Consider the following 121,896-nt stretch of genomic DNA (forward strand, 5'->3'; position numbering starts at 1 on the left):
GAACTGACTCTGATCACAGTTCCATACAGAACTAATATCGATGTTTTCTCTCGTGATATGCTCATTGACGTCAGCAACAAACGTTTGAGCTCTTTCAATCAGCTCTTCTTCGTCATCCTTATCTTTTCGTGCTTGGAGCATACTGATACGGCGTGATGTTATCCTAAACTCCTTTTTCAAATTATTAATAAATCCTAGTGAAGCTGTAAAGTTTGTACACCCGAGATTTCTGACTACGTCCAATGCCCAATGTTGTAAATGCCAATAATGAACGGCGGAACAGCATTCCCGCGCTTCATCGAATTTCGCCATTACACGCTCCTTGATGGTCTTGAACAGCAGTGTACGATTTCCTTTGAAAACTGTATTTCATTCTCTTTCCTTTGCCACGTAATCCAGTATGTTTTTAATATTGCTTTTAGACTTCAGTTTAGGGTATCTTTTCAGAAGCTTGTCATATGTGTCGAAACCTCTTACGTAATAATCATCGTACATGTTCTCCAGTGTGTCATCATCAAACGCCGTGATGATACTTGCAACTTTAACCTTCTTCTTGGGAGACGGTTGGTATTGTCTGTCACTGCTTCCATCGCCTCTTCCCGCACTTGCCGTAGCACTACCGTTTGCAATGAGTTGTTCGTCATTAATATCCCTATCATCATCATTATGTGTTAGTGTTACAACAGTATCTGTTTCTAACATGCTCATATTTCTGCACTATAATAGATACCAGAAAACATGCGAATCATTCGTCTTCTACACCAATACCATCTTCACGAAGAAGGGTTCTTCGTAACTTCATCTCAACCAATCGCAATACATTAGCAGGATTGATTACCAATCGCCGAGCCATCTGACGCTTCAATACACAAATAATGTCACAAAACGCAACTTCAGAGGCACACTGCACCGTCCCTACTGGTCCCGACTGGCGTACCGGCAGGTCAGTGTGCAATGCGGCATGGCATACGCAGAGGCCTCTAACAGACGACTGCAGAGTTTTGCAGATGCGGGAGTATCACTAGTGCAATAAGAGACCTTTACATTATTTCTCACACGATTTTGGTGTATTTGTGTTTGTTCTAGACCAAGTACTTTCCTGGTAAGTTTTTAACTGGATTAAAATGTTCCTTTAGAAAGTCATTTTTAAGATCCATTCAAACAACTTGAGCCCTAAATGTCGAAACATGTTAAAAATGCAGTTTTCTGCATGGAGATCTGGCGCATCCTGGCACTCGGATGCAACCGACAGAATAGAGGTGCTGCTAGTTACGTATAATATCACAGAGGGCATTAGTATCAACTAAAATACTATTCTCAACAAGACTTCCCGTCGTAACATGATTCGTATATTGTTAACAGTCTGAAAACATGTGCTTCTCCTGCTTCTGCTTAACTTATCATTTCGTTTGTTTCTTTTATAAGTAGTAAAAAATGAGTGCTTGAAAATGACAAACAAACCTATTTATACGGACAGAAAAGTTTCGAAAACTAATCCCAATCGTGCAAAAAATGCTTCAATTGGTAAGTGGAACTCATTTAATCGATGTCATTTCGTCACAATGAGTGTGTTTCGACATCGGCGTACGCTGCGTCAATCACACAGCGTGCACACACATGAAACACGCGGTCAGAGGAATTTTCATTCGTCAGCGCCATCCATCGTGGCAACGAAGCAATTGTGCACATGTTCATAGAACCTTTTTCCCTTCATTTCCAAACAGGAATCCGTCCCTGCAATTTGTCGGTTTTATTATTGTTCAGGCTGTAAAGAGTGAACAGTAAGGGTGAAAGACTGCATCCCTGTCTTACTCTCTTTATAATGCGAGCACTGCGCACTTGGTCTTACAGTCTTATTGTGCCCTTTTGCTTCTTGTACATCACCCGTCTTTTCTTATAGCTTTCTGCTATTTTTCTCTGAAGTGTGAACACCTTGCACCACTTTACATTCTAAACGCTTTTTCTAGGTCGACGAATCAGATGAAAGTGTCTTGATTTTTCTTGTATCTTGCTTCCACTACAAAGCGCAACGTCAGAACTGCGTCTCTGCTGGCTTTACCTTTCCTAAATCCAAACTGATATTCAGTTAACAAATGGTTCAAATGGCTCTGACCACTATGGGACTTAACTGCTGAGGTCATCAGTCCCCTAGAACTTAGAATTACTTAAACCTAACTAACCTAAGGACATCACACACATCCATGCCCGAGGCAGGATTCGAACCTGCGACCGTAGCGGTCGCGCGGTTCCGGACTGTAGCGCCTAGAACCAGCCCGGCCACTCGGGCCGGCTTCAGATAACAGCTCCTCAGTTTTCTTTTCTGTTCTTCTGTATATTATCCTTACCAGAAAATTGGATGGATGAGCTATTAACCTGACTGTCCGACAGTTCTGGCACGTACCTGCTCTTGCTATGTTCCGAACAGAATGGACGACATTTTCCGAAACTCTGACGGTATACACGATCACAATTATTGAAGTATATGAAATAAAATGGTCATAACTTCTGAACGGTTTGCGTTAGGACGTTCAAACAGCACGGTTGGCCGCGGGGCATGATGGGAATTAGCGTGCGCTGTTAAGTCTTGGTTTAGCGACGAAGCCCACTTTCATTTGGATGGGTTCGTCAATAAGCAAAACTGACGCTTTTGGGGGACTGAGGGTCCGCATTTCACAATCGAGAAGTCCCTTCATCCCCAACAGATGACTGTGTGGTGTGCAACGTCTAGTCACGGAACAATCAGGGCGATATTCCTTGATGGCACGGTAACTACCGAACGGTACGTGAAGATTTTGGAAGATGATTTCATCCTCATTACCCAAAGTGATTTTGGTTTCTATAAGATGTGGTTCATGCAAGACGGAGCTCGATCTCATCGTAGCAGGAGAGTGTTTGATGTCCTGGAGGAGCACTTTGGGGACCGCATTCTGGCTCTGCGATATCCAGAGGCCACTGGCATAGGCCTCGATTGGCCGCCATATTCTCCGGATCTGAACACATGCGACTCCCTTTTGTGGGGCTTTATTAAAAACAAGGTGTACAGTAATAATGCCAAAACCATTGCTGAGCTGAAAACAGCCATTCAGAGGTCATCCATAGCATCCATGTTCCGACACTTCAGTGGGTCATGCAGAATTTCGCTATTCGTCTGCGCCAAATCATCGGCAAAGATGGCAGGCATATCGAAAATGTCATAAACTAAATCCGAATATCTGTACGACGTTTACATGTTGAATAAAGTATGTGCACGCCGTAGTTTCTAACTAATTTACGTTTCTTTTCATATAGTTCAATAATTGTCACTCTTTATATTGCTAGTCTGACAGATTCCACACATCAGTTTGAATAGTTGTTTGGTTGTCTCTTCCCATAATGATTTTAGAAATTCCGACGAAATATTGTCTATACGTTCTAGTTTATTTAATGCCAAGTTGTTCGAAGCTAAATGTAAGAAAATCTTTCTGCAGAGTTATGACCATAGGTTACTATTTTCCTGAGACTTACAGCAAAGAATTATAAATTTTTAAATAGAACATTATTTTTTGTATCATGAAAAAGATGTAATTAAACCAACTGTGTACAAATCAATTTACCCTCTTCACTATGATTGGGATTTGTGTGTCCCACGATAGGTTAGCAGAGAAACAGTGCGAATTTGCTACGCGTTATTGCTATGTATCATTGGCCCACTGGTAAAGGGAAACCTGCTAATGGTTTGTAGAATTCTTAGAATTATAGATTTCAACTGTAGGTTGCGCTATCTTCGCATGTCATCGTTAACCCTTTTCTCGCTAGAATTAGTTCGCCCCTGCAGATAGGCAACTCAGTCAACAAGTTTCCAAAACGGACTACCACCGCGCTTTCCTGCACATTTCGTGTCAGTGAACTGCACACCTGTATTGACGTCTGCAGCGCCAGAAACGGTCCCATATTGAACACCTGTAATGTGAGTTAAAAACTTGGAGAGATGCTCTATTCACTGATATGTGTGTTTTCTGTGTGTTTTGGATTTTCTGCGGACTCATCTTGAAGTCCGAAAGGTACTTATGAATAATCTTGTGTGTCTCAACGCTCCCCGCATTGCAAAACGAGACGGCGGGAAATATTTTTTTTATGTTGTTACTTCTGACTACAACATTAATTATAATACCCTTACATTAGTGTCTTCCACTCCGGAAAAAAAATTAGTGAAAGAGCTAAATTTATACCAGTATTAGTTAAGGAGCTAGGAATGTTCATTTCAGTGATGTGTTGAAATGAGGGTGCAATCTCCTGACTGAAAATGCACATGTCAGTGCGCCTTCTAAACCAGGATCAAGTGTAAATTTGTCCGTGTCATGTAAAGACAAGCTTACCCGATGCACTGTTTGACGTTGTTTGGTTAGGTTCTAGAATGTACCCTTGCTCTTCCGTGTTAGTCGCTCACAATATTACTGCATCTGGGAGTGACGACGGTTCGGTCGGCTTACGTGGGTCAGCGAGTAATTGGGGTTTCCGAGGAAAGGAAGGACGGCACAACTACGGTTATGCAATGAAAACTGCACTAGCCTTGATGGTTAAGAGTTGTGAAGCGGTTGGCCGTTACACAAGGGGTTCACGCAAAGTTCATCTGCTGTTATCTGTTTCACTGGAATCCGTTCCATTGAGTCATAATCCACATCACTGTCCTCGTCATGTGCTCCATATTCATCTACCTTTTTGGAGCCCAACACTATTATATTCTCTACTGCTTTTTTCATTAACCCTTCTCAGCACGAATAACCATTTTCAGTTCCTTTTACATGTTCTCAACTTTTTAACCAATCATATTGGGTAATATTAGATAAGGACTCCTTCGTTATTTATCGTAGGGTGGTTAAATTAATGGAAGTAACATATTTTATGCATTTTTTTGTTTCATTATATTCCTGATTACCTCTAAAGGGTTCAATTCGCAGAGGTACGATGGGAGCCTCAAAACTACACTCCTGGAAATTGAAATAAGAACACCGTGAATTCATTGTCCCAGGAAGGGGAAACTTTATTGACACATTCCTGGGGTCAGATACATCACATGATCACACTGACAGAACCACAGGCACATAGACACAAGCAACAGAGCATGCACAATGTCGGCACTAGTACAGTGTATATCCACCTTTCGCAGCAATGCAGGCTGCTATTCTCCCATGGAGACGATCGTAGAGATGCTGGATGTAGTCCTGTGGAACGGCTTGCCATGCCATTTCCACCTGGCGCCTCAGTTGGACCAGCGTTCGTGCTGGACGTGCAGACCGCGTGAGACGACGCTTCATCCAGTCCCAAACATGTTCAATGGGGGACAGATCCGGAGATCTTGCTGGCCAGGGTAGTTGACTTACACCTTCTAGAGCACGTTGGGTGGCACGGGATACATGCGGACGTGCATTGTCCTGTTGGAACAGCAAGTTCCCTTGCCGGTCTAGGAATGGTAGAACGATGGGTTCGATGACGGTTTGGATGTACCGTGCACTATTCAGTGTCCCCTCGACGATCACCAGTGGTGTACGGCCAGTGTAGGAGATCGCTCCCCACACCATGATGCCGGGTGTTGGCCCTGTGTGCCTCGGTCGTATGCAGTCCTGATGTGGCGCTCACCTGCACGGCGCCAAACACGCATACGACCATCATTGGCACCAAGGCAGAAGCGACTCTCATCGCTGAAGACGACACGTCTCCATTCGTCCCTCCATTCACGCCTGTCGTGACACCACTGGAGGCGGGCTGCACGATGTTGGGGCGTGAGCGGATGACGGCCTAACGGTGTGCGGGACCGTAGCCCAGCTTCATGGAGACGGTTGCGAATGGTCCTCGCCGATACCCCAGGAGCAACAGTGTCCCTAATTTGCTGGGAAGTGGCGGTGCGGTCCCCTACGCCACTGCGTAGGATCCTACGGTCTTGGCGTGCATCCGTGCGTCGCTGCGGTCCGGTCCCAGGTCGACGGGCACGTGCACCTTCCGCCGACCACTGGCGACAACATCGATGTACTGTGGAGACCTCACGCCCCACGTGTTGAGCAATTCGGCGGTACGTCCACCCGGCCTCCCGCATGCCCACTATACGCCCTCGCTCAAAGTCCGTCAACTGCACATACGGTTCACGTCCACGCTGTCGCGGCATGCTACCAGTGTTAAAGACTGCGATGGAGCTCCGTATGCCACGGCAAACTGGCTGACACTGACGGCGGCGGTGCACAAATGCTGCGCAGCTAGCGCCATTCGACGGCCAACACCGCGGTTCCTGGTGTGTCCGCTGTGCCGTGCGTGTGATCATTGCTTGTACAGCCCTCTCGCAGTGTCCGGAGCAAGTATGGTGGGTCTGACACACCGGTGTCAATGTGTTCTTTTTTCCATTTTCAGGAGTGTATATCCCTTACGCTTTAAAATTGCATCTCCTGTAAACACATGCTTTGACTTATTATAAGGCAGTTTGTAAAATTGTATTTGTTGTTACGCTCATTTCAAAACTGATTTTGTTCCATATAAACCACATAGTTATGCCCTTCCCACGAGTTCTACCAGTGGGGGCTTATTTGCCTGAGTTGTGTGATAGCCTACACTGCGTTATCAGAAACAACACTGCCAGCTGGGATGTTAGAAGTCAGTTTCTCTTCTAACCATTTTTGATAATTATCCCCATTCATGTTATCGTGATAATCTCGGGATTTAGATTACGAATCGGAACTTAACTCTGCTTCATCTATGAAATCCATTGTTCCTCCAGCGTGGACAACAGTAATTATGCGGCCTGCACTGCTATTAGTGGTTACTTCCAGAACATCTTCATGTGCGAGCACTTTTTCATGGTGGTCTATAATTCCATGTTTCGTCCATGAATACTACTGGTTTATTTCACCCCATTTCATTATTTCTGATTGCTGTCAAGTACTGCAGGAATGTCGGATGTTCTCTAAAGATGGTTCTCCTATTTTTGAATTTTTTGAAACTAAATCCCATCTTTTCCCAAATATTCCGAAATGATACAAATCACTCCCCCTCATCCCCCCCCCCCCCCTTGAAAATTAATCTCAGTTTTTGAAAATATAAGCAGTTTTCTCAACATAGGGATTTCCTTCTTCTGCTCACAATACATGGTGACCCACTCAAACCTCCCTGATTTTAAAGACACAGGGAAAAAAACAACAGTAGATACGACAGTGAAAAATACACCACATTGTAGAGAATCTCACAGAATTTATTTATTTTTCATCAATACACCTCTACATGTGAACCATTTGTTACACGAAGAATATCGAGTCTATATTCAATTTCTTGCAAAGTTCTTTGTAACATTTCCTCTGTCATTATTGCAATCACATTAGTGATACGATGTCGCTACGCAGGAATATCGTCTACTTTGGTCGCATACACGCGGTCCTTCACGAATCCCCACATGAAGAAATCAAACGGCCTAATGTCGGGTGAACGTGGTGGCCAGACAATGGATCCTCCGCGTCCGATCCGAAGATTGGGAAATTTCCTATCCAGGAACTTAGGAACAGTCGCTGACCAATGTGGCGGAGCTACATCTTGTTGAAAAATAATGTTGGGTTGCAAGTCTTGTATCTGAGGGTACACAAAGTGCTCCAACATGTCCAGATACACTGACCCATTCACTGTTTGTTCGGCAAAGAAGAAAGCTCCAACAATCCAGTCGTGCATTAGCCCGTACCAGACGTTTTGTTTAGGGCTATCACAAACATGTTCAATGACAATGTGCGGATTTTGCGAACCCCAAATCCGAACATTATGCCTATTAACCCTTCCTGATGCATGAAAGGTTGCCTCATCTGAGAATAAACATCTTTCCAGGAAGCTGGCATCCAAATCAATACGCTGCAGCATATCCACAGCAAGTTGTCGGCGTGGTTTATCGTTCGGCGTCTGTTGTTGCAGAATTTGCTTTGTAAGCACACCTACGAAGACGCTGATGAACTACACGATGCAATGTTGGTCGAGGTACATCAATTTGCCTAGATGCTTTACGAATTGACTTAGGTGGGCTTCTGAGAAACGTTTGTCTGATGTCCTCTATTGTCTCTTCTGAAACTCCGTAATGTGCACCGCCAGAATGTTTCAGAACACTTCCTGTCGCCAGAAACTTCATATACGATTCCTTAATTGTTATCACATCAGGTGGATCACATTCACACACATGACGATAATTTCTTTGCACAGTAATCGGCGATTTTGTTTCTGCAAACCACACTACTGCTTGCGCGCGTTGCTGTGGAGTCTCCATTTTCACTTCATGCGACCATGCTCCACTCTGGCGACGATACTTGGCACTTCTTATGCGGGAACATAATTTCTTTGAGCTGCACTACAATATGGTGCATTTGTCACCCTGTACTTCAAAAATGTTCTTCGCGTAAATGCTTTATCGAAGTGATGTAGAGAAAATACCTTAATACTTTGCCTCTGTTTTCTGAGACTTTTAACTTTTTCTGCAGTTTCTTCTGATTACTTAAAGTCTTTCAAAATGTATTTTACTGTTCTTTCAGACTTATCTACTGTTTTCGCCGCCCACAAGGCAGCTTTCTGTCGAGATATCATTACCTGATTCTGTTTTCTTCTTGGCAAACATTTACAGCTCTTTTTCACCTGAATGTGTCCAATATCGGGACACCTTCCTTGTGTTCCACTCTCAGGGGAATTAATCATTATAGATAAAACCGCACTGCACTGCTGATGATATTTCACAAGGATAAGCCGAACCACTCTTCAGTCCATGCACAACTAACCTGACACTCGGTCAACTCGAATACTTCTTTAAAAAGTGCAGTAATATCGTGATAGGGTGGTGTATAACGCAGGTCAGAACGCACAAACAAACAGTGTTCGCTCTGACACAGATACTGACGTGGAATATTTGGTGTGGAGGGAAGCGTGTGCATGTATTGTGGGCAGGGGAAGGGTGGGTGAAAAACTGGAGAGGGAAACCAAGTGATGCATACAGTAAGCAGTTTCAAATGGAGGTAGGTTGCAGAAACTATTCGGAGAGGAGGAGGCTTGCACAGGATCAGCAAGTGTGGAGAGCTGTATCACACCAGCCTCGGACACGTGTCACACCATCATTTCATCTACTGCAGCTTCATTGAATTAGCGACTCAGATAGATGAATTGTTTTACGTTCTATTACTTTGATTGTCTTGGGAATTTCCAGAAGCGTATCGCAAAATGTATGTTGTACCGGGTGATCAAAAAGTCAGTATAAATTTGAAAACTTAGTAAACCACGTAATAATGTAGATAGAGAAGTGAAAATTGACACATATGCTTGGAATGACATGGGGATTTATTAGAACCAAAAAAAGGAAAACAAAGTATTGCTAGACGCGTGAAAGATCTCTTGCGCGCGTCGTTTGGTGATGATAGTGTGCTCAGCCGCCACTTTCGTCATGCTTGGCCTTCCAGCTCCCCAGACCTCAGTCCGTGCGATTATTGGCTTTGGGGTTACCTGAAGTCGCAAGTGTATCGTGATCGACCGACATCTCTAGGGATGCTGAAAGACAACATCCGACGCCAATGCCTCACCATAACTCCGGACATACTTTTACAGTGCTGTTCACAATATTATTCCTCGACTACAGCTATTGTTGAGGAATGATGGTGGACATATTGAGCATTTCCTGTAAAGAACATCCTCTTTGCTTTGTCTTACTTTGTTATGCTAATTATTGCTATTCTGATCAGATGAAGCGCCATCTGTCGGACATGTTTTGAACGTTTGTATTTTTTTGATCTAATAAAACCCAATGTCATTCCAAGCATGTGTGTCAATTTGTACCTCTCTATCTACATTATTCCGTAATTTATTCAGTTTTCAAATTTATACTGACTTTTTACCACCCGGTATTTCGAAGCACCGAATTTCACAGTAACCATTCAGTAAGCAACAAATATAACGGTTATAATCCCAGCAGCGTGTGTCAGAAGTCTTTCGATATACGCCTTACGGTCTATTTGGAGACTACGTTAAAACTTGAACATCGACAAATGAAGTCTTCAATTTGGTCTAGCGGAAGCTCTGCTAATAACCATTAAACGATATCTGGCAGTTCCTCTAGGACACAGCACTTGTGATTCGGTTGACGTACAAAATCTGGACGCTGCGGCGCCTTCCATCAGACTCGCCTGACACAGTCGTTCTCACAGTAGGAGGAGTCGCGGACGCTGACCGCAATTAAGCGCTCACACCACACAACGCCCATGTTGCCAGATGCGAGGACTGAGCCAGCATGACTTACCTCTCCAGTCCCGGCTGCGGCAGACTCTTCAGCAGGATCCCAGGGAGCGCCAATGTTGCCCTCTTGTTCAAGAGCGCGCTTCGTCAGATCTTGAGCATCATGAAAACTTGCAGTAGTACGCGTAGTTTCATAATACAGCTAACCAGCCCCAGGTCATACTAGTCTCAGGAAACAAGGACTCGACACAACATACAGCACTTATTACATAAAACAGTAAACCAGTGAAAAACTGCTTTTAATAAGCATTTTAAATACAAGAATACACTTGTACAATCCGAGAAAACATGCAGCATTTCTTATTAAATAAAACAGAAAACTAGTGAAAAACTGCGAATATCTTCTAGGAGAGGTGGGGATGGCAGCTGCCCCCCCCCCCCCCCCCCGCCCCTTGCTGGGTACGCCCATGGGAGGAAGGTAGGTTAGCGTTCAACATTTCGTTAAGATCCACATCTTCCACAATGAGGAATAGCTCGAATGGAACAACGATGGGTTTTAGGAATTACTTATGGTCTTACTAGAGGAACCCTCCCGGGGTTTGGCTGAAGTAATGAAAGGAAATCATGGAAATGCTGATCGGGATGGTCAGATAGAAATTTGAACATCTTTCATCAGGGTGTATACATGGACAAGGAAAAAAAAATTCCCAGGTTTTTCCCGGTTGGAAATACACTTTCTCCTGGGTGAAAATACTTTTTCGTGTTAAGTAACAGTATACTTTTCCTCGGCACTGTAAAACTTATCAATCCCATGATGGCTTATGGTTTTATACAACAACGCAGAATTTCCCGGCCCTTTAGAAAATGAAACTCAGGGGGAAAAAACATGTTATGGAAAGATCTTTGATGTGCAGCAACATGTACGCTGCATATTTTCGTGTTACAAAGGTATAAATTCGAATTCCACCAAACACCGCATGTTACTTTCCGAAGCATTAAAATCGAGATTGCGACGCGCTTTTGTAAGCGAGTCACAGCTCATGTCACTTGATCTCGCCAGAGCTGACGACAGCATTTGAAACGTGAAGTAGTCCACCAATAGCAAGATCACTCTTAAGTAGTGCGACACACAAATAAGAAAAATTAGTGGCTTAAATTAATATACATATTGTTGCCACAAGAAAAGCAAATCTTACACATATAATACTGGTCTCTAAGATTAATAAGCTGCAAGAGAAGCTAAGCTTCCACATATAATGTTGATCTTTTTTGCGCGTCATACATCACATAAATGTGCCAGTTAAATTTTTAATAACGACATAAATGTCTCATCTTCTGGGCTCGAAGTTCTTCAGGTGGTCGTCCCCAAAGAGTTGATTTTTAAATTAGATACAAACGCTCTGTGATTTAAGAAATTCGTACATTCTCTCACATAGTTTACTTTGAAAGTAACGCTTTTCAAAGCAATATTCGCAATATTTTTCCGTGACCTACTAGAAATAGGTTCGTTTCAGCAGTTGCCAGAGAGCGCCACATAACGGGCGTTACTGCACTTGGGCAGCTACGATGATGCGGGGAAGCCCGCATGTTCGTACGTGTGAAACATTGAAAGATCATGCATTAAAACGAATCTAATGTAAACAGCTGTCACTTCGCGCTCATTGGAGGCAATTTGTTGTTAAGAAGCATTGCATAGTCTTCCTAAAGCCTTTGACACACTTTGCTGTCGGCAGACGCTTGTGTGAGCACTGTGTTTTGTTGTATATGGCGCATTTCCTTTGCGACTTAAGTTTTATTTTCGGTTTTTTTTCTGCCGTTCATGTTTTGTTGCTGCAGTATTATTCTGCATAAGCGGGATACAGTAATATTTTTTGTTAGAGTATTGGTTCTTACCAGTTAAAATCACAAAAATGTAACTGAAAACTGATTTTTTTTTTTTACCTCTGTACCACCTTGCACCGTGACTTCTGTTGAGTCATCAGAGAAGGACTTCAACAAGGTATGTAGAAGACGAACTGAACGACAATTTAAAATTATAGGACAACCCCTACAGAGACGAAATGCACTGGGGCGAGGAGTGGAGTTTGGGATGCATAAGGGTCCAAGCATCTATATGTGTAGTGGGAAACAAATTTTACGTGTATGAATTTGGAACTTAGGAGAAGTCTGATACTGAAACAGTTCCGTAGTGTCCCCATGGATATGCTCCCATTCATTACGAATCAGTGTGCGACAAATGGAAAAGTCAAGCGAAGCGGTCCACTTTAGCATAGCGAGAGATCCTTTTTTTATCTGTATGTTGTTTATGGAGTCAGCTTTCTGTTTTACTAACTGATTCAAGTTTTGCTGCGGTGTATGCGAGGGAAAGGAGGTGTCTGCAGTGTGAAAGTTTCGAAACTGTGTAGGGATCTTGATTATTTATTGTCTTACAGAAAAACTGGTTAATCTTCTTCATTATTATAAGATTCGAACTGGACAAGACAAATCTCCAACGACAGTTAATTCACAAACTGCTTTCACTGTCTTTTAATGCGTCTTCCGAAACGAGGGAAAGAAACGTAAGAAGGCAAAATGAACAGTTCTCGAACTGGTAAAGATATAGTTCACAAATCCGATGAAAGAAGAAGAAAGGATTGTATGGCATTGTTGACCAACCTCCGACCACCTCTCTGTCACAGTAGGTACGACCCTCATTTTCATAGATAAAAGGGGAAATGGGTTTTCCTTACTGATTACCTTGCAAAAGGACGAAACAATAACTGGAGAATATTGTGCCAATCTACTAGATCAGTGGAACAGTTTCATGACAAAATTCGTGAAGGGCGGCCTGGATTATAAAAGCCAAGTATTCGTCATTCATAAAGACAGCAATAGACCACATAGGTGCAATGGCAATGGTAATACTGGCGGATTTTAAGTACGAATATGCAATCTATATGTCTAACTGATAAGTATGTAAAAATAAGTGGTTGCAGAGAGCACCGAAAAATCATCAGACACTACTTATTTGATCATTACAACGTCCAAAAATAGTGGATAAAATCCAGTGGGTGTTCACATTGGCAAATTTCGCGTAGAGATAGCCACTGAAATGTGAACACGGACATAAAACAATGCCTGGCATAAAATGAACCACATGTACTATCCTTTCGATGTTATTTATTACGCAGCAACCAGTTTCGGTGACTCAATACACAATTTTCAGGCCTTAACAGAGCCACTGAAACTGTTTTCTACATAACAGATATCACGGAAAGGACGGCGGCAGATATTTCACTTTATACAGTAAGTGAAGCCGAAGTCACACACACCTTCAGTCAGAAGGATGGACACACAAAAACTTAATATAAGTTCCAAAGGGCAGTTACAAGAGATAAAAAAGCAACTCACAACCTCAGAGTATAGTAGAGGTTATTTGTGTGCACCATGCCTCGTCGCTGTCAAAGCGTGAATTGCAATCTGACATGGTTCTAGTTATGTCTAACTGCTGCGAGTAACTAACATGTTTATTCTGCCTGCAGACTTTTTGTCCCTGTCGCCTTGTTGAACATGCAGACTTTTTTTCTGTGGCGGAGACTGCTTCGCAAAGGGCTTAGAAGTAAGGTACTGTATTCCATGTCATGAAGTGTCAGTTTCGTGAATAATTCCCCCAGCAGTACTTCAGGTTCTAAAAAATAATACATGTTGTCCATTAGAAATGTCAAGAAAAAGTGGGTTAAGGAAATTATGAAACGTTACATAAATTAAAGTATAAACATAAATGATTACTTACGAAACATCGTAACTGGAATAGATGTTGCATAAGATGGATATGCTACAACTGATATTGGGTAATAGCTACAAGGAATGGTGGGAGCAAAAAAAGAGAATAAATAAATAAAATAACTTTACGTCAATTCGAATTTCATTTATTTCTAGAATGAAACACACAAAATACAAATACATTTCTACAAATTTTAAACGTTATAAATTATCAGCCCCATGTTGTTTAAACGCAAGGAAAAATGAGTTTTATAAAGTAATTTAAGCTCTTCTTCGAAATTTCGTTTTTAGAGATAATCGGCTATTACTGACGCAGAGGCTGAAAATAAAATCACTAACTAGTTGATTAAGAGTTAGCAAATAGTTTTCGTTGTTGTAAGATGTTTCTGATGTGACACGGTGGTAATTTAATACTAAAAACCTAACAAAGCTTTAAATTTTGCAGTTTTCAGGAATGGCATAATCAGGTACCGAAGTCAGCTCATCATCAAATCCAAGTGTTTGGGGATATGTGAAGTATACTGTATCACAGTGAGTAATTATAAGATTTCCATATTCTTGAGTATGCCACCACAGCACATAATACTAGACACCGACCTCTTTCACCGCAATTTCAGGTATATGGTTGCGTTGAAACTTCGAGTTTCATGACATTTAAACGTCAATACGGTTGGATACCAGAAAGCATTCCATCTATCAGTTTCACCAGGAATACCTCAGCGATCACATTACCAAAAGAAATAAATAGAAATATTGTAAGATTAGCATTTTCTATTCCCCTCAATGTAATAAATTTTACACTGACTTTGAAGCTTTGCCGTCCACTACTTTTCAGCATAGACTCATCATACATTCACAGTAACAAGTGTTTTGGTGTTTGAAATGCTAAAATAGTACATAGTTGATATAAGATCGTAGTTAAACCGACGAGAACCGCTCGACCTCCGACAAATAATGTTCATGTGTCCACAGCTCCCACGGTATTTGAATTTTGCTCGTCTGTGTATGCCTGTGGACATGAAGAAATTTCTTTAAAGCGATGCTATCAGTTGAAAATTAGTTGACGATAATTTAATTCTATTACTGCCAAGTTTTATTGACTAATAGTACTGTAGAGTTGAATGATGGCACTAGCAATTGCAGCCAGCTGTCATAAGGTCAAAAATTACTATCGAAGCAGAAAGAAACCAAACTTGAGCCTGCCTATCACCTGTAGCTTCAAGCGTCTGAAAGAACAGACATAATCGATCTTGTAATAAGTACTACAGGGAAAAAATACAGCTGAATAGATAGATAGTCCTGAGAAGCTACAGCGGAATAAATTGCACAGATCCTTTATTTCGAGCAATAAAACAGAGCTACGAACGAATCTGAAGCCCTACTCAACCCCCAGGTTGGTTTGAACGCAACAGTACTTTAATAATGGTTCTGTTGGGGTTGGTATGCTCTTACCTTCCCCTGATCTTTGGGCTAACTTGATTAGCCACTTCCTGGGAGATAAACATAATATGGGCGGCGAATTACCGTAAAACTTCGCATTTTTCACATATAAAAAGCGACAAGAGATATAAAAAATCCTAGGAGCGACTGAACATTAAATCGGGATCTTTGGACTTTCGTCCGATACCTACCCACTTAGCAACACGCTAATTACTAATTAATTGTGTAATCGAAAGGGGGTACGTGAGGGAATTTTTTCAACACTTATACCTGTGACACTTAACTAAAATACGTAAGTGAACAACTTTAGTAATTTGGTGTTTATGAACAAATAGCCAATTTACTCATTCATCCTGAGGTTAAACGTCACTTTTACGTATGTTTGGTTCAACAAATAAATGTTTTGTAAGAACTCTGCCTTGAGCAACCACTGTTTTCTTTCGCTTTTGCCCATATATGTTCTAGTGTAGTTTCATCATCAGTGAGTTCCCTTTATTTTTCTTAATAGCACATACTGTTGTTCAGGTAGCTACCTCTCATCTGCAGTACAGCAGATGTATTTTAGTACAGTCTGTCATCTGGAATTGAACAGAAAGCTTCCATAACATTTGTTTGTTGTTGTTGTGTATGCTTCTCGTTCAGTTTCAGATGACAAATTATCGAAATCATCTGCTGTGCTGTGCATGACAGACACTACCTGAACAACAGTATGTGCCATTTATAAAAATAAAGGGAAACTTCACTGAAACATGTATAGTGAAAAAATAAGAAAATTTGGTATGCGCAAGGTAGAATACTTTCCAAACATATTTACGTATTAGTCCATTTATTCTCGTCCAAAACTTTATCCTCGGCAACTGATACACGTCACGGTTCAGTCTACCTAATGGCAATCCAGATTACATGTTTAAATATTGTCACAAAAAATGGCCAGATAACTGTACAACAACACTCACATTCAGAAAAAAAAAAAAACAGAACACCTTGAATTTCTAGAAGTAAGGACGTTCATACTCGCATGACATGTACATCAATATGTTCTGCAGGAATGATTAGGATTTCAGTCACCTCAGTTCAGCGTGTGACTTGTTATCTAGTAGGCATAGGGTGCGCCGTGGGCCCTGATAACTTGTTCCATGCGTGATGACATCGACGCTTATAAGGCGCGAATGCTGTCTTGCAGTATAGCCATCCTTAGTGCATTCACCTGGTTCCAAAGTTCATCTGTGACGGTTGGCATTGGGTCACAGCACTACACCCGTCGTTTCACCATATTCCACACTCTTTCGATTGACGACAAGTCTGGTGAACTGGCGGTCCAGGGTAAAGCGCTGACATCCTGTGACACCATGAAGGCACATCTTCATGCAGCAACATGTGGTCGTTCATCGTGTAGCTGAAAAATGGCGTCTAGAGTATTGTGCAGAAAGGGTATGGCTACTGTTCGCAGGACGCCATTCACGTATGTCTCAATGGTCAGAGTGCCCTGGACAAGCACCAACTGTGATTTGTGGTTGTACCCAATAGCACCCCACACCATAAAGCCTTACGTTGGCACTGTGTGTCTTGTGCGAATGCAGTCACTGTGATGCTGCTCCGGTTCTAGGCGCTCAAGTCTGGAACCGCGCGACCCCTACGGTCTCAGGTTCGAATCCTGCCTCGGGCGTGGATGTGTGTGATGTCCTTAGGTTAGTTAGGTTTAAGTAGTTCTAAGTTCTAGGGGACTGATGACCTCAGATGTTAAGTCCCATAGTGCTCAGAGCCATTTGAACCATTTTTTTGATGCTGTTCCTCTGTCTGCGGCGAACTAAAATGCGGGCATTATTTTCAAACAAACAGAACCTGGCTTCGTCATAAAACACAATGTGGCGTCATTCCTGTACCCGGTGACGTTGTTCTATACACCATTGCTGTCTAGCATGTTTCTGCACATTCGTCACAGGTAGGCGCAGAAGTGGACGATGCGCACGTAACCCAAGCCGTAATAAACAGCGACGGACTGTGAACGCTGATAGTGTACGATGTGTTACACCGTTCCAATGTTGCGCCAGAGCCGAGGAGGACGCAGATCTGTCCAGCAATGCCATGCGGATTATGTGTCGATCTTCTCGGCGGGGAAGGGGGGGGGGGGCTGGTTGGTGCGACCTGACCCATCTCGTCGTGTTTCACGGCCTTCCGTGAACCATTCTGCACACATCCGCTGCGCTGCTGAAACACTTTGTCCCACAGGAGCAGCAATTTCCCGGATGGATTCATCACACTCATACCAATAATGCGCCCTCTTTCAAACTTACTGATTTGACGATAAAGTTCGTGCATACGTCTACGAGCCATCCTGCACGTCTACTGAAGCCACACAGATCCATTACCCTTGGTTTATAGCGACAACGAGAGCCGCAGGCACATCTTACTGGTAGGTGGTGTTGCGCCAGAATATCAATGTTGATATTGAACTTGCAGGCCGACATTGTCCAAATGCTGATAATTTCTGGAGAACACACTGATGTACATGTCCTGAGAATATGTACATCCTATCTCTAGTCGATCAAGATGTTCTGTTTTTTTCTGAACAAGAGTGTCCAATCTCAATGCATCTCCGTCCGTTTTCAAGTTTTCTTTCTAACATTTTAAATGCTCGAAGTATATTGGACGATGTACAACTTTATCTCTTTCACGTTGCGCCTTGAATGCGTAGGTCCAATTTCATTCTCAGTGAAACATCTCTTTAATCAGCGTTGTGGTTGGTTGGTTGGTTTTTGGGATTAAAGGGACTAGACTGCAACGGTCATCGGTCCCTTGTTCCAAAACGTAAAAACTACCACACAGAGTAAAAAAACGGATAATAGAGACAACAGACAACACAGGACAAGAAAAACTCAGACAAAGAACAGACATAACAAATTAAAATCACACGGAGTGTGGCGGTGGTTGGTCGACCATAGAATAAAAAAGGAAAAGCCAACCACCGAGAACACATTAAAAACCCAGTTTAAAACCGTAGGCCAAAGGACAGAATCAACACAAAACAATAAAATAAAACATAAACACTCAAATTAAATGATAAAAACCCCCAGCCCGAATAAAACTTAAAATTAAGCCAGCCATAACAGGGTCATCGGTTAAAAGGGCAGGGAGCGTATCAGGCAGCGCTAATGTCTGCCTGACCACAGCTAAAAGGGGGCAGGCCAACAAAATGTGGGCCACTGTCAAAGCCGCCCCGCAGCGACACAGAGGAGGGTCCTCCCGACGCAGTAAGTAACTGTGTGTCAGCCAAGAGTGGCCAATGCGGAGCCGACAAAGGACGACTGAGTCCCTGCGGTTGGCTCGCATGGATGACCGCCACACAGTCGTCGTCTCCTTAATGGCACGGAGTTTATTGGGCGTGATCCGATCGCGCCATTCAGCGTCCCAAAGCGCAAAAACTTTTCCGCGGAGGACTGCTCGCAAATCAGTCTCTGGGAGGCCAATGTCCATAGATGGTTTACTGATGGCCTCTTTCGCCAGGCGGTCAACATATTCATTGCCCGGGATACCGAGATGACCGGGGGTCCACACAAAGACCACAGAGTGGCCGCAACGGGCAAGAGTATGCAGGGACTCCTGGATAGCCATCACCAGACGAGAACGAGGGAAACACTGGTCGAGAGCTCGTAAACCGCTCAGGGAATCGCTACAGATCACGAAGGACTCACCTGAGCAGGAGCTGATGTACTCTAGGGCACGAAAGATGGCAACCAGCTCAGCAGTGTAAACGCTGCAGCCAGCCGGCAATGAACGTTGTTCGGAATGGTCCCCTAGAGTAAGCGCATAACCGGCACGACCAGCAACCATCGAGCCGTCAGTGTACGCAATGCCAGAGCCCTGATACATTGCAAGGAGGGAAAGAAAGCGGTGGCGGAAGGCCTCCGGAGGGACTGAGTCCTTCGGGCCCTGTGCCAATTCCAGCTGAAGGCGAGGGCGAGGCACACACCATGGGGGTGTACGCAGAGGTGCCCTGAAAGGAGGCGGAAGAAGTAAGGCCTCAAGCCCGGAGAGAAGCTCTCGGACGCGGACCGCGATCGTACTGCCAGCCCTGTATCGACGTTCTGGAAGATGGACGTGCGACTCTGGGAATAGTAGCCGATAGTTAGGATGCCCGGGCAAGCTGAAAACATGGGCAGCTTAAGCGGCCAGCAAACGTTGGCGCCGTAACCGCAGTGGAGGGACACCTGCCTCCACTAGTATGCTGTCCACAGGGCTGGTACGGAAAGCACCAGTGGCAAGGCGTATCCCGCTGTGGAGGATTGGGTCCAGCACCTGCAACGCCAGATGGGGATGCTGAGCCATAATCCAGGCTCCCATAATCCAGACGGGACTGGATTAACGCCTGGTAGAGCCGTAACAGGGTAGATCGGTCGGCGCCCAAGCGGGTGTGGCTCAAGCATCTCAGAGCATTTAGATGCCGCCAACACGCCTGTTTAAGCTGCCGAATATGAGGCAGCCAAGTCAGCCGGGCATCAAAAACTACACCCAAAAACCTGTGGGTCTCCACCACAGCAAGGAGTTCGTCGGCATGATACAGCCGCGGCTCAGGATGGACCGTTCGGCGCCGGCAGAAATGCATAACGCGGGTCTTGGCAGCCGAAAACTGAAAACCATGCGCTACAGCCCAAGACTGCGCCTTGCGGATAGCGCCCTGTAGCTGACGTTCAATAGCTGCAATGCCAGTAGAGCTGTAGTAAAGGCAGAAGTCGTCAGCATACAGGGAAGCGGAGACAGAATTTCCCACCGCTGCAGCGAGCCCGTTTATTGCGATTAAAAACAGGCAGACACTGAGGACAGATCCCTGTGGTACCCCGTTCTCCTGGACTCGGGAGGAACTATGAGAGGCCGCGACTTGCACGCGGAAGGTACGATACGACAGAAAATTTCGGAAAAAGAGCGGCAGAGGGCCCCGAACACCCCATCCATGAAGCGTAGAAAGTATGTGATGACGCCATGTCGTATCGTACGCCTTCCGCATGTCGAAAAAGACAGCGACCAGGTGCTGACGGCGGGCAAAGGCAGTACGGATGGCCGACTCCAGACTCACCAGATTGTCGGTGGCGGGGCGGCCTTTACGGAATCCACCCTGAGACGCAGCCAGAAGGCCCCGAGACTCCAGTACCCAATTCAAGCGCCGGCTCACCATCCGTTCGAGAAGCTTTCAAAGAACGTTGGTGAGGCTAATGGGGCGGTAGCTGTCCACCTCCAAAGGGCTCTTGCCCGGTTTCAAAACGGGGATGACAATGCTTTCCCGCCATTGCGACGGAAACTCACCCTCGACCCAGAGACGGTTGTAAAAGTCGAGGAGGCGTCGCTTGCAGTCCACTGAAAGGTGTTTCAGCATCTGACAGTGAATGCGATCTGGCCCAGGAGCGGTATCAGGGCAAGCGGCAAGGGCGCTGTGAAATTCCACTCACTGAATGGAGCATTGTAGGATTCAGAATGGTGGGTGCGAAAAGAAAGGCTCCGAAGTTCCATCCGCTCTTTAATGGAGCGGAAGGCCAGTGGGTAATTGGAAGAAGCGGAACTAAGAGCAAAATGCTCTGCCAAGCTGTTGGCAATTTCGTCGGAGTCTGTACAAACTGCTCCATTTAGTGAGAGCGCAGGGACGCTGACAGGGGTCCGATAGCCATAGAGGCGTCGGATCTTGGCCCAGACCTGCGATGGAGAGACATGGAGGCCAATGGTGGACACATACCGCTCCCAGCACTCCTGCTTGCTTTGGCGGATAAGGCGGCGGGCCCACGCACGCAGCCGTTTGAAGGTGATGAGGTGTTCAATGCAGGGATGTCGCTTGTGACGCTGTAGCGCCCGCCGGCGATCTTTAATCGCCTCAGCGATCTCAGGCGACCACCAAGGCACAGTCCGCCGCCGAGGGGGCCCAGAAGAACTGGGAATGGCAGATTCTGCGGCAGTAACGATGCTGGTGGTGACTGAGTGAACCACCGCATCAATGTCGTCACTAGAGAGGCTCAATAGCGGCAATGGAGGAGAACAAGTCCCAGTCAGCCTTATTCATAGCCCATCTGCTAGGGCGCCCAGAAGAGTAACGCCGTGGCAGTGACAGAAAGATTGGAAAATGGTCACTACCACACAGGACGTCATGCACACTCCATTGGACAGACGGTAAGAGGCTAGGGCTAAAGATCGATAGGTCAATGGCGGAGTATGTGCCATGCGCCACACGGAAGTGTGTGGAGGCACCATCATTTAAAATCGAGAGATCGAGCTGCGCCAATAAATGCTCAACGGTGGCGCCTCGACCTGTTGCCACTGACCCACTCCACAGAGGGTTATGGGCGTTAAAGTCGCCCAGTAACAAGAAGGGTGGCGGCAATTGGGCTATCAGCGCAGCCAGGACATGCTGCGCGACATCACCATCCAATGGAAGGTAAAGACTGCAGACAGCAACAGCCTGTGGCGTCCACACCCGAACAGCGACAGCCTCTAAAGCTGTATGTAGAGGGACAGACTCGCTGTGAAGAGAGTTAAGGACATATATGCAGACGCCACCAGACACCCTTTCATAAGCTGCCCGGTTCTTATAATAACCCCGATAGCCACGGAGGGCGGGGGTTCGCATTGCTGGAAACCAAGTTTCCTGAAGTGCAATGCAGAAGAAAGGGTGAAGGCTGATAAGTTGGTGGAGCTCAGCTAGATGGTGGAAGAAACCGCTGCAGTTCCACTGGAGGATGGTATTGTCCATGTCTGAGAAAGGCGTGACGGGACTGGGAAGGCAGATTACGCCGCTGGGTCACCTGCTGCCTCCGAATGAGCACCTGTGCTAGTGTTTTCCATGGCGTCTGAGGGACCGGCGAGATCGAGGTCCTCAGTGGACGCCAGAATCTCCACCTCGTCCTCAGACGCAGTGCTTGTAGGAAGCGGTGGGATGGGTGCCACCGCAATGTCGTTAGCCTTGGGGACTTTCTTCTTCTTCTGTTTCTCTCGCTGTGCCTTCGGTGGTTCAGGCTTGGAGGGCTTCACTGGGTCAGTCTCAGGGACGGACGACGACCGTGAGGCCCTACGACCAGGGACTGGTGGTTGTTTCAGCCACTTGCGGGTGTCCGCTTTTCCACTGGTCGGAACTTGCGAAGGGAGGTCCCCAAGGGACCCCTTCCTGGCGAGAGTAGCCAAAGAAGTCTTACTCTTCTCCGGCTGGGAAGGGGGAACTGATGTCCCCGATGGTTGGGGGAGGTATTGCTCCTGAAGAATATGGAGCAGGACCAACAGGGAGTGAAGTGCCCCCCACAACCAAGGGGGCCGGTGGATTCTGACAGATCTTAGTGCCAACGATAAGTGACGATGGGAGAACCGCTGTTGCAGCAGCGGCGTAGGTCGACGTCATTGCCACAGGATGGAGCCGCTCATACTTCCGTTTAGCCTCGGTGCAGGTCAGGCGGTCCAGGGTCTTATATTCCATTATCTTTCGTTCCTTCTGGAATATCCTACAGTCCGGCGAGCAGGGAGAATGGTGTTCTCCGCAGTTAACATAGATGGGAGGCGGAGCACATGGAGAATTGGGATACGAAGGACGTCCACAATCTCGACATGTGATGCCGGAAGTACAGCGACATGACATGTGCCCTAACTTCCAGCATTTAAAACACCGCATCGGAGGAGGGATATATGGCTTCACATCACAGCGGTAAACCATCACCTTGACCTTTTCGGATAAAACATCACCTTCGAAGGCCAAGATGAAGGCACCGGTGGCTACCTGATTATCCCTCGGACCCCGATGGACGCGCCGGACGAAGTGAACACCTCGTCGTTCTAGGTTGGCGCGTAGTTCATCGTCGGACTGCAGAAGAAGATCCCTGTGGAATATAATACCCTGGACCATGTTGAGACTCTTATGGGGCGCAATGCTAACTGAAACATCCCCCAACTTGTCAAAAGCGAGCAACCTCCGTGACTGGGCAGAGGAAGCTGTTTTGATGAGAACTGACCCAGAGCGCATTTTGGACAAGCCCGCCACCTCCCCGAAATAGTCCTCTAAATGCTCCACAAAAAACTGGGGCTTGGTCGACATAAATGATTCCCCATCTACTCGCGTACACACGAGGTATTGGGGTGAATAATCTCCACTGCCTTCTTTGGACAAACGTTCCTCCCATGGAGCCGCCAGGGAGGGAAATGATCTCTGATCAAATTTCTTTCCATTGAGGTTAGACCTCGATCGCTTAGAGACTGCTGATGGAGGCCCACCAGCGAGAGATGATATACCACGCTTCATTGCGGGTCATCCGCCCTGATGCCACCCACTCCGACCAGGGGCTCTCCCCACGGGCGCCACCCAGCCGCAGCAAAGACCACCTGGCAGGATGGCCTTTGCCGGGAGTCCCGATGCCCCAAAGGGATAGGCATCTACTCCTCGGCATATGTGGGGAGGTAACAGCTCAGGCATCAGCAGTGCGATCCCTGTGTAGTCAGGGGGCTACCACCAAGAGGGTACATGACGACCCCACCATAACGGACTGGCTACAGTGCTGGATGTCGGGTGTCCAAATATCCATGTACATCACGAGGGCAAAGATGGAAGTGCACAATGGAGGGAAGGGATGCTATCCGGAACACACTGCAGCGGATGTGGCCGGAAGCTCGATGTAAGTCCAACTCCATGAAAATATCAGGTGTGCCAGATCTTAGGGCAAGATGGATTTAAGATGCACCACGTAAGGTGTCCTTCCCCAAATGGTACGCACTAACGGAAAAATTTGGAAATAGAGTGGTCAAACCCCTCAGGGGATCATCACATTAAAGGTCGAAACAGTTGAGACTCCTTTTAGTCGCCTCTTACGACAGGCAGGAATACCGCGGGCCTATTCTTACCCCCGAACCCGCAGGGGGTAATCAGCGTTGTTGGTAAAATCTTCTCAGGTATTGTTGAAAGGAAAGTGCGAGTATTAGTTGACGACCAATTGGATGAAAATCAGTGTGGGTTTAGGCCTCTTAGAGGTTGTCAGGACCAGATCTTTAGCTGACGGCTAATAATGGAAAAGTGTTATGAGTGGAACAGGGAATTGTATCTATGCTTTATAGATCTAGAAAAGGCATATGACCGGGTTCCTAGGAGGAAGTTATTGTCAGTTCTACGAGATTATGGAATAGGAGGCAAACTTTTGCAAGCAATTAAAGGTCTTTACATTGATAGTCAGGCAGCAGTTAGAGATGACGGTAAATTGAGTTCATGGTTCAGAGTAGTTTCAGGGGTAAGACAAGGCTGCAACCTATCTCCACTGTTGTTCATATTATTTATGGATCATATGTTGAAAACAATAAACTGGCTGGGTGAGATTAAGATATGTGAACACAAAATAAGCAGTCTCGCATATGCAGATGACTTAGTTGTGATGGCAGATTCGATTGAAAGTTTGCAAAGTAATATTTCAGAGCTAGATCAGAAATGTAAGGACTATGGTATGAAGATTAGCATCTCCAAAACGAAAGTAATGACAGTGGGAAAGAGATATAAACGGATTGAGTGCCAAATAGGAGGAACAAAGTTAGAACAGGTGGACGGTTTCAAGTACTTAGGATGCATATTCTCACAGGATGGCAACATAGTGAAACAACTGGAAACGAGGTGTAGCAAAGCTAATGCAGTGAGCGCTCAGCTACGATCTACTCTCTTCTGCAAGAAGGAAGTCAGTACCAAGACTAAGTTATCTGTGCACCGTTCAATCTTTCGACCAACTTTGTTGTATGGGAGCGAAAGCTGGGTGGATTCAGGTACCTTATCAATAAGGTTGAGGTTACGGATATGAAAGTAGCTAGGATGATTGCAGGTACTAGTAGATGGGAACAATGGCAGGAGGGTGTCCACAGTGAGGAAATCAAAGAAAAACTGGGAATGAACTCTATAAATGAAGCAGTCAGGGCGAACAGGCTTAGATGGTGGGGTCATGTTACACGCATGGGAGAAGCAAGGTTACCCAAAAGACTCATGGGTTCAGCAGTAGAGGGTAGGAGGAGTCGGGGCAGACCAAGGAGAAGGTACCTGGATTCGGTTAAGAATAATTTTGAAGTAATAGGCTTAACATCAGAAGAGGCACCAATGTTAGCACTGAATAGGGGATCATGGAGGAATTTTATAAGGGGGACTGTGCTCCAGACTGAACGCTGAAAGGCATAATCAGTCTTAAATGATGATGATGATGAAACATTTTTCTACGTGAACTACTTTCAGATGAGCGAATTTGTCCCGCGGGAAGGGAACGAGAGCTCCGCGAAAAACTATTAATAACGTGGCGTTTTCTCCGCATTCTGACGATACTAAATATCTTTTTGAAAAATTATGATTTAAAACTGAAGTAATCACTGACTAAAATGAGGTTCCCTCATTTTTTTAATTTTTTATTGATCTTCAAAATGAACAAGATGTTCCATCAAAGAGCCAAGATTCTCAAAGCGTTCCGTTAGAGGAAAAGTTTAGGAACCCCTGGCTTCGACTAGCGGTGGAATCAAGGAGCATTTGCAAAAGGAGTTACGTAGGCGTAAAATTTGTCGTCTCTATATACCTGCGCAGTCATATTCTATAAAGGATGACTGGTGGTTTGTAGGTCCACGCAACGATGTGCCACCCACACGATGGCAGCTAGAAGGCCAGATTATAACTAGAGTGGCCGTCACGAAATTCGACACATGACCGTCATGCCCGATCCCTGCAGACCTCCGGCGCTAAGCGCTGCGATTCGCTCGCTTCATACCTTTGTTGCCGCATGTACATTGTTAACAGGGCAGCAAGTCAGCGTTAGATGAAATGTTCAGTGTCTCCGTGCAATATCGTGTGTTCATGGGTGGTTTCAGTCTTCCGTGGAACGAGGCATTTTGTGTCTGGTAGTGAGTGGAATGGAGGATCAAGGGCCAACGTGTACTGCTGCTCCGGTCGGTGTGCGTAAAGGGTGCAAAGACATTCGAAAACAATCCAAAATTGTCGTATCGAATGTACTGTTTTTTTTTATTGATATGACCAACAGTGAAGAAGCCAGGAATAATATAGATTTTGCTCAAGTTCATAAAATGACAATAAAAACCTTTAGTATTTTCGAATCGACTGTATTCCATATTAACAGTGCAGTAACATCGGTAGAACATCTAAATGTGAGCATGACGTGAGCCAGGTATAATACAAATTTTGTACAAGCATACAAAATGACAATAAAATCTTGTGGTATGTCAGAATCTACTACAGGCCTATCCCATATTAACAATGCAGTAGCATCAGCAGAACCTCTAAATGTGATCATGTGAAAGGCACAGAAATTAAAACTGATATTACAGAATTTGGCGATTTCGACAAAAAGTTTGTGCGTAGAATTGTACTTTGATATTATGACAGAGGAGAGTACTCGAGGACTAAAAAAAAAAAAAAAAAAAAAAAAAAAATACAGGGGATCACCATGAAAAATTCTATTTTTCTAGCTCAGAGATCGCCGTTCTTTGTCTTCCCCGCTCATCTGGATGTTGATTCAGAAAGTGTAATGGTGGACGAGAATTTGCAGTGGAATGCAAAGACATTGCAACGCCAAGTTCTGTGTAAAATGCACTTACTGCGCGATGATGACAATAGTCCTTTGATATACTTCGATATAACTTGGGTTTCACAAAACCACACGCAAAAGTATATTTTGCTCGTCTTCAAGGGAAATACGGGCTTGAAAGTACCTACAGTTACTTTTTTTGCTTTAAAGTCAGTACCGCCGTTAGACTGTTTTTTATTTGCAGTGTTACATTTACACGATCATGACTTCGGCTTCAAAGTGTCATTATCAAGTGTTTTAATGTTATACAGTGCCTAAGATGGCATACTGTCGTATTTAAAATACACTATTAGACACATTGTCTAAGGGTCAATATTTCTGGTAAAAGCCTACTGCTTTGTTTTATCACCAAATATACCAAAAGCAGTAGGCTTTTACCAGAAATGTTGACCCTTAGACAATGTGTCTAATAGTGTATTTTAAATACGACAGTACGCCATCTTAGGCACTGTATAACATTAAAACACTTGATAATGGCACTTTGAAGCCGAAATCATGATCGTGCAAATATAACACTGCAAATAAAAAAGTCTAATTGCGGTACTGACTTTAAAAAAATATACAGGGTGATTCAAAAAGAATACCACAACTTTAGGAATTTAAAACTCTGCAACGACAAAAGGCAGAGCTAAGCACTATCTGTCGGCGAATTAAGGGAGCTATAAAGTTTCATTTAGTTGTACATTTGTTCGCTTGAGGCGCTGCTGACTAGGCGTCAGCGTCAGTTGATGCTAAGATGGCGACCGCTCAACAGAAAGCTTTTTGTGTTATTGAGTACGGCAGAAGTGAATCGACGACAGCTGTTCAGCGTGCATTTCGAACGAAGTATGGTGTTAAACCTCCTGATAGGTGGTGTATTAAACGTTGGTATAAACAGTTTACAGAGAATGGGTGTTTGTGCAAAGGGAAAAGTTCTGGACGGCCGAGAACGAGTGATGAAAATGTAGCACGCATCCAGCAAGCATTTGTTCGCAGCCCAGGAAAATCGACTCGCAGAGCTAGCAGAGAGCTGCAAATTCCACAATCAACTGTATGGAGAGTCCTACGAAAAAGGTTAGTTATGAAACCTGAACGTCAACTACCCGAGGCGATGGATCGGCCGCCAGGCAGCCCGTGACAGAGCACTTCATCACTGGCCTCCAAGAAGCCCTGATCTTACCCCCTGCGATTTTTTCTTATGGGGGTATGTTAAGGATATGGTGTTTCGGCCACCTCTCCCAGCCACCATTGATGATTTGAAACGAGAAATAACAGCAGCTATCCAAACTGTTATGCCTGATATGCTACAGAGAGTGTGGAACGAGTTGGAGTATCGGGTTGATATTGCTCGTGTGTCTGGAGGGGGCCATATTGAACATCTCTGAACTAGTTTTTGAGTGAAAAAAAACCTTTTTAAATACTCTTTGTAATGATGTATAACAGAAGGTTATATTATGTTTCTTTCATTAAATACACATTTTTAAAGTTGTGGTATTCTTTTTGAATCACCCTGTATTATGACTGTGGCCCCACATTATGAAAAAAAAAATTACCTACAGTTACTTTTGTACAGTATATATCGGCGACGATTTGGGTAATGGCTGCAGAGACGAAGGGTCAGTAACAGCTGCAAATACAAAAAAATTCTAGGAAATATTCTCGGTGCTATTATGGCGAGCTGTCGGAACTAAAATCCTGGCGGCGGCACACAACTACCTGGGCGCTGTCACGCACAGAGTCCTTGTAAATAAAATGCGTCCGTACGTGACTCTATACAATAATGACGTCTAAGATGGTACCAAAATTAATTTCACAGTTTAACAACTTTCTCGCTGGAAGTTTCTACAAGATTTAACAGAACACAAATTCATCAGCGGTGACACTTTTCGTTACACAGGCGGTAAAGATTCCACCCCTCTTACGGATATTTTATTTTTTATCTCAGAAGACTTTTATCTTTCACATATTTTCTGGAACATTGTTCCAGGAAAACAGCGACCTCGGTTTACCAATAATTTTTTTTAAAAAACATGTTGTTGTTGTGGTCTTCAGTCCTGAGACTGGTTTGATGCAGCTCTCGATGCTACTCTATCCTGTGCAAGCTTCTTCATCTCCCAGTACCTACCGCAACCCACATCCTTCTGAATCTGCTTAGTGTATTCATCTCTTGGTCTCCCTCTACGATTTTTACCCTCCACGCTGCCGTCCAATACTAAACTGGTGATCCCTTGATGCCTCAGAACATGTCCTACCAACCGACCCCTTCTTCTAGTCAAGTTGTGCCACAAACTCCACTTCTCCCCAATTCTATTCAATACCTCCTCATTAGTTATGTGATCTACCCACCTAATCTTCAGCATTCTTCTGTAGTACCACATTTCGAAAGCTTCTATTCTCTTCTTGTCCAAACTATTTATCGTCCAAGTTTCACTTTCATACATGGCTACGCTCCATACAAATACTTTCAGAAACGACTTCCTGACACTTAAATCTATACTCGATGTTAATAAATTTCTCGACTTTAGAAACGCCTTCCTTGCCATTGCCAGTCTACATTTTATATCCTCTCTACTTCGACCATCATCAGTTATTTTGCTCCCCAAATAGCAAAACTCCTTTAAGTGTCTCATTTCCTAATCTAATTCCCTCAGCGTCACCCGACTTAATTCGACTACATTCCATTATCGTCGTTTTGCTTTTGTTGATGTTCATCTTATATCCTCTTTTCAAGACACTGTCCATTCCGTTCAACTGCTCTTCCAAGTCCTTTGCTGTCTCTGACAGAATTACAATGTCATCGGCGAACCTCAAAGTTTTTATTTCTTCTCCATGGATTTTAATACCTACTCTGAATTTTTCTTTTGTTTCCTTTACTGCTGGCTCAATATACAGATTGATTTAAAAACATATCATTATAATAATAATAAAGTGAAATAATAGTAAAAAATATCATTATAATAATAAAGCGAAATAATTGTAAAATATAATTACTCATGATGATGACAGGAGCTGGGTTGGTTGAGCAGGCTACTCTAGACAGATGTAATCGACTGCTGACTCTGGCTCAGCTGCTCGTCGTTAAACCAGTGATAGCCCCGCCCCCTGCCTCCAGCATGGCGTCATTACTGGCCAATGGCTATGGATCGTGAGTGTAAGTAATAAAAGCTACTTCTAAAATACACTGATTTTGTCCGTTCAGTCTGTTCAGCGAGCCCTGCTCCAGTCACCATTATAGGTATACTATTCACATTAATTATATTGTATAACTGTTTCCCTTCATTATTATAAGCTGTTTACTACTCTCTATGCAGAGTACAGATCGAAACCGGTTACCGGTTTCAATAAAATACATATGCGTTCAAAGATGTTTATGTTTTCATAGTAAAATATTTATCAGATGCATATATGAATTTTGAGAATGTTCATATATCATTTTCAATCCAAATATGACAGTCGTTCTGTTTTTTTCCCCCCAGAAGTTTAAGTAAAAAGAAATTTCTTTTCTTTTTTCAAAATCACTTTTCTTCAAAATTTCTCGTAACTTCATTTTTTATTTATTTTTTTCGTAGCAGCTGGCAACAATTTTCTTTAGAAAGAACACCATCATATTCCAGACTAAAAATAGGGATGTCTAATATTTTTTTCCGGATTTCTTACTAACGTCTGAAATTATCACTAACTGGCAATGCTGTCGGACAGTGAGATGACCATGAGGTGCCTATTTTGGTGACGGCCGCTATACTGTCGCACTCATCTCTCTTCGAGTGGATGATCGCCAATATCTGGTTTAGTATTTGATCAACGAACTTTCTTAAAAACTGTCGCCACTCTGTGTACAAAAGGAGTGTTCACATTTAGCCAGTTGGCCACGACTGTCTAATGTTGAACTACTCCAATCTGCCAATGTCCCTCCACCACAGTTCGTTCAGTAACAAATGCCTCGACACTAGTTCATCCTGCTGTCTACCTGTCGTCCTGTTCTCAAACAGGAAGTCGTCTGCCGAGTACAGATGACGAATGCGGGCTGCAGCATCGCTGGTGCACCAAGAAGTTTTGGGTAGCTCTGTTGTGGCAACAAAACTCTCATATTTCAAGCCCAACGTTTATTTTCACTGCCAAATACAACTGTTTGTGTGATTTTCTCCATTTATGGAAACCGGAACTGGAACATTCAATGCCAAGTCGGAATTACGTGGCAAATTCATTCAACAGCTGAGAAGGATTGATTGGTTGTGAAGGTCGTTAATAATAACAATGATAGTGGACACTCATGAATTAATCAGTATGGGACTGTACGATAAGCCGTAAATGGGTGATATCCACATGTAGAGGACCCGAACGGGCCTAAATATACGTCGTAATTCACTCGCAAAAAGCTGAGAACCTGTGCCTGGAAAGGGATAAACAGTCTACTTTCTCCTAGATACAGTGTCTGATCAAAAGCATCCGGACACTCCAACTCGATCACTAGATGTCGCGAGAGGTGGATAAAGGGAGGCACGCAGCATTGTGTTGTCACTAGAGAAGCAATTACTGCACAATGGGGCCGTCAGCAGAGCTCAGTGATTTCGAACGTGAACTAGTCATATGAGTAATAAACCCATCAAGGACACTCCAACCCTTCTAAAGCTGTCAAAGTTGACTGCTGCTGATGTGACTGTAAGGTGGAAGAGCGAAGGAACAATAACAGCTCAACCAAGACTTGGCAGACCCTCGCGTACTGACGGAACGGGACCGCCGAGCATTGCAGACGGGTGGTTGTAAAATTACGCATAGATCAGCAGCAGGAACGGTTTGCGAGTTAAAAAGTCCTATAAACAATCCAAATAGCACAATGACAGTGTGGAGCGAGTTAAAAAGACGTGAGTACAATGGTCGAGCAGATCCTCAAAACCCATATACACTACTGGCCATTAAAATTGCTACACCATGAAGATGACGTGATACAGACGCGAAATTTAGCCGACAGGAAGAAGATGCTGTGATATGCAAATGATTGGCTTTTCAGTGCATTCACACAAGGTTGGCGCCGGTGGCGACACCTACAACGTGCTGACATGAGGAAAGTTTCCAACCGATTTCTCATACACAAACAGCAGTTGACCGGCGTTGCCTGGTGAAACGTTGTTGTGATGCCTCGTGTAAGGAGGAGAAATGCGTACCATCACGTTTCCGACTTTGATAAAGGTCGGATTGTAGCCTATCGCGATTGCGGTTGCGGTTTATCGTATCGCGACATTGGTGCTCGCGTTGGTCGAGATCCAATGATTGTTAGCAGAATATGGAATCAGTGGATTCAGGAGGGTAATACGGAACGCCGTGCTGGATCCCACTAGTAGTCGAGATGACAGGCATCTTATCCGCATGGCTGTAACGGATCGCGCAGCCACGTCTCGATCCCTGAGTCAACAGATGGGGACATTTGCAAGACAAAAACAATCTGCACGAACAGTTCGACGACGTTTGCAGCAGCATGGACTATCAGCTCGGAGACCATGGCTGCGGTTACCCTTGACGCTGCATCACAGACAGGAGCGTCTGCGATGGTGTACTCAACGACGAAACTGGGTGCACGAATGGCAAAACGTCATTTTTTCGGATGAATCCAGGTTCTGTTTACACCGTCATGATGGTAGCATCCGTGTTTGGCGACATCGCGGTGAACGCACTTTGGAAGCGTGTATTAGTCATCGCCATACTGGCGTATCATCCGGCGTGTTGGTATGGGGTGCCATTGGTTACACGTCTCTGTCACCTCCTGTTCGCCTTGACGGCACTTTGAACAGTGGACGTTACATTTCAGATGTGTTACACCCGTGACTCTATCCTTCACTCGATCCCTGCGAAACCCTACATTTCAGCAGGATAATGCACTACCGCATGTTGCAGTACCTGTACGGGCCTTTCTGGATACAGAAAATGTTCGACTGCTGCCCTGGACAGCACATTCTCCAGATCTCTCACCAACTGAAAACGTCTGGTCAATGGTGGCCAAGCAACTGGCTCGTCACAATGCGTCGGTCACTACTCTTGATGAACTATGGTATTGTGTTGAAGCTGCATAGGCAGCTGTACCTGTACACGCCATCCAAGCTCTGTTTGACTCAATGCGCAGGCAAGTCAGTTCTAGTGTACCCTCCTGAACCCACCGATTCCATATTCTGCTAACAGTCACTGGATCTCGACCAACGCGAGCAGCAATGTCGCGATACGATAAACCGCAATCGCGATAGGATGCAATCCGACCTTTATCAAAGTCGGAAACGTGATTGTACGCATTTCTGCTCCTTACACGAGGCATCACAACTTTTCACCAGGCAACGCCGGTCAACTGGTGTTCGTATATGAGAAATCGGTTGGAAACTTCCCTCATGTCAGCACGTTGTATGTGTCGCCACCGGCGCCAACCTTGTGTGGATGCTCTGAAGAGCTAATCATTTGCATATGACAGCATCTTCTTCCTGTCGGTTAAATTTCGCGTCTGTAGCACGTCATCTTCGTGGTGTAGCAATTTTAATGGCCAGTAGTGTACGTCACCGTAACTTTCACCTGACCCTGGCTGTCTAACATTAATAATGTGCTGTTAATTACAACGCGATATATTCCCGCCCACTACGATAACTGTGTCCAGCGTTTGCTCGTCCCCTGTTCGTCCAGAGGCACATCGGCGCGGCGGTCTGGCGACAACGCCGCCCCACCCGAGCTGTGCTGGGCCTCAGCTGGAGCAGTGGGTCCGTCTGTGGAGAGCCAACGAGAAAGGCCGCTGCGGTAAGCGAGAAACAGAGAGATGGTCATGTTGCAGTAAGGACGGAACTGTAATTTCATGTGGTCAGTAGTGGAGCAGACGGGCATGAAGTACAGGCCTGCGCTAATGCCAGCTTGTTATCAACATGCAGACTGGTTCCTGGTCGGAGAGGGCGGACGTTGCGTGTAGTGTAGACCGTGCTGTACACCAGTGCTCTTCAACAAATGTGTGCAAGAAGAGTGCCGTGCCGGTGGTGCTCGACAGAAAAACGTTGGCTGTGCAATCGGCAGTGGTCTGGCTGAGTATTTTGTGTAGGGCAACTGCTGCGTTCGAAATGCGGTCGACGAAAACGTTGTATTTATGAAGATTGTATATATATTGTGACAACTGAAGATCGGTGAAGATCCGAAACGCGTCTTAGCACAAGTAATGCTATATATAAAACAGCTGGTTGCTGTACTTCTTCCAGTAAGGCCAATAGGTTCCTGTACAGTTCACCTGTGACGAACAATGGCAGACGTCATCAGTGATAAATACCCCCCCCCCCCCCCCGCTCTCCCCCACCTGAGAATATCTACATCTATATACAGGGTGTTACAAAAAGGTACGGCCAAACTTTCAGGAAACATTCCTCACACACAAAGAAACAAAATATGTTATGTGGACATGTGTCCGGAAACGCTTACTTTCCATGTTAGAGCTCATTTTATTACTTCTCTTCAAATCACATTAATCATGGAATGGAAACACACAGCAACAGAACGTACCAGCGTGACTTCAAACACTTTGTTACAGGAAATGTTCAAAATGTCCTCCGTTAGCGAGGATACATGCATCCACCCTCCGTCGCATGGAATCCCTGATGCGCTGATGCAACCCTGGAGAATAGCGTATTGTATCACAGCCGTCCACAATATGAGCCCGAAGATGCTCTACATTTGGTACTGGGGTTGCGTAGACAAGAGCTTTCAAATGCCGCCATAAATGAAAGTCAAGAGGGTTGAGGTCAGGAGAGCGTGGAGGCCATGGAAATGGCCCGCCTCTACCAATCCATCGGTCACCAAATCTGTTGTTGAGAAGCGTATGAACGCTTCGACTGAAATGGGCAGGAGCTCCATCGTGCATGAACCACATGTTGTGTCGTACTTGTAAAGGCACATGTTCTAGCAGCACAGGTAGAGTATCGCCTATGAAATCATGATAACGTGCTCCATTGAGCGTAGGTGAAAGAACATGGGGCCCAATCAAGACATCGCCAACAATGCCTGCCCAAAAGTTCAAAGAAAATCTGTGTTGATGACACAATTGCGTGCGGATTCTCGTCAGTCCACACATGTTGATTGTGAAAAATTACAATCTGATCACGTTGGAATGAAGCCTCATCCGTAAAGAGAACATTGGCACTGAAATGAGGATTGACACATTGTTAGATGAACCATTCGCAGAAGTGTACCCGTGGAGGCCAATCAGCTGCTGATAGTGCCTGCACACGCTGTAAATGGTACAGAAACAACTGGTTCTCCCGTAGCACTCTCCATACAGTGACGTGGCCAATGTTACCTTGTACAGCAGCAACTTCTCTGACGCTGCCATTAGGGTTATCATCAACTGCACGAAGAATTGCCTTGTCCATTGCAGGTGTCCTCGTCGTTCTAGGTCTTCCCCAGTTGCGAGTCATAGGCTGGAATGTTCCATGCTCCCTAAGACGCCGATCAATTGCTTCGAACGTCTTCCTGTCGGAACACCTTCACTCTGGAAATCTGTCTTGATACAAACGTACCGCGCCACGGCTATTGCCCCATGCTAATCCATACATCAAATGGGCATCTGTCAACTCCGCATTTGTAAACATTGCACTGTCTGCAAAACCACATTCGTGATGAACACTAACCTGTTGATGCTACGTACTGATGTGCTTGATGCTAGTACTGTAGAGCAATGAGTCGCATGTCAACACAAGCACCGAAGTCAACATTACCTACAGAAATGCCAACTCTGGAGGTGATCTGTTCAACAGTCATTTGGCGATCCCCCAAAACAATTCTCTCCACTTTCTCGATCATGTCGTCAGACTGGCTTATGCGAGCCCGAGGTTGTTTCAGTTTGTTGTCACACGATGTTCTGCCTTCATTAAACTGTCGCACCCACGAACGCACTTTCGACACATCCATAACTCCATCACCACATGTCTCCTTCAACTGTCGATGAATTGCAATTGGTTTCACACCACCCAAATTCAGAAAACGAATGATTGCATGCTGTTCAAGTAAGGAAAACGTCGCCATTTTAAGTATTTAAAACAGTTCTCATTCTCGCCGCTGGTGGTAAAATTCCATCTGCCGTACGGTGCTGCCATCTCTGGGACGTATTGACAATGAACGCGGCCTCATTTTAAAACAATGCGCATGTTTCTATCTCTTTCCAGTCCCGAGAAAAAAAATCGGAGGCCTTAGAACTTGAATGCACCTCGTACATACTGACGAAACTAAAATGATCTCTAACATGGAAATTAAGCGTTTCTTGACACATGTCCACATAACATCTTTTCTTTATTTGTGTGTGAGGAATGTTTCCTGAAAGTTTGGCCGTACCTTTTTGTATCACCCTGTATATACTTCTTGCTATACTTCTTTCAGTAAGGCCAATAGGTTCCTGTACAGTTCGCCTGTGACGAACAATGGCAGACGTCATCAGTGATAAATACCCCCCCCCCCTCCCCCACCTGAGCATATCTACGTCTATACAGATATTCCGCTAGCCATCATATGGTGCATGGCGGAGGGTACCTGGTTCCACTAATAGTTATTTCCTTTCCTGTTCCACTCGCAAATACAGCGAGGGAAAAGCAGCTGCCTATGTGTCTCCGTATCAGTTCTTATTTCTCACATCTTATCTTCGTAGCCCTTACGCGAAATGTATGTTGGCGGCAGTACAATCGTACCGCAATCAGGTTCAAATGTCGGTTCTCTAAATGTTCTCAATAGTGAGGCTCGAAACGAATGTTGCCACCCCTCCAGCGATTCCAACTCGAGTTTCTGAAGAATCTCGTTATACAGCACTTGTGTGTTGTTCGAAACCACCGGTAACAAACCTAGCAGCCCGCCTCTGAACTGCTTCATGTCTCCCTTTAATGTTACCTGGTGCGGATCCCAAGCACTCGAGCACTACTCAGAATACGTCTCACTAGCGACCCATATTCAGTCTCCTTTGCAGAAGAACCATACTTTCCTAAAATTCTCCCAATAAACTGGAGTGGGCCATTCGCCTTTCCTACCACAATCCTCACTGCTCGTCCCATTGCATATCGCGTTATGCTGTTACGTACAGATACTTAAACAACACGACTTTGACGTAATAATGCTGTATCTGAACATTATGGGTTTGTTTTTCCTACTAATCCGCATTAATGTTAATTTTTCTACATTTAGAGCTGTCAGCCATTCATCAAACGAACTAGATATTTTGTTTAAGCCATATTGTATCATCCTACAGCCAGTCAACTTCGACACCTTTCCAAACACTACAGCATCACACGAAACAAGCACAGATTGGTGCCCACCCCGTCCGCCAGTTCATTTATGAATAAAGAAAATAACAGCATTCGTCTCATACTTCCCTGAGGCACTCCTGACGATACCCTAGTCTCGATGAACACTAACCGCAGAGGACAACATACAGGGTTCTATTACTTCAGAAGTCTTCGATCCACTCACACATCTGGGAACCTATTCCATATGCTCGTACTTTTGTTACCAGTCTGCAGTGCGGCATATGTCGAATGTTTCTCGGAAATTAGAAATATGGAATCTGCCTGTTGAACTTCACCCATAGCTCACAGTATATAATGGGAGGAAACGGCAAGCAGGGTTTCACAAGAGCCATGCTTTCTAAAAATCAGGCTGATTCACGGACAAAAGCTTTTCAATTTCTAGGAAATTTATTATATTCGAATTCAGAATATGTTCTAGAACTCTGCAGCAAAACCGATGTTAAGGATATTGGTCTGTAATTTTACGGAATATCTCCACCACTTACTGGAATCATTCCCTACTGGTATGTGGGACGCATCGCCTCACGTAGTGTTCGACGCAGTCATACCCTGCCAGAGGTTTATAGAACGCACACAAAAAACTCGGCCACTACCTGCGCAGAAGGCGTTGTAATGGTGGGGTGTCCGCTGTGAAAAGGTCACCGCGGGATAGGGGTGGTGCTGTCAAACAGCTGAAGTTTATGCACAAGCAGAACTTCTGGGCTACAGCTTATGAGTCTGAAAATACACCTATTATCACATTATGCCAGTACGACATGTAATTCTACAAGTCTCAGTCCCTGGCTAGAGTACCAAATACGAAAATCAGGGCACAAACAATTGAGACTTTCACTTCTAACAAACAACCTGCACAGCTCAGCAGGTGACAGCAAACTCAGGCGACCAGCCCTTCGGGGAAAAGGGGTACACTCGACCAGTGCTAAGAATAAGAAAGCGTTTCCATCCGAGCCCTATCAATGTGTTAAACAGCACAAGCGAATTTTTTCTGTTGAGATCTTATGCCCAGTTACGTGCAGTGAGCATAAAAATTACACACAATGGAAGGTATCTTCGGTATCCCATAACAATGAGATGGTTCTGGGTGTGTCGTTGGTCATAATATGTTATTGTTATCCAACTGCACGAGGTGGCACAGCGATTTGGGCATGACACACTAACTCACGAAGAGCTAAGTTTAATTACCCATCCGGCTATGCTGATTCATATAGTTTCTCAAAAGAGATTACGTAGAATGCGGAAGTGGTTCTTTTTAAAAAGCACGCCTCAATTTTGTCGTATCCGAATTAGAGCTCAGCCTTGAATGAGCTCGCCTTGACAGAACGTTACAAATCAATCTTCTTTCCATATTTTTATCCATCTAATGGATGAATGATGTGTTGCACTGTGGTTCGTTCAGGGAAGGAGGGAGTCTTTCAATGACCATCTCAATTCCTTCAACCAACATATCTTACCTAAATACGTACTGAATGCAGAAAGTTTATAACAACTGCTAAGAAGAGTAATAACACCGCTAGTGTTCTTCAGAAGGATGTGTATTGTTTCTCTGAACATCAAGAAAGGACGGACGGAAGACTGAGATTCAATGTTTTGTTCTAGATGAGCGCATTGGAAATTAGACATTGCCTCGGATTTGGTGAGAAATTCGGCTGTGTCCTTTTCTAAGGATCGTACGTACCTGGGCATCTGCCGCAATCGATTTGGGGCGAACTAAAGAAAACCTAAATCTGGATAACGGTCGGGGGTTTGAACTACGCAAAAATCATCAAATGAAAGCGTCAGTTTCACGCATTTAACAATTTACATTGTACACTTATTTACATAGTTTGATCACTTTCACTATTGCTCGGCCTATGCTCAGCTGTCAGGTTACAGTTCCCATGCCTAGGGTTCAGCCCAAGATCAGGCACGTTTTTTATTTATTTTTTCCCTAGCGATTGATAAAAAATTATAATTTGCACTATGGTCCACAGCGGATTCCACTAAAGCAAACTGGATGGATCCCTTTTCGTATTAAAGAAACTGGCCATGTCTAGGAAAATATAGTTTGAGGATCAACTTATTTATGGGTCTTGTTGCTACTGAAATACGGTCTTTACTGGAGTCCTTTTGTCACTGGGTTTCTGGAAAATACTAATTCATTTCCCGATCGCGACCATTTCTTGCACATCGCCAAACATGTTGACTGTTACACGTAGCTGGAACGCTTATTTCTGGGAGCAATACCCTCCGCTGCGGCCCGCGTCAAGAAATGCTTACTTTGTCTACTAGAAACAATTTCTTTATAATATGCAGTCACTGCAACGTTTCTCGATTGTCACACATTAAAATTCTGATGGATAATTGTACTCGAATTTAGTGGCGAGCCAATGTGAATAATTGCACATGCCATTAAAATGACAATGCGAAATGCGTTTGCCCGGAACCGTAGGAACGAAATTTAGCGGTGATATCATACAATAAAATCGCAGCGTCGGCCGCGACTGGGCGGATGAGAGTATTTTAGTCTAACAAGGCCAGGGAATAATGACGGGCATCAGAATTTACTCAGCAGCTAGTTCTCAGCACCTCATCAAAACGTAAACAATGAAGATCTGTATTGAAATCCGCTTTCTTCCTAGAGACTTACATAGTGTGCTCGTATTGTGCGTTAGCTGAATTATCTTTGAAGAAAAGGGCGCTCGTGTGCGATAAGCCCGTCTGTCGTAGGAAGGACGCAACGATAATGAACTCATAATTTCACTGACTTGTTCGATAGCTGAGGTCCTTAGGGCACGGAACGCTGCGCTGAGGGACAGTAATGTGCAAATCGGAAACAGAACTCACGCCAAACGCTGGTGTAGTCGCTGTTTTTGTGAAACTCACGTTTCGTTTGGCAGAACGGCAATACCCTCCTGTGAATTCAACTTCTAAATTAATTTCTTGCTGTCGTCAAACATTACCATTAATAGACAAAAATATTTCATTTAAACATCCTTATCTGACACTTCTCTCTGTGGGTTGCTATTATTGCGTTTAAAATGAAAGGCATCTCCGAAAGCCGATATCAAATAACGAAAGCACGACTTGTGTAAATCGACTGTTCTCGAGTCCTGAAACATCGGACAAAAGAATTTGAATCGGCTAGAGAAGGCAACATATCTATTGTTATTTATCTTAATCGTCATTCACTAGGTATCACTCCAGTGCAGACAAGGTACCCGATGGAAGACATTTTCCAGCAGCACCCCGTTTGCTTGCAGTATCTGCTCTCAATCAATCAAATCTGAAAAATGAAATAATGTTTTTAATTCTATCGAGAGAGAGAAATGGGAAAGGAGGCGGGCTCAAAAATTCCAAAGCAGGTAGAACAAAATATAGAAACAAAAACAAATAAATTAACAAGTGCCCAAGACAGAACAAATAAATTCAAGAACGCAAGAGGGAAGATAAAAGTGCACAGAACGAAAAAAAAAACTTAACACTTAATTGTATGGTCAAAAAGGGGTGAAATGTAAAAGGCTTAATTACGCGGGGATAAAATAATTCCCTCATAAAGGCCTCTTACAGCATCTTTCAGTCTACTAACGACTCTTTGCTGCAGCACTGAATTAAAACACGAATTGTGAATCCTGGGCAATGCACTTCATGCGAATGAGATTTACAGCGAGTCGATTGACGAGCGTCATCAAAGATTTGAAAAAGTCTATAGATCAGAAATGATGATCTCTAGTGTAGTGAAAAGTTACATAACAACCACCAACATTCTATTTAATTTCCACGAAAGGAGAGAGAGAGAGAGAGAGAGAGAGAGAGAGAGAGCGAGAGAATCGTATTTAATGTAAGAAAGGGGGCGGGGCGGTCTGTACCAAATAATACGGCCCGCCTTATGATCGCAAACGACAGACACTGAGAAACCAATGTTTTGCTCCGAAAGAGTTTCTTGTGCAGCACTACACTAACAAATAGTGTACAAAAATAAGCTGCAAATTATGTACGTGCCCAAAGCGGTATAAGGCATCTGCGATAAATTTTTATTATTCAAAGACTTACAGTTTAATAAACGAACTATGCCTATGGCTTTGAAACCATCTATGGAACAAAGGTACGAGATTGCGTTCACGACAAATTCACTGTTGACATGTATACATATTCTGCTACTTACATTTAGCATATTTAGTCTTTAAAACCTACTGAAAAATCTCACAGCAAATTCATCATGAATCGAATAATTAAAACGACACAACAATTTCAACAGCATAACAGTTGCCTCTGTGATTGTTTCAGGTGCAGCCTTTCGGTAAGTTTTATCAATAACTCTCATCAGTAGCTAATCATTGAATAGCTTGCATATTAATAAAGAAGTGCATTAAATCCGATCAGACAAAATATAGGGAAATAAACAAACGCTCATTAGAAGCTATATACGTATGTAAATTCAGATAAATAATTTCCACGACAAAAACCAAAAATGCTCGAGATAATTTTAATGTTTCGTGGAAACAGGAACACCTCTGTGTAAGGGCCCGGACATTAATTTCTTTCTAAAGGAGCCTTATCAAACACGTGTCAATAGTAATGTAGAACTAAAAGTTTTGATCAATCCAAATGGACAAATATTATTTGTAATAAATATCTAATACTAATGTTCGTTCAGTAATTTGTGCATAAGTACACTGATACGCTGCACGTCGTTTCAAAATCTTCTAGCTGTCAAATAAAACACAGTCTCTACCACACACACACACACACACACACACACACACACACACACACGATAAGAATCCAACTGTCAACATAATCACGTGCGACTGCTTCTGACGCTTGAATGACGGCGACATAATATTCCAAAATATCTCTGGCTACGATAAAAAGTAAATAATGACATCACTCACTGTTTTGACCAAGGCTGCTAGATGTCTGTCCCATTTCTCAAGACATCTCCAGAATTTCGAATTCTTGTGAAGTTTCAGGTGAACCGATGACGATTATCAAATACTGTCCCACTTAACAAGTGCAAACATCTGGCTAATTAACGGAACAACTGCCACTGTTTCAGACTACTGTAAAATGGCAAAGGTTCTTCACCTTGCACTTGTTCACGAATTACAAACTCGTTACAGGTATTGCCATCTATGATGGAGTCGTTACACTTGACTCCTTAAAGGTTGGTAGGATTGGATAAAGGATGTAATTACTATAAAGGGTTGGTATCACTATGCAATGCAAAGAATTTATGGCAAAGATGTGTCACTGGATCAATGTTGATATCTGAAGTGACTATGTTTACGTATGTTATGAGTCTGGCACGTGTGTTGTGTTGTTAAAGTGTGTAGCGAAATATAGCTGCCAAAGTATTTTAATGAACAACGTCAAAGTTATAAATATGTTGATTTGTAGAAAACCGTATTCTTACACTTCATAGCCTGTGTCGGCTGTGAGTGATTGGAAAACTAACAGCAAACGCATGCATTATTGCTTAATTTGCAAAATTTTTCTCGTTTTCATAGTAAAGTCAAAGAGATGTTAGTATTCGATTTACGAACTACGTGGCCAGAGAGCAGGGCGCACCTTCAGGAGTGACGTTATTTTTCCATGTGTACGACAAACAGGCACAAACTCTTCTCAGGAAAGGTGCGCGTACCGGTATTTAGTATCGTATACCCCTTCTTATAGTGTGTAACGCCCTCATAATTTTAGCGGCGTGAGCAGAAAGCGCCGAAAAATTAAAAAGAAAAAACGTGAATTATGTGGAATAATTTATTCTCCTGCAGTCACAAATGACTGCAGCACTATAAATTCTTCCACATAATCTTATAATACGGTCACAGACCTCAAACAACATCAATATAACATGGATAAATTAAAATAAAAAACCCTGAAGTTAATTTACAAGTATGCTGTAATTCATATAAAGATAAAAATTAGAGTATAGTGAATGTTCTTATCAAGTTTAAATCAGAGGAATAATCTGACAATACAAAATTTATTATCAGCTGCAGCCTTCTTTTCTTTAAAGTGATTTTAGCCCAGCCGTTTCTGAAATGGTCTGAAGTAGTTGTCATTCAACGCAACCGACGTTGTACGTTTCAGACAAAACCAATTCGGCTGATGCTCATTTCTTTTCTTCACGATAAATATTCTCGTTTATCAGAAATCGTGTAAGTTCTTGTCTCCTTTAAATATTGTAGATGAACCATATTTGTGCCTTGTGCAAGAGTAATTATTATCACTTGCTTCGTTAGCATGCCTTTAATCTTGGTGTATCATTTTATTAACTATTCAAAACACACTTTTCTTAATAAATTGCGATGTATTACAACTCATTTTCAAAAGAAAATATGTTTTGTAGCCTGTAGCAGTTCCAGTACAATACAGCATTAGTGTAGTATATTACTCTTGGTGTTTTGTGCATCAAAGGTCATTTTATTGTTTTTATAAAGATTGTTAGATTGTTATAAACCTCCAGATATCCAACAACCAAATTTATATGACTTTTGGTTAGCTGACTTCTTTTTTTTTTCCTTTTTATGCATCTACTCATTAAAGTTGTGTTTATAAGCAGCCAGATTGTGTAATTGAAGCTAGTTAGAGGTATTTTTTTTTTTTTTTTTTTTTATCTGAATTACTGCCAGTGCTCACGGAATTGCCACAAAGAGTTCAGACATACAAAAGAACAGGAGGGAGATTGAGAAGAAATAACTGGCATCTGTCTCCTGCACTGTTTTAAATAATAATTAAGTTCAGATATAAGACTGCAGAGAAGGGTATCTATGGTTACACAGTTAGGTCTCGGACCCTTTAAAATAAAACTTTTATTCACAGTTAGTGGCAATAAAACACATATCAGACCACTTTCTTCTACATTTCAGTGATTTTGTTGCATCATTTAAGCTGAATGCTGTGATGTCATCTTTAAGAAAGATTTAAATAAATCCCTTTACCAGTCCAGCTAGACTGGAGTCAAATTACCTCACTACCAAGTGAATGTCCATCAGTGAGTCTCGTTACAGCAAGAAGCAGTGATTTCTAAAGTGCAAATTGTGTGATATACTGATGATGTTTGCTGTATAGTGTCATAAAAACTGCAAATCAATGCAGGAATGCTTATTATGTTTCTTTAAACCATTCAGCATAACAGTGTCAGACATGTTAGACACATTACAGTAATAATACATACATATACAGGGTGAATATTAATAAACCCGACAAACCACTGGGACGTATTCCTGACTGAAAATGGAGGAAGTGCATTGTTGCTGTGGCAGATGGTGCTGATGAATGACAATTCCTCTGAGAATGTACCATGTGTGTTGCACTTTGAACACCTGTTGTCACTTGAATGCAACGCAGCTCTGTACTGTGTTCTGGGATGATTAGTTGTCCACACTCTCTCTCTCTCTCTCTCTCTCTCTCTCTCTCTCTCTCTCTCTCTCTCTCTCCCTCTCCCTCTCCCTCTCTCTCTGTCTGTCTGTTCCCGGACAATTGTTATCAGACCTTTTTCCTCCATTTCTGTTCACGAATCCATCCCTGCAGTTTGTCGGTTTTATTCATGTTCACCCATGTGAGACTAGTACAAAGTACTAGTGTCGGTTTTATTCATGTTCACCCACGTGAGACTAGTACAAAGTACTAGTACAAAGTCAGGAAGTTGGTGAGAGTTGGGTAGGACTGACAATGAGTGTGAATGTGAAATAAAGGGTGGTTACAGATTGATTTTTAGTGCCATAATTTAAACAGAGTGAGGTGGCGCAGTGGCTAGCACACGGGACTCGCATTCGGGAGGATGACTGTTCAATCCCGCATCCAGCCATCCTGATTTAGATTTTCCTTGATTTCCTCAAATCGCTCCAGGCAAATGCCGGGATGGTTCCTTTGAAAGGGCACGGCCGACTTCCTTCCCCGTCTTTCCCTAATCTGATGAGACCGATGACCTCACTGTCTGGTCTCCTCCCCCAAACAACCCAAACCAACCCCCAACCCATAAATGAAAGCCCTTTGCCATATTTAACACACATTTCATTAAAATAAAAACTAACTGCAGGGTAAATTTAGAAAAGCGATAATATATAATGATGAGTACTTTGCTGCATAATATAGATATATATCACACATAAGTAGGAAAAATACAAGGGGGAGGGGACCCCAGTATGTAACTTTTACTGAGAGAAGTAAAGATGGAGAATTTATTCACACATAAGTGGAAGGTTAACTTTATTTCGCTATGTGTAATTTGCATGTCACTACTGAAGTGGGTGTGAGTAATTTACTACTGAAGTTTGATGAAATATTGGCTTCCCCTCACAGTGCGTTGTTAGGCCTTATTAGTTTTGTAAAAATTGTCGACATATTTGTAAGTGAGTCTTGTCAACTCAAGAAGAAGAAGAAGAAGGGGGGGGGGAGGAATAATTTTCTCACCCACTGTGTCTGAGTTGGATGATACTTGGCATTTATTATAGTAGTTCTCCCTAAAGAGATAAGTAAGTATACCAAATTTATCACTTGCCTTTCTATTTTCTGTCAGTTTAAAGTTTGGAACCAGTGTGATGGCATAAAATGAAACTTGCCAACATTCTGGAAATAAATTACAATTTTTTCATTCATTGTCCAACCTATGTGAAATTCAGTTGTTATATACTCTAAAATTACGGTTTGTGAAGAAAATTGTCTAATAATTGCATGTAAACCCAGTGAGACAGGAAAAAAAAGTGTACTTTCATTTTTGTGATATATTTTATATAAAAATTGGATCTATGTATCTGCAGCCTGTGAGTATTCTACCTTCACAGTCTGTATACCGTGTATCTGAAGAGAACATCATAATTACAGATATTATGTGAGGTAATGACCACCCTGTGGATTAAATGAGAAAGTCAAAGTCCTGCTAACATTGCTTTCACGAATCAAGAGTATGCCTTATGTTGACTGTTACTCCTCTCTAGAAGTTTTCTAACAGAGAAAGGGTCTTGCTGTAGGAAACATTCTTCTGTAATACAGGCAGGTTTAAACAATCAGCCAGGACCACGTATCATCAACTGTTGCTAGAAAGGAGATAATCCCAAAATCTTGTTCCTAAAATAATTTTTAAACTATTGGCTATCAAGTGGAAAAAGAAAATTAGTAGTGTTTTTGTACCTGTATGGTATATTTCCTGCTATATTGAAATATTTAGGTCTTTTTTCAGTTTCCTTAGAATCTGTTGCTGTTCAAAAATTAATAAAACATTTTCTTAGAATATTTCTGTTTTTCAATCTTAACCTTCTTAATAAGATTTTACTATTTAAAACTCGACAAACTAAAAGTTATATGGTCCCAGGAAATTATTCCAAATATGTGCAGTTCGCATGGATACAGCCATGTTTTCTGCCCTCCCCTTTCCTTGTTGTTGTGGAGGTATATGATGCATGTATCTCCAGCACTGGTTGTTTTTTTCTGGGTGTACTAGGATATTTGATTTTTGACTATTTTCCGGCATGTAATGTCCCACATATAAAATAAAAAGGCGTAGTTTTTAATTTTAAACAGTTCAGTCACCGATAGAAATAAGAAGAGATTATTGAGCACATTTCAGAATGTTATTGATGTCTGTGAAAGCCATCTGTAGTCATATTCAACTTGTACTATAGGGTAAACATTACAGCATATAAATATGAGTATTTCCTAGAGTATTCCTACTTAGCAAACACCACCTGATGAATGTTTGTTTACGGTAGAAAATCGAGGTATTAGTCTCATAATAATAGCTATGTTTTCAGTGTACTATCTTAATCTCCTATCTTCATTTTATTTGACTTTTTTTCTGTAAATATCCCAAGACCAGAATGCAGACCTGTAGAGGCCACTTCAAGAAATAGGGGGAATTTAGTATTACAGAAGGAAAAGGAATACAAAAGGAAGGAAAAAATACAATGCTAAAATAAGTCCTAAAGTAGGGCTCATAATTTAACATATTGTAACTTCACACACACACACACACACACACACACACACACACACACACACAGAGAGAGAGAGAGAGAGAGAGAGAGAGAGAGAGAGAGAGAGAGTGGGGGGCGCGCACACGCATGCTACCCATAATGGTGCAATTGCCATACTGTGCAATGTTTTTTTAAATATGTTGAGCAGAACACAGATGAAAAAGTTACTTCTTTTCAGAGAGAGAAACATATTCTTTTTATAACATATACAAGAAACTATTAGCACCAAGTTACAAAGAAGTACCAAATTCGGTTGCTGACTATCTCTGCATCACTGAATCTGTCTCAGCAGAGAAACAAAATACTTAAAAAGTTTCAGTGCATCAGGCACAGAGTATATTTAACAAAAAGGGCTTCTTAGCAATACCTAACTTAAAAAGAGGAAATAAGATGAGAAACTAAAATAACTGATTTAGTAATAAATAAAATCTGCAAGTTTCGCCAGCTATAAAAGATGGAGTACGCACAGGGAGAAAACACTGTGAAAGAAAACTTTTGATTTTAAGCACTTTGTACAAAATGTATTCAAATTTTAAAAGTGAATATTCTGAAACTAAAGTCAGTTTTCTAACTTCTGTTTACTGCGCCAAAATTGTGGAAGGGGGAAGAGGTAATCAGTGTTTTAACATCCCATTGACAACAAGGTCATCAGAGTTGGATAAGAGCTTGGATTAGGGCAGGTTGGAGAAGGAAACCAGCCATGCTGTGTCAAAGGACCCATCCTGCCATTTACCTTAATAGATGTAGGGAAATCATGGAAAACCTAAATGAGGATGGCCAGATGTGGATTTGAACCATTGTCCTCCCGAATGCATTAAGCGTGTCCAGTGTGCCAACCATTGTACTCCCCCCCCCCCCCTTTGGTGCCCCAAATTGAGCATTGTAGTACACGCTAATGGTACCCACTCATTATGCGTGTACATGATTCAGCCAAACATGATTTTACCAATTAACATATTACCATTTGAATAAAACAATAGACAAAAAAATGCTAATGTACAAAAACCCGAAATATGCATGTATGTTATGCCACTGTTGTGAATCCCGTTCAAAAGAAGAAAAAAATTTAGAAAAAAATATAAAATTTATCAGCAGCTTTCAACCAAAAGAATGCAAATAGCCACACATTCTGAGAACATTGCAGAACCTATGAACCAAATTCGAAAAACTTGTTCCTGTTTTACTCTTGCACTATACATCACATTGTAGTTAATCTGAAAAATACTGAAGGTGAGAGATAAGTGAAGTGTCTTTGTGTCATGCCTGATGACTCAAAACATGATGTCTGTATGCTCTGCAGAATTCCATACACTGTGACAGATTTCATCCAAGAAATATAATCTACAGTTTTAGTGATGGCTGTGCAAGCAGTATATTTTCATCGGATTTCTTTCAGTTTTTTAATGTTGACACCAAAGCTAAATTTTATTTCATTTTCAAAGAGTCTGCAAATCAAACTTAATCTGCATCTTGTGGAATACTTTGTAGAACTTCAAACACTTTCAAAAACCAGAAATTTCCATAACTTCAAACTACTAGATTGCTTAGGAAAGTTGGCACCAATCAGAATGAGCTGTGATGCTGACCCCATCCTTGAAATGTAATTTAAGATGTAAATTGACTTCCCTTGGTGCAACAAATTATTTAACATGTGAATTATGCAATCAGTAGTACATGGAGTTAATATTACTGATCTGAATATAATAGAATGTGATGATAATTGCAATACATTTGTCTTGAGCAAGACAAATTTACAGTGAACAGTTACAGAGCATGCATGTCTTTAATTACGTCGGGTCTTACAAAAAAATATGATATTACTTTTCTCTGTATGCATCCTTCAGAACCATCACAGTCATTCGATTAGTCCAATGAGATGATAGTTGTGTGGTGCCCAACTCTCTCCATCTGGCTATTGTTGAACTTCTAAAACTTTATGTCGAGGAATTTACCTATGACAGAATAGTGTATGTGCTTTATTCAGAAAAAAATGTTGCTGCAGGAAATTATTTTAACTTTAGATAGATAGTTAAAAAAAGAATAAATCAGTAGTTTTATGAATGCCGGAATGTATTTTTTTTTTAATTACTATCAGTGGAACATTTTTGTTTTATAAATGTAATAACTTAAAATTTCCGTTTTTGTCATGAGCTTAGGACTACGAAATTGTCTGTTGCCAATTTATCTGTCATGAACCATGTGTTTTACTACTTGTCCTTTGCTTTTTTTTAAAAAAAAAATTATAATTATTATAAATGACAACAACTCTGAAAAGAGAAACAAATTCTAAAAGATTATTTTTACAAATATTTGGGTAACATATTTTTTGAGACAGCTGAATATATTAAAAGACCTAAAATTTCCAATACAACAAGAAAAATCCCCTAAAGAACAAAAATACACTGCAGCTCTCCCATAGGGATCATGAAAACAAGATGACACTAAATACAACATGCACAGAAGCATGTAAGCAATCACTCATTGTGTGCTCCATGTGTGAGTGGAATCGGTAGAAACCTTAATACTGTGCATAGTACAATGTGAAGTACCTTCGTCCACACATTTCTCAGTGGTATGCACATAGATGAAACCCACAAATTTTATATTACCACAGGGTGGCCTTAACTTTGAAGATTTTTTGTAAAATAATAATAATAATAATAATATAGGTTTTGAGGATTATTGCTTTCCCTATATGCAGTTCTGAACCATGCGATTCACAAAATAAAACACAAAACTGTGAAATACATTTTTCCTGTCTCGGTGAGTTTACGTAAAGGTGTTAGGTAATTTTATATACTATCATATTTTCAAGTACATAAGCACCTAATTTCACATGTATTGTATGAAAATATTATAATTGATTTTAAAAATGTTAGCTAGTGTCTCTTTGGGCCATTATAGTATTAACAGTTTCTAAACTTGCAAATTTTGTAATGCCATAAAATGGAAACAGAGGTAGATGAAATGCTAGAATTTGGTATGAATCAATAAAGATAACAAATAAGTCAAGTTTCATCCAAATCCAAGACGGTGAAAGAGATGGCTTGGTAGACTGTGAACAGCTGTAGTAATTGTTACCTCAGGCTGGAACCTGAGTTTTACTGACAAATAAGACATTATCAACTCTGCTAAGCATATGCAGCCAGGACAGGATTTTTATCATGCCCGTATCCACAGTTTCTTTTGTGGGCCAGAATCATAATGTAAATTTGATGTCTCTGAGTGCTAGAATAATTTGATATTGTACTGCCACAGGAAAGTGTGATAGGAGCACTATTGTTTTCTGTATACATAAATGATCTGGTACACAAGGTGAACAGCAATCTGCAGTTGTTTGCTGGTGATATTGCACTGTACAAAAAGATGTCAAAAGTTGAGTGATTGTAGCAGGATATGAGATGACTTAGACAAAATTTCTAGTTGGTGTAATGAAATGCACCCAGCTCTAAATGCAGAAAAATGTAAGTTAAAGCGGATGAGGAGAAAAAACAAACCTTTAATGCTTGGTTACAGCATTAGTAGTGTCCTACTTGACACAGTCACATTGTTTAAATATCTGGGCACAATGTTGCAAAATGATGTGAAATGCAATGAGTATGTGAGGATTGTGGTAGGGAAGGCAAATGGTCAACTTCAGTATACTGCAAGAATTTCTGGAAAGTGTGGTTTATCTGTAAAGGAGACAACATATAGGACACTGATGCAACCTATTCTTGAGTGCTGCTCAAGTGTTTGGGGTCCGCACGAGTTCGGATTAAAGGTAGACATTGAAGCAGTTTGGAGGTTGGCTGCTAGATTTGTTACTGTTGAGTTCAAACAGCATGCAAGTATTACAGATATGCTTTGGGAACTCAAATAAAAGTCACTGGAGGGAAGAAGACATTCTTCTCAAGTAACACTATTGAGAAAATTTAGAGAACCAGGATTCGAAGCAGACTGCACAATGATTTTACTGCCGCCAACATGCGTTCATGTAACAATGATGAAGATAAAGATATGAGAAATTAGGGCTCATATGGAGGCATATAGATAGTCATTTCTCCTTTGCTGTATTTGTAAGTGGAGCAGAAAAGGAAATGACTAGTAATGGTACAGGGTACCCTCCATACTGCACTGTATGGTGGCTTGCAGAGTATGTTTGTAGATGTAGACATGTGATCCTTTTGTTTAGTAAACTCAACAGATTTGAGACTGAATTGATATGTAGTGCAATATAGCAAGTGAAAATGGATTATCTTCCTCAGTTTAGTAAAAAGGGATTACTGTTACTGTGTGGTTGGGATAAAAAGCTCTATGAATAGTATTGAAACTTATAAAAACTGGAAAATAATGTTGTACATAGAATGGAACATGGAACAATACTTGTTGATTGTAATTTCACAACAAAGACCTAACAAATTATGAAACACAGAGCATTGATTTACACAAACAAGTATAAGTGAGATGACCTTGTGAAGGCAAATAACTGTACATTCATATTCCTATTGGCTGAGTAACTCAGGCAGATACCACTTCTGTACCAGAAGTCCATTCTGGTATCATGGATCTGAAGATTCTTTCGTTTTGTGGTGATATAGCTGTGCCCATTCAGTACATGATGTGTGTCTGTTTTGATTCTACATGTATACCCTTATATTGGTATCCCAAAACAGCCATTCAACTGGGGCCACAGCTCCATGTGTAAATTTAGAGAATGTTTTCCAACAAGATTCTGGATCTTGATATTCTTTGCTCTATTAATACAAGATCCTGTCATATAAATGGTTAATGTAGATAGAGCTAAGTGTCAGTGCACAACTAAACACAGCAAAAGTAAGCTTTTATGGAACTTACGCGTGTGATAAATAATTCATCCACTGCCACTTAAGTATGAGAATTGGTGAGGAGTCTGCATTTTGGAATCCACCAGCATCTTAGAACCTGACAGCTTCTTATTCACTTTCATTTTTTTTATTTTTTTGATCCTGTTGCAAATGGTTTCCTGGGAAAATAACATCCAGTAGCGAATTTCCATTTTTAAATCTTGGAAAAGCATAAAACATTATTTGGAAGCATGATGTTCTCCAAAAGCTCTGTGGCTGAGGATATTATAAACACCTCTCCATTCTTATGTGGTTCTTTGTTCTCTGTTGATTGTGTCAATTCATTATTGGTGATGTTTAGTGCAAGAGAATTGTTTTCCATTAAATTCTATTTTAGATGTCACTTTTGTTGTTATTATGATCATAGCCTATTGCTGTGGTAAAGAACTTAGTACAGTGTACATTGTTCTTTTAACAACTGTGCAATTTTTACTCTTTTTTTCCAGCCATATGATTATGACTGACAGAAAGGCAGTTGTCCATTCATTCACCAAATGAACAAATGTTCATTTTTTGTTTGTGAGCAACAACACCATTGACATTTGTGTGAAGATGCATCACATAATATTGTTGTGGATCCAAATACCATACTCTGACACGTATTTTTCCATTACTGTTTTCTTGTCTTTTAAGGAAGCACCACATTGACATCATTGCCTGTGCCAGCTTGACTGCAGTGGTTAGCACACAGGACTCGCATTTGGGAGGACGACAGTTCAAACCTGCATCCAGCCATCCTGATTTCAAACCTGCATCCAGCCATCCTGATTTAGGTTTTCCGTGATTTCCCTAAATGGCTTCAGGCTAATGTCGATATGGTTTCTTTGAAAGGGCACGGACAACTTCCTTCCACACCTTTCCCTAATTGCTTTGACTGCTGACCTCGCTGTTTGGTTCCCTCCCCTGAATCAACCAACATACCAACTTGACTAAGCATGGCTTCCTTTGTTACCATGTTCCAGAAAGCATGTGACATGGTGGCACACTGCAGACTGTTAATGAGGGTCTGAGCATATGGTATAGGTTCCCAGTTTGCAAGTGGCTCAAGAACTTGTTAAGTAGTAAAACCCAGTATATCTTCCATAATGGCAAGTGTCCATCAAAGACAAGGCTATCATCAGGAGTGCCCCAGGGAAGACCAGCGATCTGTGGCTTTGCAGGTGATACTGAAGGGTACGGGAAAGTATCATTATTGAGTCACTGTAGTAGGATACAGGATGACTTACAAGGGGACATTCCCAGTGTAAATAAATGATATTGATGAAACTTGGTGGTATGCAGAGGGTTCAAAGAAATGCAATACAGATTTTTTCATTTTGCCTCGTTTCACTTTTAAAGGGTAAAACATACCCACAAAACTAATTTGGCATATTCGGTTTAGAGGGAATATCCTCAAAACCATGGTACATAAAAATGTGTATTATATAAAGGCTGAAGTGTAAATAACATTCTTGAAAACTGTATAATCAATATTGTAATTATTCGAAATTTGGCAGAATACCCCATCACCACTAATTAATTTTCAGAAATGAAAACTTTTGATGCAACATAAATTAAAAAAGCTCCATGCCATTTCCATTCATGTGTATTAAAGTTGTTTTTTGAAATACCATTTCTGCAAAATAAGCTGTACACATTGTGCTGTCAGAGTTTTTTCAATATAACTAATTAAAATTTGTAAACATTCATTATTAGTTTAATTATTTTGACTCATTATTACAACACAAAATCATTGCAATAATGATTATCTATAAAGGAAGGCATAAAACATAATGTATTTTACACCACACAAATAAAATGAACAAAATGTTGTAATGCAATACACATGATGAACAACACACTGTAAAACAAAATTCCCCAAGATTTCCAATTGTGTCGGCTGAGCCTCTAAATACCCTGATTTGTGCCAGCCATATTTAGGCCTGATTTGTGCCAGGCATATTTTGGTGCATTGCAAAACCTTAGTGAACAGAACTGATGTGTTATGTTCTAGTGAGTGCAGCTTAATTATATTGTTTCTCGAGTGGAGGATGAAATGTTAATCATTCAGCAAAACTAGATCAGAAAATTTTCTCAAAAAGTTCTCCTACGTTGAAAGCTGTATATGTCCCAAGTCTGTACCTGTCCCATTGACCCTTTTGGGTTCACCAGACGAACAAGAATTCGAAAATCTCTTTTTGAAGCCCCAAATGTTCTTTTGACAGCTTCAAAATCCAGTAAAATAATGTCTGCCATCATCAAAAGATATTTGGCAGGCATTTTTTTTCAGTTCAGGAGAAAAAATTGTTTTATTGTTAGATTCTTGGGGTGGTCATTGTGGAAGAACCGGTTTGAGCATCATACATGAGGACAAGGAACTTGTTCATCTGGTAATCTCAAAAGGCTCAACAGGACAGGTATAGCCATTGGACGTACATGGCATTCAATGTTGGAAGAACTTCATGAGAAAATTTTCAAACCTGGTTCCGCCAAATGATTATGCAGTCAGTCTCCAACTGGGAAACACTGCAATCAAACTGAAGTCACTAGTACATAATCAGTTCTCGTTGCCAAGGTTTTTCAATGAATAAAAAATGCCTGATACAGATCAGGATATCTAAAGGGTTGCCAGCCACAATTTGTGAATCGTGTTGAACTTTGTTTTATATTGTGCTGTCCGCCATGTGCATTATGTGAAGAAATTTTGTTAATTTTACGTGCATGGTGTAAGAAAATAAGTTATGTTTTAAGCCTTTTTTTATGGATAATCATTACTGTAATGATTTTGTTTCATAAGATAGTAAGAATTTTGCCGAACAACCTGCAGAGAATTGATGAATAGTGCAGGCTCTGGCAATTGACCCTGAATGTAAATAAATGTAACATATTGCGCATACATAGGAAAAGAAATCCACTATTGTACAGCTACACTATTGATGACAAACAGCTAGAGACAACATTTGCCATAAAATATGTAGGAATAACTATCCAGAGTGACCTTAAGTGGAATGACCACATAAAACATAGTGGGAAAAGCAGCCACCAGACTCAAATTCATCGAAAGAATCTTAAGGAAATGTAACTCATCCATGGAAGAAGTTGCTTATAAGATGCTTGTTCACCCAATTCTTGAGTGTTGTTCATCTATCTGGGATCCGTATCAGGTAGGACTGATAGAGGAGACAGAGAATATCCAGTGAAGAGCAGCGCATTTCATCAAGGGATCGTTTAACTGTCGAGAGAGCATTACAGAGATGCTAAACAAACTCCACTGGCAGATGTTATGAGATAGATGTTGTGCATCATGGAGAGATTTACTATGAAATTTCGGGACAGCACTTTTCGGGAGGAGTCGGTCAACATATTACTTCCCCCCACATACATCTCACATATTGACCATGAGAAGAAAATTCAAGAAATTAGAGCCAGTACAGAGGCTTATCGACAATCATTCTTCCCACGCACTATTCACGAGTGGAACAGGGTTGGAGGGACCAGATAGCGGTACTGCAAGTGCCTTCCACCACACACCATTAAGTGGCTAGCAGAGTATAATGTAGATGTAGATATAATGAGTTACTTATTATTTACAATTAAGAAAATACACATATGTGAAATGGTGGCCTAAAGAAATATGAATTTGATTTGTAAAATAACAAAAACAAGAAAGGCAAAACAGTTAATTAGAATAATAAAGAATGTGTAGATGTTTTGATTAGGTATGCTGAAAATGCTCAGACAGCACATTGTATGAAGCTTATTTCCCAAAAATGGTTTTTCACAAACCATGGATGGATATGGCATGAAAACTTCTGTAATTTATCTTGTGCCCAAAGTATTCATTTTTCAAAATTAATTAATGGTGGTGGGGTATTTTCCAAATTTTCAAATTATTACAAAAGTTCATTATACAGTTTAAAATAACATTAACTACATTTCAATTTTTATATAAAACATATTTTTTTATATATCATGGTTTTGAAGATATTCTCTCTGTTTAATATGCCAAATTAGTTTTGGGGTGTATATTTTATCCCTTAAAATTGAACTTGGGCAAAAATGACCATATTACATTATTCTGACCCCTCTACTTGCCCACCAAGTTTTATGAAAATTGATTATTTACACCTGGGAATATTCCCTTGTTAGACAGAATTTCTGTTTTGTGTGATGAATGGCAGCTTGATCTAAATGTAGAAAAATGTAAGCCAATGCAGATGAGTAGGAAAAATAATCCTGCAATATTCAAATACAGTACCAGTAGTGTGCTGCTTGACACAATCAAATTAATTAAATATCTTGGTGTAACATTACATAGCAATATGAAATGGAACAAGCATGTAATGTTGGTTGGAGGGAAGGTCATCTTCCATTTATTGGGAGTCTTCTATGAAAGTGTAGCTAATACATAGATGGAAATGCATATATACCAATAGTGCAACCCATACTTGGGTACTGCTTGAGTGTTTGGGATCCTGTCCAGGTAAGGTTAAATGCATCAGTTCAAAGGTGTGCTGCTAGATTTGTTACCAATAAGTTCGATCAACACACAAGTGTGACAGAGATGTTTCATGAACTCAAATGGTAATCCCTGGAGAAAAGGCGACATTCTTTTTTCTGAACACTACTGAGGAAAATTAGAGAATGGGCATTTATAGCTAACTGCAGAATGATTCCACTGCAACCAACATACATTTCACATGTTGTTGCTGTTGTTGTGGTCTTCAGTCCTGAGACTGGTTTGATGCAGCTCTCCATGCACATTTCACATATGGATCATGCACAAAAGTTAACACCCTTGATTTAGAGAGATGTGCAGTCTTGTGACCAAAAGAGCAGATGCAATTTTGAAATATCCCATTTGTTTGTCCACAGAATTCTGTGATGTCAATTAAGTCCTGCTTGTGGTTGTAGCAAGAATGTATACACTCTTAGCGATGTGTGGCATTCGAGAGGCATTATGCTATGTATTGTTCTGCACGGTTACTCAGAAATGTTTATTGGTAGTCCCGTAAGAATAACTATCTAACTACACTCTCAAGAAAATTCTGAGATCCAACCATGGTCCTGGAGTATGTACACCACCTTCAGTTTGCTTCAGCCAGCTTGTGCTTATAGTCACCACAGTATCAAACCAGGAATAGTTGAAAGTCAGTTGTGTAGAAGTCACACAAAAACATCAACACTTTTACATTTCCATAGAAATAAGTGTAATGTATTGGCTTAAATTAAGTCATGCCACATGGATCTCATTTATCATCATCATCATCATGAAAAATTTCCAGCTCCAGGCTGGGTTTTTTTGCCACCTAGTCCTGTTTTCCCACCATCTTTCTTTGTTCACTCTGGTCCAGTCCTCGCCTCTTTTTTCAACGCACCACTCCACACCTTTCAATCACTGATCCCTTGGTCTTCCTCTTGCTCATTTGCTTTGCATCTCCATTTCATGTATCTTACTAGGAAAGTTCCCGTACCGTCTTAGATTTGTTATTTCTGTCCTATTTCTGACAAACTTCATTTCACGTGCCTGTAGAATAGAGATACAATATCATTCACAAAAACACCAATATTCCAGCTATCTATTTAACTCCACAACCTCATATGAGCTCTTCGTGAACTGTGTGCATACTTGCTAAATGGCAACACTTGCCCACAAAACTAGAAATGTCTGCACAAGAAATCAATACCTGTTCTCAGCAATGCACTTTCGGATTATCTAAATTTTCTGTACTACAAGAAATAACTTGGTTGCCTGAAGGTTCACCTTCCATCAATTTCAGATATACACTATGAGAAAATGACCACTGCCTCAGAGGACACCCAACTTCTTCCCACAAGGGCTGCCATTTTTGCAAGTTCCAATTCTGATTCATGAAATTATTTAACATTTAGCCCCATTCTGTCAATCAGCTTTAACAACAGAATTCAAGCATTCCCATTAGCTGTTTCCTGCTCCCACTGATAGAATTTTTTGTAAGGTGTGACTTTCTGCCAGGATTTAGAGAAATTTCTTTGCATTAGCTACTGGAAAACAACTGCCATCATGAGAAATCACAAGCTTTAAGCCAGCCTAATCGATGCTGATCACAACCCATTTAAAAGGATTATGGAAGGACTTGACCTATCATTACCAGTCTACATAAGTCACTGTTTTCCAGATCCAGAGACCGGCTCTATCTTCCAGAAAGCGAACAGAACTGATGTATGTGGCCGGGAACTGATATGTTACACAGCCCCTCCCTTTTTCATTGACAGATGAAATTACTCCTAACCAGGATAATGAAATCCTTAGGCCAATAAATTTATGTAATATGCTGGAGCAATGGGTGGCTGGTTGGTGTCTGCAGAAGCCTCATATACACACTTCTCGAAAAATAGGACTGAAGAACAGAAACTTGATGTGCAGTTGTATATTACAAACATTATATGTCCAAATACTATAACATCACAGAATAATTTATGAAAAAAAGGCTAATTAAAAAATTGACTGCACACAAGAATAATAAAATTTACAATGATTCATGAAAACCATCATCTCTAACAGCAAAAGAAAGTGGCACACAAATCTGTGTTTTATTGCTAACCTCCATATACTTCTGCTTGAACTATCAAAAACATTGCTAATGAATTAATGCAAATGGGCAAGTTTGAAAAAAAAATTATTTGTTTAAAGTGAAAATGAAAGTAAAATGGCAGCACTTTATGATAGTGCAATACTTCACTAACTAACAAAAACATTAAACAAAATAAAATTGTACTGCATTTCTAAATCAAAACAGAAAGACTTGAATAAAGGAAAATAAGTAGGCCAAATATAGGATGACAATTATTGAGCTATATGAAATAAAATTGTCATAACTTCTGAATGGTCTGCATCAGAATGTTCAAACTGCACATTAGATGCAGGGCATGATGGGAATTAGTATGCGCATGCGCGTGGTTTGGTTTAGCAATGAAACCCACTTTCATTTGGATGGGTTTGTCAGTAAGCAAAATTGGGGCATTTGGGGGACTGAGAATCAGCATTTCATGAGCAAGAAGTCTCTTCACCCTCAACAGGTGACCGTGTGATGCGCAGTGTCCAGTCACTAAATGATCAGTGCGATATTCCATGGTGGCACGTTGCTTGAAGTTTTTGGAAGATGATTTCGTGCCCATTATCCACATCACACTGATCTCGACAGGTTGTGGTTCATGCAAAACAGAGCTTGACCCCATCAAAGCAGGAGAGTGTTTGATGTCCTGGAGGAGCACTAGAGGCCACTGGCAAGGGCCTCGATTGGCCGACATATTCTCCGGATCTGAACAAATGCGATCCCTTGTTTGTGGGCATATATTAAAGACAAGATGTACATCAATAATCCCAAATCCATTGCTGAGCTGAAAACAGCCATTTAGGAGGTCATCAACAGCATCAATGTTCTGACACTCAGCGGGTCAGCAGAATTTCACTATTCATCTGCGCCACATCATCGCCAATGATGGCAGGCATATCGAAAATGTCATAACCTAAATCCAAATATCTGTAATGAAGTTTACATGTTGAATAAAGTGCGAGCATACCGTAATTTGTAAGTAATTTATGCTTCTTTTCATATAGTTCAATAATTGTTACTCTGTATTTGGAGGCAGCCAACTCTAAAAAAAAAAAAACTCTGATTCAAGCCAAATTAAATTACCATCTCAAATGGTGTTCCAGTCATGTATGGTTCACAGGAGTAACAATTCATGGTAAGCTTCCATGTAGGCTCAAAATTCTGTAATTTTATCTTTATAGTCTTTTTGTGAGATATAGAAGGAAGCAAGATATTGGTTGACTATTCTAGAAATGTAGCTTCCTAGAACTTTTATCATTAGACCATAACATGATACAGAATGCCGCTCTTGCAGCATCTGCCACTGGAGTTGGGTGAGCATATTCATGATGCTTTTGGGCTTGCTAAATGAACCTGTAACAAAATGTGCTGCTCATCTCTGGAACTAGTCTATTTCCTCTATCAGTCCAATCTGGTACAGATCCGAGATTGACTTGCACAATCAAAGTATTGGTAAAAAAAAGTGCTTTTTAAGCTACTTCTTTTGTTGATGTACTACGTTTCTTGAGGATTATTCCAATGAATCTCAGTCTGGCAAGTTGTTCAGCACATCCTTCTGCACATCATCTGGAATCTGCCTTAGTACATTATGCAGCAGAATGTGAAATGCATATTCTTATTCAATTCTGGTTCCTTCCCTTTCCAGTTCCTGGATACCTAATTGACTTTCCACCATCTCTCTTGTTTCGCTCTCCCCTCAAAAGCCTACGGAAATAGAGTAATATGGAATCTTCCAGAGACTTATTCAAAGATGTCCCCTCTAAGTGATAAACCATGGGATTCAATGATGTGCAGCCACTGTTATCTGCAGTGATTCCAGTCCATGCAAGGTTGCCAGGAGAAACGCTCCTTTCATACATTCTTGAAGATTCTGTGACACCAAACAGTCGTGACAAGAATCCACATTCATCTGGCAATTTGCAGCAGGTGAGAGGAATTATGTTATGTATTGCTCCACGGATTTACTCAGAAATGCTTATTGGCAGACCTGTTAAACCTCTGAATCGCAACATTATAAAATAATCTGAATATATATTGCCAGCCCTGCTTTTAACCATGAGAAAGGGCTAAACTTCTCAATAATCTAGTGTCAACAATTAACCTCAGGAAAATTCCAAGATATGAACAGTGGCCTGAAATACGTACACCGCTTACAGTTCATATATCATCTCCCACTGACTCCAAGGTACTTCCCCTGATAATCTCCACACAAACAAAACAGGGATACAAAGTTAATTGGGGAAAACTCACACAAAAACACAAATACGTAAATTTTCAAAGGCATATATATAATGTATTAACTTGAATTAAAGCTCACCAAATACGCCTTGTCACCCTAACAACACCATTCAGGTAGTTACTTGGCTCCACCTCCTAATTTGAGGTATCTGCATGCGGAGGATATGCACACTCGCTAAATGATAAAACTCACCTACAAAACCTGAAGTGACTCAAGCAGAAATCTATGACTGTGCAAGGCTGAAATACGACATATTCAAATTTTTGGATACCTCAGGCCTGGTCATCTCAATGGAGGAAGAATCTTTGTATTGTAAGCAAACTTCAGTTCGAAGCAAAGTTAAAATAACGTCAACCTAGCAGAGTGGAATGAGATATGCAATGGTTAGGTGGTGTATTTCGCTTTCTCCCTGCCACTGTTCCTCCAGCTGACACATGGCTGTCTCAGCAGAAACGCCACAGAACATAAGGAGACACATGAAATACTATTTACGTATCTCACAATATACAGTTTTGAAATCATTTAATTTGGTGTACAGGAGACATGTCCAGATTTACAATGAAATATTTTTATAAGAGTAATACAGAAGTTTTATATAATTTTACATACACTGCTGTGATACAACAACTTAATATGCACTATAGTTTTCACAGTCTACACAAAAGTTACAATTTCTTTGTTCAAACAGGACAGTTTTTCGCAGTAACTCCACTAGTGGGTTTCCTTTTCTCCAGATTTCCATATGCCTTGCTGTGCAGCAGAACGACATCCCTTTGCCTTTATGCTAGGGAGAGCACTGTATATTTTGAAGTTGTGTCTTTGCTGGGTGCTATAGAACTACCTAAAGCTTGCTCAGGCTGTCAAAGTGGTTGAGTGCTTCACAGCATTCCTGGCCACACCCATCAGCTCATCCTGTACACTAATGTGGACTCCTGATCTAGTATTCAGGAACTGGGGACTTTTGTTCAGCCTGGAAGGAAATGATGAACCACCCTTCAAGATCCTCTCTGCTTTCCATATTGCAAGAAATAACTTGGTTGTTCCTGAAGAATCACCTGTTCCCAATTTCAGAAATTCCGTACAAAAATGCCACCTATGTACCAGAAGACACAGGACTTCCACACCTGCACCATTAAGGACTGCTGACTAACTTCAGATTTTGCAAGCTCCACGAAATTAAAAACATTTAGACCTTTCAGCCAGTCATTTTCAGTAAACAAATTTAGGCTTTCCCATTGGCCATTTCCTGCTCTTGCTAATAGCATTCTCTGTATGGTGTTACTTCCTACCAGGAAATTTCTTTCCAGTGGGTATTGAAAAACACAAGCACCCATGGAATATCACAAGCCCTTATGTCAGCTGAATCATCTCCAATCACAACCCATGTAAAAAGATTGTGGAAAGGGTGGTTCATTGTTTCCTTCCAGGCTGAACAAAAGCTACTGCCAGATCTTCCCATATGTTTAGACTGGGGGGAAGTGGGGAGGACTGAGCTAAATGAAAGAGAGCAAGTAAAGTGCTAATTAGGTTTATTAGGGTTCTTCTTGTAACTGGATAAAATATACAATTTGAACTGTATTTGCTCTCATTATTGTAGTAAAAACACCGATAATGTTCATATCGACGTCCAGTAGCAAATTATTGACAACAGCTGAATAAAATTAACTTCTGATCTATTATAAAGTAGCGACTCAATGAGCTTAGTAGGCAATAGAATGGTAACTGCCGATGACATAAATAGCTTGGCAGGTTTTGCAGTCATTAAGATAAAAAAAAGCATAGGTATGCATGTTGCAGATATTTCCTAAGAAATGTGTTGAATAAGTTATTTTTCAAGGATTCACAGGGTTCTTCAGAAATTCTGAGATGATAATGTGAGAGTGTGGGGTTTTTGATCCCCCCCCCCTCTCTCTCCCTCCCCCTCCGCCCTCTCCCCTCCCCCCCAGTCTCTCCCTCCCCCCCTCTCTCCCCCCCCACCATCTCACCCCTCCCATCATCGTTAATTTCAAGTACCTGTAATATCGTTACTCTAAAATACACTTTATAATCATTGGCATAATCTGTAAAGATGTTCAGCATACATGATTACTGAGTTTTCTCAACAAATTAAAAGCAAATCAGTTCCAAACCCAAATGTTAGTTTTAACACTGCAGTGATTTATAGGGCATGATTTTATTGGAAGTGGTGTGCCCTTGCCTTTCTGTGACCTTTGAACTGACTTAATGATATAGGGGATTCCAAACCATGGTGCCATTTGGCATTTTTTTCATTCACAAATCAATGCCAGAGGTGAAAGACATAAGTAGCAGAAAAAATCTGAGAACAGGCAGAGGACTCAACCCCAAACGATTGGATTTTTACTCTCTCACCCACTAAGACTTGCCAACAGGTAATATATTTACAAATAACTTTCACCATGGAAGTTAAGAGTTATTACTTGCACTTTTCTTGAAACCTAATCTTTACACAATTTCGTGTGAAAATATTTCACAATTTATCAGAGGCTACAAAGCCTTGTGACATTTCCTCTGTTTGCTGTTTTAGTGGGACAGTTGTTTTTCAGTCTTCATTACTAAAGATTAACTAACCCCTGGGTATATTATATAACTGGACGCTGCACACCATTTTCTTTTAATTTTTGCCTCATTCAGTTTAGTCGGTGTTTTGTGAAGTACTACATTTGTGAGTGTTCCTCTTAGTTTCGATGTTGAGTGCATTGTTGGCATTGAAAAAGTCGCTACAGAATAGATCACTGTGGAATCACTAACATGATTATTAATTGTTCTGATCCATGCTGGCAAGATATACACATGCAGACTTCACATGAACTTCTCAGAACTTCCTGGATGTTTGTATAAGTCAAGAGTTACTTTCAAATATTGTACTTTAAGGCACTCATTACCATTCCCAAAAGTCTGAAAAGTTTATGGCAACAATTGCTAAGAAATCCACTACATGATTTTCCAGTATTTTAAATTCTTATCAGCATAATCCTCCTAACACATTTTGTTCTTTTTACTGATTCTATTTTTATATTAAATTCATTGACAATCTATTATATTTTGTTAGTTGTGATGTCCATAGCTGTATAGCAAAAATATCAGAGAATATATAAAATTTTCTTTTGTTCCAGAATTCCATCGCATATTAATTGCAGTACAGACTATGGCACGACAACGTAAACCTTTATCAGTAGAAAGTACGCACCAGAAGCCTGGCAAAAAGAAAGCAGCAGAAGACAACTCCAAGAAGTCCAGGGGCATGCCATTTGTTTGGAAAGCTGTTACAGTTGTTTGTTTAGCAGTTGCTGGTTGTATTGGTTACATGGGCTATCTTGAGACTCGTGTAAATACTCCATATGATGACACGAAAGTATGTTGAAGTTTTCTACTTCATTTGTTTCATTTCCATCAGAATCTGTTTTTCTTATACTTGTGTCATTGCATGCCACTAAACCTTAAAATTCTGTGTTCCAGATTGTTGCCAAGTCTGGTCTTGAGGTTCCAGATAGATATTGGGGTTCATACCGCCCAGGAGTTTATTTTGGGATGAAGACAAGAGATCCACATTCTTTAGTTACAGGTCTGATGTGGTACCTTCCACACATGTTAAGGCCAGATGGCAGTGGTATAAGGTACACTTTCTCCAGTGACATTATTTACTATACAGTTGGTTAAGTCACTACAATTATGTATTATCTTGCAATAAAAGTAAGGTTGATACCAACTTCACACAAAAATACTAAATGCAGAAAAAACACTCAGCTTATACTAGCTCAGAAAGTTAGTAATAAAAGTTGAAAATCAGAGAACAGAATTATTTTCTTAGGGATGTAGTCAAAACAGAGAGAAAAATAATGGTGGAGATGGTTAGTTACACCCTCTCACAGGTAAATTTAACGCATGAGGTGGTGTATGGTAAGACACATAAGCACTGAATTGTAATAATGCAAAATTGCTTTTTGTTGGATATTTGTTGTACATTTAGTAAATATGAACTGATTATGTGTCATATATTTCTGTATTTACAGTTGAAACTTGCCATATGCGACTTATTTGCTGCTGCAACATGTAACATACCTCATCAAGTGCTATCAAAATGTGCAGGTCGAATTTATCCTTGTTGTTATTGTTGTTGTTGTTGTTGTGGTCTTCAGTCCTGAGACTGGTTTGATGCAGCTTTCCATGCTACTCTATCCTGTGCAAGCTTCTTCATCTCCCAGTACCTACCGCAACCTACATCCTTCTGAATCTGCTTAGTGTATTCATCTCTTGGTCTCCCTCTACTATTTTTACCCTCCACGCTGCCCTCCAATACTAAATTGGTGATCCCTTGATGCCTCAAAACGTCCTACTAACCGATCCCTTCTTCTAGTCAAGTTGTGCCACAAACTCCTCTTCTCCCCAATTCTATTCAATACCTCCTCATTAGTTACGTGATCTACACATCTAATTGTCAGCATCCTTCTGTAGCACCACATTTCAAAAGCTTCTATTCTCTTCTTGTCCAAACTAGTTATCATCCTTGTTTCACTTCCATACATGGCTACACTCCATACAAATACTTTCAGAAATGACATCCTGACACTTAAATCTATACTTCAGAAATGCTTTCCTGGCCATTGCCAGTCTACATTTTATATCATCTCTACTTTGATCATCATCAGTTATTTTGCTCCCCAAATAGCAAAACTCCTTTACTACTTTAAGTGTCTCATTTCCTAATCTAATTTCCTCAGCATCACCCCACTTAATTTGACTACATTTCATCATCCTCGTTTTGCTTTTGTTGATGTTCATCTTATATTCTCCTGTCAAGACACTGTTCATTCTATTCAACTGCTCTTCCAAGTCCTTTGCCGTCTCTGACAGAATTACAATGTCATCGGCGAACCTCAAAGTTTTTATTTCTTCTCCATGGATTTTAATACCTACTCCGAATTTTTCTTTTGTTTCCTTTACTGCTTGCTCAATATACAGATTGAATAACATCGGCGAGAGGTTACAACCCTGTCTCACTCCCTTTGCAACCACTGCTTCCCTTTCATGTGCCTCAACTCTTATAACTGCCATCTGGTTTCTGTAAAAATTGTAAATAGCCTTTTGCTCCCTGTATTTTACCCCTGTCACCTTCAGAATTTGAAAGAGAGTATTTCAGTAGACCATTTCTCATTGTGACTGGAGTGGAAGATGGGAATTTATAAGAGGCCTAAGACGGGTATTGGAAGAAACATAAGAAGGTTAGGTAAGATAGTGGTAGTGCGGAACATGTAGGACACATAGTGAGGCAGGGGTTAAGGAATAGTGTTGCTGAGAGAAACCCAGAAAAATAGTGCAGTGTGAGGATGAGGACCTGCAATAAGAGAAGGAGGTAGGCCAAGGAATATATGGATGAGTTACAGAAGAGTAGGTAAGTGACAAGGCTGTGAGAGACTGATGTGGGAGCAGAAGAATGGATGGGGTGGGAATACGAAACTGCAGAGGAAGGTAATCTGTGTATATTCATTCATTTAGTCACTCACATTCATCTTGTTTCATAGATCCCATAAAGAAGAACTGTCAGGGATGCGGTATGGACCAAGGTATACATTAACAAAAATCACAGAGACTTAATCTGTATACTGTATTAACAATAAACTACCACTGTACTGCTTAATGCTGTTGGTGCTTATGCCACCAACATTTAAATGAGTAAATTATAAAAGAAGCTACTACTTCCTCAAATTGTATTGTATAGCTGCTATTTGTCTGCTATTGGTAGCTTATTATTTATTTTCTACAATTGTATTTTTCAAAGATAGTATTTCATTACATATGGAAATACCCTAATTGTATTTATAGCACCTTACTGCTTGTCATGCAGCTTTGCAATGAACACTACTAGTTACCATGTAGCTAATGGGACTTATCAATCTCTGAGTCTAGATGTTTGGATGTTTGGAAAAAGTTCAGCCTGTGTATGTTTGTGCTCACAGAACTTGAAAAGTAATGTCAATTGACTTGAAATTTTGACACAGTATTGCATTTGAATATGCACTTGTTTTTATATACCTGTTTTCAGTAAATATGGTATATAAATAAATGTAGGGTGTGTCCTGAAAGTAATACATCACATTTTTTTGTGATGTGACTATATGTCGCAGAGTGTTGAACCAGTTGGGGATGGTGAGGGAGACCTTTAGCTTTTCAGCAGTAGGTCTCTCAATTGCTTCCACCATCTTGGAGGGTTAGGACAGCTTCTTCTGTGAATCTCTATGTAGTGGTCACATTGAACTTCAGATGGAGAAGACTTTGGAGCAACACTGTGTGATAAAATTTTGCATGTAGCTCAAGAAGACACTGCTGGAAGCTTTTGGGATGGTTAACGAAGCATTCAGGGATGATTGCCATTCCAGATCACAGTTGAACAAGTGGCACAAGGTGTTTAGAGAAGACCAGGAGAAGTTCACTGACAAGGTCCATGCAGGACACCTGTCAATGTTGCAAACAGACAACCATGTGACTTAAGTTCGCCAGACCACTGAATTCAGTCTGTCAAATGGTGTTAATTTGATGTCAGAATTATTTGACATGCTGAAAACGGTTCTTCATGAGGTTGTATCAGAAGCCTTGTCCATGCAGAAGATTTGCGTAGAACTTGTGCCCAGAGTTTTGACCAATGTGCAAAAGTGGCACCGAGTGGAAGTGTGTGAAGAACTCAAGCAACTCTGTGAAGATGATCTCAATTTCCTTGAGAATGTGAACATTGCATTTGTACCCCCTGGTCTGTGCATCAGTGCTCAATTTTACAAGGCAGTGCTCTAGAGACTGAATCACAGGGTCACATGCGTCCGAAAGGAGTTCTGTGTTTCAGGGAAACTGCACTAAGACAACATGCAGGCACATACTAACTTTGTTCTCATGGCCTACCTGTGCTATATCAGTGTGACAATGGTGCCACAGCCGCCGTACGGTTCCAACCTGACCAAGGCAGAGTTTTTTATTTTTTTTTTTTTTTATTTTGCTGAAACGGGACCTCAGAGGAAAGCATCTTGAGTTGGTTGACAGTGTGCAAACTACTTTGACTGTAGAAAGCTTACTATGTACGGAAATTGTGCTAGCAAAAATATATTGATGCAGAAGGGCCATACTTCAAAGAATTGGAAGTTTATGAACTAATCTGAGCAATAAATTTAAAAAAATGTGACACACAACTTTTGAACAAATCCTTTATATATATATATATATATATATATATATATATATATATATATATATATATATATATATATATATATATATAAAGAAAGTGATGAGACTTACCAAACAAAAGCACTGGCAGGTCGATAGACACACAAACAAACACAAACATACACACAAAATTCTAGCTTTCGCAACAAACGGTTGCTTCGTCAGGAAAGAGGGAAGGAGAGGGAAAGATGAAAGGAAGTGGGTTTTAAGGGAGAGGGTAAGGAGTCATTCCAATCCCGGGAGCGGAAAGACTTACCTTAGGGGGAAAAAAGGACGGGTATACACTCGCGCACACACACACATATCCATCCGCATATACACTTTGCCTTTACAAATGTCTGCTTGTGTCTGTGTATATGCGGATGGATATGTGTGTGTGTGCGCGAGTGTATACCCGTCCTTTTTTCCCCCTAAGGTAAGTCTTTCCGCTCCCGGGATTGGAATGACTCCTTACCCTCTCCCTTAAAACCCACTTCCTTTCATCTTTCCCTCTCCTTCCCTCTTTCCTGACGAAGCAACCGTTTGTTGCGAAAGCTAGAATTTTGTGTGTATGTTTGTGTTTGTTTGTGTGTCTATCGACCTGCCAGCGCTTTTGTTTGGTAAGTCTCATCACTTTCTTTCTTTTTAGATATATTTTTTCCACGTGGAATGTTTCCCTCTGTTATATATATATATATATATATATATATATATATATATATATATATATATATATATATATATATATAAAAAGTTCTTAACCAGTTTACTTCAAATTTTTACATGATATTCTGATGAATGTTCACTTAGACATAGACTGTATATACAGGGTGAACATTAATAAAACTGACAGACTGCAGGGATGGGTTCCTGACTGGACATGGAGGAAAAAATGTCCTAAGAACATGTGTTCTGAAATGCATCGTTGCCATGGTAGAAGGCACTGACAAATGACTGTTCCTCTGACCATATGCCATGTGTTCCTTGTATGTTGCAGGCTGTGTGATTGATGCAGCTTACTGTAAGCAGCAGTATGGTCCAGTATCATGCCAGGAACAAGCGAAGATGGTTTTTGTGTATGGCCAAGCCAAAGGAAACAGTCGAGAGGCAGCACGGCTATATCACAACAAGTACCCTCACAGACACCAATCACATCACACAACATTCCAGTCCTTTTTGGACATTTGTGTGATCATGGGTCCTTTCAGGCAGACAAACATGTAGGGTGAAAGGGGACTGTGTATGCACCAGATTTATGGTACTATGGGCTACAGGGTAATTGAGACAAACCCTGATACAAGCTCCAAATCTGGTGTACGCCCAGTCCAAAACCTCCGTGCCTATTTACCCATGATCACACAGATGCCCAAAAATGGATGGAAATGTGTGATGTGGTTGATGTTAGGACTTTTGATATTTTTAAAAATTTCTGGAATCCGAGATATTGATATTTAAAAAAATACCGTTATCGATATATTGACTGAAGAAATATTGACGTACTGACCCTTAAAAGTATCGGCTGCACATTTTAAATATACTGCCAGTTTTAGAGCTGTGTATCTAATTATTGATTTATTATTAGATATTTTGTACATCAACAAGCCAGCAGCTTGCCTATCCCCCTTAGAGTAAGAATTGAAAGGGAAACAAAGCACGTTCTCATTTTATGATAATCACTTTGCTACCAATGATAAACACATGTGAGTGGCACGATAAAAGCTGTCCAACGCGTCTGTCGTTCAGTTTCGTCACATATTGGATTTGTCTGGAACACTTCATGTCAACTTCCCTGTTTTTTGTCTCCCCCTGCCAATGTTAGCGACCTAGAAGCCGTAGTGTAAAAATTGTGCAGTGAAGGTACACAGTGGTGATTATGTCAGCATTTATCCTGACACGTCTCCGTCCACTGCAAAGACCAATCTTGTCATTTAGATTTTTGTTCATCATTTTCAGCAACTGTTTTTGAAGAATACCGATGCAAAGAAATAGCACATTAGTTGTGTTAAAATTGTTTTTTAATGCACCTGGTGTACTATTTCTTCACATTGAAAATCTTGTTATTCCATTCACGCTGCCACTCCCCAGTTCAGTTGGACTTCTTCTTTTGTGCGCCATATACCTACTTTACACAGTCAAAGAGAAAGATTAGACATGATAAAACTCAAAAAATAGTAAGACTCCTTCAAACATTGAATTTATTTTATATTCTATTTTTTTTTTTCACAATTTTCGGTAAATATTTGAAGTTGTTCTTTTGGATGTGGAACATAGTGATATCGAATTTTTACCAGTTTTGAGTCTGTATGCACCAGCTGCTGCCTCCATCTTGACCTAAAGGTGTCCAGCATGGCTTCCATCCCAGCAGTTGGTGTGCTGCTAATTCCGCCTGTTATTGCTAAGCAGGCCAGTCTCTGCTCCTTAGCTGCAACCTGCTGTTCTACCTTCTTCCACCACACTACAGCCCCATAGGAAATCCTCGGTATAACCACTGTGGTGTATATCCAGTGCTTACCTCTAGGGCTTAGGCCCCAGTTTTTGTCTCCAGCCCTTCTGGTACTCACTAGAGTACCTTTCACCTTGTAGCAGATGCTCTTAATGAGAGGGGTCCATGTTAGTTTCTAATCTAAGGTTACCCCTAGATATTTCACTATCCCCTTCACAGGTAGTTTCATTGAAGAGCTTTAGATTCCAACTTGAATGTTGGATATGCCTCTTCATGAATGTCACCACAATAGTCTTCTTAGGATTAACCCTTAGATCCTGTTTAATGCACCAGTCTTGCACAATGTCCAATGCACCTTGTGCCATATTTCTAAATGTGTCAGTGAATTTGCCAAGTATTAGTATGACAAGGTCATCTGTATATCCTTGGCAAAAACATTGTCCGGAATTTAGTCTCTCAATGAGTTCATTCTCCACTAGATTCCACAATAAAGGGAACAAAACTCATCCATGTGGGCAATCTCTATTGGTGTTAATTACCATCTTTTCATGCATCATGGTAGCCTCTACCTTCGTTCCACTAAGCATGGCACTAGTCCACTTACATATAGTGGTGCCTAGGTCATGCACCTCTGCTGCCCTAACCATGGAATCGAAGGTTGTGTTACTGAAGGCCCTCTTGATGTCCAGGAAGATGCAGTCAGCTATTTCTTGAAAGTGAAGTACTTTCTCCACCCTCCCAGTGAGTTGATGGAGAGCTGTCTCACATGATTTACCTGGTTGATATGCATGTTGGTTTGAGTTTAGAGGGGCCCCTAATAAGCCTCCTCTCTCCAACGTATATACATTAACCAGTTTTTCCAATGTTTTAAGAATGAAGGAGGACAGACTGATAGGTCCCATATCCTTGGCCTTAGTATGATTAATTCTCCCTGGCTTTGGAATAAAGACAACCTTCACTGCCCTCCAGACATTGGGAATGATTCCTACTGCTAGGCTAACCCTGAATAACCTGCATAGGATTCTTATGAGATTCTCTCCTGCCTGTTGGGGGAGAGCTGGATTAGTTGGTAGTGTAGTGAGGATTCTGTGAAGTCTGGTTTGAGCAGCCGTGCTCTCCACTTCCTCACAGAATACCTTCCAGGGTACCTCCATCGCTTGTCTAATTGCAAGGTTGTAGTTGACAAGAGCCTCATGATATTTTTCCCATTGTCCTTTACGTCTCACAAGGTTAAACAGTCTACATACCTGTTTTCTTTGCATTTTCAAGTTAATGTTCCACCAAGGCACACTCATATTTGTGCACTTCTTGATGATTGTGCAGTTGTCTTGGTGTGAGGTCACTATGGCAGAGGTAACAGCCTTGCTACTTCCTCAAACTCTACTGGATTCCTTATCGAAGTTTTAATTTCTGATAAGCTTCAGTCAAGGTTCCTCCTATATGTCTCCCAGTATGTTTTCCTGGGATTCCTATAGGCAGTGGTCTGTCTGATTCCCATTTCAACCTTGAATTTAATATATATGTGATCCGATGAAGATGGCTCTAACGCCACATACCATTGTTTGACGTAGGTGCTCATCATCATGGAACCAAAGGTTATATCAATTACTTCTTCCCTTCTGCTATTCCTAAATGTAGGTTCATTACCTACTATTGGTTTCCTTGCTGCCCCCCCCCCCCCTGCGGGTCCGGGGGTAAGAATTGGCCCGCGGTATTCCTGCCTGTCGTAAGAGGCGACTAAAAGGAGTCTCAAACTTTTCGGCCTTAATGTGACGGTCCCCTAAGGGGTTTGACCACTCGATTTCAAAATTTTCTGTTAGTGCGTACCATTTGGGGAAGGATGCCTTACGTGGTGCATTCTATATCCATCTTGCCCTCAGATCTGGCACAACCGAGCATCCGGCCACGTCAGCTGCAGTGTGTTCCGTGTGGCATACATGCCCTCCATTATGCACTTCCATCTTCGCACTCATGACACATATGGATATTTGACACCCGACATCCAGCACGGTAGCCAGTCCGTTGTGGTGGGGTCGTCATGTACCCTCTTGGTGGTAGCCCCCTGACTACACAGGGATCGCACTGCTGATGCCTGAGCTGCTACCTCCCCACGTATGCCGAGGAGTAGAAACCTATCCCTCTGGGGCATCGGGACTCCTGGCAAAGGCCATCCTGCCAGGTGGTCTTTGCTGCGGCTGGGTGGCATCCGTGGGGAGAGCCCCTGGTCGGAGTGGGTGGCATCAGGGCAGATGACCCGCAATGAAGCGTGGTACATCATCTCTCGCTGGTGGGCCTCCACCAGCAGTCTCTAAGCGATCGAGGTCTAACCTCAACGGCAAGCAATACAATCAAAGATCATTTCCCTCCCTAGCCACTCCATGGGAGGAACGCATGGCTAAAGACAGCAGTGGAGATTATTCAACCCAGTACCTTGTCTGTACGCGGGTTGATGGTGAATCTTTTATGCCAACCAAGTCTCAGTTTTTTGTGGAGCATTTAGAGGACAGGTTCGGGGAGGTGGAGGGCTTGTCCAAAATGCGCTCTGGGTCAGTTCTCATCAAAACAGCTTCCTCTGCCCAGTCACGGAGGTTGCTCGCTTGTGACAAGTTGGGGGATGTTTCAGTTAGCATCGCGCCCCATAAGAGTCTCAACATGGTCCAGGGTATTATATTCCACAGGGATCTTCTTCTGCAGTCCGACGATGAACTATGCGCCAACCCAGAACGACGAGGTGTTCACTTCGTCCGACGCGTCCATCGGAGTCCGAGGGATAATCAGGTAGCCACCGGTGCCTTCATCTTGGCCTTTGAGGGTGACGTCTTACCCGAAAAGGTCAAGGTGATGGTTTACCGTTGTGATGTCAAGCCATATATCCCTCCTCCGATGCGGTGTTTTAAATGCTGGAAGTTCGGGCACATTTCATCTCGCTGTACTTCCAGCATCACGTGTCGGGATTGTGGATGTCCTTCGCTTCCCAATACTCCATGTGCCCCGCCTCCTATCTGTGTTAACTGCGGAGAACAGCATTCCCCCTGCTCGCCGGACTGTAGGATATTCCAGAAAGAAAGGAAGATAATGGAATATAAGACCCTGGACCGCCTGACATACCCCGAGGCTAGGCGGAAATATGAGCGGCTCCATCCTGTGGCAATGATGTCAACTTACACCGATGCTGCCATGACGGTTCTCCCATCGTCCTGAATTGGCTCTAAGATCGGTCAGAATCCACCAGCCCCCTTGCTTGTGGGGGGCCCTTCACAACCTGTTGCTCCTGCTCCATCTACTTCAGCAGCAACACCCCCCCCCTCCCCCCCAACACTCGGGGACATCAGTTCCCCCTTCCCAGCCGGAGAAGCGTAAGACTTCTTCGGCTCCTCTCGCAAGGAAGGGGTCCCTTGGGGACCTCCCTTCGCAATTTCCGACCAGCGGCACAGCAGACACCCACAAGTGGCTCAAACAACCACCAGTCCCTGGTCATAGGGCCTCACGGTCGTCGTCCGTCCCTGAGACTGACCCTGTGAAGCCCTCCAAGCCTGAACCACCGAAGGCACAACATGAGAAACGGAAACAGAAGCAGAAGAAAGTCCCCAAGAATACCGACATTGCGGTGGCACCCGTCCCACTGCTTCCTACAGGCTCTGCGTCTGAGGACGAGGTGGAGATTCTGGCGTCCGCTGAGGACCTCGATCTCGCCGGTCCCTCAGCCGCTATGGATAGCGCTAGCACCGGTGCTCAATTGGAGGCAGCAGGTGACCCAGTGGCGTAATCTGCCTTCCAAGTCCCGTCACGCCTCTCTCAGACATGGCCAATAACATCCTTCAGTGGAACTGAGCTCCGACAACTTATCAGCATTCACCCTTTCTTCTGCATTGCACTTCAGGAAACTTGGTTTCCAGCAATGCGAACCCCCGCCCTCCATGGCTATCGGGGTTATTATAAGACCCGAGCAGCTTATGCAAAGGTGTCTGGTGGCGTCTGCATCTATGTCCTTAACTCTCTTCACAGCGAGTCTGTCCCTCTACAAACGGCTTTAGAGGCTGTCGCTGTTAGGGTGTGGACGCCACAGGCTATTACCATCTGCAGTCTTTACCTTCCACCGGATGGTGATGTCGCGCAGCATGAGCTGGCTGCGCTGCTGGCCCAATTGCTTCAAATGGCTCTGAGCACTATGGGACTTAACATCTATGGTCATCAGTCCCCTAGAACTTAGAACTACTTAAACCTAACTAACCTAAGGACAGCACACAACACCCAGCCACCACGAGGCAGAGAAATGGCCCAATTGCCGCCACCTTTCTTGTTACTGGGCGATTTCAATGCCCACAACCCTCTATGGGGTGGGACTGTCTCCGATGACCGTGGTTGTGCCGTGGAGCATTTGTTGGCTCAGCTCGACCTTAGCCTCTTGAACACCGCATTTCAGTGTGGCCCATGGCTCGTTCTCGGCCATCGATCTCTCTCTTTGCAGCCCCGGACTTGTCCCATCCCTCCACTGGAGAGTGCATCCTGACCTGTGTGGTAGTGACCATTTTCCCATCTATTTGTCACTGCCCCAGTGTCATTGTTCTGGGCGCCTGTCCCGCTGGGCTCTCCACAGGGCTGACTGGCCGGCTTTTACTTCCGCTGCAACCATCGAGTCTCCCCCACAGGGTGACATTGACGAGGTGGTCCATGTCTTAACCACGTCAATCATTTCGGCGGCAGAGGCTGCCATCCACTGCTCTTCTGGACTCCCTCGGAGGAAGGCTGTACCCTGGTGGTCGCCGGAGATTGCTGAGGCTATTCGCGACCGTAGGCAGGCCCTCCAGCGTCATAGGCGGCACCCGTCTCTAGAGACCCTCATCGCCTTTAAGAGGCTCCGTGCCTTGGCCCATCGTCTTATTGTACGGCGTAAGCAGGAGTGCTGGAAGAGGTATGTCTCATCCTTGGGCACCCGTGTCTCTCCCTCGCTAGTGTGGTCCCGGATCCGGCGGATTTATGGATACAAGACTCCTATGGGTGTCCCTGGGATCTCCTTGGACGGCGCTGTCTGCACGGATGCTGCCGCCATTGCTGAACGCCTTGCTGCGCACTTTGCTAAGAGCTCTGCAACTGCAACTTATCCCCCCGCATTTCGCTCTCTAAAGGAGCGAGCCGAGCAGACGCCGTTATCATTCCACACGCGTCGTTCTGAAAAATACAATACTCCTTTCAGCGAGAGGGAATTCCTCACTGCCCTCGCCGATTGCCCTGATACGGCACCAGGACCAGACTGCATCCACGCACAGATGCTGAAGCATCTCTCCAGGGACTGCCAGAGACACATCCTCACCATCTTTAATCGCATTTGGAGCGAGGGCGTGTTCCCGTCGCAATGGCGAGAGGGTGTTATTGTCCCCATCTTGAAGCCCGGTGCGGATCCACTGGCGGTGGACAGCTATCGTCCCATTACCCTCACCAACGTTTTGTGCAAATTGCTCGAATGTATGGTGGGGCGGCGTTTGTGTTGGGTGGCTTCCGTTGGGGCCGGTCTGCGGCGGACAATTTGGTGCGGCTGGAATCTGCTATCCGTGCGGCCTTTGCCCGACGTCAGCATCTCGTTGCTGTCTTTTTTGGTCTGCGGAAGGCGTATGACACCACTTGGAGGCATCACGTCCTTGCTACGTTGCATGAGTGGGGTCTTCGTGGTCGGCTCCTGGCTTTTCTTCAAACCTTTTTATTGCGCCGCTCTTTCTGGGTGCAAGTCGGTTCCACCTCTAGTTCCTCTTATACACAGGAAAATGGGGTCCCGCAGGGCTCGGTGTTGAGCGTCTCCTTATTTCTAGTGGCCATTAATGGTCTGGCTGCAGCCGTGGGGTCGTCGGTGTCTCCTTCTTTGTATGCCGACGACTTCTGCATCTCCTTTAGCTCCACGACTACGGGAGTCGCCGAACGCAGGCTGCAAGTAGCCGTTCGCAAGGCAGCATCATGGGCTCTGACTCATGGTTTTCAGTTCTCTGCAGCCAAGACTTGAGTTATGCACTTCTGCAGGCGTCGGACGGTCCACCCTCATCCTGAACTTTATCTCAACGGCCACCTGCTTGAAGTGGTGGACACATGCCGCTTCTTAGGACTCGTCTTTGATGCCCGGCTCACATGGGTTCCTCATATTACTCAGCTGAAGCAAAAGTGCTGGCGACACCTCAACGCCCTCCGCTGCCTGAGCCACACATCTTGGGGTGCGGATCGCTGCACGCTGTTGCGATTGTACAGGGCCCTTGTGCAGTCCAGGCTTGATTACGGGAGCCTGGCCTATGGGTCTGCATCACCCTCCGTGTTGACGTTGTTAGACCCCATACACCACTGTGGGGTTCAGCTTGCAACTGGCGCTTTTCGTACGAGCCCCGTGGATAGTCTACTGGTGGAGGCCGGGGTTCCCCCGCTGCGAATTCGCCGCCATCGACTGCTCGCCGACTATGCTGTCCACATGCATTGCTCGCCTGGCCATCCCAATCGTCGCCTGCTTTTCCCTGCCATGGTCCTCCATCTGCCCGAAAGGCGACCTAGGTCTGGGCTTTCCATAGCTGTCCGCATCCAGTCCCTGCTGTCAGAACTGGGGTCATTCCCTCTTCTGCCTCCCTTCCGGGTCCGTGCATCTATGCCTCCCTGGTGTTTGCCCTGGCCGTCCATCCGTCTGGACTTGGCACAGGGACCCAAGGACTCGGTTCCGCCTGTGGCCCTCCGTCGCCGTTTTCTTGCGCTCCTCGCCTCATTTTCAGGCTGTGAGACTGTCTACACTGATGGTTCCCTGGTTGATGGTTGCACTGCCTATGATTTTGCTCATGCTGCCCATGTTGAACAGCGCTCCTTGCTGGCTGGCTGCAGTATTTTTACTGCAGAGCTGGTGGCCATATTGCGCGCTTTTGAGCATATGCGTTCCTGCTCAGGTACGTCCATCGTCATCTGCAGTGACTCCCTGAGCGGCCTCCAGGCCATCGACCACTGCTATACCTCTTCTCCTCTGGTGTCCTCTATTCAGGAGTCTGTTTCCGCCATTACCCGTTCTGGTCGTTCGGTGGTCTTTGTTTGGACGCCAGGTCACGTTGGCATACCGGGGAACGAACGTGTTGACAGGCTGGCCAAAGGGGCGATCGACGCCCCAGCTTTGGAGATCAGCCTCATGGCTCGCGATCAGCAGTTGGTGTTGCACCGTAAGGTGCTTGGGATGTGGACTGCTGAGTGGCATGGCATGACATCCTTGAATAAACTGCGTGCTGTTAAGGAGACGACCGATGTGTGGCGCTCCTCCCTGCGGGCTTCTCGCAGGGACTCTGTCATCCTGTGTTGGCTCTGCATTGGCCATACCTACCTGACGCACGGCCATCTTTTGCGTCAGGAGGATCCCCCCGTGTCGGTGTGGGTCCCGGCTGACGGTCGCCCACATTTTGTTGGAGTGTCCCCGACTGCGCACCCTCCGGCATTCTTTTAATCTCCTGGGCAATTTGCCTTTGGTTTTATGCGACGATGCCTCCATGGCTGATGACGTTTTAAATTTTATCCGTGGTAGTCCTTTTTATGGTTCTATTTAGGGAGGTCCTGCACCTTTCCCTTTCTGTGTCTTTTGTCCTCGCGTCTCCCAAAATTTGTTGCTGTTTTGGTGTGTAGTCGGATGGTTGACTCTTTCCCTTTTTTTTGTTCTTGTGGTCAGTCAACCAGTCTCCGGCCATCTTCTTTTCTTCTGTTTCTTTCTGTCTGGTGTTCATCTGTACTCTTCTTGTCTGTAGTGTTCGTTGCCGCATTTGTGTTCTTTCAGTGCCTGGGGGGGAGTCTCCTTCCCCTTGGGGTTTTACCTGCTTCGCAACTTTATGTCTCGCCTGTTTTTGGAATGTGGGACTGATGACCTTCGCTGTTTAGTCCCCCTTAAACATCCCAACAACCACCACCTTGCTGCCCCACACTAGGTTGTGGGCATTGGCATCATATCCAACCAACAGTTGATCGCCTTGCTGGTGGCAAGCTTCTGTCAGTCTCCTCACCTCCAAAGGAGGAGGAGAGCTGTCTTTATAAGGAAGGTATGCTGAGGCCAAAACAATTTCCCTCGTGATACCTTCCTCATGTTGCTGCATCCTGATAATCACTAGGTCCCTGGAACAGAAATGATATGAAGGGAATTCCATTTCTCAATAGATGCATGTTCTGGAGTTTCTCAGATTTCTAGCATAAATCAGCTTACTTCCAGTGCCACCGAGGCCCAATACATGCCCTTTATATAAGTAGGTTTCTTGTATCAAGGCCACGTCCACTTTCTGTCTCCCAGGCAGTGGCTCAGGGCAGCAGTGGCCCCTTTACTGTGCTGCAGATTAATCTGCAGCACCTCCAGTCTCTGCCTTGCTGCCATAATTGCCTGTGAGGTCTTTGATTACCCTAAAAACAATTTCAGGTCTTGCTCTCACATTGCCTTCAGAGACTTCTCTCTGACCTCCACCACCAGGGTTCGTCCTTCCAATCCAACCTTCTGGTTGATTACTCTCCAGTCCTCTGTTGAGACTTTTGGGTTCTGAATTTCTATTTTGTCAAACAGAGTCTTTGGAGAGACATCCTTAAGGAACTTTGGTACCCGTATTGATACCTTTGCAGTCTTGGGAAGCTCAGCTGCTGTCTTGACCAGCAGCTTCGCATCTTCCCATGGGAATATCATGGGCACCTTGTCATTCAGCCATTCCACTGTGTGCATCCACTCACAGACAAAAATGAGGGCACCACAATCTAGATAGACCCTCCCGAAGTTGCGTCCTGAACCAGTGTCCCCTCCAATCTTTTCAAAGAGGGCCATCTGTGTGAGTTTCTCCTATTGAAAGGTGATGGCTAGCAGTGGATAGCCTTCCTGGATAACTGTCATCTTAAAAACTGAGACTGCAGTACTATAGGTCTGTTTCCCTATTTTTTGCCTCGGCTTTATCTGGACTCGCTTATCCAGGGAGGAGGGAGTCTTAGATTCCTCCCTTATCCTCTTGTTACCTGTCTTCGACATTGTGGGGGTCTGCGTATCCCCTTCAACCTGAGACAGTTTTTTCTTAGGGGTCTTGGACTGAAGACCTTTTAATTCCCTCTGCTTGTGATTGGGAAGCTGTTCTTTTCCTTCCTTTTCTCTCTGTTCCCTGAGAAGTTTCCTCCTCTGGGCCCCAGAGAAGGCTTTAATCTTGATGTGGTCCAAATTCTCATTTACAGTTCCCATTTCTGGCTCAGATCTAGACCCTGATTCAGTAGTGGGAGGGCAATTCATTGGTCGGGACCCCGATGTTGGGTGTCTGAGGTCTCAGTTTGGCCCTCAGTTTGTTTTAATTTATTTTCTTTTTTCATGCCCATCTTGGTCCCACATGATTTGGGGATCTACAGTTCACCCCATGAAAACGCCATGCGGTGTAAGGCTACTTGCTCAGGGAGGTCGCCTGGTATCCCTGAGGCTCTGTTTGCGACACATCTTCCCATGTGCCATGCACCCCTCGGCATGGATTGCATCACACCTTGGGTTTGGAAGTAAATTGTGTAAGGACTAGGAGTAGTAAGGAAGACTGGACGTTGTGGGACACACTTAGTCTGATCCATCAGCTTGTCCTTTCTGGACAATTGAAGCAACCAAAAATCATCAAGGAACTCATGTATTGTGAGGTGAGTGAAAGAATTACAAGAGACTTAAAACCTGTCTGCAAGATGGATGGTAATCTACTTTAAACAGTATTCTTACCACTCACTCAAAACTGCATATGAATGTTTGTGGGAGGAAGACAAAGTTGTAGCTATGAATAAACTGTAGGGCCATTCTGCTATCATCTGAGCTGTCTCAACTGTGCTCAGATTTAGACATTTTATTAATATACATGTCATCAGCAAAATAATAGTTTTTGAAATGCCATTTTAAGTCACTGGAAGGTCATTTCTGTTGGTTAAGAACAAAACTGGTCCCAGTACTGATCATTGTACCCCTGTGGCACTCCACATCTTACATTCCCCCACTTCGAAGTTAGTTTCATGCTTGTGACACTATGTGTTAGTGAAATGCTCTGCTTTCTGTTATGAAGTTAAGACTCTATCCGTGCAAGAGGTACACCATTTTTGCCATAACACTTCAAGTTGCAATGCTCACAACATCAGAGAACATAAATGGTGTGTTCAGTGCACTGTTCAGTAATGTATAGGTTCTCCACGAACCCTCAGGCACTCTTGAATGTGACGTGGCAAGGTCAGTACCAACTCACTGTAGGCCTCTTGAGACATTTGTCACTCTTCAATGGCAGCATTCCTGAGAGCTTCAATCGTTAATGGAGGATGTTGATGACTAGAAATCACCCTTTTCAGCAAGCTCTATGCATGCTTATGCAATTCATATCCAGTGAGCATGCTGGCCAATCTATTCTTCGGATCCCATGTCCTGTCAGATACCAAAACACGCTATGAGCAAGATGAGGTAAGGTATTATCATCCTGTAGATTGAACCCTTCCCTTACTGTCTCTGCAAAATCGCTGGCTATGGGTTAGAGAATGTTCAGCAGACATGTGGCATTCAGTTGGAATGAGTGGTGTGCAGCAGCCATACATGATTCCTGCCCATAATACGACTGAGCCACCTGATTGTTGATAATGTTCCACAGTCATTGAGGGATTACTGAAGTTCTCCTGTTTACCTCCATATGTGAACAGAGTTGTTGTCATGGTGCAAGCCTATTCGCACTTCGCTTGTGAACGTGGTTTGGATCCATTGGTCTCTTGTCCAATGTTCATGTGTTCTTGCCCATCTGTTGTGTCATGCCTACTCATCGTATATGGGTGCCTAGACCTGCTTTCTTGGATTGCTAGACTACAATTCAAGCAAATTGTATTAATGAATTTGTAATACAGTAAGGTAAATGGCAATACTTAACTTTGAGTATTTACAGTGGCATGTTGCAAGCAATGGACACAGACAATATAAGAAAATCTCTTCAATATACACAACTCCTAATACAAATGAAACAATACAGTTCCAAAGTCACTGCTGTAGAGCTTGGAGAATGGCTAGTCTTCAACTGGGCCACGGACAGGGACCACGGTGCTTATGTTCTCTTTGCCTAGAGGCTGCTGCTGTCTCTATGTCATCCTAGGGAGGGTTTGGTCACTGTACTGTTGGCTGACATCTTCTTCACATCTCTCTATGCTCTACCATTCCTGAAAGTCATGCCGGTGCTTGACTTTTACACTGGATCGTTCGCCCCCCCCCCCCCCCCAAAAAAAAAAAAAAGATAGACCTTCGACGTATAAGGAGCTTGACAATGGCGGGGGAGGCAGAAGTGTGGATGCAGCACTGGACTGGAAGCTGAGGCTGCAGGGGATGTTAGGCTTCCAGTCATACCTCGCCATCTGGGCTTCGCTCTGGCTGAAACATCCCCCGGAAAATGACCAGAAGAGTACACATCCACCTACTGAGGCCCATAGCCAGATGTAGAAGGCATCGGCTGCTGTGATGTGGGTGGGTCCAGCTCTATCAGTAGGATGAGAGGAGGCGGGGGCCTTGAAGACCCTGTCTCCACGGGTTCGTCCCATGGTGTCATGATGGCACCCTCTGGTGAGTGCTGTAGCCATGCTGTCCTCGGAATCTGTGAATCTGGATTAAGAGAGACAGAAGGATCACCGTGCACATGACAGTGGCGAATTTGATTGTGATATCAGTGCTGCAATCCGTCTGGGCCTGAAATGAAATGCATGGATGCACCAAGTTGACGAAGGATCTCGCCTCGCACCCACCACCTGCTGCCGCTATAAACCTCACGTGAAGCGATACTTGCGACCTCCCTTTGGTGCTGGATGCTGAGGAGGGGTGGAGCAGTGTCTGATGGTGGTGGCCTTGAAGCAGTTCCGCCACCAATGGTCCATCTTGTGGATGTGAACGATAGGAGGCGAGAAACAGTTTCAGTGCTTGATCCCTGGTGTGTGAGGTGCGAAGTTTGGTCATCTGCTGCTTGGAGGGTCTGACAAAACATTCCACTTCGCTGTTTGACTGTGGATGGAACAGTGCACTAGCTAGATGCTATATGCCATTACGTCCACAAAATTTTAAGATTCATTTGACATGAACTGAGGGCTGTTGTCCGACACTATGACTTCAGGTAAACCTTCAAGACAAAAAATGGAGGACAATGCCTGTATTGTGCTACGTGACATTGTCAAGTTCATTGGCACAGCAAAAGGAAACATGCTATAAGAGTCTACCATAATCAACCAATGAGTGTTCCAAAATGTCCTGCAAAGTCTATGTGCACACGCTGCCATGGTAATTGCGACTTAGGCCAAGCACAGAATTTTTGTGGTGGAGCGGACTGATTTTCCGCACATGCATGACACTGTGACATCATCTGTGCTATTTGGCTGTCCATACCCTGCCAAGTGCAGTGTTGACACACTAACTGTTTCGTATGAACAATCCCCCAGTGTCCTTGGTGAAGTAACTGCAACACTTCTTTTTGCAAAGTGTTGGGAAACAGCACATGTGACTGTCCACTGTCATTTTAAACAAGAATCACACCTTGCTGTACAGCAAGGCTATGCTGACATACAAAGTATCGGTGCATGACAGAGTTCTTGATGCTATGTAATGAGCGAGGCCAAGATGTGCAAATCTGTTGTAGCAAAATGTTCAAATCTGAATCAGCTTCTGTGGACTGTGCAATTTTCCTATAGTTCAGAGGAAAGGATTGAAGCAGTTCAGAATCCTGAGCATCGTTGTGACAACGAGATGCAGCAGAAGCATCAATCAGAAGTTGTGAAAGTGCATCTGCATTACTTTGTTGAGCGGTCGGACGATACACAATCTCATACTGATATTGAGACAACAGCAAACCCCAACCTCACAGCTTTACTTCTGCCAGTATCTCATCTCCTACCTTCCAAACTTTACAGAAGCTCTCTGTGATCCTTGAAGAACTAGCACTCCTGAAAGAAAGGATATAGCGGAGACATGGCTTAGCCACAGCCTGGGGAATGTTCCCAGAATGAGATGTTCACTCTGCAGCGGAGTGTGCGCTGATATGAAACTTTCTGGCAGATTAAAACTGTGTGCCGGATCGAGACTCGAACTCGGGACCTTTGCCTTTCGCGGGCAAGTACTCTACCATCTGAGAGACCCAAGCACAACTCGCGCCACGTCCTCACAGCTTTACTTCTGCCAGTATCTCATCTCCTACCTTCCAGATTTTACAGAAGCTCTCCTGCAAATATCCTTTCTTTCAGGAGTGCTAGTTCTGCAAGGTTCGCAGGAGAGCTTCTGTAAATTTTGAGTTTGAGTCTCGATCCGGCACACAGTTTTAATCTGCCAGGAAGTTTCATATCAGTGCACACTCCGCTGCAGAGTGAAAATCTCATTCTAGCTACACTGTCTTTGGCATTGAATACAATCACTGACAACACACTATCCAGAATTGTAAAGCCAAAATAATCAAGGTCAAATATGTTCTCACAATCACATGACGGTAGCACAGTGAAAGTCACTGCTCGCGTATATGAGCAATACATGGCAGGCAAAGTACATGTTCTGTGAACAGGATTGTCTTGTCCATTATAAGCCATCTGGTGTGTGCTAGTTTTAGACAAGTGTGAGGAGCTTAACAGTTCATGTGTGTTATGATTCAGCAGTGTAACAGAAGCACGCATGTCCAACTGAAATTTCACACGTTTTCCACAAAGAAGCAAATGAACAAAAAGTTTGGTGGACTTGTGTAGTACTGAAGAAACTGTTCGCTTGCTAGCTCTGCTAATGCCTGCAGCACTTTTTGAATACACTGCATTAATTATATGGATCTTGTGACTAGATTTTTGTAAGTGGGCAGAATTCTGAAGTTTGTTCTGATGCAAACATATGGATTATACATGTCCTTTCTTGCCACAAGCGTAACACGTTGCTCGTCGGGATGGACGGTCTTGGCGTTGGTGCCGTGAATAGCACCAAGGCCATGACTTAATTCTATTTGTCTGTTTAGAGAGCTGTTTAAGCAGCATGGAGAAGTGTTTACATGGCATGGCGCGTGCAAGCTGCTGCTGCTGCTGAATGAGCTTTTCGCGAGCAAGGGGCGACTTCACCCGACAAATCTGTGGCTGCTCAAATTTATCGGCCAACATGGCACCTGAATCGTACTTATTTAGTACAATAGCAGACTGTTTCAAAATCTGTTCTCTAAGGCTGACACCAGTGACATTGTACACAATTGCATCACGCAATGAGAAATCAGAATATAAAGACCACAAGCACATTTGAATTTACATTTCCTCATCATACCCAGCAAATCTGTTACCCACTCATGATAAGTTTGTTCTGGCCATTTCTTACAATTAAAGAATTGGTACGTAGCTGCTACCACATTCACTTGTGAAAGGTCACTCTTAGTGGCATTAGTAAAGAGTTTTTGAATGAATCAAAACACTGCACTTCCTGCTGTGGGCAACAAATAGAGGAGTTTCACAGTGCCTGTTATATTGTGAGCAATTAAATGGACTTCAAACTGTTGCAACCACTCAAGCCATTCCTCTTCTTGTTCATGAAACTGGCAAAAAGGTGGTATAGCACTGGGAGCCACAGTAGATGTGGTTGGTTGTTCCGGCAAGTGCGCAGCGTTGGCCAGTAGTTGCTGCATCATATTGAGTAGAGATGCAATTTGTTGACTCTGAAACTGAAACATCTGCATTAGCTGCGTTGCATTTAATGCTTGCAGCTGTGGCACCTGATCAGGGGGTGGGATAGGTGGGTTTCTCATATCAGAAGATACCAAGGCAATAAACAGACAAGGCAAGCTAGAAAAATAAGTACAAAAGCAAAGAAAATTTTCGCTACACCCACCCACCCTGATTAGCCAAAACACTATAAGAGACTGTTAAAGCAAGTAAACACCTCTGCAAAGAAAAGATAAGAGAAAATTAAGGTGCCAGCAAAACACAAAAGCCCACGAAAAAGGAAAACAGAGAAACAGGGGTGGCTGTCTATATGGAATCCATTGACTTCCTCGACGCCAATGTTGTGTCCTGCCGACTTGTCAAATGTGGGTTGCCTAGGAAACCTGCTTTCTCTGTTCGCTAGTCAACAATTAAAAAAAAGTCATATTAATGAATTTACAGTAAGATAAATAACAATGTGTCCTTTCTTGCCGCGAGCGTAACGCTGTGTTTGTTGGGACGGGCAGTCTTTGAGAATTTACAATGGTGTGTGGCAAGCAGTGGGCAACAGACAGTGTAAGAAAATCTCTTCAGTATACACAATCCCTACTACAATTGAAACAATGCAGTTCCTAAGTCGCTGCTGTAGAGCTCATAGAATGACTCGTCTTCATCTGGGCCGCGGCCAGGTGGCGCGGCACTTATGTTCTCTTTACCTAGAGGCCACTGCTGTATCGGTGTCATCCTAGAGAGGGGTCAGTCATACTATTGGCTAACATCTTCTTCACAGCCCTGTCTGCTCTACTGTCCCTGACCATTGTGCTGGCGCTTGACTTTTACGCCAGAACACCATCTTGCATGAGCACCCCTGTGAGAGGTCTTCTGCTGTACAACCCCCTATCATGAAGTCTGTTGCCTACAATTTGGATACTTACGGTAACCCTTGTGGCTTCTCAAACTCATGGCGAAGAGTGGTCGATATCTTTGTAGGGCCCTGAGCTACTGTAGTTTTGTGTGGACGGCCTTCGCTGTATCGATCCTCTATTAAACATGTTTCTTGGAACTTTTTCCACAATCTGGAGGCAACACATTGATTAATGTGAACAATATTCACAGTGTCGACTTGTCTCATGTTTTGTCCCATCAATGTGATGATTTTGATATGGTCTGCCATGGAGAGACTGTTCTGAGGCATTGTGCTGCACTGCTAGGCACATGGACAACTGTGCATTCACAACAACTTAGCTCTCGTGTACTGTGTTTGTGTACAAGATGTGATTTCATGGCCCCTGATGAAGCACAATGGCAATGATAAACAATTTCACATTATGTACACAACCACCTTCGTACATAGTCATGAAAGAAATGCCCATGGTGACTATTGGTGGGAAATTTGGAAATATATTATTTGATGAGTGTAATCAAAGACTTTGGCAAGGTCACAGAATATACTGACAGAATACTTGTTCTTTTTTAGCTTATATTCCATTTTGTAGATGAGTGTTACTGTGGCACATTAAAAAATTCTGCTAGGAAATATGCCCATAATCATTGTTTAATGATAGTGGTAGATTATGGAAATCCTATCAAGCCAGCAAAAATTTTCATTATTGTGCTAGAAATTTTCTTAGTGATTAGATGAATTTTGTAATCTCCTTAGAGGGTGCGCTTTTGAAACAGATGTCTGTTGGTGGTGCATGCAGTGTCTGCACTAGTAAATCTAATAAATTGGTATTAGGTTGTTTATTACTGTGTGCAATGTGTGCTGTCACTGTGCGGAAGTAATTATTGAATTGGATTCATTTTGAAAATTCAGCCTTTCTGTCGGGGTTGTTTTCAATGGACTCAATTTCATTTGGGCCACTAATTCAGTTTGTTTCTTACTTAATGTTGATAAACGGGGAACAACAGGTAAAAAGAACAGTGTGCTTTTTCTAACAGACAGCCATGGTAGGAATTTATCAAGTATGTTTCGAGAAATAAATCGAGACTTAGCAGTGACCAGTGTTGTTAAACCTGGAGCGGGAACTAAACACGTTTTAGACCCTTGCATTCAAACAAAATCCACGCAAGAAAATGACTTTGTCGTATGCATAACGGGGTCAAATGATGTTGCGAAAAATGAAGCAGATGTCTGCGTAAAAGTGCTTCAGAACTTTCTCGAAAAAAATAAATCAAGGAATACAGTTGTTGCTACAGTGCCTCATAGGCACGATCTAATCTATAGTTCATGCGTTAATAAAGAAATTCGAAGAACGAATATTAAAATAAAGAAACTGTGCTCTGAATACGCAAATTGTGCCGTGGTCGATATAAGTAAACTGCAGCGTAACCTTCACACCAGACATGGGCACCACCTAAACTATGAAGGGAAAAAGTTTGTGTGCGAACGTGTCAGTGAAATAATTAAAGAAAGACTCACACGGAATAAAACAATCTACAAAAGTAGCGGTTTGAGTAATACCTGGAATGTACGTCATTTTTTAGTATAAAAGTCTGTGAATCGGCGGGTAATAAATCTCCTGTACTTGAACTAGGTGCTAAAAGCGACATTCGAATGAGAGAGTGTTCACAGACAATAAACAATAAAGATAAATCTGTTACTGTGAAGCAAACGAACATTCGCTGCATTAGGAACAAAGTATTACATTTTAGAGATTGGGGATCCGCTCCTGAACTAATTCATAGAGTTGAATCTTTCAAAGGAGTGAACAATCAGTGATTCAGAAAAAAAGAACGGTAGCTCCAAACGTTTCCCACAGCAGAGAGAGAGAGAGAGAGAGAGAGAGAGTCGGAGCAGACCAGTGGGGTCTCTGCTGGTCAGAGCACACTGCACGCCACACAACACAGCCAGCGCCGGCCTCTACCCTGCTTCTGCCTTGGCTGCCTGCATTGTGCAGTGCCCCATTGGATTTTGTGTTTCACACATGCCGTGCCGTCTCTGTGCTTCCTCTGCCGCGTGCAGTGTCTGGCGCACCTTAACTTAGCATCGTACTCCGTCAGCGATCATTTCAGTCGCACGTCCTGCCCTCTGGGCAGTTGATGCGAGCAACAGGACAGAAAGCCTCCTAGCGGAGAACATAAGAACTACTTGCAACAACCTGCTCGCAAGAGAACGGACGATTTGTCTCCGAGCGGGTGAGTGGTGGCCGTTCACCGCTCCCCCCACCCTCGGAACTCGCCCGCTCAACGCTCACTCCACCGTTCTCGACTCTAGCCAGAGCGTTGATCAAAGCAACTCAGGTGTCACTCTGGTCTCTGCGGTCTTAGCTCGCGCAGTAATACAGCTCGCGGCTCGACCGGCTTGACTCAGCGCCTCTGCATCGGAGTTCGTCTCTACTGGATATTGTTCTTCGTAGTAATACCGTTATGTATATTACATAATTATGTTATGTATACATCATTTGTTTTTATTTTATTTTTATTTGTTTAAACTGATCAGATTAGGTTTCTGATGGCTCCTCTTACTATAGGATTTTTTATTATGGTCACTCGAATTTACACTTTAATTACGAGCGAACCAATAAACGTATAGCAAAAGTGATACATCAATTTTTCCTTGTTTTATTCTGCGGAAGGCTATATGCAGCACTTTGGTCAAATAAGATCAAATAAGATCAAAATACAGGTATAGTACTGGAATAAACGAAGTTTAAAGGGCAATGTGCCTTCCATTTATTTTCTGTTGTGAATGAGTGGTGAGTCATGAAAAAGAGCTAGTTCATTTCAGGGAGTGAACAGTTCTGATCCGATCTCTGAAAAGAACAGTTTTGCCCATCTCTAAATACATTTAGAACATTTTTGCAGTATTGAAAACGTTGATGTTGTTTGTATCTCAGAACATTGGCTGACAGAAGATCAAGTACAATATTTTGTTCCTCAAGGGTATGCTGTTGGAGACATTATGTGTAGAAGTGAAAGAAAGAATGGAGGTGCCCTAATATTTGTTAAAGATATTATAATGTTTACTAAAATAGATGTTAGCTCTTACTGTGCTGAACTTGATGGAGAATTTAGCTGTATAAGACTAAACGTAGAGAATACCATAATCGTTAGCTTATATAGATCACCAGGAGGAGATGTAATACATTTTTGGAAAGATTTGAGCTGCTTATGAGGAAAATACTAAAATGTAACATAAAACTAATTATCTGTGGCGATTTCAACATTGAAATGGCCAACAGTGATGATCATGTTACTAGAACGTTTTTTAATATCTTAAGATCACTAAATTTACAATGTACAAATTACACGCCAACACGGGATAAGGCGTGCTTAGATAATATTATAGTAAATTTTTCTAGAGATATGTATGACGTCAGACTTGCCAGTGGAGCCCTAGCTGATGATGAACCATTGATTTTAACATTCTCCTGTGATCAGTTGCCGAAATCAGACAAATCAGTCAGAATCAAGCCTAATGCCACATAGGTAAGAGGGCAGAAAAATGAATATATTAACTTATTTATTGACAGCATATCTGATGTTAACTGGGACTTTGTATACAACACACAACCTGAGGAGGGTGCTGGTGAAATGGTGTTTAACAACTTCCTGGAAATACTCATAGAGTTATGGTACTCCTGCTCACCATTAATCCTCTCCAACAGACTGTTTGCATATCAACATGGTAAAAATACCACTACTGCTGTCACTGAAGTTGTTAACCAGGTGTTAACTGCATTCGAAAATAAGGATCTAGTATCAGTCGTACTTTGTGATCTTAGCAAAGCCTTCGACTGCATATCATCTGACACCCTACTTGCAAAACTGGAATTTTGTGGCATACAAAAACCATCTTTGGATGTAATCGAATCATACTTAAGTAACAGGAGACAGTTTGTATCAATTAAAAATAGATGCTCCTCACTGAAGGAAGTCCAGACTGGAGTGCCTCAGGGCTCAGTCCTAGGACCTTTTCTGTTCATCATTGCAATTAATGACTTACCTTACCATGTAGGAGCAAATTCAATTGTGTGTTATGCAGATGATACAACATTGCTGAATACACACCATGACACAACAGAACTGCATCAGGCAACACAGGAAAAACTAGAACTAGTAATGGATTGGTTTTCTTCTAATGAACTCCTGTGTAATCCTGATAAAACACAAGAACTAATTCTAGGTTTAACTACAGCTGTTGAAAGCAAATCAATAAAATTGTTAGGATTCCACATTGATTCAAAATTAAACTGGGAGGAACACATTAGCCATATCTGCAAGAGAATAGCAAGAGTGTGTTATCTCATCTGGAGACTGACAGATGTAGTCACTGATGAGTATCTAAAGGTGGTATATTTTGGCCTCTTTCAGTCACACATTTCCTATGGCATATTGTTATGGGGGCATTCTTGCTGTGTCAGTGAAATTCTGAAAATTCAAAAAAAAGTAATCAGAATAATGAGCAAAGTTAAGCCCAAGGAACACTTTATCAAGTACATGATATTAACTGTTGTGAATCTATACATCTACACAGCACTGCTTTATGTCAAAAGCAACTTAAATGAGTTCGAGATGAGAGAGAACATACATCCCCACAACACCAGAGGCAAGCTGGACTTCGACATACCAAGACACAGACTCACAAAAACTGCAAACTCACACAAAATAATGAGTTTAAAACTCTTCAACAAACTTCCAGCATCTGCTCGGTCACTGACCAGTAATATTTTCAAACATAAGGTTTATGAGTGGTTACTCAAACACCCATTTTATAAGATAACAGAATATTTTGAAGTAATCATTGACATTAGTATATAAGAATATTCCTAAAAGAAAAGGAATTAAATTGTAAAAACTTTACTGTAAAGTAATTGTTAATTGTATGTTTAATGTTCAGACCTATTCCGCTGTAAGTGGTCAATGGTGAATAAACTGAATAATGTTCTACATAGTTTTATTATTTTTGGAGTATTGTATTTTTTTTAAAACTAGTACAAGAGTTTTACTTTTCCGATGACTAGAGGATTTTATAATACTGGTGGCAATGGAATTTTAGATCTTGACTGCAACTTGTCCTCTGAATTAGGTAGATCTCCCTCATCTACTTGGACAGAGCCAAAGATTTAAAGAGAATGGATTTAGTGTCTTCCATCAAAACATCAGTTGCCTTATAAATAAATGGATGAACTTCTTATAACTATATAGGAAAATGAAACTACAGATGGAATTTTAACAGACTTGTGTGTATCAAATCATCACATGGAAATCTGTAAAACTGAGCTGGACACATACTAATGTACAACTGTAGAACCAATAAAAAGAAAGGAAGAGTGGTTAGTCCAAGGTATTTCAAACTAACCCTATTGTATTTAACAGGTTTTTAAATGCTGTGCCACTTTAATTTGTCAGGAAAAATACAGGCTTTTAGTACTTACAGTGTACAATCTAGCAGCAGGAAGTATATTAAACTTCACAAAGCAGCTAGAAACAGTTTTAATAAGTTCAAGCAGCCTTAATTGGAGAAGCACTATTTGTTGAGATATTAAAGTTCTTCAAGATAATTTCGACCAACAATACACATTACAACAGCTGTTGACAATTGGTTTTAGACCCAACAACCTGCACCGACTTAGTAGCAACAGTCAGTGGTTTTTCTCATCATAATGGTTAAGTGACAATAAAATATGCTGATCAGTTGAATACAGCTCACAGAAGAAAAGTGTTATACTGTAGAACTATAACAAGTGACTAAATCACAGTATTTAGAGATACGTTACAGACAGAACACTGGGGAGGAGCTTGCATAGTGGAAAGTGTTAATAGATAGTGTTAATAGATAATTTTATCTTTTGTAAACATATATCTACAGAACACTGTCTGCCTGCTTAGCTGAATGATAACGTGCTTGCCTCCCATGCAGTGGGCCTGGGTCCAATTCCCGGCATCGTTGGAGATTTTCTCTGCTCGTAGACTGGGTGTTGTGTTGTCCTCATCATCATTTCATCCTCATCACTGACACACGAGTCACTCATTGTGGCATCGAGTGCAATAAGACTCGCACTTGGCGGCCAAACTTCCCCAGATGGGGCCTCCTGGCCAGCAATGCCATTCGATCATTTCATTTTTCTTACAGAACACCGAGCCTTGTTTAATAGCTGTTGTGATGGTGCTGGTAGTGGTGGTGGTGGTGATAGACTTTAGCTCGAAGACTGGTTTGATGCAGCTCTCCATGATACTCTATCCAGTGCAGACCTCCTCATCTCTAAATAACTGCTGCAACCTACATCCTTTTGAACTTGCTTTCTGTATTCGTTTCTTGGTCTCCTTGTACATTTTTACCCCCTAAACTTCTCCCCAGTACTTAGCTGGTGATCCCATGATGTTTCAGTGTGTGTACTATCAACCGATTCCTTCTTTTAGTCAAGTTATGCCACAAATTTCCAGATAAACACCTTCAGAAAAGACTTCCTAACACTTAAATTAACAAACAAATTTCTCTTCTTCAGAAATGCTTTTATTGCCATTGCCAGTCTACATTTTATACCCTCTCTACTTTGACCGTAATAATTTATTTTACTGCCCAAATAGCAAAACTCATCTGCAACTTTTAGTCTCTTGTTTCCTGATCTAATTCCCTTGGCAGTGCCTGATTTAATGTGGCTACATTCCATTACGCTTGTTTTGCTTTTGTTGATATTTGTCTTATATTCTCATTTGAAGACACTGTTCATTCCTTTCAACTGCTCTTTCAAGTCCTTTGCTGTCTCTGACAGATTTCAATGTTGTCAGCAAGCCTCAAAGTTTTGGTTCTTCTCCCTGAACTTTCTTCCGTCTACAAATATTTTTTTGTTTCCTTTACTGCATGCTCAGTGTGCAGATAGAATAACATTGAGGATAGGCTACATGCCTGTCTCACTCCCTTCTCAATCAATGCTTCCCTTTCGTGACTCTTGACTCATATAACTGCCATCTGGTTTCTGTACAGGTTGTAAATAACCTTTTGGTCCTTGTATTTACCCCTGCTACCATCAGAATTTCAAAGAGCGTATTCCACTTGACATTATCAAACACTTTCTCCAAATGTACGAAAGCTATAAATGTATGTTTGCCTTTCCTTAACCTATCTTCTAAGATAAGTTGTTGGGTCAGTATTGTCTTGCGTGTTCCTAAATTTCTCCTGAACATAAAGTTATCTTCCCCAAGAACTGCTTCTACCAATTTTTCCATTTGTCTGTAAATAATTCATGTTAGTGTTTTGCAACCATGACTTATTAAACTAATTGTTCAGTTATATTTACACCTGTTAGCTCTTTCTTTAGAATTTTAATTACTACATTCTTCTTGAGATCTGAGGGTGCTTTGCTTGCCTCATACATCGTGCATACTAGCTGGGATAGTTTTGTTGTGGTTAGCTCTTTCAATAGGCCTTATTTCAACTGGGGCCTTTCAGTGTTCTGTCAAATTCTTCTTGCAGTATCACATCTCCTACCTTCTACCTCTTCTCTTTCTATAGTATTGCCTTCAAGTACATTTCCCCTGTATAGCCCTTCTATATAAGCCTTCCATCTTCCGACTTTCCCTTCTTTGCTTAGTACTGGTTTTCCATCTGATCTCTTGATTTTCATACCACTGCTTTTCTTTTCTCATTAATTTTCCTATAAGCTATCATTCCCCAATATATGCTTCTATATCCTTACATTTTTCCTCTAACTATTCCTATTTAGCTATTTTGTGTTTCCTGTAAGTCTCATTTTTTAGAAATTTGTATTCCCTTTTGCTTGCTTCATTTGCTGCCTTCTTTTTTTCCCTTTCATCAGCTAAATGAAGTACCTCTTGTGGTATCCAAGGATTTCTACTATGTCATGTTTTTTACCTGTTTGATCCTCTGCTGCCTGCACTATTTCATCTCTTAAAGCTACCCATTTGTCTTCTACGGTATTCCTTTTCTTGTTTCAATCAGTCATTTCCTAATGCTCCCTCTGAAACTCTCAACAACCTGCAGTTGTTTCAACTTTTCCAGGTCCCATCTCCTTGATTTCCTAGCTTTTTGCAATTTCTTCAGTTTTAATCTGCAGTTAATAACCAATAAATTGTCCACATCTGCCCCTGCAAATGTCTTACAGTTTAAAATCTAGTTCTGAAATCTCTGTCTTACTATTATAATCAATCTGAAATCTTCCAGTGTTTCGTGGTCTCCTCTTTCATGATTCTTAAATCAAGTGCTAGCAATGATTAAATTATGTTGTGTGCAAAATTCTACCAGGTGGCTTCCTATTTCATTCCTTTCCCCCAGTCCATATTCATCTACTATTTTCCCTTCTCTTCCTTTTCCTACTATCGAATTCCAGTCCCCCATCACAATTAGTTTTTCATCTCCCTTAACTATCTGAATAATTTCTTTTATCTCATCATACATGTCTTCAGTCTCTTCGTCTGTGGAGCTAGTCAGTGTAAAAACTTTTACTACTGTTTTGGGTGTTGCCTTCATTTCTGTCTTGGCTATGATAATGCATTCATTATGCTGTTCATAGTAGCTTACCTGCATTCATGTTTACTTATTTATTTTAGTCCTACTCCTGCGTTACTCCTTTTTGGTTTTGTGTTTATACCCTATACTTAGCAACTAGAAATCCTACTCATCCTGCCATCAAACGTCACTAATTCCCACTCTGTCTAACTTGTACATATCCATTTCACTTTTTAAATTGTCTAACCTACCTACACAATTCAGAGATCCAAACCATAGATTGCCAGTCTTGTTTTTCCTGATGACAACATCCTCCTAACCAGTTCCCACGAGGAGATCCAAATGGGGGCTGTTTTACCTCTGGAATGTTTTCCCCATGAAGATGCTGTCATCATTTAACCATACTGTAGAGCTACATGCCCTCAGAAAAAATAACTGTTTTAGTTTCCTTTTGCTTTCAGCCATTCGCAGTACCAGCACAGCAAAATTTTGGTTGATGATACAAGGCTAGATCAGTCAGTCATCCAGAATGCTGCCCCAGCAACTATTGAAAGGGTTCTCTTTGGGAACCATAAGTTTGTCTGGCCTGTCGACGGATACACCTCCATTGTTGTTGCACCTATCGTATGGCTCTCTGCACCACTGCGGCATGCAGGCCAATCCACCATGCCAAGGTCCAGTGTCCATGGGGCTGGGGGTTGGATAAGCCCTGGAGTTAAATATCTTCTGCTACATTGTTGATGTGTGCATTTGTGTTACTGGTACAACCACTATAAAAATTCAAATATAAATGAAATATGTCAAAATATAACAATGTGAATATAGAATAAAATTTTACAGTACAGTGTTAACTTTTTACTGTTAACCAAGAGATCATTATTCACAAAATATTCTTGGATACACGGTGGTATTTATGTGTTTGTCATCAGTTTGAACACACAAATTACACCCTGGATATGGGCCACTTAATCTGACTCTTTATTACTTTTTTTTAAATTTTGGGCTACTTAGAGGATGATGTGGCACTTGTGTCACTGAGAATGGGTTCCTTGTTCTGCTTTACTATATGACACCAACTTCAATTAATTAATGAGAACATAGCAATACAAAGTGAAAGAGTGCAACAGCATGCCGTGATCATACCATTAGGCAAGAGCTAAGAACAACTATTTCAGCATTATGCTTACCTGTACAGTACATAAAACCATAGACTTCCATTTCTGCTATAACAAGACGGGTTTGAAAAATACACCTACGAATAAAACAGAAAGTCTTTTTTCCAAGTTTAAGCTCCTCTTTAGTCATGTCAATGTCAATGTCATGGACTCTTTCAGTATGGAATCATATTTGACTTTATGTCTGTTTTGCTTTTAAGATAATGTAGCACCTTCCTGTTATCTTGTTTGTGTCGTTTACGTATTACTTTGTTTCCTCTCTTCAGGCATTGGTGTGAGCAAAGTGACAATCTGGATCGTTACACATGGACTGCACATGATGGAAGAAATTTTGGAATCCAGGAAATTGATGATGGTCCATTCAGGATAACAACATCTTTTGTTAAGAGGCTTGGTGGCAGCCATGGTGGTGATTGGACTGCAAGAATCAGTGTTACCACACAGGCAAGGACAGTTTTCAGTTTCTTCCAACTTCTGTACACAAATTGTTACTAGTGAACTTATAAACACTAAAATAAGTGTTCCATGACATAGAAGAATAGACCTAACAGGTATCTGCAATGGATTTTATGGAGATGAGATTCCCAGCATATAAGCTATATCAAATTGAGTGTGAAACCTGATCTTTTGATCACAGTCACTGTCAGAGGTAAATATGACAGTTGGAATTGTGATGATGTCTCAAATGTATAGGCAGAGGGTGGGAAACTCCAGGAATGCTGCAGAAGGGGTTGATAATTTAAATATCTGTGGAAACTGTTTTAGTAGTTGGAAGACATCTGAGTATTCACATCCTCCAGTGTAGAAATCGCTAAGAAGTGACTTACACAGGGAGTCCAAAGTTAAAGTTCCAGTTTCAAAATGCTGCAGAAAGAGAACCACTGCTCAGAATATCAAATCTGAACAGCAAATTATTTAATGCAGGGGGAAAAAAAAAGAATATGCTCACCAACAGATGCACAGCATACGGCTGTTCCTTAGTTTGCGTTCAAGACACCCAACATGACTGTTGCTATGAAGGATTGTGCACTGCTAGTAGAGCTCTTTTATAAGAATGGTAATTGTATGCCAGCAGCTCTGTAGAAGTTCTGGACAGTCAAGGGCATGAAAAAATGCATTGTTCTGATGTCTTCTAAGGGACTGGAGGAAACGATTACAGAAGTGCAATGTGGCAGAGGGAGGAAAGCAGTTGATCTGACGTCTGTCAAAGATGTGGCCACATTGTTGCAAGAGTGGTTGAGCAGTGGTGTGCAAACATGAAGTGAACAGGGAATTTCCCAAATGTTGGATATGCCTGCAAGCACAGTGCATAAAATCCTACAAAACATCCTGCATTGGTGTCTGTACAAAATCACCCATTTCAGGATTTGCTTCCTGCTGACCTCCTAGCAAAACAGACATTGTGTGGGGAATCTCTCACTCATATGGAAGTGGGCAAGGAATGGCCATGGAACATGCTGTGAACAGGCAAAGTCATTCTCCAAGGACATGTCAATACACAGAATTGCAGAATATGGGCAACAGAAAATCTGCACACACATCAACCTGCACCACTTCATTCTGCAAAAGTGACTGTATGGTGAGGGTTGATTGCACCATTTATGATAGGACCATGTTTTTTTGAGAAGATGAGTCGTGTGGGTCTTGTTACCTGTACGGTCTCTGGTAAATGTTATGAGAGTCTTCTGTACACCCACGTCATTCCAACCCTTCAACAGCATGGATGTCTGGGTAAGATCAGTTTTATGCAAGATGGCTCTTCTGCACATTTCACAGCCTATGAAGCGGGTGCTGCAGAGGCATTTCGTAAATACTAGAATTATCAAACATCATTTCACTACAGCCTGGCAGTCCAGATCCCTCATCTTAATATGTGTGACTTCTGGCTGTGAGGTTACATGAAAGACATTGTGGTCAGTGCTTCGATTACAAACATAGCTGGATTGAAGGCATGCATTGCGCAGCATTTTGTGAATGTGACCTCAGTGAGACACTCTGATCTGTTGTGGAACATGCTGTTTCTCAGTTTCAACCTGTGCCAGAAAACAGGGGACAGCATATCGAGCTTGTCTTTCTCTAGTCTCAAAACACTTAGAAACCGATGTCATTTTGCCTTTTATGCAGTTTTTGACCTCGGGACAATTAAAAACCAATTTTTGCCACACAGTGTGGTATGTCCTTACTGCGGTGGATGGGCTTGCCTAACTAACAGAGCAACTGTTGGCTGCCGAACTTGTGCAGTCATGCACTTTGAATGGTATGGATGGTGTAATGTACAGCTCAAACCATAGACATCGTATTGCAGTTCATCTTTGATTTGTAGCCAACCAACCCCATTTCTGTTAAGATGCTTACAGCACCATGTATTTGTAATTTTTTAAAAAATTATATTTTGTTCTATGATGATTTCCCCTGTGTTAATAATAAGGTGTTTAAATTTGATATCATTGTGAGCAGTGGTTCTACATCTACAGCATTTTGAAACTGGGACTTTAATAATGGACATGCTGTATGTAAACACTGCCAACTGACTCACAGCTTCCTCAAACTTTGAAACAAACACTGGCAACAATGTCTGTCATTGAAGGCTCAGGTTTCACATCTGATTTGATATTTCTTCGCTACTGATAAGTCTTTATCCACAGATGTTATGCTGTGGGTATGCAGTGATCTCATAGATGTTTTATTATAGAAAGCCTTTCATTTTCTATTATGCTTTTTGTTTTAAGCAAGAGAAAACTCAAGGGCTTGCTAATTATGAATTGCAGGGATGACTCATGACTGAATTCTTACATAAAATACATAATTCAGTTCACCAGTGGAGGTCAGCTGCGTGACACTGCTTTTGTGATTTATGTTTACTTACCATTAATGTCTATTACTACTACTGCTAATAGTACTACTGCTAGAAATGTTATAAAACATGTAAGCACCATTTTGTATTCTGTGGTATGGCTGACCTGGCAGCTTCTTGCCTCTGAAGGGCTTCTTGCACTTACAAACTCTGCAGTACTCTGTTAGGTCAGCCATGTATGTATATTTGTGAGTTAGCATCCTACACAGTCAGTGCCCTCTTAAGTTCCTAGTGTTCACACAGTTTTGAGAAATTTTGCAGTGGCCACCAGAGAGTTAACCATGATTTGTTGATGTGTTTGCGTAATATATTACTTCTTCTCACTGTTTACTGCTTTTGTAGTATACTATTCCTTTTCATTTTCTGAGTCATTGACTTTTAGGACCTATGGTCAAAATTTGAGTACTGAGACAGCAGTTGTTATGAAGTGTTGAGGCTCTGGTTGTTACAGTGCACCAAATGTTTGACAATATTCCAGGATACTTGACAGTTCGAAATTCCAGATGATGATAATAATAATAAAAAATCCCCCCCTCCCCATTTTATTCCTCAGTAAAAAGGCAATAAGCTCAACACTAAGACATTCTTTTGTAGTACAGCTGCATTTAGTGCATTATTTACTATATTTTATTTTCATGTGAGCTTACAGGACAAGATCTGTATCAAACCAGGATTGAGATGCACTTGAGGAAATTGAGTTACTTGCTAATTTCCCAATCTTCCTTCATGGTATTGTTGAAATGTGCAGCCTCTCTAGCAGTTTCTTCTTTTCACCAATTTTTTTTGTGATATTCTTTTCAATAATGTCTCTATTACTTGAGTGGCATATATTGTATAAGAATTTCTTTTTCCTTCACCAAGTCTACGCCCAAGGTATTGTTAACAATATGTATGTAGGGTGGCCCTACAGGGTCTGGAAAACCATGGGCAAATCCCAGACATTAATACCAATAAAAGCAGTGCTTTGCAGTTAGGTTTCACTAGATATTTAAATTTTTGTGTTTCTGTTCAAATGTTCTGTTAAGCATTCATTGGTTTCTTTGGTAAAGTGCATCTTGTGCTAGACTGAAAAAATGCTATTTTTGTCAAGAAATATGCCCAAATGCAATAGTTTGACACATGACACAAATACGTGTTGTACTCAGTCTTGAATTTTTATTCTATTGTTTTAAGCAGTTTTCATTTCCTTTGTTGTTGTCTTGAGTATTCCTTCCATTTTCCTTGTTATATATCAACAGTTTTAATAAACTGATTCTCTAACAAGGATGACAAGAAATTATAAAAAACATGAAATATTGTGTTCATTTGTGAAGTTTGTTTTTACAAATATTTCCTCATGACAGTCTATTGACCTCCTCCTCAGTAGGTCAGTGGTGGGGTCCCACTTCAAGGCCTATTCTAAATAACTCATTTTTTTGGGGGTAAATACTTTAGCCAACATATTTTTACTTTAAGACCCCGAGCGATTGGTTTACTTTCTTTCCTGTTGGCACCAGTTTTTGTGACTGCAATTAGGGGGGGGGGGGGGGGGGAGCAGGCTCTACGAATGTATGCTGCTGATCATTCAAATTCCAACACCAGGAAGGATATCAAATAATGAAATTTTACATATTGTACATATACAGGATGGTAAAAAGAATATATGATTAGATATATGTGTGGTGTCTGTTCTTTCGGATATGTCCACCAGCCATAATGCCATAATGATTTAAAACACAAAGGAATTACAGACAATGGCTGCAAGTGAGTATTGATTGAAATCAATGAGCAAAGAGTTGAAAATTGGTGCTGGATCAGGATTCAAACTCGGGTCTCCTGCATACTTGGCAGATACTCAGACCACTAAGCCATCTGGAGTAGGTACGAATAATTTCATCTATGATCTGTATAGAAGGAATGAGGAAAGATCAAACAGCGGATTTCTCATTCATAAATTGCATTTGAATGTTGGTTGATACACCTCGTGCAAGAAGGGTGTGTGTGTGTGTGTGTGTGTGTGTGTGTGTGTGTGTGTGTGTGTGTCAGTCAGTATATATGGTGCCTGTTTTTTGGGCATCTCCAAAAGAACAGACATTATTTTGATTCAGCAGCCATTATGATTTAAGACACAAAGGAATATCAGACATTGGCTATGTCTGGATGGTTTAGTGGTCAGAGCATCTGCCTATACTCTATTCATCATAAGAACAAACCTGATGTTGTTGTTGTTGTTGTGGTCTTCAGTCCTGAGACTGGTTTGATGCAGCTCTCCATGCTACTCTATCCTGTGCAAGCTTCTTCATCTCCCAGTACCTACTGCAACCTACATCCTTCTGAATCTGCTTAGTGTATACATTTCTTGGTCTCCCTCTACGATTTTTACCCTCCACGCTGCCCTCCAATGCTAAATTTGTGATCCCTTGATGCCTCAAAACATGTCCTACCAACCGATCCCTTCTTCTAGTCAAGTTGTGCCACAAACTTCTCTTCTCCCCAATCCTATTCAATACCTCCTCATTAGTTACGTGATCTACCCACCTTATCTTCAGCGTTCTTCTGTAGCACCACATTTCGAAAGCTTCTATTCTCTTCTTGTCCAAACTGGTTATCGTCCATGTTTCACTTCCATACATGGCTACACTCCATACAAATACTTTCAGAAACGACTTCCTGACACTTAAATCTATACTCGATGTTAACAAATTTCTCTTCTTCAGAAACGATTCCCTCGCCATTGCCAGTCTACATTTTATATCCTCTCTACTTCGACCATCATCAGTTATTTTACTCCCTAAATAGCAAAACTCCTTTACTACTTTAAGTGTCTCATTTCCTAATCTAATCCCCTCAGCATCGCCCGATTTAATTTGACTACATTCCATTATCCTCATTTTGCTTTTGTTGATGTTCATCTTATATCCTCCTTTCAAGACACTGTCCATTCCGTTCAACTGCTCTTCCAAGTCCTTTGCTGTCTCTGACAGAATTACAATGTCATCGGCGAACCTCAAAGTTTTTATTTCTTCTCCATGAATTTTAATACCTACTCCAAATTTTTCTTTTGTTTCCTTTACTGCTTGCTCAATATACAGATTGAATAACATCGGGGAGAGGCTACAACCCTGTCTCACTCCTTTCCCAACCACTGCTTCCCTTTCATGCCCCTCGACTCTTATAACTGCCACCTGGTTTCTGTACAAATTGTAAATAGCCTTTCGCTCCCTGTATTTTACCCCTGCCACCTTCAGAATTTGAAAGAGAGTATTCCAGTTAACATTGTCAAAAGCTTTCTCTAAGTCTACAAATGCTAGAAACGTAGGTTTGCCTTTTCTTAATCTTTCTTCTAAGATAAGTCGTAAGATTAGTATTGCCTCACGTGTTCCAACATTTCTACAGAATCCAAACTGATCTTCCCCAAGGTCGGCTTCTACCAGTTTTTCCATTCGTCTGTAAAGAATTCGCGTTAGTATTTTGCAGCTGTGACTTATTAAACTGATAGTTCGGTAATTTTCACATCTGTCAACACCTGCTTTCTTTGGGATTGGAATTATTATATTCTTCTTGAAGTCTGAGGGTATTTCGCCTGTCTGATACATCTTGCTCACCAGATGGTAGAGTTTTGTCATGACTGGCTCTCCCAAGGCCATCAGTAGTTCTAATGGACTGTTGTCTACTCCCGGGGCCTTGTTTCGACTCAGGTCTTTCAGTGCTCTGTCAAATTCTTCACGCAGTATCTTATCTCCCATTTCGTCTTCATCTACATTCTCTTCCATTTCCATAATATTGTCCTCAAGTACATCGCCCTTGTATAAACCCTCTATATACTCCTTCCACCTTTCTGCCTTCCCTTCTTTGCTTAGAACTGGGTTGCCATCTGAGCTCTGGATATTCATACAAGTGGTTCTCTTCTCTCCAAAGGTCTCTTTAATTTTCCTGTAGGCAGTATCTATCTTACCCCTAGTGAGATAAGCCTCTACATCCTTACATTTGTCCTCTAGCCATCCCTACTTAGCCATTTTTGCACTTCCTGTCAATCTCATTTTTGAGACGTTTGCATTCCTTTTTGCCTGCTTCATTTACTGCATTTTTATATTTTCTCCTTTCATCAATTAAATTCAATATTTCTTCTGTTGCCCAAGGATTTCTACTAGCCCTCGTCCTTTTACCTACTTGATCCTCTGCTGCCTTCAGTACTTCATCCCTCAGAGCTACCCATTCTTCTTCTACTGTATTTCTTTCCCCCATTCCTGTCAATTCTTCCCTTATGCACTCCCTGAAACTCTCTACAACCTCTGGTTCTTTCAGTTTATCCAGGTCCCATCTCCTTAAATTCCCATCTTTTTGCAGTTTCTTCAGTTTCAATCTGCAGTTCATAACCAATAGATTGTGGTCAGAGTCCACATCTGCCCCTGGAAATGTCTTACAATTTAAAACCTGGTTCCTAAATCTCTGTCTTACCATTATATAATCTATCTGATACCTTTTAGTATCTCGAGGATTCTTCCAGGTATACAACCTTCTTTTATGATTCTTGAACCAAGTGTTAGCTATGATTAAGTCATGCTCTGTGCAAAATTCTACAAGGCGGCTTCCTCTTTCATTTCTTCCCCCCAATCCATATTCACCTACTGTTTCCTTCTCTCCCTTTTCCTACTGATGAATTCCAGTCACCAATGACTATTAAATTTTCGTCTCCCTTCACTACCTGAATAATTTCTTTTATCTCGTCATACATTTCATCTATTTCTTCATCATCTGCAGAGCTAGTTGGCATATAAACTTGTACTACTGTAGTAGGCATGGGCTTTGTGTCTATCTTGGCCACAATAATGCGTTCACTATGCTGTTTGTAGTAGCTTACCCGCACTCCTATTTTTTTATTCATTATTAAACCTACTCCTGCATTACCCCTATTTGATTTTGTATTTATAACCCTGTATTCACCTGACCAAAAGTCTTGTTCCTCCTGCCACCAAACTTCACTAATTCCCATTATATCTAACTTTAACCTATCCATTTCCCTTTTTAAATTTTCTAACCTACCTGCCCGATTAAGGGATCTGACATTCCACGCTCCGATCCGTAGAATGCCAGTTTTCTTTCTCCTGATAACGACATCCTCTTGAGTAGTCCCCGCCCGGAGATCCGAATGGGGGACTATTTTACCTCCGGAATATTTTACCCAAGAGGACGCCATCATCATTTAACCATACAGTAAAGCTGCATGCCCTCGGGAAAAATTACGGCTGTAGTTTCCCCTTGCTTCCAGCCGTTCACAGTACCAGCACAGCAAGGCCGTTTTGGTTAATGTTACAAGGCCAGATCAGACAATCATCCAGACTGTTGCCCCTGCAACTACTGAAAAGGCTGCTGCCCCTCTTCAGGAACCACATGTTTGTCTGGCCTCTCAACAGATACCCCTCCATTGTGGTTGCACCTACGGTACGGCCATCTGTATCGCTGAGGCACGCAAGCCTCCCCACCAACGGCAAGGTCCATGGTTCATGGAGGGAAGGAACCTGACGTTAACAAACACAAACATGATGATTCGCTAGAAGGAGTAACACACGTACACTGATGTTGTTACGCACTTGGAAGTAGGTCCTACTTATGTATTAGATATCTTATTACAAAGTGATGTTAAATGAAACTTCAAGATATTCTAATGTATTAACAGTCATCAATGTTTTTCTTAATCATGCTTTAGCTACACAGTTCTTATTTCAAAAATTGTGTTCAGTCACAGTCTCAGCACTGTTGTTCTCTGCCAGACTGTTAAAATACAGTATGAAATGGACTGCTGCTGCTTCCTGCTCTGTAGTGAAACACTCATGTAGAACGGGGTTAAAAAATGCTGAGAAGTAGGTTGTTCTTAATGTTTTTCATGAGTTTACAGAAAGAAATTGGATTTGAAGTTTTTTGAGGGATGGTATTTGATACAGTTGAGATATAAATACGGACTGGATGTACACTCCTGGAAATGGAAAAAAGAACACATTGACACCGGTGTGTCAGACCCACCATACTTGCTCCGGACACTGCGAGAGGGCTGTACAAGCAATGATCACACGCACGGCACAGCGGACACACCAGGAACCGCGGTGTTGGCCGTCGAATGGCGCTAGCTGCGCAGCATTTGTGCACCGCCGCCGTCAGTGTCAGCCAGTTTGCCGTGGCATACGGAGCTCCATCGCAGTCTTTAACACTGGTAGCATGCCGCGACAGCGTGGACGTGAACCGTATGTGCAGTTGACGGACTTTGAGCGAGGGCGTATAGTGGGCATGCGGGAGGCCGGGTGGACGTACCGCCGAATTGCTCAACACGTGGGGCGTGAGGTCTCCACAGTACATCGATGTTGTCGCCAGTGGTCGGCGGAAGGTGCACGTGCCCGTCGACCTGGGACCGGACCGCAGCGACGCACGGATGCACGCCAAGACCGTAGGATCCTACGCAGTGCCGTAGGGGACCGCACCGCCACTTCCCAGCAAATTGGGACACTGTTGCTCCTGGGGTATCGGCGAGGACCATTCGCAACCGTCTCCATGAAGCTGGGCTACGGTCCCGCACACCGTTAGGCCGTCTTCCGCTCACGCCCCAACATCGTGCAGCCCGCCTCCAGTGGTGTCGCGACAGGCGTGAATGGAGGGACGAATGGAGACGTGTCGTCTTCAGCGATGAGAGTCGCTTCTGCCTTGGTGCCAATGATGGTCGTATGCGTGTTTGGCGCCGTGCAGGTGAGCGCCACAATCAGGACTGCATACGACCGAGGCACACAGGGCCAACACTCGGCATCATGGCGTGGGGAGCGATCTCCTACACTGGCCGTACACCACTGGTGATCGTCAAAGGGACACTGAATAGTGCACGGTACATCCAAACCGTCATCGAACACATCGTTCTACCATTCCTAGACCGGCAAGGGAACTTGCTGTTCCAACAGGACAATGCACGTCCGCATGTATCCCGTGCCACCCAACGTGCTCTAGAAGGTGTAAGTCAACTACCCTGGCCAGCAAGATCTCCGGATCTGTCCCCCATTGAGCATGTTTGGGACTGGATGAAGCGTCGTCTCACGCGGTCTGCACGTCCAGCACGAACGCTGGTCCAACTGAGGCGCCAGGTGGAAATGGCATGGCAAGCCGTTCCACAGGACTACATCCAGCATCTGTACAATCGTCTCCATGGGAGAATAGCAGCCTGCATTGCTGCGAAAGGTGGATATACACTGTACTAGTGCCGACATTGTGCATGCTCTGTTGCCTGTGTCTATGTGCCTGTGGTTCTGTCAGTGTGATCATGTGATGTATCTGACCCCAGGAATGTGTCAATAAAGTTTCCCCTTCCTGGGACAATGAATTCACGGTGTTCTTATTTCAATTTCCAGGAGTGTATAATGGAATGGCTAGCAGATTAGTAATCTGGTGCAGTTCATGGATCGCTGGTTCAAGTCTTGCCTCAGTCATACTTTTCTTTTCTTCTTCTTCTTCTTCTTTTTTTAATTTTTTTTTTTTAATTTGAAACACTGACGAATTGTAATTGTAAAAATTCATCAACATTTTTTTACGAATAATGCATGTCTTCTTGTTTCTTTTCACACTGCATGTGAAATTCCTGTTTTCATTTCAAATATAAATTCTTAATTATCAATATTTTATGAAAGATTGTTAAAAAAGATTGCTTAAGTTAAGAAAAAGTAACAAATTAATTTTGTAGGATAAAAATGAAAAAGCAAATACTCTTCATTTGGACTGTGTCCATTGTTTTATACCACAGACATAGTGTCATATGAGCCAGAGTGATAAGTGTCATAGAAACATGGAAAACAATCATTTTCATGCCATCGAGCATACCACGTAAATGCTGCATTTTTACATTTGCTACTTCACCATTATAATATGAACTCAACAGAACTGATCTGGACCAAAGTTAAGGGATTTGTCACAAGAAATAACAAAGATTGTTAAGCTGCCAGACATACTGGAACTAGCGCATGCAAATTTTTCACATGTCATTGCCTCTGCTGGTGGAATATAGAAAGGTGTGTCATAAAGGAAGAGGAGAAAATGCGATACCTGGGTGGCTTCATGGATTCTGTTGTTGATTGACTCATTATCAACGTAACAGATGACAATTCCAGAACTGAAATGTAGTTCTCAGATTTGGATAAGGAAGGGGCTAAGAGATTACCAGACGACTGATTGTAATTAATACTTTCGTGGCTTCAGTATTCAACAATACAGTGAAGTCCCTGCAGCATGCTTTTGCATCACAGATAGCTTGCTCAGAAAAATTACCCTGTGTTTAAGTTAGAAATTTTCATCACTCTTGTTTGTTGTTTGTAATTAGAATGCTATGTTAGGTGAGAACGAGACCATTTTATGCATTCTGTCTGGTCATATAAGAAGCATGCAGTAGTGCTTGAGTTTTGCAAATCTTATGTCATTATGTTTAAAAAATAAATGACATTTGAAGTTATATTGTTTCTCTTGTTGTCTCTTTTTATATCTGAACTGCAGCTGCTCACATCATTGCAGGTTAGTTGGACCAGCTGGCTGGCCAGTGCTGTCTAAGTTAAATGTGCCGGTAAATCTGTTGTCCCGGATTATCACTCAGTCTATGTGCATGTAACACAGCATAAAACCTGTCTTTATGATCATCGTACTTGACTGTATTGGACAAGCTTGGCTTGCACTCCACGTAAAACAAAATGCAATGAGATTCAATCAAACATGAAAGAATACATGGTGCAGTGTTTACATCAGGTTTCTTTTTATAATGAACACAGTGTAGTAAGCAGGAGACCCAGGTTTGAATCCTGGTTGGGCACAAATTTTCAACTTTCCCCATTGATTTCAATTAATGCCCACTTGCAGCCAATATCTGTACATCCTTTGTTTCTTAAATAATGATGGCTGCTAGATCAAAATGGTGACACCTTACATAACAATGAAACCTGTGGAGCCATTCCCCAAGATTTATTAGGGGATTCCTATTTGGCATCATGACATTCTTGAGACTATACCAGGCATTTATGCTTCAAGGAATACATATGAACCTCCTTTTATATGTGTGTTTTCTTCTGCCGCCACTTGATGAGTAGATCTTTTTCCCCATCCGATTAGTGTGCAAGGGGCACTACATTAGTGGTATGTGAATAAATTGAGAATTTGGGTCTGATGGGAGGCGTGCAATGGTAGGCCATGCAGTTGTAATGCTCACTTTGTCCAGATGGCTTAGTGTTTGGAGCATCTACATAGTAGGCAGGAGACCCAGGTTAAAATCCTGGTCTGGTACAAATATTCAACTTTCCTCATTGATTTCAATCAATGCTCGGTTGCAGCCAATGTCTTGTAATTCCTTTGTGTAAGGCTATAGGAACTAGAGACAATCGATTTGTGTATCCATTGGCACTTCATAACATCACATCAGATACTGGGACCGTATGATGATGAAAAATTCAGTCTGGCAACATTTGTTCTCCTTGGACCCCCCACTCAAGTATATGTCCAATGTGATGTTGTACCCAGAACTGGGCTTGGCTGAAAAAGATGGCATGGTGCACAGGGCATAGTCTTTGGTACTCCCGACATTGTTGCATTATCTTTGTGGATACTTGTTTTGCTGCAAACAGGGCAATTTCCTAACTCAAAGTTTGTGGCATGCCTACATGATCTTACAAGAGCAAATTAACAATATGTCTGTCCTCTTGGGTGCCAATCACAGGGGGCAACTGAGATCCTGCAGAATTCTTCTGGACCCGTCATTTCCATATTTACATGACAGTTATGGGATCTTGATGAAAGTGAGTAGCAATATCGCAGAACAATAAACTTTGCTGCACAACAGCAACGGTTCCACGTAATAAAATTATAAACAGCCGACCAGTTGCAGTGGATAAAGAATTCTTTACCTAGGTTTCAACAAATTTAAATTTGTCTTCTTCAGAAGGTGGCCTAAGGACAATGAACATCATAGCTTACATTAGAAAGGTATGATAGATTTTAACACAAATTAGAGAGCTCTTGCATTACAAAAATATGAGAACGACGACTGGTACTTACAATTTTACATTAGTATGGACTAATGTACCATCGCCGTTTTTATAAATGTCGGCATAGATCCATTTGTCAAAATTAAAATATAGCCCTAGAAATAGGGTTTGTCACGTAAATATAAATTAGTACATGGATGTTGCAGAGCTCACAACCGACTGAGTGTAATCGGCCAGCGTAGTTACTCTGCGGCCAGGGCAGGTGGCGTCCATGGCGCGAACCATGTGCCAATTGGAACTTAACTTCCTCGATTTAACAATTTCTATACAGGATAGTTCCTTCAATTTCAATATCTTCCGTAAGGAAACGTATTCAGATAATGTCATCCCTGCTGACTCAACTCATCCAAAAGCTCATAAACTGGCGTTTTTTTCATTCTGCCATTCACCGAATGGTAACTACTCCTTTATCACCTGCCGATCAACAAAAGGAATTGAATGTCATCAAAGCGCTTGCGGCTAATAATGGGTACAATCAGAATATGATCGATTACTTGTTCAGTAAGAAAACTTCCCAAAACTGTTCGACTTTGAGCAACAACCTCCCCACTGATAGCAAAGAAGCTAAAAAATTTATTTCCATTCCTTTCTTGGATAATATATCGTATAGGATTAAACGTCTTCCAAAGAAAAAATATAACTGTAACGTCTCCTTCTCTACAGATAACAGTTTAAAAACAAAACTTGTACATTCAGTAGAGATTGCCAGCGATTGGTTTTCCAATTCAGGTGTTTACAAACTAACCTTCAATAACTGCCCTTCATATTATATTGGTCAAACAGGCAGAGCTGTGAAAACAAGATATAAAGAACACCTATTAGGTAAAAAAGGAGTGAATATACACAGCTCTACTTTTGCTGAACACCTCTTGATAGCCGGCCATACGCCTAAACAGTTAGAAGACACTGTTATCCTACACAGACAAGTCAAAGGGCGTAGACTAGATCTGTGAGAAGAGTTACAAATTTTTAAACATCTAGAGCTCAAAGACGGTAATATACTGAACGACCAGTTGAACCTTGCTTGTAGAAAATTTTTCGAAGGCTTTAAACCTGTACTGTTTATGCTGGTAACCTCAGTGGTCTATTTTCTCAGGAAACTATGATGCACTTTCAAATCTTTAAGCTCACTACCCTTTATGTAATGTGGTTTTCTCACGATGTATGGCTGCCACTACATCGGCCCTTATGTGATTTTGTCTGGCTCTAAAACGTTGGTTCCCTGCGAACGTGTATTAACTGGATTGTGGACCAGGGTTCGTAATTCTGTCTTAAGAGCCATTATTGTCAATTTTAAAGTTCTGACATATATACCGTTTGTGAGCTTCACTAATATAGTAATGTAATTTTTATATTTTGGCTGTATATGCCACTGTGCGTAACTCTCGCGGCGTAAGCGCCACCTGCCTTTTTGATGTATAACTACATTAATTGTACCAAGGCTCCCATACTGTTATAACAGGAATGTTGAACGCTTTCCTTCTTCTTATTGTTACTTTATCTAAGGACGTTATTAATACTGATAATTTACACGTTGCTTTTGTACGCCAATTGGCACATGGTTCGCGCCATGAGCGCCACCTGCCCTGGCCGCAGAGTAACTACGCTGGCCGATTACACTCAGTCGGTTGTGAGCTCTGCAACATCCATGTACTAATTTATATTTACGTGACAAACCCTATTTCTAGGGCTATATTTTAATTTTGACAAATGGATCTATGCCGACATTTGTAAAAACGGCGATGGTACATTAGTCCATACTAATGTAAAATTGTAAGTACCAGTCGTCGTTCTCATATTTTTGTAATGCAAGAGCTCTCTAATTTGTGTTAAAATCTATTCTTGACTTAAGTTTCATACCTTTCTAATGTAAGCTATGATGTTCATTGTCCTTAGGCCACCTTCTGAAGAAGACAAATTTAAATTTGTTGAAACCTAGGTAAAGAATTCTTTATCCATTGCAACTGGTTGGCTGTTTATAATTTTATTTTAGAACAATAAACCATAGTTTTGATAAGCCACTATTCTTCTGCTGTTGAATTCCAACAAGTGCTGGTAGATGTCTGTACTCGATACATGAGGTATAACAACCAAAATTCAAATGCAATTCCTGAATGACAAACCTGCTGATTGATCTTCCCTTTTATACAGACCATAGATAACGTTACTCATATCTACTTTGTTCAGTTGCACTGAAATGCTAATCATTTGCATATTCAAGTGTATAGAAATAAGAAATGTTTGTACATCACTGGCTGTAGTGTAAGTGTTGCTGCTCAAAACAAATGTTTTTTTTTTTTTTTTTTTTTTTTTTTTTTTTTTTTTTTTTTTTTTGAAAACTGAGTGAGTGTATGGAAAAAAATTATTTTTTGTGGTATGATGTAAAATTCTTTACTCTTTTTTTTTCCTTTTTTCAGGACGTGACTATGAAGCAACAGTATATTTCTCTTCTTTTGTATACTGCAACGGAGGAAAAGACTAAGGGTTTCATAAAACCCAAAAAGTTTTCGGATAGTCAAATAACAGGTGTAACAGGAAAGACAGATGGGTTAGGTAGTTTCTCCTTGAAGATTGTTAATAATTCAGGAATAATAGAAAATGAATCATTCTTGAGTACAACAGCTCCTGGCCTGCATCTGCTAAAAGAAACTGTGCTAAGCAATTTTCGTGTTGTTAGTGAAAAATATAAAAATAAAAAGTGGATAGTTCTTCCAGGTGAACACAGACTTAATGGACCTGATGGGAATGAGCTACCAACAAATTTTATTGTGACACAAATTACTGGAAAAGCTCCTTTTGAAATAGATATTATTTTTGAGTCAAATAGTGCCTTCGAAAGAACAGAATCACTGAAAGGAGCTGTTTATACTAAGGAATTACAAATATGGAGGGATGCCTTCAGTCACAGATTTGAAAACACATTCCACCTGGAGGAAAAAGGATTTGGTACAGATGAACAAGAATTTGCAAAGGCAGCTTTTAGTAATATGGTTGGTGGAATTGGATACTTTTATGGTGCATCCCGCGTAGAGTCACCTTACACAAGAGGACCTGTTCCATACTGGAAAGCTCCTTTGTACACTGCAGTACCATCTAGAAGCTTTTTCCCAAGAGGATTTTTATGGGATGAAGGTTTTCATGGTTTGCTCATTGCATCGTGGGATCTAGATATTGAGTTGGATATTATATGTCACTGGTTTGATTTAATGAATGTTGAAGGCTGGATACCCCGGGAGCAAATATTAGGCCAAGAGGCTCTGAGTAAAGTACCTGAGGAATTTGTTATCCAGAGAAATTCTAATGCCAACCCACCTACATTTTTTATTACTTTACAGTTTATACTACAAAATTTTGCATACCAGCTTACTGAGGAAGATGGGCGACTGGAAGCACTGGAACGTCTTTATCCACGACTGCAAGTGTGGTTTGAATGGTTTAATACTACACAAGTAGGTGATATGCCTGGCTCGTACCGGTGGAGAGGTAGAGATTCAACTACAAACAGAGAAATAAATCCCAAAACACTGACATCTGGCTTGGATGATTATCCAAGGGCATCACATCCCAATGTAGATGAACGTCATATAGACTTGCGGTGCTGGATTGCTACTGCATCCTCTACTCTAGCTGAAATAGCAAAATTGTTGAATGTGAACAATGCAAAGTACATGAATACCGTTTCATATTTATCTGAAGAGACTCTTCTAGATGAACTACATTGGTCAAAACACTCATCTTCATTTGCAGATTTTGGGTTGCACACTGACAAGGTAGTTCTGAAGCGACCACCTCCTCAACCAGGAAGGCAACCAGGACAGTCTCATCAGTCACAACAAGAACGAGAGAAAATTCGTGTTGTTCTAAAAGATCCAGAACTGCAGTTTGTTGATTCACATTTTGGTTATGTTAGCTTATTTCCCTTCTTACTACAATTAATGAAACCAGATTCTCCAAAACTTGGTAAGGTATTAGATGATATAAAACGTCCAGAGCTGCTTTGGACTAAATATGGGTTAAGATCATTAGCTAAAACTTCTCCTTTATACATGAAATACAATACGGAACATGACCCACCTTACTGGCGAGGTCCCATATGGATTAATATGAACTACCTTGCTGTTAGAGCACTACATTATTACAGCGAAATCAATGGACCCTATATGGAGAAATCAAGAGAAATATATAATGAACTTCGACAAAATTTGATAAAAAATATTTTCAAAGAGTATAAACGCACTGGTTATCTTTGGGAACAGTATAATGATGAAACAGGAGAAGGGCAGAGATCAAGACCTTTTACAGGGTGGTCATCATTAGTAGTTTTAATGATGGCAGAATTATTCTGAAACAAAACATCACTGCATATACAGATTTTTTAAAATCAAGTAATCCTTTTGAACATGATTACATTTTAAAGAAAAATACCACGTTTGCTGCACTGGAAACAATATATTTTCAGAGGTACTTCCATTAAAACGTGTCTTTCTAATGTTGTTGCTGTTGATATTGTGATCTCAATATATTTTGTTGGTACTTTGGTAAAGATTAATTCTTAATATATGCCTTTTTACTGAGAGTAAAGTAACTATGCTATCAGTAAGCATTCCTTCTATTTTAAGAAGGGTTAACTTGATATTCTAAAGTAGTCCCATAAGAGTGTAACAATTTTAACTGTGACTTCTGTCAACAAAATCATGTACATTCTGTACATGGTTCATTTTACACAAGAAACTGAAAGGTGAGAACTTTCCTTGTTCATTATTGGTTGTGACTCTAAAATAAAATTTTATTTTTGATTCATTACATTGATTTATATTATGATTTGTAAAGAAACTGACAGTAAGCAAGTATCATTATTTATTATTACAATGTCTGTGTTTTCAGACACACATGCATGTTGAAGAAACAGACATTTGTGACAATCTGCAGTTGTAGTAATACAGTAGAGCGTCGATCAACCGAACGATCGCTTAACCGAACTGTGTACTTGCTCGCACCTGTTACTCTCCCACCCTACCGTCCATCATCCCCCTCACTCCCAAACCAGGTTTCCCACAGTAGTCGCCGCACTGGGCCACCGCTGGCGGAACATTGCTTTTAATGGGGCCTTCACAAGGCGCTGCTGACCAGCCAAGCCGCCAGTCGCTGTGTTTCAACAATCAGCACACTTCTGTCGGCTTGGCACTGGCAGTAGAAGTAGTGGCAGTATCAAAGCTGTTCACGGCAACAGCTGCGCCAGCTTAGAGTTGAGGCATGCCGCTCTGCACAGTTTGAAGGATTGCGCGCCCCCAAGAAGAGCTTCTCACGGTGCAAACAGTCACCTTCTGTTCTCTGTTACGAGCACTTGTATGCTGCTGCATGAAGAAGTGAACTTGACGATACAAAATGCTTAAATGTAAACGTGTTGTCCTTTCTGTGAGGGACAAGTACGAGATTATTACTATATATTCCTACTGAAGTTCCCTTTATATGTTACTTTGTAATACTAAAAGAGACGCCTGTTTTTATGAATAAATTTACTGTACAGTACTTCTTTTTGGCAAATAAACATGTACAGTTCGATTATCTGAACAAACCAGTTTTCCGAACACCAATGTCCCCCAATTACTTCGGATAATCGACATTCTACTGTATTACAAAATTTTGTCACAAATATGAATATTTTCGACACCAGCTGAGTTAGGCATGGAAATCATACCTATTGGTGACATGAAAATTTGTGCTGGACTGGGACTCAAACTTGCATTTCCTGCTTATCATCAGTGTTCACCTTAACCATCTTGCCTATCTGTGCACACATCCAAGACTGATCCAAACCTCCATATGTCACATTGTATATGTGCCTGTTGCTTGCAGCTTATCTGGAGTCCCGCCACAGGCTTAATGAGACAGACTTGTTCAACATTAGCTATTCTTGTTTTGCCCATACAGGCTGTGATATGTATTAGTACAATGTGTGTTCCTTCACACACGCATGTGCATCATCTCCAAACACACAGCACAGAAAACCTCAAAAAAAGTCATTATATACTATGAGCACACAATGTAGGTGAACATGGGGAAATGAGTAAGGAGTTCTTAAGATTAAACATCTGGGAACATCAGCATCGCTGGCCAGAGAAAATGACTCCTGATATTATCTCATACGGTTGACAGGAGCAGGTTAGTTTGCTCTGTGACTTGAGTGTGTTATGTTGTGTATTGAGTTTCTAAAATAAAGTGTCTTATATGTCGTCTATCATTCACTGCCACTACATACCAGAGTCCACCACCGGTAGTGCAGAGCATGGTGTGGAGCCGACGACCATCGGTCCGTGAGGAACTCGCTGTCCAGAGGGGGCGGGTGAGTAGTGGAGATGGCTAGACGACCATCATCAGTGAAACATGGTGCTGTTGCAGTCATTCAGGAGGAAACAGATGTTGTGCAGATGGCTTCTTGTGTGTAACAAGTTGCCCAATAGATGTCTGTGGAACTGTGGTATGCTGCTGGAACATTTTGTTCAGTCCAGTAACCGATGTTCAGCTACACACTTCTGTTCACATTAAGGCTACTAACAAGCAACAGTACTTACAATTTGACAGTTACCGTCCTTTCCATATCAAACATTCCCTCCCATATGCTGCCTTCTTCTGCAATGGCGTGGTGATGAGGGCGTCATGCTCGGTGATAGCCAGTTGAATTCGTGCAAGTTTGGGTTCTCGCCATTGTGAGGCAACTGGAGGTTGTGGAAAGGCAAGGTGGCTGCCATTGTTGTCAGTGTCAGTTACACTTTGTCAGTTGTACATAATAGTAGGGTGGAAAATAGTGTCTGAGCACTATTCAACTGTTTGGAAGGCACACTCGTGAAAATGTTTACTGTCCAAAAGTGGCGCAGTCAAAACAGCAGCATCGATGAGAGCACGCTGTCTAGTTGGATAGTGTGTGTCTGTCCAGCACTGTAATGACACTTCATATCTGAATTTAAGTCCCATGGAGACTGTTGGCTGCAACATTGCATAGCACCAAACATGTGGATTATATATTCCAAGTCGAAATGGGCCATCTCTTGTGCACTGATGGAACGCAGAACACCATGGATGCACTGGGCAGTTAGTACACTACACAGTTATGTTGATGTTTGGAGTTTGAACACAGTTTGATGCATTGCACACAAATGTTCTATGTTGTAGCATGGCACATAAAACAAGGCTGCAGGAAAATCACTGCCAGTTTGTATGAAATACTTAGTGGCAGAGAGTGATAATGGCTGAATTGTCATTGCCCAGTAACCAGCTCTGCAGTAAAGTAAGAAAATATGTCATGATTGTATTCTGGGGGGTCACCAGTGCAGAACTCCAGATGTAGTGAGAACGAATGATAGATGACACAGTGGTATGGAGTACACAACACACTTTATTTTAAGAAACTCAATACATACAAGGATACATGACATCAATTACTTGAGTCACAGAGTGAACTGAACAGCTCCCGTCATCCGCCAGAGATAAAACTGTGTGTGATTTTCTGTATCCAGCAATACTAAAGTTCCCCCAAAACATGTACTTTTTGAGATCTTGGTGTTTTTTTTTTTAATGGCCAGCAGGGAATGGTATTTGGGAAATGTAATTCAACAGTAATATGTGTTTATTATACAGTGAGCTCCCCCTATGCCCATTTAGAAATATCTTTCAATTTGAGGAAGTTATTCTGAAATTGGTGATTCTCATTAAAAAAATGTAAAAACATGTTTAGATAAACTAATGTTCATTTTAAGCCCTCAGTTTAGATATTTTACAATAAATAGGAATGTCTGGGTTTTGGTTGGTGTACTAGTAATACTCCAACCAAAGTAAAGTTTTTATGAGTTCCTTCAGAGCCCACAGGTGACCATATCATGTCTTTAAAAAGTTACTGTGCCTTTAATTTGCAGATTAAAGCAACACTTTTTACTGGGTTTCTCTCAGGAAATGAGGGATAAAAACTGTCGTCAAACTTAATACAGAGACCAAAATGGGAATGCCATGAATGATTTAGCTGGTTTGATGGACCGCATTAGCTTGGTTTGAACATAGCCACTAGTGAAATGAGGATGAATAGCCTGTCCACTTCACCAGATGAAAGCTGCAACCCTCAGCAGCCAGGGAACGAGTCATAGTAGTACAAGGACACTGGTACTGTACTACTCTGTGCTCTGACTTAGAAAGTAAGTGTTGCACGGTGGACTTAGAAATTTCTCTAGCACGTTAGATGGTGGACTTACACTCTTGGAAGATTCTAACTCATTCATACTGTAGCTTTTTTTCTTAGTAGCCGGACTATTTCCCATGTGATGTCAACATATATTACCACATAATGAGTGGAACTTCCTGTGTTCCGTAACTTCTTCTTTGTGAAAGGGTGCATTTTTGGCAAACTGTTAAATTGAAATTTGCAGACTTAAGAGTAATTGCAACATATTTTAGACCCTTGTGGCGAGTGCGGGCTTTGAGAGACATGGTGCGGAGAGAACTTGTATACATTGATTACTGCATAGAAAGGTTCTGCAAAGGACTTTAAGTACTTTTCAGACTATAGGTATGGTTCTACGGTGTGTGTTTCCTTCTATATAGGCAATTTCTCCATTCCCTCTCCTCCCCAAAAAAATGTTTTAGTCACTATGATGCAATAGAGAAGTTGTTTTTCAGGGAAAATACCTGAAGGAACCTGCAGCAGTGACACAGTGAGAATCACTGCGTCTTCTAGTCTTTTCCAAGTGACAATACCATCCATTTGGGCCTTATGCAAGCAGTTATTTGGCTTGGCACTGATTGGTAGAGTTGTTGACAGCCTTCTAATGGATTTTGTGCCAAATTCTGTCCAGTTGGTTAGTTAGATCATCAAAATCCCAGGCTGGTTGGTGGGCCCTGTCCATAATGCTCCAAACGTTCTCAATTGAGGAGAGATGCATACACCTTGCTGGCCAAGGTAGAGTTTGGCAAGCATGAAGGCAAGCAGTGAAAACTCTCATGTGTGCTGGTGGGCATTATCTTGTTGAAATGTAAGCCGAGGATGGCTTGCCATTAAGGGCAACAGAATGGAGTGTAGAATATCATTGACATACTGCTGTGCTGTAAAGGTGGCACAGATGACAACCGAAGGAGTCCTGTTGTGAAAAGAAAAGGCATCCCAAATCACCACTCCAGGTTGTCAGCCATATAGTGGGCAACAGTCAGGTTGGTCTCCCACCACTGTCCAGGGCATCTCCAGAAATGTCTTTGGCCTGGAATTTCATTGACTGGAGTAGAATTGTCTTCAGTGATGTTTCCCGCTTTGAATTGAGCTCCGATGACTAATGAAGACATTTTTGGAGATGCCTCAGAGAGTGGTGAGATATTAACCGGACTGTTGCTCACCATACAGACCGACAACCAGGAGTGATGGTTTAGGGTGCCATTTCGTTTCATAGCAGGAGCCCTTTGGTTGTCATCCATGGCCCTCTTACAGCGCAGTGATACATCAGCAAAATTCTAAACCTCCATTTTGTTACCCTCATGGTAAGCCATCATGGGCTTAAACTTCAGTAAGATAATGCCCACCCACACATGGTGACAATTTCTACTTCTTGTCCTCGTGCTCGCCAAAGCCTACCTTGGCCAGAAAGGTCGCCAGATCTCTGCCCAATGCATAACTTTTGAAGCATTAGGGGCAGAGTCCTCCAACCAGCTTGATATTTTGATGATCTAACACACCAATTTGACAGAATTTAGCCCACTATCCATCATGAGGATGTCCAACAACTTTATCAATCAAAGCCAAGCCGAATAAGTGCTTGGATAATGGTCAGAGATGGACCAATGCATTATTGACTTGCTCAACTTTTGAAGCTCTTTCTCTTGAAGAAATCATCCATTTTTTCTGAAATTGTTATCATTTGTTTGCCTGTTCATGTACATCACATCTATCGATTTCTATACTGTTCAGATAATTCCTTCATGGTTTGTCCTTTTTTTTTTTTTTTTTTTTTTTTTAAAAAAAAAAAAAAGAGTGTATTTCATTATCAGTGGGGTTCCGAATCATGTTGCTTACTAAAATGTTATTAAATGAAGTTACATCTAGACATTCCTCTTTGAAATATGTCAAATGCAAAGTAATTTGAAGTCTCTTAAGAAGCCAAGGTAATGATGTGCTCTGAGCATGGTGTAAGACATTAATATGAGCCACACCAATCTCTGAAAGGTGATTCTTTGCATGGCTTGTGAAGCTTGTCAACTCCCACACTGTCCACAGCTTTGAATCTAGTCACTTCCAGTGATGGTTCAGGAGATACCACTCCCCTGTTTAATAACCTAACCCCATGGGAGGCAGCTATACAAAAGTATTTCTACACAGATGCTACATAACAAGTGTTTACTATGATATTGAGGAGGCCTATGATACTGCTTGGAGGCACAGTATCCTCAGACAGCTTCATGAATGCTGCTTTCAAGGGTGTCTTCCCATCTTTATATGGTCCTTTTTCTTCCATGTTATTTTAAATCCCAAATCAGCAATATCCCCGCTGATGGCGTTGAATGAGAGAATTGTGTCCCTCAAGGTATTGTTTTAAGTGAAACTGTGTGTGCCATAGCAGTTAATAACATAATAAAGAGAGTAAGAAGTCTGTTCAGTTTTGCTTGTTTGTTGACAACTTCTCCATCTTTTGTTCTTCATAAAGTCTCACCACAATAACCTGTCAAATGCATCTGACAATCAAAAGGCTGGAAGAATGAATGGAGACATGTGTCCTTTTAACTGCTTAATTCAGTTTTCCTCGATTAAAAATGGGGACACTGTTATCAATTTATTGTAAATCAGTGCTAAGTGAAGGGCTGGGAAAGTGTCAATAAATAAGTATAAAATGAGAAAAACAAAGAAGAAAGAAAAATAAGGAAAAGGCAAAGGGAGAGGAGAAAAAGAAAATTGGGCAGCAAATGAGGTTGATACTACATGAACGGTATTTATAGTAACATGGTAAGAGGAAGGACCATATAAAGATGGGAAGACATTCTCAGAGGCTCCCTTCAGTATTTGTTGATGAACATTTTCATCCAATAGTAAATATAGAATTAAAAAAAAAAGTGCTACTAGTGAGAGTGAAATCAGCAACTTTGTCATTAAAAGACTTATACTACACAACTGAGCTGTTGGCAGCTTTGTTAGAATGCTTGAAATCTTTTGTACATATCGCCATATGGAAATCTTCAAAGGCACATTTTTCAAGTTTTTTTGAAAAGTGCATCATACTGCTTTAGGAAATTGATGCTTTGGTACTGACCTTCAAGTCCTAAGCATGAAGAAAACCAGAGAGGGTAGATCAGTCTGTAAGATCCCCTTGGTACTAGAAGAGTTCATGATGGGAGGGACCCTGCATGGTGTATAGTCCATACACCACGGATAAGATGACTACTGCACAATAGATGTACAACAAAGCATATCAGTAGAGAAATGCTACTGCACAATAGATGTAAAACAAAGCATATCAGTAGAGAAATGCTAAATGCAACATGTTTGGCTGCATGAAGACTTCAATGAATGCTGCAGCAGAATCTTATCAAAAGACCTCTTAAAAACCCAAAGAAATTCTGGTCATATATAAAGGCCGTACATGGCACCCAGATTGGTGCCCTGACACTCACGGATGACACTGTAACTGAAATTTAGGGTAGAAAAGCAAAATCAAAAATGCTGTGCTCAATTTTCAAATGTTAGTTTACAAAGGAGGATCAAAGAGCAGTGTTCTAGTGTAATTGTTGCGCAACAGCAAAGATGAGTTATGTAGACATTAGTGTCTGTGAAATGATCGTATGGCACTGATGGCCAGGAGTCCCCACCTGGGGAAGATAGACTGCCGAGTTGAAAGTCTTTGCAGTTGATGCCACATTGGGCAACTTGCCTGTCTATGATAATGAGGACAAGACAACACCTAGTCCCTGAGTGGAGAAAATCTCCGACCCAGGTGGGCATTGAACGCGGGCCCATTGCATGGCAGTCAGATACACTGTAGTGTCTGTGGTGTTGAGGAACAGCTGGAATTACTGAAGTTAAACAAAGCTCCACAGTCCAGTGGAATGCTTGTCAAACTCTGTACCAAATTTGTGTTGGAGTTGGCCTCTATTTTAACTGTAATATACTGAGGTCCATCAAACAGATGTATGTGCCCAATAGATGGGAGAAAAGTGCAGGTTAGCAGAAGTGATCCATAAAACTGTCATCCAGTATCATTGTCATGCATCTGTCGCAGAATTGTAGAACATATCCTGAGCGCAAACATAATGAGTTACCTCAAACAGAATGACTTCTTCCCCCGTGCCAAGAAACATGGGTTTCAGAAATGTTGATCATTTGGAACCCAACTCACACCTCTGTCATGTGACATCCTGAAAGCCATGGGTCATGGAAATCAGATGACTGCAGTATTTCTTTTGTAGTATTTCTTGACTTCCAAAAAATATTTGTCGTCGTACCACACCAACACTTACTAATGAAAGCACTATCATAGTAAAAGAAATTTGTGACTGGATTCAGTATTTCTTGATAGGGAGGATAGTGAGTCACCAACAGGTATGCTCCAGGTTACTATGTTGGCAGCCCTGTTGTTGATACTGTAAATTAATGACCTGGCAGCCAAATTTTTTTTCAGAATATAGTAAACTCCCAATTATCCACAGGTGGATTATCCATGGCCTATTTCTCCGACTTTTTTCTTTGCTGCTGAAAATTTTCCATTAACCTGGGAGTGGTTGCGGGTGCACGATAATCACACGTTACAGCACAAATGAAGTAAACAATGTGCTGCTCGAATACTAAAAGAGCTGGACAGTATTTTGTTCCAAAGTAGTGTAAGGTAATGTGTAGTTGGATTGTTCTGTATTCCTTGTAACTACCGAATTTTCACATATATTATGATGATTAAAGCAGAATTTGTTATAAACTGTAATTAATGATTTCAATTATGATATTGTAATTAATTTTTGTTTTTGAACAACTCTAATACATTACTGTGCACATGAACTGTGGATTATCAACAGAATTCAATTAACTACAATTTTCAGGTCCACAATTACTGTGAGTAATCAAGAGTTTACTGTCTGTAGTTATCTATTTTATCTTCGCAGGAAGGCAAACGTACATTTATAGCATTTTTAGATGTAGAAAATTAATTCTAAAGGTAGCAAGGATAAAGTACAGGGAGAAAAGTTGAAGTTACAACTTGTACAGAAACCAGGATATGAAAAGGAGGCAGTTGTTAAGAAGGGAGTGAGACA

At 41.9% G+C, this 121,896-nt stretch overlaps 1 protein-coding gene and 1 long non-coding RNA gene across 4 annotated transcripts; one reads left to right on the top strand and one right to left on the bottom strand.

The window, feature by feature from the left end:
* Positions 1 to 14,095: 14,095 nt before the first annotated feature.
* On the bottom strand, positions 14,096 to 42,381 carry LOC126247792 (uncharacterized). Its single transcript, XR_007545388.1, has 2 exons — positions 42,118 to 42,381; positions 14,096 to 14,974 (listed from the first exon to the last, which is right to left on the bottom strand). It is a non-coding gene; the product is annotated as an uncharacterized LOC126247792 (long non-coding RNA).
* A 100-nt stretch (positions 42,382 to 42,481) lies between these two features.
* Positions 42,482 to 113,399, top strand: LOC126247803 (mannosyl-oligosaccharide glucosidase). 3 transcript variants are annotated; one of them, XM_049948511.1, is made up of 5 exons: positions 42,482 to 42,856; positions 64,013 to 64,251; positions 64,356 to 64,513; positions 96,015 to 96,192; positions 111,051 to 113,399. In XM_049948511.1, exons 2-5 carry the CDS (start codon positions 64,045 to 64,047, stop codon positions 112,977 to 112,979), a joined length of 2,472 nt encoding a protein of 823 aa, XP_049804468.1. In that variant the 5' UTR covers positions 42,482 to 42,856; positions 64,013 to 64,044; the 3' UTR covers positions 112,980 to 113,399. The 3 variants fall into 3 exon arrangements, with proteins under 3 accessions (XP_049804468.1, XP_049804470.1, XP_049804469.1); XM_049948513.1 differs by lacking the exon at positions 42,482 to 42,856 and adding an exon at positions 43,363 to 43,383; XM_049948512.1 differs by lacking the exon at positions 42,482 to 42,856 and adding an exon at positions 63,069 to 63,268.
* Positions 113,400 to 121,896: the final 8,497 nt, after the last annotated feature.

Source organism: Schistocerca nitens, chromosome 1 (genome assembly GCF_023898315.1).
Source record: "Schistocerca nitens isolate TAMUIC-IGC-003100 chromosome 1, iqSchNite1.1, whole genome shotgun sequence".
NCBI classification, from domain to species: domain Eukaryota; kingdom Metazoa; phylum Arthropoda; class Insecta; order Orthoptera; family Acrididae; genus Schistocerca; species Schistocerca nitens.

What these genes read in the sequence shown, in the direction of transcription:
- LOC126247803 (XM_049948511.1), top strand. Translation starts at nt 64,045, where the DNA reads ATGGCACGACAACGTAAACCTTTATCAGTAGAAAGTACGCACCAGAAG. An exon ending in CTCCATATGATGACACGAAA is followed by an intron (nt 64,252 to 64,355) that starts GTATGTTGAAGT and finishes TCTGTGTTCCAG; the next exon opens with ATTGTTGCCAAGTCTGGTCT. An exon ending in CCAGATGGCAGTGGTATAAG is followed by an intron (nt 64,514 to 96,014) that starts GTACACTTTCTC and finishes TCCTCTCTTCAG; the next exon opens with GCATTGGTGTGAGCAAAGTG.